This window comes from Lotus japonicus, chromosome 4 (genome assembly GCF_012489685.1).
Source record: "Lotus japonicus ecotype B-129 chromosome 4, LjGifu_v1.2".
Classification (NCBI taxonomy): Eukaryota; Viridiplantae; Streptophyta; class Magnoliopsida; order Fabales; family Fabaceae; genus Lotus; species Lotus japonicus.
In genome coordinates, this window is record NC_080044.1 from 60,515,012 (window position 1) to 60,621,094 (window position 106,083).

At 35.6% G+C, this 106,083-nt stretch overlaps 11 protein-coding genes, 2 long non-coding RNA genes and 1 pseudogene across 17 annotated transcripts; 6 read left to right on the forward strand and 8 right to left on the reverse strand.

The window, feature by feature from the left end:
* Nucleotides 1-5,957: 5,957 nt before the first annotated feature.
* Nucleotides 5,958-7,955, forward strand: LOC130713959 (uncharacterized). Of its 2 annotated transcripts, XR_009011085.1 has the most exons (4): nucleotides 5,958-6,849; nucleotides 6,921-7,050; nucleotides 7,373-7,460; nucleotides 7,606-7,955. It is a non-coding gene; the product is annotated as an uncharacterized LOC130713959 (long non-coding RNA). The 2 variants fall into 2 exon arrangements; XR_009011084.1 differs by having other exon boundaries at nucleotides 5,958-7,050.
* An 8,020-nt stretch (nucleotides 7,956-15,975) lies between these two features.
* Nucleotides 15,976-20,164, reverse strand: LOC130715398 (uncharacterized). Of its 3 annotated transcripts, none has more exons than XR_009011642.1 (3): nucleotides 19,791-20,153; nucleotides 19,222-19,325; nucleotides 16,651-18,901 (listed from the first exon to the last, which is right to left on the reverse strand). It is a non-coding gene; the product is annotated as an uncharacterized LOC130715398 (long non-coding RNA). The 3 variants fall into 3 exon arrangements; XR_009011641.1 differs by having other exon boundaries at nucleotides 16,651-18,869; nucleotides 19,791-20,146; XR_009011640.1 differs by having other exon boundaries at nucleotides 15,976-19,325; nucleotides 19,791-20,164.
* Nucleotides 20,165-24,162: 3,998 nt separating this feature from the next.
* On the forward strand, nucleotides 24,163-29,837 carry LOC130711446 (protein IMPAIRED IN BABA-INDUCED STERILITY 1-like). Its single transcript, XM_057561067.1, has 9 exons — nucleotides 24,163-25,108; nucleotides 25,559-25,843; nucleotides 26,230-26,547; nucleotides 26,967-27,194; nucleotides 27,429-27,526; nucleotides 27,935-28,022; nucleotides 28,144-28,674; nucleotides 29,150-29,282; nucleotides 29,368-29,837. Exons 1-9 carry the CDS (start codon nucleotides 24,785-24,787, stop codon nucleotides 29,397-29,399), a joined length of 2,037 nt encoding a protein of 678 aa, XP_057417050.1. The 5' UTR covers nucleotides 24,163-24,784; the 3' UTR covers nucleotides 29,400-29,837.
* Nucleotides 29,838-29,882: 45 nt separating this feature from the next.
* Nucleotides 29,883-32,099, reverse strand: LOC130711448 (uncharacterized). The gene is made up of 3 exons (XM_057561069.1): nucleotides 31,799-32,099; nucleotides 31,189-31,311; nucleotides 29,883-30,200 (listed from the first exon to the last, which is right to left on the reverse strand). Exons 1-3 carry the CDS (start codon nucleotides 32,025-32,027, stop codon nucleotides 30,061-30,063), a joined length of 492 nt encoding a protein of 163 aa, XP_057417052.1. The 5' UTR covers nucleotides 32,028-32,099; the 3' UTR covers nucleotides 29,883-30,060.
* Nucleotides 32,100-34,666: 2,567 nt separating this feature from the next.
* On the forward strand, nucleotides 34,667-35,849 carry LOC130711447 (uncharacterized). Its single transcript, XM_057561068.1, has 2 exons — nucleotides 34,667-35,659; nucleotides 35,763-35,849. Exon 1 carries the CDS (start codon nucleotides 34,709-34,711, stop codon nucleotides 35,279-35,281), a length of 573 nt encoding a protein of 190 aa, XP_057417051.1. The 5' UTR covers nucleotides 34,667-34,708; the 3' UTR covers nucleotides 35,282-35,659; nucleotides 35,763-35,849.
* A 710-nt stretch (nucleotides 35,850-36,559) lies between these two features.
* LOC130713068 (uncharacterized) lies at nucleotides 36,560-37,028 on the reverse strand. Its single transcript, XM_057562869.1, has 2 exons — nucleotides 36,870-37,028; nucleotides 36,560-36,775 (listed from the first exon to the last, which is right to left on the reverse strand). The coding sequence occupies exons 1-2, from the start codon at nucleotides 37,026-37,028 to the stop codon at nucleotides 36,560-36,562; spliced, it is 375 nt and encodes a 124-aa protein (XP_057418852.1).
* Nucleotides 37,029-49,660: 12,632 nt separating this feature from the next.
* LOC130715727 (cytosolic sulfotransferase 12-like) lies at nucleotides 49,661-51,078 on the reverse strand. The gene has a single exon (XM_057565845.1). The coding sequence runs from the start codon at nucleotides 50,882-50,884 to the stop codon at nucleotides 49,880-49,882; it is 1,005 nt and encodes a 334-aa protein (XP_057421828.1). The 5' UTR covers nucleotides 50,885-51,078; the 3' UTR covers nucleotides 49,661-49,879.
* A 4,812-nt stretch (nucleotides 51,079-55,890) lies between these two features.
* LOC130714612 (cytosolic sulfotransferase 15-like) lies at nucleotides 55,891-57,771 on the reverse strand (annotated as a pseudogene).
* A 1,228-nt stretch (nucleotides 57,772-58,999) lies between these two features.
* LOC130714611 (fructose-bisphosphate aldolase 1, chloroplastic) lies at nucleotides 59,000-63,140 on the reverse strand. Its single transcript, XM_057564522.1, has 6 exons — nucleotides 62,870-63,140; nucleotides 61,715-61,984; nucleotides 60,890-60,999; nucleotides 60,684-60,774; nucleotides 60,126-60,395; nucleotides 59,000-59,462 (listed from the first exon to the last, which is right to left on the reverse strand). The coding sequence occupies exons 1-6, from the start codon at nucleotides 63,050-63,052 to the stop codon at nucleotides 59,184-59,186; spliced, it is 1,203 nt and encodes a 400-aa protein (XP_057420505.1). The 5' UTR covers nucleotides 63,053-63,140; the 3' UTR covers nucleotides 59,000-59,183.
* Nucleotides 63,141-64,791: 1,651 nt separating this feature from the next.
* Nucleotides 64,792-66,329, reverse strand: LOC130714614 (eukaryotic translation initiation factor 5A-4-like). Its single transcript, XM_057564525.1, has 5 exons — nucleotides 66,111-66,329; nucleotides 65,894-66,016; nucleotides 65,746-65,802; nucleotides 65,240-65,314; nucleotides 64,792-65,121 (listed from the first exon to the last, which is right to left on the reverse strand). The coding sequence occupies exons 1-5, from the start codon at nucleotides 66,231-66,233 to the stop codon at nucleotides 65,017-65,019; spliced, it is 483 nt and encodes a 160-aa protein (XP_057420508.1). The 5' UTR covers nucleotides 66,234-66,329; the 3' UTR covers nucleotides 64,792-65,016.
* On the reverse strand, nucleotides 66,139-69,318 carry LOC130714613 (uncharacterized protein At5g01610-like). Of its 2 annotated transcripts, none has more exons than XM_057564524.1 (4): nucleotides 69,265-69,318; nucleotides 68,916-69,072; nucleotides 68,442-68,496; nucleotides 66,139-67,287 (listed from the first exon to the last, which is right to left on the reverse strand). In XM_057564524.1, exons 2-4 carry the CDS (start codon nucleotides 68,988-68,990, stop codon nucleotides 66,902-66,904), a joined length of 516 nt encoding a protein of 171 aa, XP_057420507.1. In that variant the 5' UTR covers nucleotides 68,991-69,072; nucleotides 69,265-69,318; the 3' UTR covers nucleotides 66,139-66,901. The 2 variants fall into 2 exon arrangements, with proteins under 2 accessions (XP_057420507.1, XP_057420506.1); XM_057564523.1 differs by having other exon boundaries at nucleotides 69,163-69,302.
* Nucleotides 69,319-70,933: 1,615 nt separating this feature from the next.
* LOC130713549 (WEB family protein At1g12150-like) lies at nucleotides 70,934-73,641 on the forward strand. Its single transcript, XM_057563320.1, has 3 exons — nucleotides 70,934-71,243; nucleotides 71,370-71,562; nucleotides 72,200-73,641. The coding sequence occupies exons 2-3, from the start codon at nucleotides 71,455-71,457 to the stop codon at nucleotides 73,463-73,465; spliced, it is 1,374 nt and encodes a 457-aa protein (XP_057419303.1). The 5' UTR covers nucleotides 70,934-71,243; nucleotides 71,370-71,454; the 3' UTR covers nucleotides 73,466-73,641.
* An 18,921-nt stretch (nucleotides 73,642-92,562) lies between these two features.
* Nucleotides 92,563-96,493, forward strand: LOC130711120 (probable LRR receptor-like serine/threonine-protein kinase At1g74360). Its single transcript, XM_057560611.1, has 2 exons — nucleotides 92,563-92,956; nucleotides 93,128-96,493. Exons 1-2 carry the CDS (start codon nucleotides 92,890-92,892, stop codon nucleotides 96,322-96,324), a joined length of 3,264 nt encoding a protein of 1,087 aa, XP_057416594.1. The 5' UTR covers nucleotides 92,563-92,889; the 3' UTR covers nucleotides 96,325-96,493.
* A 2,511-nt stretch (nucleotides 96,494-99,004) lies between these two features.
* Nucleotides 99,005-100,071, forward strand: LOC130716189 (uncharacterized). The gene is made up of 2 exons (XM_057566392.1): nucleotides 99,005-99,331; nucleotides 99,622-100,071. Exons 1-2 carry the CDS (start codon nucleotides 99,194-99,196, stop codon nucleotides 99,871-99,873), a joined length of 390 nt encoding a protein of 129 aa, XP_057422375.1. The 5' UTR covers nucleotides 99,005-99,193; the 3' UTR covers nucleotides 99,874-100,071.
* The last annotated feature ends 6,012 nt before the right edge of the window (nucleotides 100,072-106,083 follow it).

Below are 106,083 nucleotides of genomic sequence, written 5' to 3' on the forward strand. Positions count from 1 at the left end.
ACTGCCTATACAAGAAAAATAGAAGAAAACCAACAAACACAAGGAAATTGTGAATGTACAAGAAAAGACTAAAGAGAGCAATTACAGTAACTTGATGTTTAAAACTTAAACAATAATTTTATAGTTTAGATATTTGTGAATGTACATATAGAGAAATTATATCTCTATGAAATTTAAACAAACTCCTTAAACTATTTTAGAAGAATCTCCTGGTTCTATTAGGATTAGATGTTGGATCTTCTCCTTTGAGTTATCTCTTAATTTCTCTTATGTAAATTGTGATTTTTAATTGTGAGACGTTAAAAATAATTTGCAATTAGAGACATGAGTAAAATCAAAACAATAAACTTTAGATTTAAAAATAACTTGCAATTAGATGTTGGGTTTTCTTATCAAGCATATAAATTTTTTTTTGAAAAAAGAAAAAGAAAAACTGAAAGTCACATCTAGCCTTCAAGTAGATCCGTCCATGCTTCAACCCCAATACAAGAGAGGAAAGAAAAAAATTTAAGAGCAACAACAAGATAACTAGCAATATCCTAGGAATCAAGTTCTACTAGTGAATTTCAAAAAAAAATGCTACTAGTGAAAACCCACCCACTCCTTGGAGAAAAGATATGAGAAAAAACTTCATTAAAACCTAATTGTCATGTCTATGCATCTATTGTTCCAAGTGCCAACTGAGTTATGAGAGTTATGAGAATAGAGCATGGGATTTGTTGTGTTTGTCGTTTTAGGTTTGACAATCCCGAAAAGTCTAAAATATAAGCATTGTGTCCAAAGATGCACATCTTTTTCCTAGCATTTTAGCATCAACAATTCCAACCTCATTTCAATGGACGAGACACAAGACACTCCAATTCATTTTTTGAAAATACCAATCAACTTCAACTTTTTTAATCTGCTCCCTTATCCCAATAATTCTTCAATTACAAACAACGAAAATTCAAACAATCATGTTATCTTGAACAAATTGAAACCTTCCATTTTCGTTATGCAAGTTAGGACAAATAAGTTTCAGACTGAGAGAGAGAGAAATATGTTGCAATATTATATAAATTAAAAAGTATATTTGATTGACTAAATCCATTATTCAAGTCTCAGAACTCATTTTGTTTTGAGTTTTTCATGTACAAGAAAGGAAAAAAAAAGTCTTTTCACTTCTAAAATATTAAAAGTAATTTTTTTGAAAGTAATATTAAAAGTAATTCTTTTTTTTTCGTTCCATCGGAAAACATATTAAAAGTAATTCTGAATACACTATATATAATTTTTAGTCATAGATCACTACAAAAATTATTTTAGTGGCCTTTAGTAGCATTCAAAAGAAGCTGCGACTAACTGATATCGATATGGATATTTTCTCTTTGGCTTTCAGAAAAATTGATATTGATATTGAATTTGAACTTTTTACAGTCAAATAACACTAATATTATATTTTAATAGCTATTTTGTATAAAATGATGATACTTAAAAAAAAACTGCATGCAGGGATGAGCTGAAGTTACAATCCTTGATAATTACAATAGTTAGTAAGTATATCGTGTAATACAAGTATTAATATATAAAATTATAACTTTTTAAACTCTTAAAATCATTTTAATTAATAAAAGTACTTTTTTTTTACATAAAGAAGAAGAAACAAACAAGAAAACAACAACTAGATGGAGGTTGTTGTTGCAAACCTCAAGCCACTTGACGAGTCAATATGTCCGCAATTAAAAGTATTTTAATAAAATAATCGTTATCTTTGAAGAAAAAAACTAAAGGACATGTAACGAATATAGTGTACTTTGATCACTACAAAAAAATGTATTTTTAGTGGCATTGATATTGTTAAATTGTGGCATTTAAAAAATGCCACAAGTGATATTACTGGCATTCACCTTAAGTGCCCCTATTGCAGGTGCCACAACTGCCTTTGTGGCATTTTTTGCTTAAATGCCGGTTTTTGTATGCCACAAATGCTACTGGCATCTTTTAAATGCCACAAATGGATACTGGCATCTTTTTAAATGCCACAAACTACATATATGCCTCATTTTATCAATAATATTTAATTTACTTATATATTCATACTTTTATACTTTGTAGCCGAAATCCTCCTGTTATCTTTTTTTTTTTGAAAATGAAATCCTGTTATCTTTTATAGAGAAAATGATTAATTAAAGGAAAATATTGTTAACAATCAATATAAGCTCTACCTTCACAAGAGAAATAAACAAATGGGCATGAACATGAAATGACATATATGGTTCCAGCATCTGAATTTGAGTACATAAAGATTGAAACACCAAAGTACATAAATCTATTAGAAGAAGATATATGTAAACAGCCAACACTAGCTAACCAATTACATAAAGATTTAAAGACTCAAATATTGATAGACATTTTCTTCATTGTATCTATATTGTCATCAATTGACCCTGCAATGAAAAGAGTAGGCATATGTCAAATTTCTAATCAGTAGCTGAAATCCAAAAAAAACCATAGAGTAGGTTATGTCCTTTCTCCATTGAGATCGAACTAGAAGCCTAACTGACATGCATGACTCTACTCATCCATCTCATCCATTAATTCAATTCAATCTATCATATCAGCTACACAAGGGGAAGATGGATAAGGTGATGCTATAAGAAATGAGAGAATAGTTGTGGATGCAAGGACCCAATCAAGTAATCACTTCAATGAGAAATAGAAAGGAAAACATTCAGGATTCAAAACTAAATTTCCAAACTAGTGGCAAACATGACTAACCTCACTAACATTAGTGAAATCCTTTTGCATGATCAGCAGTTTCAACCGGTTCATCATAAAATTGTTGGTTTGAGTTAGTTCTTGTTCCACCTGCTCTTACATGTCATTTGGGTAAATTGATAGCATGTCATTAACTTAACTTATTTTAAATCAGCAGCACAAAAATACAGTAAAATTAGTATGGCTGCATGTATAACATAATAATCATAACTTAAATAAACTTAAAAACATATGACATACAACCCAAGGGTGGAGGCTCCCTTTGAGACATAGAAACACTTCAGCACACTTTATCTAAAAGAAAGCATAATACTCCACAATTCAGATAGATGTATTACCAGCAGTATATAAAAACCGTACAAATTTTGTAAAAGCAAACACCCAATCTGCTAACTGTGAGATACAAAAAAAATTACCTGAGAAGACTCAGGATCATCTGAAGACGAAGCCTTAGCTCGACTTCTTCTTCCTTCTAACACAGCATGCACATTTACATAGCTAACCATGGGTGTCTGCAATAAAAGAGTTGCAATGATTTTATCAACTATTCTTTCCAAGTTATCACCGAAAGAATACATATAATAGGGCAACACTGCAATGGTTTACCTCGTCCGCAGTATAATCAGTTTCAATATTATTATCCATTTCAATCGCTGCACCGTACCAAGTAAAACTTTCAACACTGCAATGGTTCTGGAAAGAGTACCTTGTAGGACCTATTGACAATGGAAAGAAGCATAAAACTTTCAAAACTCTATCGAACATAAAGACCAAATTAGACTTTACTCAAGTACACATATATACCTTCTCCACGATAATGATACGCCCTTCAAGTACACAGATATTAGATACTTAGGACATCAATCAGCATCATCAACAATCTCCATTGTCACGAAATCAAACCCATAGGAAAATCCAACTCAAAGGTAAGGAACCAAAGCATCATAAACACAATGCCAAATGTGATTGAAAACTTTCCAATAGAATAGGTAAATACCTTGACCATAGTTTGACTGAACCTAGAAATGAGACAATATCGATTCAAATACCATCCACTGCAATAAGGGCACCAAACCGCAGTAGAGCCTCCTAGGAAACTCCATCGGGTAAGCACTCCTTCAATGTAGAGGTTAGTGTTCAACTCACAATGTTATCAATATGGAACAAGAAATAAATACAAGTAGGGACTATGTACCTGCAACAAATATCTGCTTCCCATTTCATGAAGTATCATTTATACTCACTTTCTTTGATACTGATGGATTTTACAATGTATATTCTTAGGAAAAAAAAATACTTCGACATGATAGTTTTAAGAAATTATGTTTCCTCAACTGAGCTAGTTCACTAAGAAATCAGAAATGCATTTCCACATAAGAAAAACCAATGATGAAAATGGTTAAAAAGGAAAAAGTGAATAGAAAATGGTCAGGTCAGTGTCCGTATCATTTCCAAGTTCATATTTATAGCAATTAGTTAAAAGGGAAAAAACTACCAAACTAAATAACATGTCTTGTAGAATAATATACCACACAGACATATAAAGAAGAAAGACTTACAATAGCTTGAGGATAGAGCATAGGTCTGTAAGCAATAATACTACTAATATAAAAATCAAAATAACATGTTTAACACTACAGTTGTCAGATAAGGTATTTAATCTTAACTTAAGAACCATTAATATTCAGGGAGATGAATAATAAGATATAAGTGCGGGAGAAAAGAGGGAAATGCAGGGCATACAACCCCAATGTTCTGATACTGTTGTATTTGATTTGTTTGTTTAGTTGTCATTTGAGAGTTTGATGATGAGTTGCTTCACGCAACTGCCCTGCTGGCACAGGAACTTCAAATGGAAAGAAGCACAAAAATTTCAAAACACTGTCGAACATAAAGAGCAAATCATCCATATATCTTCCATGCATTGGATTTGAAGAAAAATTAAAACAATTGAAAATTCAAGTCCCAAAATCAGACTTTACTCAAAAGGTATACCTTCTCCACGATGATAACACGCCCTTCAAGTACACAGTGAATCAGAATATCAGATACTTGAGACATCGATCAGCATCGTCAACAGTCTCCATTGTCACGAAATCAAACCCACATGATTCTGTAGTCCATGGATCAACTAACATATGCCTATATATCACCTAGGAAAATCCAACTCAAAGGTAAGGAACCAAAGTAAAACAAAGACTGCCACATGAATAACAACACCAGTGGCAGCTAAAAAAACACGAGTGAACAAGTCACATCCAAAAATAAGATTTAATCCCTGTGTCATGTCCAAGATCTTTCAAAACAGGTTAAACCATAGCTTAAAGTCAAAACAAGTTTGATAATGAATATAATAGATGAACATGTTTAAATCAAGTTCACTATCAAGAGAACTAGCCAAACCTTTAAGGCTAATCAAGACTTGAGAACATATAGATAAGTTCAATGGCCAAAAAACCAATTCATCAAACAAACACTACAACATTTTTTACTTAAGGCCACGCTGTTTTGTTCAACGGACAAAAAACCGTGGCTTTAAATCGGTTTATGCCACGGTTTCTGAACCGTTGAATTATTTTACATAACTCAAAATCTTAGCATATGAACCCGTGGCCCATACTCTACAATCCACGGTTTGGTACCCCTGGATATATTGTAACTGCGTTTTGCCACTCGTGGACCCTTTTTTCCACCCTCATCCAACCGCGCCCGTAGGATCTTTAAATTAAAGCGTGGGCAAAGCCTATTATTTTTAATTTTTTAAAAAAAGTTAGAAGTTTTTTATTTTTTTTTTATGTTTTAGAAGCAGAAACCTCCTTACTCACTAAGAATTAGAAACTTAACCTAACCCTCAATCACTCACTGGAAGCAATTCGTGAAAGCCAGCACCACTGCCCCACGCACAAACGTAACACTCCACCGTTCCTTTTCTTCTCTCAGATCGACAAACTCTTGGCTGTCGTCTCCATCCCTTTCCGTCAGCGAAGCTGTCTGCGTCCTCTCCATCCCTCACCGTCAACGAACCCTTGTGTCGTCCTTTGAAACCCTCTCGCAAACCTTCCTTGTGCCGTCGATCGTGGACGAGTTTTGAAGGCAATGGAAGGTGTTATGTTCTCTTTCTCTCTCCTTGGGCGACGACTGATGAGGTTCGGAGTCAACCGATCTTCACCGCTCACCGGAGGTTATGGACAAGTAACTTCTTTATCCCTTTCAGTGTTATTATACTTGGTCAATTTGGTCTTAGCTGATGTTGGAACATGGTAAAGTAGTTAGAAAATTGAATTTAGGTTTCTCTACCGCTACAATTCATTTATTATTAGATTGCAATGCTTAGTTTTGTTAAGCTTCGACCGCTCAAAAACTTCTTTTTGGGGAGAGTTGTAGTTGTTGGGAGAGATTCAACAAGGACTTCTCAAAGTCTGAAGATTTTGTCATTTAATCAGAATATCACTAATGCCATCTATGTTAGTCCTAATATTAACAACATCATGTGGTTGAACTTTAAGTTAATATTGATGTTGATCTTTGAGTTAATATTTACTCTTACAGAATATGATATATCAGGTCACATAGTGGGTGAACGAGAATATTGCCCCTCTAGTGACATCTATATGAATTCAAGTTCCAATTCAGTTATATATCCTCAGTGTATTTGAAAATTATTAAATGTTTGATACATATGACTTTCTTTTCTAACTATACATTTTAAAGAGGGGAAATTTGTTGTACTATATTTCAATAAATAAAAGTATGACTTAATAGAAAAGTATGACCACTATTTAATTTACTGCATGCTCTTTACTTATTTCTTATGTTCTAGAAAACAGCCACAAGTGTTTGGGGTCTAGCAGCACGTTGGCTAGCAGATTAGGAAATCATACCTTTTGATTATGTATCATATGCTAAGAAGCTCTAGATGTGCCCACCTTAGATGCATATTTAATCAAATAATTGTAGTTTTATACAAAATCTATTCTCACTGAGACCATGAAATTCTTACTACACAAAATATCTCAATAGCAGCTTAGCATTGAGGTACTGGAAACTTAGATTTCAAACAAGCAGCATTCATGATATAGAACCAGAGAAAAGGTATGTAATAATTCTTAAATAACTTTTTGGCAAGGATGAGAAATGCAAAACAGTGAAATATGATTTTTCAGGAATTAGAAGCAAGTAAAGGATTGACAACAAGGAATGAGGACCATTTGTAAGTGAGAGAGCTGAATGATGGCTGAGTATGCATTCACTGACAGAACTGGCCTCTTTGGAATGTCATGGTATAAGCATCTGGTAAGTTTTTTCTTTTCTTTATTGGTACAGGGCATTTGGTGATATCAATTATCTAGCAGAAACTTTTTGTTTAACTAGCTAAAACATACAATTTTGTTCTAGTCTTCCTTTTTAATTTAAACATCTTTGCTTTAATGTTTCCCCACTTTTTGTTTACCTCTTTTATGTTGAACACTTCACGTCCATTTCTTAATTAAGTGCCCATTAGTGACGAGTGTGTTCTCTCCAAGAGGCTATTGCAACTTCATTATGTCAGAAATAGTTATAAATAAATTGGTTTCGAATATAATTTAGCTCTATGATGACACATAATCTTTTACAGATACCGGAGAGCTGACCTTTAATATGTTTTGACAACTTAGTGTGGGGAGCTTCTTTGTAGCTTGCCATGCCTACATCAGATTTATCAGGTATATATAGTTTTAAACTAAATTCTTGATTTTCTTAAGCTTTTGGGCTGTTCTAATACTTTTGTCATATATCCAATTTTGAACTATTAAAATCTAAATGTTTGTCAATGTTGAACATTTTTTCTGTCCATTTTTCACATGGCAGACTATACCGGTTTGTTGCAATTGAAGCTGGAATGACTCCAAATATTTTCTATTGTCTCAAGATTTTGAAGCCTCCGCATATCCACTTTTCCTAGCTTAGGATTTGGACATAAAGAAGGGCATATACTTATCCATTTGTTTTTGCAATTTTAACCCATGTTCAGAATTTTATCCTATTTTCTATGTTATTTTATAGAGTAACCCCCCAGATACTTGTTGGTATGACTTGTTATAGAATGATATGTGATTTAAGTAGGCTAAATAATTATTTGGCCTTCTTCCTGAACATGTTAAGTTCTTCAGAATGTCCTTTATTTGAGTTCATGATTTACTTTTGATTGTTGGTTGATACCTTTGTATTTGTTTCCTTTCATTCAATGTTTTGGGTCGCCAATAATACTTTAAGAAAGTGATTCGATTTAGATGGTAGGTACTATGCAATGAAGTCAATTGATAGAGATTTCGTATCATATTAGCACACCTATCTATCATTGTATTTAGCTTAAAAATTTGAATGTTAGATTGCAAGCTCAAGGGGAAAAAATAGCTTAAAAGGTTCTAAAAAGCAACCGTGGTATAAAATTTTCTTAAAAACCACTATGATAACCGCGGTTAAGAAACCGTAGCATAAAAGGCATATATAAATCGTGGCATAAAAGGGCACAAAGAAACCGTGGCATAAACTTCTTAGTAAACCGTTTAAAATTTCGAAAGCCACAGTTTCCCACGTGTGGTATTATAGAAACCGTGGCATTAAATTTTTGAGAGAACCGTGGCTTTAACTTATCAAAACCGTGGCACTTGGACTTGGCCACGGCCACATAACCCGCGACACGGAAACCGTGGCGTAAGCTTTCAACCACGGTTTTTTAACATGCTCCCGCGGTTTTCCGTCCGCGGCGTAAGGCTAAAAATGCTGTAGTGAAAATTTCACCCTGAAACTATTATCCAAGCAAATATGTAAGTTAGCATTAATAAAGAGAAAAACCACCACTTCAGACTTGTTCCTAGAATCTGAAATGTACAGGATTAAAATTGACAAGCAAAGAACAAACAACTAAATACTGCATAAATGCTTGGCATTTCATCAAACAGTTGGTGTACAATTAGTCGATCTTTGTCATTTCAACACATACTGAAAATCAAATGCAAGGTACCTGATCCAGTGATTGGAGTTAAAAGATGAAAAATAACACAATAAATCAAGTAAGGGAACGTTGAGCAATCGAAGCTACCTGGAGACCACCACAACCTGCTGCGATTAGTCATGGTTTACTCGTGGAAGCAGGGAAGCTCAAAAACCCTTCGAATTTGGAACTATGCATCGCCGTTTTGCAAATTTCCTGAACCCTAACATGCATCCCCTTCGCACATAACGTCTCCGCCAATTTCCTCCGCACCCTCGCCGCAACCCTGTCTTCGAGTTCACAGTTTCCAGCGCCATCATCGTCGCCCTCATCGCTCAATCGAGCAACTTCTCTGCCAAAAACGCCGCCGGTGGAATGGTACCAACATCGCCGTCGATCCTCCGCCACCTGAGACGGTTATCTCCAAAACGGTTCAGGATTTGACGCCGCTTCTCCGATTTCTCGCCGCTTCGCTCGGAGACGGAGAAGCTACGAGAAATCGATGATCAAGGGAGAGAAATCAAAAGTTAGAAGGGAAAATGATATTTGCAGGAATAAATAAAAAAAAATTGACTTGAAGTTTTTGTTTGTGTTGTAAAAAGCTTTTAGAAACTTAAGCAATGAATGTTTGATTGCAGAGTCTCTCTAGCACACTAGTAATTAGGCGAAATGACCACTTTAGAAAATGTGCTGCCAAATAGCTACTAATTCGCTAGGAATGCAGTAGTGGCATTCTATTTAAATGCCAGAGTAATATCAGTTTGTTGCCAAATAGCTGCTAATTAGCTAGGAAGCGGTCATGAATTAGTGGCATTCTAATTAAATGCCAGAGTATTCCAGTTTGTTGCCAAATAGCTGCTAATTAGCTAGGAAGCGGTATTAAATTAGTGGCATTCTAATTAAATGCCAAAATAATATCAGTTTGTGGCATTTTTTGGTAAATGCCACAAATGTAGTGCCACTAAAACAAGTTTTTTTTGTAGTGATAATTAAAATACATGCATAACCATTCGATCATCCCATAGGCATAGATGAATACGTGACGACATGATGCCAAAGTTTGCCCAATTTTTAAATTTAATATAACTAATATGACTAATTGATCTTTGAAAAGAGCAAAATTGTGTAAAATGAAAACTTTAATAATGAGAAACTTAGAATATTATAGTAATATATTGTCTAAAAAATCATAAACTAATTTTAACAATATTTTTCTTAATTTATGTAATTGTAAATAATACACAAGAACACTGATGCCACCACCGAATCATACCTCTTTTTGCATTTAAAAAATAAAAACAAAAAAGTTCCTTGACTTTTATAGTTTTATTACACTCAGCTAAATGAATGGCGTTGAGGGGTGGGGCAGCACTGCTTGATTGATTGCATCACACACACGGAAAAGGAAGACACCAATCGCTGCGTGATCCTCTATGGTACCTAGTGGACATAGTTTAATTTTTTTTTTGGTATGAATCAAATATTTTCACGGCCGATACGCGTAAGATTAATCATTCGTTTTGATACTAGCTAGTGCATTAAGTGGTATGAATTAAGAAGCATTTTTTCAGTTATAAGAGTTGTAAATCAAATCATCAATCACTTACTTAAAAATGAAGTGTTAGAACAACGTCAAATCACTTGATTATTGGCTATTGCTGATTATGTATGGATAATATGTAGATAAAATGAAAAACAATTCCTATAAAGAAACATGTGATATATATTTATTAATTAAATTTAAGGCTGAAATCCAGAAGGTCTGCATGATGAATCAGTGGGGAGCCCTCAGTGATTCTTTTGATTCCCCGTTTGGCAGGAGTGTGTATGGCAATGTCTAGTACTGGTCCCCTCTCCAAGTTTCATCATGAGGGCTTGGTGATATATATATGTATGTATGTACACACATGACAACCAAGAGAAACACAATCATTATTACACATTGTGCCTCTACCCACTTGCCAAATGCCCAAATACGATCTAGCTTAACTAATTTGTTAAACAAATTAAGATGAAAACTGAAAAGTACAAACCTGATCCTGGAAAATAGCAAATATATGATCTATGGATATTTTGTCCATTTCAGGTGTTCTCTTTCAATGAGTGACAAATTAACAGACCATTTTGATCGATTGATGATGACAAAGTTTGGAAGAAACTCCTTGTATTAATTCCTCCAGTCCATACATATTTTGTTTGCAAATTTCAATATTGCACTGCATGCATGCATCTCCACACCGATGATAGATTAGAACTTAGAAGGGTCACTATTTAGAACACCTTGACAAAAGCCTAAAACAAAGGCTAGCTAGCAGGTTTGTGGTTAGAGTTTAATTACTTGACTTAATTTGATTTTCTTTATTTTACTCTAATAATATATATTCATTCCAATTACTTATAATTTAACAAAGTGATCTTCCACAATATGAGAAGGGTGCATAGTACTTTGAGCAAGCACAACAATGATGTTTGGTGAAGAGTTTGACGAATGTTCATGGTAGAGAAGTTACATGCAGATTAAAATGCACTATGATGCTATAGTTAGTTCAAGACCATATAAATAATTTATAAATATAGAATATGAAAAAGAGAGTAAATAGTTGTATATATAAAAAGCTTACAATGCAATCAAACATATATAGATGTTTCCTGATCAACTCACTCAGCCAATTAGGTGACATTGAGGCTCAAGTGTGAACAAGTTAGCTTGACCAAACTTTAGTTTTGTGGTTATAGCCAGATGGTTAGAAGAATGAAAATAAATGACAACCTAAATAATGTTAAGAATTCAAGTGCGGAGCTGGAGTCTCACATTGGTTAAGTATGAGTCAGAAGAAGACATTATAAGAAATGTGGCACATAAACCTAATGCCTTAAGGTTTTGGGTTAAGATGTAGAGTCGATATCTCTTGGTGTCTTGCTCCTCGGTCATGGGCTCCCATGTCTCCCCCAACAAGTGGTATCAGAGACGATGGTTCGTGGAACCACAGTAACGACTCCTTGTATCGAAAGTCTCCTTGACTGTGTGGTCAGTGTGGAGTGTCCTATGGTGCGAACGACGCTACAATGGTGAATATGCTTCCGCGGAAGGAGGTCATGATATTGTGGAGGTGACTCGCACTTGAGGGGGAGATTGTTGAGAATTCAAGTGCGGCGGAGTCCCACATTGGTTAAGTATGAGTGAGGAGAAGACTTTATAAGAGATGTGACTCATAAACCTAATGCCTTAAGGTTTTAGGTTAAGATGTAGAGTCGATATCTCTTGGTGTCTTGCTCCTCGGCCATGGGTTCCCATGTCTTCCTCAACAAGTGGTATCAGAGACGATGGTTCGTGGAACCATGGTAACGACTCCTTGTATTGAAAGTCTCCCTGACGGTGTGGTCAGTGTGGAGTGTCCTATGGTGCGAACGACACTACAAGGGTGAATATGCTTCCGCGGAAGGAGGTCATGATATTGTGGAGGTGACTCGCACTTGAGGGGGAGATTGTTGAGAATTCAAGTGCGGCGGAGTCCCACATTGGTTAAGTATAAGTGAGGAGAAGACTTTATAAGAGATGTGACTCATAAACTTAATGTCTTGATATCTCTTGTAGTCTTGCTCCTCAGTTCATAGGCTCTCCTATCCCCCCCACCAAATAAGAGATTACTATTAAATATTCATGAAAAACTAGTTTTTTTTTGTCAATAATTCGCATTTCATCATTGAAAGCAAAGGGCTGAAAGCCCAATCCAAAACGGGGAAGTACAACAGAAAAACAAGAGTGTTTTACCTTTTCAGCATGCGAGGCTGGAAGTTGGGCCACAAAAACTAATGGCAAACTTTGGTTAGCCCAAGTATTAGGGAACTCAACATAAAGGCTTAAATTAGTTGTCTATATATGTTTCTTAGTTTTTGGTAATTCTGAAATTAACTCTTAAAGTACACACTATTTTGTGCACCATCTAAATAAAAAAAGTTTTAAAAACTAAAATTACTCTTCATGCACTATATGCATTCATTCCTTATTAGAAAATTTCTCCACCTTTCCGGAAAATTTATGTTCTCTCTCCTCTATAGTTCATGTTTCTCTTAACACTTCTAAATTGTTTTTCAGGTCATTCTTTGAGTATAATTGAAAAATGTTAATTTTCTTTATCGCAAGTTATTGTCAAGAACGGACACGATACTTTTTTTCTCTTTCAAAAGCTAAATTTTTGTTACAAAAGTGAAAAATAGATACACTTCCGGTTATTGTATTTTCAGAACATAAAAATTTAGCTTTCAATGCGGAACATAAAAAATTAGCTTATGAAACTTTGACTTCTAGAAATGTAAAATAAATAAATCTTGTAGCTATATATGGGGCTTTTGTTGTCCAGTGTTTGTGGAGGGCTGATTTCCACTTCTGACTTCCCAAAGCCATATGTAGGTTCCCCCAAGTATATGTTGTTTGTGAGGAAGAGTCAATATTTGCACCAACTTAAAACCATAGTTATAAAGAAAATCCTGACATCAATCCCCACTTGAGACCAACATTTGACCTACCACAACCACCTCTTTTTGTTCTTCACTTGATTACTCTTTATTCTTTTTAACTAGTATTAAACCCGTTTTTCCGTGCAATGCACGGATAGTTTTTCACGAACTACACTGCTAACTACAATTATTTAGAATTTGATAGATATGGAATAATAGTATTTTCTAAGACACAATTTTAATTAGCCAAACACTTATATGTCGTTATTACCTTGTGTTTATGTTTAAATGTTTTATCTTTTATATATATATGAATTAGATGAGTTTCAAATGTTAATTGTGTTTGACCCCTGTCAACTTACACTTTGGCGCAATCTTTAGTGTAAAAGATGAAAAGTTGGCTGAAATGTAATAATATACTCCATTAGATTGTGAGAGAGATATTTGAAACTAAAAGAAAATATTTATACACATATCCAAGAGTAATGATTTTTATTCATATCTCACTTTCTTTTCTATCTCATTTCTATATTTTCTCTTCCTATATATCTAAGGTGGATGTGGATAAGAAGTGTCAACAAAACATTATGGTAATTGTTATTCGGACCCCCCCACGACATCTATTCGTACCTCATTTCTAATTTTCGCTCGCACTTTGAAAGTGCGTTACCTACGCACTTTGCACTTTGAAAGTGCGTAGATAAGGGCATTTGAGTGTTTTTGCACTTTAAAGGGGGTTCAAATAAATGTGGGGGGTCCAAATAACAACTCCCAAACATTATTCCATGAGCTTGCAAATGAGCTACATACATTAAAATGCAAAAGACAAGTGATCCTAATTTTTTAAAAGTGAAGTTACATGCACTTAAATCCTTAAAGTTCTAAATCCAATTAGCTTAATTGGTTTCTTAAATTCTATAAGTATTGCCCAAAGATTTTAGCAGCAATTTATTGTTATTCTGTTAACCTATACTGGTCTAGCCATAATCACTCCGGTTTGTATAGGTGTGTTATGTGTGCTTTTGTGATTTTTAATTATGATGGTAGCTAAAAACACAACTCACCCCGGAAACAACTTTCTTTTAGATACCAAAATTGTTCATTTTGACTCAACTCTCAAGCATCTCTCTAGCTAGAAGATTTTAATGATGTCACTGAAAGAAAAGATTAAATTTTGTGATTGCCAAACACATTAACATATACTTGGTTTAACAATTCGCCCAGACTATAATCATTGATATCCAAAATTGTTCAATTTGACTCACCTCTCAAGCATCTCTCTAGCTAGAAGATTTTAATGATGTCACTAAAAAAAGATTAAATTTTGTGATTGCGAAACACATTAAACACATACTTGGTTTAACAATTCGCTCAGACTAATCATGTGATAAGCACATGAATTATATAATCATTGATGTCATATCAAATAAATTAATAGTCATTTTTATCTATAACTGGTGACATTTTCTATTTATTATAGACGACATTGTACCCTAATTTTATAAGTAATATTTATCAAAGGTATTTCACTTAATAATTTTTACAGATTTTAAATTTGACAAATTCAACAAATTAATTAACCAACGCCTTGCAGTTTGGCCATATGGTCTCTGTCTCATCTGATTGTTCACGGTTTTGAATCATAAATTTAGGGAACAATTTATTATCCACATATTTGAGATTTTTCTAAATTCACTAAAAAAATAGGAATATCCTTTATTACTTTTCGAAAATAATATGTATAGATAGTGTTGAGAAACAACCCCTCTCAATATATACGGGAATATCTCTTATATAAGATATGTGCTCGTCTTTAGCTCTAATAAAATAAAAAGATAAATAAAAAAATTATTTTACAATACATTTGAAAGAACTATAAATATATTATAGCTTAAATTAAAAAAAAAACTTAAAAAACTATTACGTACCAGTTTAAAAAACTTTGCAAATTTTTCAGAATTATAAGGCCATGATACAATTTTTACATTTTTAATAGCTTGAATTGATGAAATTCTTACAAATTTTATACTTTAGAAGAAGAAAAAAATGGCAGAGGCATGAAGAATTGAACTGACTCATTATTTTAGAAACAAAACAATTACATGCCTGTTTTCAAAAAGAAAAGTCAAAGGCATGAAAATGGGTTTTTTCAACTCATGAATAATGTCTAAAACTGCTACGAATCATGTGACATAGTTTCTTCTCTTTCTCTTAATATACGATCTAATACAAGTTTAGAGGTCATACCCTCATTTGATTGTCCACTGTCCACCATGATTTTAGCATGCTTTTCCATAGGAATATAGTTTGGATGCAGTATAATTCTAAGCAAAATGAAGGGAAGACATGAAGGATGAGACAAAGTTTTATCCAAAGAAGCATGTTATTTGAGCCTAGTATGTATTACCAAAACATTCAAGGTTTTGAAAATAGCGATAACATAGCAAAAATGAAGATTTCACAATCCCAAGGCTCCTCAATAATTTTCTCACATGAAATGCAAAGGATAATAGAGGGCAATAGACTTAATTAGCCTAAAAAAACAATAGAATCATAAAAGCACCGAAAAAAACAAATTAGAAGCTCAACTGAGATCACACTAAAAACAACTGGATTTATATCAGAATGATTGTGGATGAAGAAATAAATTAGTCTCCTAGTACTGTGATGTATGAACAATAACGTATAATAGCAAGATGCCAACAAACAAACTTATCATTTAATGACATAAGCTTGAATGTTTGCATTTGCACCATAATGCAAATTTTTCAGTCCAGAAGAACATATTAGTAAGTTGCAATACTTTCCAGATACTAAACTTCCGCTTTCTTCTGATTTAATTAGGAAGTATAGGTCTCATTAGCTGCTCTTGTCCATAATCAGCTAGTTTTTTTTTGGGCAGGCAAACAATTCATATAAGGAGCACACCGGGTGCTAAACCCAAATACAAATTGGAAAAGCAGAAAAAGCAACCAGGCTACTTAGCTAACTCAAAGCCCAGAAGCAACAATCGCAGAAAATAGGAAAATAAAAGAGTAAAACATAAATGACAGCTCCATGGCTAAAGACCAATTCAATACACCCTCATCGCCTCTGCTTTTTCTCTCTTTTGATTCTATTATTATACATCCACTATCTATATCTGACCATTTCCCCAAATATAGCAGAAACATCATTATTTTCTCCACCCAATTAATTGTCTCGTTCAAAAGCACATGGGGACCAACTCCTCCATTTTCTGAAAATGGGAGAGGGACTTATCAATTAGGCGCTGCCAAACATAGCAATTCAAGAGAACAGTTAAAATAGTTTTGTCAGTTTTGTCTTGTTCCTTCAAGCTGTTAAAATAGCTTTATGCAGAAGAAAACCCATGAACCTTGCCAATGAGGTCCAAGTGCACTGCATGTTCAGTAATATGCACACACCACTCTTATTCATCCACTAAGATACTGCAACCATTAAACAACATAACTTCAAGAACAACAATAAATAAACAATTAGTCATTTCAAATTTCAAACAGTTCAACCATGATGTCTTTATATCACAGTAACTGAAAACAAACCAAACATTCCAGTTTCACATAAGAACAGAATAAGCTTAAAACAGTTTTATAGTAAATGATTTTTTTTTGAACTAATAATGCAATAAGAGTATTGTATACACATGATTCTGAAATATGAAAAAAGAACTACTATCTTTGGCTTTAAAACCAAATTTATTTAATTTACTTTGCTACTTTGAAACAAAACTTATTTACTTAAAGTAGCAGCAATTACAATACATACTAATTTTATAGGATAATAAGAACTGAAATCCAAGTAAATATAAATGAGAAGCTACAATGTAATGGTAGAATGAGACTCCACCACCAAAGAGATGGACATACTACAACTCTATCAAGAGCTGAAGCTTCCACCACTCCGACACACTTTTTAAGTTGGAATTCTTGCTTCTAGTGCCAGTCCTCTACATGTGCCATTAGCATAGCTCAGAAGATTAGCATCATGCACGGGTGAGTCAGCAACTGCTTGTTTTTTTTGCAAAACATATCTTGAATACTAAAATAAATGTAAAGAAACTACACAATAATTGTAATCAAGTTAGAGTATGACTAATGAGTAAGTAACATGGATTCAGTGAAAACTTTCAACTGATCATCAGTGATTCACTTAACTTCCAAGTTATGCAAAAGGTTCTTCCATGGTTATCCCAAAAATAGAACCATCCCAAGCCAGGCATCAGGGGTGCTGCCTCTCAATGCTCCATTTAAGGCCCCTTAATGAGTGGCTTGTTATTGCTTTGACAATGTAGATATCAATTCTAAGCATTTTAGATCACATTCAGCTAATTCCACTCTGTCAGAAGCTGAGAAATTTCCACCAAATTTCAAATAATGAGCAGTAAAAATTTTAGTCTTCAAGAATATGTTAGCCTGTCAGTTTAGCTCATACTAAAGTAATTTGTAGGTGAGGCACTGCTATTTTATCATTTTGAGTCTTTGGCCATTATAAAAGCACATATGCGTGGTGAGTAACAAAAACAAAATTGGATTCAGCATGTAGGAAATTTCCCTTACTGAAAATATGAGAAAAACATACATGAGCAAGAGAGAAAGAGATTCACTAAGTGATTTAAAACTACCCAAACTTCATAACTTGTCTGCCTCCATAGAACTCCATAATGTTTGAGCCTAGTCAATGCAAAGATAAGAAGTTAAGAAGACATTTTCGACCTCAGAAATAACATGCATTTCATAATGATGATGGAAAATTATGCATTTGAAAGAGAAGCTTTATTCTAATCAGGATACAATCACTTAGTGAATCTCTTTCTAATCAGGATAAAATTATGCATAGTATAGAGTGTGATGCACTTGATCACACTCTCCTATATTCTGTTAGTCTATTATAGTTAATTATGTATATTTATCAACATCTAGTGAATCTATTAGGGTTCTACACTGTATAAATACAGTGATCTGTTCATTCTATTAGTTCAGTTAATGAAATCACACTTTCTGTTCAGTTTCTCTTTCTCCCTCTCTCTTATGCTTTACATCTAAGAGATTTTGTCACTGATGTGTAGTTCACTAAGTATTTAGTTACTAAATTAATTGGATATCCAATGTTTGTAGATGCTTATGTGCTTCCTTTTGTAAAGAGGGGAAGAAAACTCAAGTATGAAGATCCGTGTTACCAAATTTTGACACTAAAAATTGAAAAAAAAACTACTCTTTTTTTTAAGAACCAAATATATTTATATAATAGAGAAACAGTCCAAGACCAAATTAGAAAGAGATCAGAGCAATAGATGGTTAAACATACCAGCCAAGCTCACAACAAAAAGGGAGAAAAGCTATAAAGCTAAAGCTACAGACAAGGAAAGGAATAATGTACAGTTTTATGCAATCAGGAAGAATTAAAAGAGCATTAGAGCTCCTTGTAAAACAGCAGCATTTGTCCTCATGATAGAGCATCAAAACCACCAAGATCATCAATCCTGAATAAAAAAGAAGCGACCTCAAGCCTTGCTGTCCAATAACCAAGTCACCTTGCTATGCTGATCTATCACCTTACCAACAAAGAGAAAGCCACTGTTCTTGATATACTGAGTCACTCACTTCAGCATAAAAAATGTCCCCCCTTAAGAATCAAATTTGTCATCCCTCACCATATCCTACTGTCCATATCAGCAAAAATCCCAGCAAAATACTACATTAGAGAGATCAGTTAAAGACACCCAAGTCATATTCAATGTAACAATCCACCATTTGCAATACAAATTCCCAATATGGAAATAAAATATCTACAACTTATTCAGTCAAGGGGTTCACCATTTGCACACTAAAAGAATGCACAAATTCATAGAGGAAGCAAATAACAATGCACCAACTAAATCAAACCAATTTAAGTATTAATATAAATAGCAATGAAAGCTTCTGAAAGATATCAGATAAACTTTGACCATTAAAAATTAAGACCTGCTAAAGAAAAAACACAGCTATTGCCTATTAGAACCAAAGCAATCTTACCATTGAATTAGCTGCAAAATTACCATTGCCCCTCCTGCATAATTTTATTAGTTGCTCCAGCAGAACCATTGATTTAAAAAAATAGAGCTCCAGAGTACATATATCTGAGAAAAAGAGAAAAGAAATCAGGAAGGCAACAAATGGCAAGAAGACAAAATATTTTGCATAACAGTTGATAACACACAAATGAATGGTTAAATAGCAGAGCTAACTGGAAGGGGAAGGGGGGGGTGAAGTGTGGTTGAATGAGAACTAAGGGGATATTTATAGCCAAATCGATATGAAGAAACAAAATAATAGAAGAGTCTCTGTAAAGCTTTCCACCTATAACCCTCCATCTATATACCTAATCCCAACTTCTGCTCAGAATAGAAATGACAGATGCATAAAAAATGCAAGAACAGAAGATAACAATGGGACGAAATTAGGAGGAAACGTATGAGAAATGCTAAACCAAGTACCAAATCCCCCAAAAAATGCACATCTAATAAACTATATCAGATAAAAAATTCATAAAAAGGACGAAATCAGTGTTGAAGTTCAAAAAAACAACTGTTACGAAGGCTTACCCACGCAGGGAGATGTGATGGCCATCACCGGAGAATTGTGGGAGCACGCTGAGGGTTGTGGAAAGAGGAACGAAAACACTGAATCAGTGCTAGGGTTTCAGATTGATGGAGAGAAAAGGACGGCTGTGGAAGAGAATTCAAGAAATCAGGAGGTGATGGATGGTTCGGCGGAGCAGGTAGAAAGGGAGAGCACACACGCCAAAGAAATCATGTTCATCTCATGAGAGATGAGGAGAAACAGACGTACAATCAGAAACGGCATCGTATTGGACCTGGCAAGTTGAAAAAAAAAATTAAAAAAGGTCAAGCAGAACACGTGTTGCTTCGCCATTGGTGTTCTTTTAGCTACAGTAATTGGAGAATAAGAAGTAGTAGATTACTACTAATGGAATTTTCAGCTTCTTCACAATTCTAATTCCTGTGGATAAGAGCTTGCATTCTCCACCAAAATATCAAATGAATCGAAAAATTAATCACAATAGTCCAAGTCACATGCCTTGTTCAACGTCACATTTGCTCACTTATTTGAGTTGTTTCCTTACTTAGAAATTAAATTTATTACTTTGCACAAGCTTTTCTCTGTTTCTTGTCATTTTCTCAAGCTGCAATGTAAAACAACACTATATTAATACATGAGTCCCACTATGACACTTTAGGGCCCGTTTGGTGGTCAGGATAGGATATGATAGGATATGATATGTGAACATGATATCAACAGGATAGGATAAGAGCATGATAGACTCTTATCATATCCTGTGTTTGAGGTGCACATGATAAGAACAGGATATGATAAGGAAAAATGTATCAGATTTATATTTGAATAAAAAATACATTTAAAATTGATCATTCTATTAAATTTAATTTCTTTACATTTTCATGAATGAGTCTATATTTTAAAATAAATAAAATTAATTTAAATTTTATTAATTAGCCTATTTTATTGTTTTGAAGATGCCCTATATGTTAAATAAAATTATGCAGTTAACCGATTGGTTTTCACTTAGTTGTGACACGTGATAATTAACAATAAAAGTTAACTAAATTAAGAATATTATTATTTCAAAAGTACTTTATATTTGAATTATAAATTATTATATAAGTAGATAAGTAGTTTTAAATAATAGGAGATGAAAATAAAAAATTAATCTATTACTATTAAAAAATCAATATTTGTAATCAATGTTTTTTACTTAGTTGTGACACGTGATAAACAATAAAAATTAACTAAATTAAAAATATTATTATTTCAAAAATACTTTATATTTAAATTATTATATAAGTAGATAAATAATTTTTAGATAATAGGATATGAAAATATTAAATTAGTCTATTATTATTAATAAATCAATATTTGTAAGTGAGTAGTCTATTTTACTATTTATAAATAATAATTTTATTTATTTTTATTTTAGTTAAATTAATATTTTTATATTTATTAATTAATATTATTATAAATTATAAATTATATAATATTAAAATAAATTAATTTGGAGTTAGGATACTGAAAGAAAATATATAACTGGTATCCTATCCTGCTCTATCCTAGCTCCCCCTCAGGATAACTTTTACACATGATTGACAGGATAGGATAGGAGACATGATAGTGTTATCATATCCTGCTGGCGCAACAAACAACAGATAACAACAGGATATGATTATTATCATGTCTTATCCTATCCTGTCCTGGTCACCAAACGGGCCCTAAACAGCTTTTGTCATCATTATCATGCCAACTTTCTCAAATTGTCTGTAATATTTAATAAATGCATTAAAGAAAAAAGAATTTTTGCTTTGGTCAACTAATAAGCCTTTTTCTGCCTCTGTTTTACCCCTGCAGTAAATACTAGGCAGCTCATCAGGCTTTTTCAAATCTTTTTAGGGAAGTAACCTTCTTTTATCTTTGTAATTTACCATTTCTCATTGTTTTTTCAAGCCTAATTAAGCTTTGTCTACATTTTTATTACATTGATTTATTAAGGATTAGTTTCTTTCATTGTTCATCTATAAAATTTATTTTTGTGAGTTACCTGGCCTCTTTGTATTGTTTATAATTTATATGCAATATTGCTTCGTGTGCTCCCCCATATATGCATTGAGAGAGATATCGAATGCTTGATTAGATCACGGGAGGCATGAGACATGAATCATGACACACTATCTGAGTCATCCTTTTTAGTTGAGAGGAGTACACACTGTACATCAGTGATGACACATACCACATGTACAACTTAAAAATCAAAGTTGAATTCGGTGTATGTACACACCATGCTTGGGAATTGTTGTATAATTGATTCTCAAGTTAAAATCACGAAGCTTCTTTGAGCATAAGTAGCTTCTGGTATTATTAGAACTGTTACTGAGTTATTAGTTTGTGATGGTTATTACTTGGTTGAGCATTTGCTATGCTATTGTGCTATATAAATTGTTGAGAACTGGTGAGTTGAAGTTCTTTAGGAATGTATAATGTTAAAATAATCTAAGAGATGCGACTCAAATATCCAATGTTTTAAGATTTTGAGTAAAAATGTGATATTTGTTTCTCTTGGTGGTCACCACAGCAAAATTGTCTTCCTTGAGTAATCTCCTCTGATTCAGCCCTCCTTGCTCCAATAGTTCGAGTAGGCAGTAAGATTAATTATGAGAAAAAGAAATTAATCAAACGACTACAACTCTCAGTAGTTCATGACTTCATGTGTTAATACATCTATATATGTTACACAAAGGATGACATTGGCTATCCATTACCAACCTCAAATCTTTCACTTCTCAGCTTCATTTCCTCATGTTTTGATTTAGTTTCTTACTATTTGTCTGCCCATGTGGCTCGAGTACTAAAAGATGAATCTACAAAATTATTATGAATTTAATCTCCATAACTACACACATAGATGTAGGTGAATGACAAATATGTAAGAACAGAAAAATTATTCACTTTGTTCTATTCATAGCTTTTATTCTAGGATTCCATAGTGCCTATAAACTATATATACATATTTGTAATGATAATGGTGAAAATAATTGTTGAAAGCTTCGAGCCCCCTTTCCTTTTTTATTTCTGAAAAAGAGAAAGATAGTGGGGCAGCACTACAAACTTTTCCCTCATTCTTAGGTTACTGGAAAAACAGCATACTGAAAATATGGTGGGTATATCAACAAGGAAGGCATGGGCTTGGGCATAAAATCATCATGATATCTTACTTTCACTCAAGTCAGCTATATATATGAAATGAATACACCATGCCTAATCATTGTACTAAATTCCCTGATGCATTAGCAAAAGTAATCATTAATAATTAAAGGCTCTTGCTAATAAGTATCCTAGAGACATTTATCAAGAAATTAAGAAGCAGAATGTTTTTATTGACATTCACAATATTTAATGTGTTAGTAATTTCTAAAATTAGATTTTTAGTAAAAACTTTCTATTTTTAATTTCTTAACTGTGCCAAAGGGCAACAGTTACCATTAATTAAAGCTCATGTTTTTTATTGTATTAATTGAAGTAAATGTTTCTTTAAGACCAGGTATCCATCGCCAACAACAGTCACTAACTTCCTATCAGCGGATACTTATACTAAGTGGTAACCGGTTGATCACGATATGTGTTCCATTTCCATAGATGAGAATCAAATGATCAACCTCATGGTTAAAAAAGTCTAGCAATCACCACACCATACAAAAACAAAATTAATGTTGAAAATTAGGAAATTACTGCTGCTGCAGCAGGAAACAGCTAAATGGTAAAACATATAAGGGCCTGAGCAAATTTTCTCATAAACATAAAACTGGTCCCAGATTCTCATTTCAGCCTTCAAGTGTGCCCTACCCTAGGACCCTAATCTGCACAGTTTCTACCCACACATAAATATCCAACATTTCAAAGCATTATCTCTATGAAAGTGACAACTGTGGACAATATCAACATCTAGTACTATAGGAATAAGATAAAACCTGTTATTTTTCATAACAAAAGTGTCAAACCATGAAGAAAACTTGGTAGCATAGAGGTGGTGCCTGCCCCATTATAATTTCAGGCTCAGCTTTTCAAAATCAAACCCAACATCAACATGCGTGAAATTTAAGTCTACAACCAACTAAAGCAAACATGAAAATGCCAGTAATGGAAACACTGTAAACTCAAAGCACATAATTTTTACAAGTACTATCATTATTAGTGCATGTCTTCAAATCTTGAATTCAAAGAAAGTGGACATTGAAAGCAAACAGAGACCTGTTAATCAACGCATTAACAATGACCCTGTACCATTGACCAGTGTGGAAGCAATACTAATTGATCATAATTGATTCTTAGTGCTGCATATATGACCCAAACAAAAATTCTCATTGCCACACCCGCTCTTCCAATCCAAATCCATGCAGAAATTCCATTTTAAGTCTAGTTATCCATAGCCGACAACAGTGACTAATCCTCTTGTCGTGAGTGCTCGTATTAAGTGATGACCACAAAATGCTCTCCATTTTTATTGATAACGATCGAACTATGCTCTTGATTAATAAATAATGTGAGCTAACCACCACGTCACACTTCGTTTTCATGCAAAATTCTTTGCATTGACAACACACAAACAAAACAAAGCTACATACTACTGCTACAACATTGCAAACAAAACCAGTATTTTGCATTTTCGTTCATTGTCTTGTCACCCAAAAGGCAAATACAGTTCAACACAAAAACCAAGTTTTCATGTTTCCGCTGATTTCGGCGCTCTGTCTTTCGCGCGAGCCACATTAATATCTCTCAGCCTCCACCATTTCTCCGCAATTGCCGGAAAAACAAAAAGAAGTCAGAGAAAGTGGAAGAAGAAAGAAAGAAACAGAGTCCTCTGTTTCTTGTCTCTGTCTCTGTTCTTCGTGTCTTGCGGTGCAGCCATGGCTTTAAAAATCCAAACCCATTTTCAATTCTCTTCTTAAACAGTTTCTGTGCTCACCATTTTCAAGGAACCTGACGGGGTTGATGAGAATTTGAGGCATTGATGGGGTGTGTGTTTGTGAAGCAGGGAGTGACGGTGACGCCTGCCGGCGTAGACCACTGGGTTGAGTCGGAGAGGAACAAGAAGAAGAAGACGGGGACGGGGACGGCGACGAGTGAGTCAGTGGGAGTGAGTCGGAGTGGGTCCGGGAGGGCGAGTTCGAATTGTGGGAGTGAGTCTCTGAGCTTTAGATTGGGGAACCTGAGCAAGTATGTGGAGGGGGAGCAAGTCGCCGCCGGTTGGCCTGCGTGGCTCAGCGCCGTTGCGTCGGAAGCCATTCACGGCCTGATTCCCCTCCGAGCTGATGCATATGAGAAGCTTGAAAAGGTTCATATAACTATATCACATTATCATCTCGAAGTCTTTTTCATTTAAATTATGATTTGATTAACTGGATTGCAGTTTAAACTAAGATTTTGATGTAAAATTTCAGTCTAGTTGATTCCATTGAGAAAATACCATGCTTGGAGTTTTATAGATATAAGTCAAGTATTGGATTTCTCAGTCTTGTTGGAACTTGGAATGACATTAATGTATGTAGACTTAGTGCATGTTTGGTACACAGTGAAGCCAAAATCATGGTGGATAGCCGCAAAAACTTAGGGAAGTTGCTTGTGTCCACCGTGATTTTTGCTAACTGTGGTTTTTAACCGTGTATCAAAACATGCGGTAATTGGCTTTCTAACCTGTCTAAAAAATGATGTTTTTTTTCCTACCAATGCTGGTTATTCTAACAATTGGTATGTTTTGTTGTGAATTTGCAAACTCCATGAATAGATTGGGCAAGGTACCTATAGTAGTGTTTTCAGAGCAAAGGAGACTGAGACTGGGAAGATAGTGGCTCTGAAGAAGGTGAGATTTGACAATTTTGAGCCAGAAAGTGTGAGGTTTATGGCACGGGAAATACTGATTCTGAGAAGGCTTGATCATCCAAACATCATTAAACTGGAGGGCTTGATTACTTCCAGATTGTCTTGTAGCTTATACCTTGTATTTGAGTACATGGAGCATGACATCACAGGGCTCTTGTCTAGACCAGATATCAAGTTTAGTGAATCACAGGTATTTTAGCTATCCCATTATTATAAATATTATTTTTTTGTTTCTCATACATCATGAGATTAGTGCAAAGAAGTCATTCAGTAAAACTATTCTGAGGTACTTATTTGAGCTTATTTTATAGCACAAACATTTGAGCAGGTGTTTGATTAAGCTTCTAACAATAGCTTGGGACTTTCCCGCAAGCTCTTTTAAGTTTATTTGATAAGCTTCTCAGATTAGCTCATGAATACGCCCTTATATGATAAGTGCTAATTGACTTAATTGCTTAGTTAAGTTGTTTATTCAAACACTATATAAAGTGCAAACAGATATAGATTAGATTATGAGTGAAAAGTTATTCTGGTGAAACTGCTCAGTAAAAAGGACAAAATATTTTCATTGTGCAGATCAAATGCTACATGAAACAGTTGTTATCTGGTCTAGAGCATTGTCACTCGCGGGGTGCAATGCACCGAGACATCAAAGGATCAAATCTTCTGGTGAATAATGAGGGGGTATTAAAGGTGGCAGATTTTGGATTGGCAAATTTCACCAATGCCGGGAACAGGCAGCCCCTCACCAGTCGCGTCGTCACCTTATGGTACCGCCCGCCGGAACTTTTGCTTGGTTCAACAAATTATGGTCCATCTGTGGATCTCTGGAGTGTTGGTTGTGTATTTGCAGAGCTACTAGTTGGAAAGCCGATACTTAAAGGGAGAACAGAGGTAGTAACCTTTTCAAAATGTATGGACTTTTTCCCTTTCCCCATTTGATATTTTGTGTTAAGATTCTCCATAGTGTAAACTTGAAAATTCTATTATACTACTATATGCAGTTCATATTGTAAATTTCAATAGAAATCCTATTTAGATGCAGCCAACAATTGAATAAAGTAGAAACTTTGGTTTCAAACCTATTGCATGAGGTTTTATGGAAATCTATCTGTTGGTCTATTTGACACTGATACTTAGCATCTTTGTGAGTTCAGATGTTTATGATATTGACATGGTGGAGGAGTGGAATCAAAGTGTTAGTTAATCAGATAATGGATCATAAACAAAACAGCTAGAAATGGCAATTCCAATTTTTTGTTTAAATTCTTCCTTTGAATCTCTTCTAAATTCATCTTATGCTATACACACAGGTTGAACAATTACACAAAATCTTCAAGCTTTGTGGCACTCCGCCTGACGAATACTGGAAAAAGACCAGACTTCCTCATGCAACTTTATTCAAGCCACAGCAACAATATGATAGTTGCCTCCGAGAGACATTCAAAGATTTTCCTGAAGCCTGTGTAAATCTACTACAAACTCTTCTTTCTATCGATCCAAACAAACGTGGGACTGCCTCATCTGCTCTCTCATCGGAGGTAGGTTAATTTAGCAGTGTTATTTCTGTCTCTGTTGAAGAACGTAGTATGTTTTGATTGCCTTCATCCATTTTAAATTTTGTAAAACACTTTGGAGCTTTGTTTTTTAGTCCATATAAATCTTTTCTTTTTCTGATATTATTCATAGGCTCAAATTTGTTCATCTTGCATCTGCGAACTTTATGACCATTTGGACTCTTTAGTCTTCTGATACAACAATATTACCATTTTCAGTATTTCAAAACAAAACCTTATGCATGTGACCCGTCAAGCTTACCGATATACCCACCTAGCAAGGAGATTGATTCAAAACATGAGGAGGACTCAAGAAGGTGAAAATCATATTCCCTGTTTACTTTTATGTAGTTTTATGCTTTTATTGGCTAACAAAGGTTTAGCCCATTTGGAAGAGCTTGTTTGAGCTTATCTTATAGCATAAGCGTTTATGCTCATATTGAGAGAACTTATGTAAATAACTTCGACCTATCTATAAGCGGGTTTGAGCTTATTTTTGTAACCTGCTCAGATTAGCATATGAATAAGCGTTTATACCTACTTATAAATTTTCACTCCAAAACTTAAGGATATATATAACTGAATTGAAAAACTAATAAGATGTTGTGAGCCTTTAAATAGCATTGAGCATAATAAACAAAATTTATTCTTTGGAATTTCCATTTTTTGCAGTTATTACTTGTCTTTTAATGTAATCATTATCATATATGGTTCTGAACTTACAGGAAAAAGATTAGTGGTAGAGTTTGTGGACCTGAAACAAGAAAACAATCAAGAAAGCCACTAGCACTGAGTAAATTAGCCCCACCAGAGGTCTGTCTTACTTCTTTTCTTCTTTTCTTCTTGCATCATTGTGTTTCTTCTAATTTATTTGCTGCATTGGGTTAGTTACTGGAATTTTATTCTCATCTAACACCTCATTCTTCACATACAGGGTTTGGCAACTCAAATGCAAACTTCGCTACAGATGGATGACAGATCGGTGCATGTCCATAAAGAAGAGACCACTAACATAGGTGAGGAGGCGCCAAAGACATCAAGTGATAAACCAGAAGATGCTTCCCAGATGAAGAGTGCATCTCAAGTAGACATTCCCTTTCCAGGACCATTACAGGTTTCAAGATCAAGCGGGTTTGCATGGGCGAAAAGGCGTAAAGAAGACGCTTCAATTAGATCCCACAGTCGATCTATTTCTAAAGGACATATATTTAATTTATTAGAAAATTCTGCACTAAATTCAAGGAATAATTCTGACTCAAGAAACTATGAAAACAAGGAAATTTTGGGGGGACTCACAAACACAAGGGGCCATGATCTGCTTGAGATTTCAAAGCTTGTAATGCAAAATCAATGGAGTAAGTTTGATCGTCCGGATTCATTTGATACTTCTGATGAGTACCATTCACAAGAACTGTCAAAGGTGCTTTATCATAGAGAAGATTCACTGTCCAAGAGAAGTAACCTGGTAAGTTTATAAGTTTGACAGATTGATTGATGTTGTGTTTGTTATGTGCCTCTTACTACTTCTTGTTCTGTTCTGTTTTCATATATGGAGATTGATATAAGAAGCTTTTTGAAATGTGAACTTGTTATATATAAGTAATTTTAACTTTAAAATGGAAATAAGATAAATTTTGTTGAAATATTGATTTTGACTTTGTGAGAGACAAGTGAATTCTGAAAAAGTGCAATTTCTTCCTTAGATGATAATTCAATTAACTATCTCCTCTCAGATAAATTAATTGATTTCTTAATGTTTGTTATGTTAAAGGTTGAGGCCAATAGCAGAGGCAAGTCACTCATTTGTAAAGATATATATGTTGAAAAAGTTGTGGCATATCTATCATTGTTAACTTATCATAAATGGATCATACATTGAAGGTTTAGCAATATATGCTTCCTTGCCTAGACATGATTCTTATTTATTTCCCTCCTTTCAGAGTTATCAGGATCAAGGGGAGAAAGTTGAATTTTCAGGACCCCTTCTATCTCAAATGCATACAGTTGATGAGCTCTTAGAAAGACATGAGCGTCACATTCGCCGTACTGTCCGAAGATCATGGTTTCAAAAAGGTATATGGCAGTAATATTAACAAGATTGTTTCCATACGATTGTTAGCATGTCATTTCCTTTTAACGTTTGATCCCTGGACTACAGGTAAGAAGCACGGGAAGCAACTGCAAATGTAGCACATGTTTGAAAACTCTTCTACTATTGATTTTGAAGTCAAAATCAATTCTGAGGAGAAGCTTATGTGAAAAGCTTCTGGGTTTCAGAATTGATTTTGATGAAAGAGAAACTGATCCAACTATGCTAGTAGTATTTATTCATGTAAGAATAGAGATTTTCAAATCTCGGATCAAAGTGTCCTTGTGAGGGCCATCTCCATTCTCCAAGCTCACTGCTGAGACTGTGAACAACAAATGGGCATCAGAATGTGCAGTGTGTCCAGCAACATGAGCTGTCACCTAGAAGCTTGGAAACCCAACAATTTGAGGAGTGTAGGCCTGTCAGCTTTCTATTTATAGAAACCAGAAGGCCTTCCAGAAGAATTTCATTTTTTCTTACCATGTATTATCTATTTTTGTTCAATTCTATCTAATATATAAAAGTTTACTTCTGTATAATCTAAACTTCCTCATTCCTCCCTATTGTCATTTCTAATCTTGATAGAATAGTCTACATCACTGTTTTCCTTTGCTTTTTAAGGCTTAAAAGTACGACTATTAAATTATGGGTACATGTTAAAATGAGTATCAGAAAAATCACTATTGTACATGTATCTATCTGTCTTTAATACATTATAAATGTATCTTGAAAGAATGTTTGTTGTACCAAAGATTCATCTTCCTATGGTAACTTGCACGCATCTGTCTTGTCTTTAAGCTTGTATTTGCCAAGCATTTCAGCAACCGTCCTGCAACGACACTGGTTTCCTGGTCGAATTACATCGCCATAAACAGCCATCTCAATAACATCGAGCTCCTTATCTGCGGATTGATCAAAACTATAAGATTAGATCTAAACATGATAGTGCTCATGAATTGGTAGAAATTTGCGCACTCAAGGTTTCCTTGGACAACAATAAACCTAATAATTGTTCAGAAAATATATAACTCAAACAAGTCAACAATGAGTCACCTCTCAGCATCTAACAGAACAAGATCCCGAGTTTTACATACAATTTCTTCTAACATGACACAGTGAACAAACTTGCCATCCTAGTATAGTGGATGCTAATCAATTCCCTTAAGATCCATCTAAAAAATATATGCCAACTAATTTTGAGGTCCTCACATCAGGGTCAGCAATTTACAATAACTAAAAATACATGTTTTTTATGGACCCAAATATAATGAAGCTTTAGCTCCATAGATAGCATTCCTGGCCAGAAGTTAACATCCATCCATGGCCAGATCCACATGCAGCACATGAAACCAAGAAAAACAGATAAATGCAGTAGATATATCAATTTATTTCCAAAGGTGGAGCTGTCTACAATTCATAATCCTTGTAATCTATGGGAAACTCAAAAAAGAGAAAAGGAGCAACTAGCTAGAGTATTTCTAGAATGCAAGTGAAAGCATCTGAAACTGCAGTTCAAGGTATATGAATGTGCCAACCGTAAAGCATTTAGTAAATCCATCCAATCCGAGAAACAAAGACATACATAAATTCTATTTTTATTTTTTGCAGCTGCTCTCCAATGATACAACCTAAAGAGCAAAATCTGGGAATTGAAATAAACAATGATAATTGTCTATAACATTTAGGATTTAGGGTTCTCGGACTAAGTGCTTGAGGTTCTAATCTTATGAAGAGAAGTTCTACTTCTGATACTAACATTTTGTTTCCCTATAATGAACAAAGTTCAATAAAGGACTCCCTAAAGCCGAGCATGGGTAAAATGCATAATAATAGGTGAAACTGAAAGGGCAAGTTGAAGGTAAAGAAAGGAAAATAAAGAAGCATACATACCAGTGAAATTAACATCACAAGAGTACCCCTTCAATTCCTCCGAATCAATCTGAGATTTATCCGATTTAAATCTGTTCACTCTTGATTGAAGTATTTGGCAATTTTCCGCCGTGGACTCACCACCTACAACACAACCTCACATGTCAAATAAGCTAACTATTAATCCAGCAAATATCATTCAGCATTGTACACTCAATTGATGATAAACCTTGAAAGTAAAAACCAAAAACACAAGTTCATAATCTCATCAAGTATCTTCATTTTTCATCTGGAATACTCTATTAGACTATTACTAATCACTTAAATTACTGGTTTTCTGTTTATCCAAATCAATTCAAAAAGCTGAAATCATATTTCATTTTCACTAGCACTTAACTCTATCCTCAGTTACATTTCTACACTACACATTTCCAGTGTTCTCCTTTTTATCCAAAATCTGATGTCAAACAAAACTATAGACACTAATGGACCTGAAGAAGCACCCATTTTTGCCAAGGAAAACAGTGATAACATTAAGGAATCATCCAAAAAATAGAAAATTGGAAAGACCCAGAAGAGGTTAAAGGTTTAATAATAAGATTAAGGGAAAAGGGTAGGAGAAAAATGGAACCTTTGGAAAAGGGGACGATGTGATCGTACTCGTAGCAGAGGCAGCCGAGGCAGTTGAAGAAACGCTTGCAGACAATGTTGCCGGCGGCGTCTTTGCGCCACCGGTCAGGGTGACGGCCGGGGACAACATCCGCCTTCGTCCAACAGATGGTCTTCGTCTTTGAGTCGAAGGATCTCGGCCTGTTCTCGCCGTTGCCGTCGCCGCGAGGACGGTGAGGCGAGGAACTCATCCGCGCTAGCTGATCGGAGAAAAAAAGAATTTGGGTTGGGGGGAGAGACTTAAAAAATAATAATTTGACATTTCAATAAAAGATGATAATGGAATATAACTTTTTTAACTTAAAATTAAATAATTTATAGGCTTAATTCCAGTTTGGGCCCCTGATGTTTCAAGAATGGGCGATCCGCACCCCCCGTGTATAAAAGTTGCGGTCAAGCTCCCCTTTGTTACAAAACTGTGCTAACGAAGCCCTTCCGTTAGCTTCCGTCTGTTGACCAAACGGAAGTGGCTTACGTGTATTTTTAATTTCTTTAAACCTTTATTTTTTTTCAAAAACATTCCCTCTAAATTGACCAAACCCGATTCCCCCCAAATTTTTCCCAAATTGAACCCTAAATTCACCATTAGAACAAAGAGAAAGTGTGCGCCTTCAATCCCTCAAGTTCCTGGGTTTCTATCTCTGAATCGAACGGTTGCAGACCAAGATTCGTGCATGGCAAGGAGAGGGAGAGGTCGTGGACGGCGTGGATCGGCTGGAGCAAGGAATCCGAGGCAAACCCCTTCGCTGTCGAACAGTGAAGCTCCGCATGTGGTCCACACTGCTGGCCATTCGAGGTACCTTTTCCCTTCCTCTCTGTCGTTTCCTGTATATTTTATGGTTCAGGGTGTTTAATTTATTGCAATTTACTGTGGTTGTTGGAATCTAGATTGGCAACTGTACATATTTGGCATGGGGGAAAGTTTGTGACTCACCCTACGTATGACTATATTGATGGGGTCTGTGAAAGTGTTGAGAAGTGTGATGTTGATACCATAAACTCAATTGAGTTGGTAAAATTAGCCAGAGGTCTAGGTTACAGGTCCTTCAAAGTGTGGTACCTTCAACCTGGGTTTTCCCTTCAACATGGGTGCAGACACTTTTCAAATGATAGTGATGTGGTGAGGTTCTTGGATGAGCACATTGGGGCTGATGAAATTACATTCTACATTGAGACATTGACAGATGTTCCTGGATCTCTATCAGGCTTGGTAATTGATGATGATGATGAGGTTCAGATAGTCCCTGGACCTGAGGTTACTCAACCTGAGCTTCTCACTGGAACTGAAACTGAGGTTGTCACTCCACCAGAGGTCACTGAAGTTGAGCTTCTCACTGGACCTGAACTTGAGGTTGTCACTCCACCTGAGGTTACTCAAGAGGAGTTTGTCACTCCACCTGAAAGTGTTGCTGCTAAGGTTACTCAACCTGAAAGTGTTGAGGTTTCTCAACCTGACACTGCTGAGGTTACTCAACCTGAAACTAAGAAGGTTAGTCAACCTGAAACTGCTGAAGTTGTTATTGATGCTAGTTTTGTGAGAAGGTCTGAACCTGAGGTTTCAAGCGAAGATGAAGATTATGATGGCGGTTCTGAAGAAGTTGAAGATGACAGTGACGTGAGCCTTGATGACAGTGACTATGATGAAGCCTTTGACTGGAGTCAAGTTCTTCCAGTAGATTACAAAGTCCCTAATGCTGTTTGCAAAAGCCCAATTGTTGCCTATTTTGAAGATTTTGTGGATGAGAATGGGAGTTCTGAAGACCTAGAAAGTCCAGCCGAGGATAGTGATGAAGAAATTGACAATGTAAAGAGGAAGTTTCCAAAGTTCAAGGCTGGAGATGATGATTCTGTGATCAAATTTGAGGTTGGCCAGATATTCACAAATGCTGATCTGTTTAGAAATGCTGTGAGGAACTATACTTTGCAGAATAAGAAGGATCTTGTGTTTGATAAGAATGATACAAAGAGGATTGTGATAAAATGCACTGAAAAGTGTCCATTTTACTTGAGGGCTTCCAAGTATAAACAAAATAATTATTTTCAGATTGTCACATTTAAGGATGAGCACACATGCTATTTGAGTAATAGAAACCGACAAGCAAGGCCCAGTTTTCTTGCTAAGAAGTTTGTGCACCTTCTAAGGCACACCCCTCATATGAAACTGAAAGCTTTAGCTGAGGAAGCTAGACATAGGTGGAGTGTGAGGTTGAGCAGATATCAAGTATCTAGAGCTAGAGTGAAGGCTTTAGCTATGATTGAAGGGGCAACCTTGGAGCAATATAAGCATCTCAGGAGTTATGGTGAAGAGCTTAGAAGAAGCAATCCAGGAACCACTGTCAAAATCAAAACCATGGCAGGTGCTGGTGTAGCAGTATTTGACAGGATATATGTATGCCTAGCTGCATGCAAAAAAGCCTTTGCCACCACATGTAGACCTCTCATTGGTTTAGATGGGTGCTTCCTCAAAGGAGTTTATGGGGGGCAACTCTTGACTGCTGTTGGAAAGGATGGTAATAATCAGATGTACCCTATAGCATATGCAGTTGTAGAGGCTGAAACAAAAGATTCTTGGGAGTGGTTTGTGGACTTGTTACTGGCAGATTTAGACAGTATAGAGAGCAAGAGATGGTGCTTTATATCTGACCAGCGGAAGGTATATATTACTGCATTTTAATTACATTCTTACATGTTGGTTGAGCTGTTGTTTTAATTTTAAGACTAATTTTAATTACATTCTTACTTGTTGGTACTTGAATGTCTTGAATTACAGGGGCTTGTTCCTACACTGGCAGCAATGGATGAGAATGTTGATCACAGATTCTGTGTTAAACATCTCTATGGAAATTGGAGGAAGAAATACCCTGGACAGGAAATGAAAGGAGCACTTTGGTCTGCTGCAAGAGCAAATACTATGTCACATTGGGAGAAGACAATGGATAAGTTGAAAGAATTGAATGAGGAGGCTTGGAATGACATGAAGCAGATACCTATCAAACAATGGAGCAGAGCTGGCTATAGCACATACCCAAAATGTGACTTGCAAGTTAATAACATGTGTGAGGCCTTCAACAGAGCAATCCTAGAGTATAGGGATAAACCTATAATCAACATGCTTGAAGGATTGAAGTTCTATCTTACCAACAGGATTGTGAAGCAAAGGGATATGGTTATTAGGTACCAGGGTGATCTATGTCCAACCATTCAGAAGAAATTAGAGGTGTCTAAGAGAGACGCTGCTGCATGGCTTCCTTTATCTGCTGGAGACCCTAGGAATTCACTTTTTGAAGTAACTAATGGGACTTGGAAGTATGCAGTGAACTTGGATGCTAAATCTTGTGCATGCAGAAGGTGGGACCTAACTGGTATCCCTTGCTGCCATGTTGTAGCTTGCATATGGTACAACAACACCAGGCCTGAGGATTTTGTAGACCCTTATTACTGGTAATTGTGTTAATGTTGTATCTTGTATTACTGAAATTGTATGTTGCATATCTTGTATTACTGATATCATCTCATTTATGTGTTTAGGAAAAGTACGTTTTTGAGGACATATGAAAATATCATACTACCATCAAATGGTCCTGACTTGTGGCCTAATCCTGGGAATAATGTATTGCCAATCATCCCACCAGCAATGAGGAGGGCTCCTGGAAGACCAAAGAAAAAAAGGGTGAGGGCTGCTGATGAGCCCAGAGATCCACATAAGCTGCAAAGGTTTCAATCAACTGTCTTTTGTGGCAACTGTAGAAGGGCAGGCCACAACATCAGATCATGCAAGGCAAAAACAGCTGCTGATATTGTTATTCCACCAGGAGGGAATAAGGTAATGATTTGCAACAACTAACTTATTAATTTGTTTTAAATTTATTTTCCTTTCCAACTTTTTTTTATTTCAGCTCTGGTTATTTCATGTTTGGAACTAACAGAAACAGAAGAAGAAGACTAAAGAGGCAAGTGGCAGTGGAACAACTGAGGGAGCAACAACTCAGCAACCACCCCTAAACCCAACTAATGGAGCATCTCAGCAACAACCACAGGGAGCATCTCAGCAACCACCTCAAGGAGCACAATTCAATGTTGGTGTCTTGACTCAAGAAGTTCCATCACAGGGAGGAAGCTCAAGAAATGAAGTGGGAACTACATCAAGGACCAAAAAGAGGTTAAGAGCATCATTGAGTGTTGTGGAAACTTAAGACAGTCTCACTTGAAGAAGGCTGCAACATTATGTGTTTTGATTAAGTGGGAACTAGTTAGGCATATTTTGATGTTTTGGTCCCTTTAATTATGATGTTTTGTGAACCTTAGTTATGATGTTGTGGGAACCTTAATTATGTAATTTGTTATGTTCCTAACTTACCTTTGAAGGTTATGAACCTAAATTATGTATTTTGTGGTGTTTTAATTAAGCATGATACCTTTGGAGCTTCAAAGGTTGTGTTAATTAAGTATGATTTGGTTTCTGTGGACATGATTTGGTTTCTGTGAACATGATTTGGTTTCTGTGTTAATTAAGGATGATGTGGTTTCCTTGTTTTGTAACATGCATCAGGATAGATAGCAAGCCATAGCAAAATTAAGGTAATATAGCAACATAGAAACATAGACTTTAGACTAAACTGTGAGAATTCTCATTGCATTAGAATATCAAGTAGCAATTAGGCTACCAATTACATTCCACCATAACCAAGTAGGCTTAATTCCTAACCAGTACATGACATGAGCCCTATTTCCTAAGGTAAATTTTCAGCAACAACATTACAATCACAAGCAGAAAAACTGCACTAAGTCCCCACCCAATGACACAACACCTAGTCAAATAGATCTCCTTCTTCTTATGCACTTCAAGCTTGCGGATTAGCCCAGAAATAACCTTCCTATCACGTACATTGCCTTCCCCATCATACCAATGAAAATATGAGCACAATCTCCTCCCATAAACCTGAAAAGGAAACCCAGAAATATTACAAACATTGTCAATGATATTTTCCAAACTAAGATGAAAAGGAAACCCAGTTTCGATTGTCAAAACTTACTTGATATTTTCCACATCCATAGAATCGCCGGCCAGCATTTTCACCCACCCAGCATGTAACTAGTTTCGACTCAGCCCCACAATCGCAAACCCTTGTCGTTCCTCGAACAGACCCATGGGTCATGGAGCTTCCACTTGACATTTGGCTTCCTCTTTCCATCTATCGCAGCAGCGACTTCCTGGGGGGAATCGGTTCTTCAAGCTACTGCTATCGTCTTCTCCCTCGCACTTGTTCTTCAAACTACTGCTATCTTCTTCAAGCTACTGCTTTCTTTTCTCTTCAACAATGGTGAAATTAGGGTTCAAGTTGGGTTCAATTTGGGGGATCGGGTCTTATGAATTGGGGGGGGGGGTGATTTTCATGAAAAAATAATTGCTTAAAGAAAATATAATAACACGTGGCCGCCACGTCAATTAATGAAGCCACTTCCGTTTGGTCAACAGACGGAAGCTAACGGAAGGGCTTCGTTAGCACAGTTTTGTAACAAAGGGGAGCTTGACCGCAACTTTTATACACGGGGGGTGCGGATCGCCCATTCTTGAAACATCAGGGGCCCAAACTGGAATTAAGCCTTGTTGTTTTAGGTATTCTTTAAATTCCAAAATGTTTATTATATTGTTTTAAAAACTCATGTGCATTTTTTACTAATTTTTTCGACTTATACCTTCATTTACTAAATTTTCTATCAACCTTTCATATTAACCAACCACAACTTTTCTCTATCAACTATATCTTCTGTTCTTAAAAAAACTATATATTATCTATTTAAGTAAAATTTAATTGTTGCACATGGTATTAGTAAAATTAAATGAGGATACCTTAGTAACATTATACTATCAGTAATTGTCATTTTACCCTTTATGCCACAGGTGTCCTAGACAAAAAAAGGGTGGCGTTTATGGTGCAAGTACAGATTGGGTCTTGCACCATGCAAGAGGGGAAATTACCTACTATAACAGGTTTGTATACTTGCTGTAAAAAAATTGAAAAAAAAATAAGAAAGGAGTTTACAAAAAACACCCTTTCCAATCACACATTTTTTACAATCACTATCCCTCTCTCTCCCACCATGCACTATACCTCTCACTCCACCATGGCACTGTACACCACCATGCCGCTGGAGTTGGGCCTCCTCCCTGCCGGAATCCTCCGCACCTTAATCCTTCCCTTCCCTCTTCGTTCAGCAGAGGATCTCTTCCAAGGTGGAAAGATCAAGTCTTTGATGAAATATTTTAAAACCTAGATTTGGGGTTGCAGGGAAAATTGGTGGTAGTGGGAAATGTTTCCAACTGCCACAAATTCTGTCAATTTTTTGCAGCAGCATTTTGTGGCAGCTGGAAAACTTTTGTGGCGGTTCAAAATCGCCACAAATGTCCACTGGAGAAAAATTGTTAGAAATCCACTGGAGAGGATCTTGACCCGACTATAGTTGCTACCCCAGAACGTGGAGCGCACCTATAGTTACGTTGTTACCTGTTTTATTGATCTCTGAACCCTTTCCTTCGTAACTCTTTATGTCTATGAGTTCTTACTACTTGAACTATCTTTTGAGAATAGATTCTCTATATGACCATTTTACAAGCATTAATATTATTTAAAAATATATAATCAAAATATTTACAAAATATCTTTGGCTTATCAAAAAAAATGTAAAAATAAATAAATATTTTCACTATTTTTAACAGTGGTATCAGAGCCTAATAGTAGTCACAGCAATGTTCTCTGTTTTCTTTCTCAAGGGTATATGTTATAATAATAGGATGAAGGTGAGTAAGAGGGAAACCCCCACACAGATGAGTGACGACCAAATAGACTCTCCCCGACCCAGCTCTGTAAACCATACCTCTAAAATCTCAATCCCTGCTTCTTGTAAATAAACTTTAGCCTCTAAAATAGAAAACCTTGTAGAATATTCCTATGTTCCTGAAGGTGCCCAAATTGAAATAGCGGTACCACCGCTTCTCAGTCCATACAATGTTCAGAAGACACAAATCCGGCTTCACGTGGTCCATTCAAAAATTAATTTCAACTCCTCGACCAGGAGTCAAAGAGATTATCCAGACCACTAAACTGGATAAGTGTCAGCCTAAGGCTACTTCTGCAGAACAATATGTAGATCTGGAGATAGATCCTTCACTGATTAAGCTATGGCAACAAGAAGGTTATGTAGCCTTACATCTTGGAGCGGTCCGTCTCATACTTACTCTCCACGGACGGAAAGGACTTCCGGTAACTGCAATTGTCTCACTTATAGACTCAACTTTCCACCACTATGAACATGTAGTTATTGGAACGGTGCTGACTACCTTGAATGCTGGAAGCATAGTACTTACTATGTTTCCAAATTTCAACGTTCATCTAGCAGATCCAACAGTACCAAGAAGATTCAAGGTGCAAGTCCAGATGGTAGGTGCTCCTCAAGATTCAGATGCTTTTGCAGCTTCCTTGAATCATCAGATAGTTTTCTGTCTACAAGATCATTTTATTGATCTTCCCCTGGAGAACAAACTTTCAGAAAATGCTTTGATGATCATAGCAAATTCTGAAAATCATGCTCCATGTATTATCCAGATCCCCAAGCAGATTCCCAGAAAGGAACTTGAAGAACTAATTCTACTTGAGTGGATTAGTAATTATGAAGTTTTTAAGAAAGATCAGCAGCCTGTTATGTCCACTGAATCCACTATGAAAAGATTCTCTAATGGTACTGTCAAAACCATTTTTAAAAAGAAGGAAGGAGTTCCATCTTCTTCCTCTTCTAATCATGTATTCTCCACCATGATGATTACTCTCGGAGAAAAGGAGAAGAAAATTTTTGTTCACTCCTTTAGAGGAGATGGCACTCCTATTTATAGTGACAAGATAAATGGTCACTTTATATGGGATGTAGCTCCGGAAATGTGTGATGAAGATTATGATTGTTGGATGGATCATGACGAGGATGAAGAGGAAGAAGAAGAAGAGAAACCAAAATCTCCTTGCCAACCACCACCAAAACCAAGAAAACCAAAGCCAAATAGCCAACCTTGGCCTCTCTCCTCAAGACCTGAGCCTCTACCTCTTTATCGAAAGGGCTTGATGGCCTTAAGGAAAGAAATATCTTGTCCTCCACCCAATGATCCTACCTTGATTACTTGGCCTCCTCCTCCTTCAAACTGCAAAAGTAACAACAGATTTTCCGTTCCAAATCCTTTACAGAGAGAAGCATGCATGATGTTCTTCTGTTCTAACTCCTATGACTACAATTTTCCTCCTCTTGAAAAGAAGAATGACCAAATCAAAAAGATTCAAACCATGCCTTTTGTTACTACTTCAGAAATACTTCCTGATGGAACCTCAAAACCTGTTACCCAAGCTGAAGAAGTTCTAAACTGGCAGACAGAGAACTCTTTGGCTCAAAACAAAATTATGCAAAAGATTGACGAAAAGGTTGATTTCTTAGAACAAGAAATTAGCAAGATGTCTACAAAGCTGCAGAAACATTACAGGGAAGTCAAACAAAAGCTTGGAAGCCTTGAAGAGGAAATAGGCGTAATGAAAAAAGAACGAATTTTCAATACCGCCTTTATGGAAAAAGAACGAGAGTTGAGGAAGATGCAAGCTCAATATGAAGAACTGAAAGAGCATGTTTCCAGACACCAGAGCCCAACGGTCTTCGAAGGTGATCCTTACTATGTCCTACCTTCAAAGATTTTCCCAAATACTACTCTGTCAAAAAATCAAATGACTACTCCTCTTTTCCCTCCTTATCTAAGAATAGAAACCGACACCTCAAAAGAAAAAAGGAAGGAAAAGGTCATCCATGAACCCATGTCCTCTCCAGAAACATCACCAGAACCTTCCCCAAAGAAGACTGAAATAGCCTCCACCGCATCCTCTCCAAAGCATACTCTAATGGAATCACAACTTGTTTCAAACTTCTCAGTTGGATGTGAAGTGTCTTCAGATGAATCATCGGAGATGTGAGAAAACTCAGAAGATTCTTCTCAATATGCAGATTTGACAAATGTTCTTATGGCTACCGCCATAGATGAAGAACCTTCAGTAACAATGGATTATGAGTCGACAAGATTACATCCTCGAGAAATCAATACTCCAATTCCTTCCGGAACTCCTTTATTCTCTATTGACAATATTCCTCCATCTCAATGGAGAAAGAAGTTTTTAGACTTCAAAGCATGGTTGGATGCAAAGATGGTGAAAGCTGATGCTGATCAATACAAAGTTATTGAAGAATTTTGTGCAAACATGACCGGAGTCCTGAAAGAATGGTATGAAAGCCTCGGAGCAGTTCATCAAGACTCATTCCATAGAATCTCAATTCCACAGGTAATTGCAACCTTGCAATTCCAATTTCCAGGAGATCAATCTCTCCTAGATAAAGAAGTCCGAAGAGAATACTTTGAGATGAAGTGTTGTTCCCTCAAAAAGCCAGACTTGGAACGACACTATCAAAGAATGTCTCAGAGATTCTACCAGTTGAATGGTGTAAATGATCCCAGTATGAAGAATACCTATGTTAGTTCTCTTCCAGATGAGCTGCAAGAAGAAATGTGGAGATTACTTCAGACTATGAACAAAGAAGTCACACAGATGACTATGGGAGAAATCTATCAAGTCAACATCGCTGCCCTTGAAAAGATTTGCAGCCAACAACAACTTTTTGAGAAGATTGTAACTGATAAAAAGAAGTACAAAGGTATTTGTAAAAAGAAATACCAAAAGATCAAATGCAAGGATGAGAATTGTCATTGCAAGACTTCAAAGCCTTTCAAAAAGGGAAAGAAATCCTTCTTCAAGAAAGGAAAAAAGAAGAACTTTAAGTTCTTCAAGAAGAAATCTTTCATAGGAAAAGGGAAAAATAGAAGATGCTTTATTTGTGGAGAAAAATGACATTTTTCAAAACATTGTCCTAAGAAGAAAGAAAAAGCAGCCAAGCTTGTTCAATCCCTTCTTTTAGATGAAGACGAGGATGTTGAATCCTTATACGAAGAACAAGAAGTACCAGATGGCTTTACAGTTTTTGGCATACAAGATTCAGATGTTGAATCTTCTGAAGATACAGAAGGCTCTGATGATGATGATGAGGAGGACGGTGCTGAAATAGAACATTTTCCGGTGCTGAGCATGCAGGAGATTAAACCGCAAGAAATTAAACCAGAAATCAATGTTGTGAATCCTGAATCTCCTCCATTGCCAAATGTTGAAATTCAGATACTTCCTTCAAAGTATCATGTGTCAATACGCACCATTGCTTTTATGGATAGTGGAGCTGCACGCAGTATGATGAATCAAGCTATTTTACCCTCTGAATACTGGGTAAAAGAAACTCATCATTTCAAAGCAGCAAACAGAGAGACATTCAAGACTACCCTCATGACTAAATCTAAAATTGGGATTAAATTCTTCCCTAATTTTATTTTTTGGACTAAAGTCATAGGGTCAGAGCTTCCAAACAAAGATATTCTTATCAATCGAGACATTCACATCCAGTGCCAAAAGCTTAAAATTCTCGCAAATGGAATCAAGTACAAAAGAGACTTTAAGCCATTTTGCCTAATTCCAAGGCTTTTTACCTTAGCAGAAGCTCCACCGGAATATGAAGAGATACACGAAAAGTTGTTAAAGCTTTGTGCTGATAGTCATGACCTCTTCAGACATTCAGATCCTCTCTGGAAGAAAGAAGAATTTTTTGTTCAGTTGCCTTTCAAGTTAAATGAAGATATCAATCTTACAAAGGCAGCACATCCTGGAATGACTCCTTCATAACTCAAAGCTGCACAAGAAGAATGCCAACAACTTATCAAACAAGGTTTGATAGAACCAACAAAATCATAGTGGGCTTGCACAACATTCTATGTGAATAAGAGATCAGAACAAGTCAGGCAAAAGAAAAGGCTTGTAGTGGATTATCGTCCTTTGAATCATTTCATCAAAGATGATAAGTTTCCATTGCCAAAAATCTATTCTCTTTATTCTTACATAAAGAATGCCCACATATTTTCAAAATTTGATATGAAGTCAGGATTTTGGCAACTTGGCCTTGATCCAAAAGACAGACCCAAGACAGTTTTCTGCATTCCGAATGCCCATTACCAAGGGACAGTTCTTCCATTTGGTCTCAAGGTTGCACCATCATTATTCCAGAAAGCCATGACAAAAATCTTTGAACCAATACTGCATACCTCTTTGGTATACATTGATGATGTACTTTTATTCTCTCCTGAGGAAGAAAGTCACAAAGAGCTCCTTCAACAGTTCTATGGCATATGTAGCAAGTACGGTGTCATGCTATCATCCAGAAAATCTCAAATTGCAACAAAGGAGGTCGACTTCTTAGGGATGCACTTTACTGAAGGAAAGTATGTCCCACAACCTCATATTGTTGAAGAACTTTCAAAGTTCCCTGATGAATGGTTCACTACAAAGCAAATCCAGCAATTTCTTGGAATCTTGAATTATATTAGAGATTTCATTTCGCATGTCTCTAAATACACTTCAAAGCTTTCCAAGATGTTAAGGAAGAATGCACCGCCATAGGGAAAATAACAAACAGAAGCAGTAAAATTCTTGAAAAAAGCTGCCCAGAATCCTCTTCCTTTGAAGATTCCGGAAGATGGGAAAAGAATTCTACAAACTGATGCAAGTGATCATTATTGGGCTGCAGTATTGATTGAAGAAATTGATAGCCAGAAATTCTATTGTGGACATGCTAGTGGTCAGTTCAAGGATGTTGAACTTCATTATCATACTACCTTTAAGGAGACCTTGGCAGTCAAGTATGGGATCAAGAAGTTTGATTTTCATCTTAGAGGACATCATTTTGAAGTTCAAATTGATAACTCATCATTCCCAAAAATGCTTGAGTTCAAAAACAAAACTCCTCTCAATCCTCAAATTCTCAGGCTCTAAGAATGGTTCTCCCTGTATGATTTTTCTGTAAAACATGTCCAAGGGTCCAAGAACCTCATTCCATACTATCTTTCTAGACCTAAATTGCTAGGAAAATCCATCCAAATGATTTCATCCACCAATTCCTATCCTCTCATCATGATGAATACTGATCCATCATCTTCCTCTTCAGCCCCTTCAGCCAGAAAGAAATACTTTCCACCTGAGCTGTCGAAGGATTACTTAAACTCGAGCATCATTAAAAGATTTGCTGAAGATCACATGTTTCATTATTTAGCATTATCCCTTCATAAACATGGCATTAGACCAAAAGTCACCTGGTTTCACCTTGCAGCTCCTTTTTCTAAATATTTTTGCCTTTTTATCAGGACAACCTTTCATAGAGGAAGACTTATGGTATTTAGGGTGTACTACGTTACTCCATAATTATCCTATTTTATTCCCAACTATGAAGATGCTTGAGTTTTTAGAAAATTCAGAGAATGAATCCTCATTACTTTGGAATTTGCTAGAGTGGTACCAACCACCGGATCTCTGGAGAGAAAATCTATGTTCAGAGCTTGAAAGAATGGAGACTTAGAAGCTAAGTGAAGAAGAGCAAGCTGAGTATGTTACTGTTGCAATAATTCATCGTCCTTATTTCCAGCATCCTACAACAAAGTTCCTTTGGACTCGGAATCAAGTTAGGATTTGGTCAACATTTCCTAATATCTCAATCTTCCAAGGAGAGGACAAGCCTCCCTTTCATCAAGCTTATTTGATAATTCAGCTACATGAGTTGAATGGAACTTATGGTGAAGTGGTTAACCTTAGTTCCACATGCTCTCATCTAAAGCCAATGGATATTATCTGCTTTCCTCCAAAAGAAGATCCTCCTACTATTCATGATCAGGCAGCAAAAGTAACACCAGCTATTAAGAGTGTTACTGACAAGACTCTTAGTGTAGTAGACTTGGGTGGACCAGGTTATATGATAATGCAAGATGCACAAGACCCTTATCCAGAACTGTCTCAACCCTTTGAAGAGTCTGAGCCAATGCTTTTTGATGACACGGGTAATCTGTCTGACATGAACATGTCACCAGAGCATGAGCCTATACTTAAAAGATGAGACTGATGTGCTGAGTCATTTGTCGTCTTATGGTATTGTAAAATAAAAAGTTAAATAAAAATCACTAGAAGTGATTATGTAAAATATGGTGTGATGATGTCATGATAATGTAAGATAATGATGTTGTAAGTGATGCAATCATGATGTATGCATCCATTAGAATAATGTGGAATACTGGTGTAAGCATCCACTAAATGTTGCCTACATTTTGTTGTATTAGGGCTCCTTTGCCTATATAAGGAGCACTCCTACTCATTTGTAAGCATCAAGTTTCATCAATAATAGAAGTGTGTTCTATAAACATGTCTTTCTAAACTCTTTCTTTTCCTCTCTGAAAGCTTGATTCTTATTATTATGGCATAGATTCTTGAGTTCTAGAGAAGATGGCTCTTCGAGATATAAAGTATGCTCTACACTTGTCTCTTCATGAGGATCTGGTGTATCAGAAATATATCCGACCAAAGATCCATTGCTACGGTACTCTTTGTTATTTGTGTGATAGATCAAATATAGTAATTGTGGTTCGAGAAGTAGGTCAATGGCTATATCTGCCGAAAAACTCATCTAATGAACTATTTGAACATTATATGAATAACATAGGGGCTCCCGGCCAACAGCCTAACTGCAGTCACAACAATGTTCTCTGTTTTCTTTCTCAAGGGTATATATTAGGGGCCCAAACTGGAATTAAACTGCAGATCGCCCATTCTTGAAACATCAGGGGCCCAAACTGGAATTAAGCCAAACAACAATGAACCGGGAGTATATAATTATTTTTGAAATGAGAAACAATAATGTGCAATGTGCAGGTGGGAATTAATAAACATAGAGAAAACGTGATTGTTGAATAGGAAACGTTATTGGAATATTGGTGTAGTGTTAATCATTATTGAACACCCTGCATTTGTTGTGATTTTTGAATGTCAATATCTTTACGACCATAAAAAATTGCCACAGATGTATAATAATGATCAACACTTTTTAGAGGTGTTTGGTTTTTTTGGATAAACTTTTAGTGGTGTTTGGTGGTTCACAAATTAATAACGAAGATTATTAGACAATCAATCAGACCATTGAGTGGAAGGAGTGGGACAAAGTATTAGGAAAATTCCAAGAGACACACACAATCTTTCAATTAGGATTTGTCTCTGAATATGGTTCCTAGAAGACAAAAGTTACGTGTACATATCATATTATCATTTTATCTCCCTAAATTATTCATAATTTAGATTTAAGGTAATGATAATCATTTAATTGAAATTAATAATTTATGATACAACAATGATTAGTCTAATTCGAGCATTTAAAGTAAATGAAAACTAAATTTAAATACTCTCATGATTAAAAAAAATTTAAATATATTTTTAATAGTATTATAATTCTCTAAATATAATATCACTATGTTTTTTTCATAGAAATTATAATTCATGTCATTTTTGTAGACTATTAAAATTATTTACATAAGTTTATCATATAGATATTTATAAATATTATAATAAAAAAAATAAGGGATGCTACATGATCACAAAACGCTCATAAAAAAAATGCAATTACACTTGCACCCCATGAATATGTCCAACTCGCATCCAGATCACAAAAAAGATCTAAGAAGATTATGCTCACAAAAGTGTCGTATGAATAATGTTTCATTCACACCTCTCTTTGAGGTGGAAAGAGGTGGAATAAAGAGAGAGATATGAAGAAAAAAAAAAGTATGAGATGTGATAGATGATAAAATGAGAGAGATAGAAATAAAAGGAGGTGGAAATGAAGTGTTTAAAAAATGAGGTGTGTATATATCATTATTGGTGTCGTACTTATCAGAAAATATCGTACAACTAACTAAGTGGAGTAGAAAAGCTCTAGATGCAGCTTCTGAATTCTCATCTTTGAGGCATGCATTGCACGCATTCGGCATCCCGAAGCAAGAGTAATCAAACATGCATATCCTGGGTCTACTCCATCTCCAAAACAACCTAATTGTAGGAGACAAGTAGCTCACACAACACTAAGTTGCATCTTGTCGATCAATAATCAATAGTGAGATAGGAAGCGAGAAAAACACTCAAATGATAGAGATGTGCAGAAGAAATGATACATCAGCTAGGTGGAATGATGATGTCTCCTAATGCCACCTATAAGCAAGATCGGACAACAACCATTATCCACCATCGATTTTGTACGAGCAATCCAAAAATGAGGCGAGACATTATCTTGCAACCACCTCTTGTTAGAATGTGTGCCCACATTATTTTAACAAATAAATGAGAAAGTGTTGAAAAAATAGTGTTAATGTGAATATTACTAGCACTCATCTTCCTAATAATACGACAATTCTCATTTTTTAACAATGATCTAAAGTGGAATATATTATTAAAGAATTACAAATAATTGAGGAACTCTAGTGTATGTTTGAATATTTATGATACTCAACATCAACTCACCAAGGTGTCAAAATCTTTGTTGCATTGATGAGTTGAGATGTGTATATTCCCACAGAAACCAAAGTGACACTATATGTTTCAAAATATCAATTTTTAAAAGCCCTAAGTTTAACCCCAACTTTCAAGTATGACATGCCTTAACAACTTTGCAATTTACATATTTAATGAAGGCTTAAATAAGTTTTTGGTCCCTAACCTTTACTAAATGCTTGGTTTTCGTCCCTCGTCGGAGTAAATGTGGGTTTTAATCCCTAACCTTTGTCAAAATGTTTGATTTTAGTCCCTCCGGAGCTCTGGTCAACGCCGGAGCTCCGGTGACTCATGTGGCATGACCACGTGGAATTAATGAGGTGATGTGGATTTTTTTAAAATTTTGTTTAAATCAGTAAATGATTAAAAATAAGCCTAATTAATCTTAATCCAATTTAAAGAAACCCAGACAGCTCCATGTTTATAATAAATCAATCCACACTCAAACTTATTTTGCCATGTTCCAAAAAATCCACGCTCAAACCTGGCAATCTTATTTTCTTTTTAATTTTAATTAATCCACGCTCAAACCTTCCAATTGAGAAACCCAGAAAAAAAAAACCCACTCTCTCCTTCCCTTCTCCTTCATCTGAAACCTTGGAAAAAAACTTTCTCCCTCTCTCCCCTTTATCTTCATCCGAAACCCATAAAGAACTTTCTCGCCCCTTTCTTCATCTGAAACTCGGTGAAAACGAAACTCAGAAAAAACGCAAATCTTTAGATCTGGATCTTCCTTCTTTGTGGTGGGGATAGGAACAACGAATTTAATTCAACCCCAAGACAATTAATTCCATGAATCAACCCCAGAAACCCAACAACAATTGATTCTAGAAACCTAATAACAGTCAACTCCCCCATCATCTTCTTCCTCTCTGCCAAAATGAAGGGAAGTATACTTCAATCCAAAAACAGAAGAACAAAGAAAAGAGAGTTATACAGGGGACGGAGGGGAAAAAACGAAAAAGGAAAAATCTACAGGTGCCAATAAATAGTCAAACCCACAGAAATATTTTCTGCTCTGGATTATAAAACAGATCTGGGTTTGACGTTTCACTCGACACAAGCCTTCGGTGAGGCTAATTGGGTTCTGCGAGGAGAATGATGAGATGAAGAAGGAGATGGATGAGAAGAAGAAAGGGTATTTGTGTTGATTTCGATGGTGTGGGTGATTTCCCTCTGTTTTATTGTCCGATTTTGAGATGGGTAAAAAAATCTGGTTTTTTTATAATGAATTGATGATGTGTTGATAAAGATTAAGAATTATCATGATGAGATGAAGAAGGAGATGGATGAGATAAAGAAGAAGATGGATGAGAATGATAAGTTTTTTTTTAATTTATTATCAGTTTCAGTTTTTTAAATAATTAATAATTTAATTATAAAAAAAATCCACCTGGCCTCATTACCACATGGGCCACCGGAGCTCCGACGTTGATCCAGAGCTCCGGAGGGATGAAAACCAAATATTGTGGCAAAGGTTAGGGACTAAAACCCACCTTTGCTCCGGCGATGGATGAAAACCAAGCATTTAGTAAAGGTTAGGGACCAAAAACTTATTTAAGCCTTTAATGAATCATATAATTTGGTTGCATACACGGTTAGATCTATTTATGTGCAGTGGTATAAGTGATGGTAGTTGAACGGGGAATAGAATTGTGATTTGAAAGACTTTTTTCTAACTCGTGAATTGTATTGTTTTATGTATCATACGATCGAAACACAAACAAAATCAAGTCAAATGAAAATATATGGTATATACCATATAATGAACTTTAAAATAATTAAAGATGACAAAGTGCAAGTGTCAATCCCTCAAAAAATATTAATAATATGGCAAAATGCAAAGTATTTTCCTACTTGCTATCCTCTGATACATGAAGTACTCTTCTTGAGTTCTTGGGGCTGTCGCACTTGATCAACAATCTTGTGCAGAGGTAAAACTTGAAAAGGTGAAAGACTCAAAGTAGAGGGTGAATAATTTGAAAATCATATGATTCTTTCTTAGGGTTAAAATTGACTCCCTCTAACATGCTTTTAAGAAAAAAGCGGAAAAAAGCCCAAAATGCAAAAAATAAATAAATAATGAAATTGGGTAATTTAACCCAACCTGTTATTGCACCTATGTATGAATCAGTCGATTCAACACTAAATTATGACTTATCTGATACGATGCGATGCAGATGATTCACCTCCGATTCAAAGCACAATTGAATTGCGATACGAGTCGTTGTATCGTACAATACTTAATACCATGATATAAGCTATTAAACAGGTATTGCATGTAAAGTTATCTCAATTACAAAAAAATAATGACACAAAAGATACTTAGAAACTGACAGTTAGGATTAATCAAGACAAATTAATCATTATAAATGGCCGAATAAGTGCAAGTTTGGATACATCAAAATGTGATAAAAACAGTTTTTCTTAGTTTTGGTGGTTGTCTACCATGACTTTCTGACACATCCAAGCATAGTAGCAAGATAACCTTATGTGAAGGAATTAATCGAAATCTAAAATGTTAATCCATCTTCAGCTAGTTTCTTTTCAGTAATCGTGTTCATTTGTTCGACCATCTCATCTGTGAGATGGTTTTTCCAATCTCCCACTTCACCACGACGAAAGAAAGCTTTGTGTTCTTCACCAGATGACAGCTTTTCCTTCTTATTCACTTCTAAGTTGCTCAACTCATCAAAACTGCACTGCTTGATAATCTCATCCACCACCCCTGCACCCTCTTCTTTTTCAGAAAATGGGCAACCCAAAAACCTAGCAAGTTCTTTCAAAACACAAGCAGGCTTCATCTTCATATCTTCAAACCTCAAGAACATTACCTTTTCTGGCTCTTCCAAGCTCTTCTTCCAGTACCCCAGCACATGGTCCCAAAAGGGCCCACATAGGCTTACTCCTCTGCAGAATTTCTCAAAAGCCTCTTCAAGTGAATTGGTTCCTTTGTTTTCAAGTCTCAACCTGTTTGTGAAATACCACATTGAAATGAAAGTGTCTTTAGGGTCTCTACAAAGATAAACTATCTTGCAAGATGAGTCTACGATGGATTTTGGCAATGAGACATGAGGGAGATGAGTGGAGAAGAGCCTTGGGGAGGGGAGTGAGTTGAGATCAGGAGGAAAGTCTCTGTCTTTGGGTTGATAGAGGACTAGCTCTAAGAAAGGTACAAGAAAATGGGGATTGTGAGTGAGCAGAGGATGGTTTTGTTGGATATTTGGGTATTTGTGGCGGTTAAGCAAGGAAAATGTGAGTGCCTTGAGCCAGGTGGTGCCTGATTTGGGAATGGTGACAATGAAGATATCTGTGTTATGGGCTTGAAAGTGCTTTTGACATGATAAAACTCCTTGTAGCTGCCTAGTGTTGTGCCAAAAACCTTGGTATTGGTGGAGGTGGCTTGCAACCCAACCCTTTTCCCTTGGTAAGGTGGGGATTAGCTCCAAACATTCTTGGGTTATTTCATTCTCTTGCAAGTATTTGGGTAGAGGATCAGTGGATTGAGCTTCTGACATGGTGTTCCCAGAGGGAGCTCGATGATTGCAATGCAGGTTGAGGTGCACTCCATGGGTTTATAAACAACTTACAAGTGAATTTCACATGATATCTTTCACTAAAAAACTTTTAAATTAAAACATTGAGGGTATGTATTGGAAATTCTGTATAGAAGGGACTAAATCTACATAAGCAAATTACGAAAATATTATATTATAGTAGTTAGGAAACTATGCAAGTGAGATTATATTTTTATAGAAAACTTTAATATCACTTTTAAACACTTGAGTTTTACTTTCAATTTAATAACCTATACGAATTTTAATAGAAGAAGAGTGTCAAAAAATGAGTGTTGAAGTGAATATTACTAACACTTCTCTATTGTTAAATTAAGAATATGCGATAATTGATTATTTTCCATGCATATTTTCTTCTTTATTTAATTAGTTAGGTATATGTGATCGTTATTAATATAAATAAGAATATGAATTCTTTTCAAAAAAAAAAAGAATTAGGGCCTCTTTCATTGCAGTCTTAGTTTTCAGTTTTTAAAACAATTTTCAGAAGAATAAAACAGTTTGAATGACATGTTTTTTAACATTAAGAACTCTAATATCTGAAAACTAAAAACAGAAACTGAAAACATCTTTTAGCTGTTTTGGTTTTTTAGTTTTAAAAACTGAAAATAACAACAGTTTAAAAAAAAAACAGTTTTTAGAAACAGATCAAGTTTTCATATTTTGACAAACAAACAGGTAAGGTGGTTGTTAGGGTGCAAGTGCACTCTAGGTCTTGCACCATGCAAGAGCCAATTTGACTTATTATAGCAAGTAAAAGTTACTTGTTGAAAAATAAATAAAAAAGTAAATGTCATAAAAATAAGGTGAAAATAACCTCATTACCCTCACCTCTCCTCTCCTCTCCTTAGATCTCCTCCACCGAAATCCTCAGCACCGCCGCCGAAACCCACACCTCCATCGAAACCCAAATGCATCCTCATCGCCCAAACCACCATAGAAAACCAGGTCCTGATCAAAACCCTATTGTCTAAAGCCCCATACAACGACCACTTGCCATCTCCAACACCTTTGCAGTTAAATATCAGAGTCAGAGGATAACAGTAGCATATACTAGCAGATACAACCCATATCATCTTCACTGACGCTGAGACATCGCTCGAACTGTAGATCTAAGCAATTCAGCCGCGAATCTGAAGTTTGAAGTAGAACTCGATGAAGCTGTAGCTGCCATAGATCACTAACTGGGTTGCGACGGAAAAAGGGGGAGATCGAAGGAAGCTTTAGTCATGGTGGCTCCGTACTGGAGGCTGGAGCGTGGTGGCTCTGGGAATGGTGTTTTCCATCGTCTGAGGTTGCAATTGGAACTTGTTTCATGTTCAATGTTTTTTCTTTGTTTTTATTGGTCTAGCTTTCACTCTTGGAACTTGATTGGATTGTAATTTGTAAGGTTTGGCTTATGTATTCATCACCACTAGTTTTTCAATTCATGGTAATTTGCTTTTTAATTTATGCGTTCATCACCATTGGCTTCTGCCTCATCTTCAAATTGAAGATTGGATTTTCATTTTTACTAATTTATGTTTGTTGTTTTTGATTGCTCTGGATGGGTAAAGTTTGAACTTTGAAGAAGTTTTTGTGATGCTGGGCAATAAGGTTGGGAGAAGTTTTGGGACACTGGGCAATCCGAGCAATGAGGTGCGGAGGCGAATGAGCCTTCGCTCCGGCTAAGGCAAGAACGAGAAGACAACCCACTTTGTTGTAACCAAGTGCAGGGGCTTTTGAGTCATTTACTTATTAAAAATCAAATATATTACAAATCCATTTCCCTCAGTGACACGTGTTATGATTCTATTGGGCTTTACATGTAGGGGTGTTCATAACCGAACCAATCCAAACAAAACCGACAAACCGATCCAAAAAAACCGAAATCCAATCAAACCGAAAACCGAACGGACTGAAAATTGAAAAAACCGAAATTATTTATTGGATCGGATCGGATTTTGGATTTGATTTCCAAAACCGAACCAATCCAATCCAAACCGAACATTCACAAATATGTATAATTTTAGTTATACATATATCATTCCATTTACACTTACATAGTACATATTTATTGTATATATTATTGATTATATCACACATGCTTATTTATAAAATTACGTTTTAATAAAAACAGTTCAAGTAATTATTTGAACTATATACATGCATCAAAGTAAACAATTATAATCATAATTTAAAAATATGTTGACTATGTTATAATTTATGAATGTTATATTAATGCTATAAATTATGTATCGTTGTATTTATCATATTTTATATATTTTTTAAATTTATACAACACAATTTTTAAGTACAAAAAAGTGAAACAAAAACCGAACAATCCAATCCAATCCAAACCGCTATAGATTGGATCGGATTTGAATTTAGTAAAAAATCCATTGGATGACAAAATCATAAAACCGATGAGATCGGATCGGATGATTTTTCTCCTCAAAACCGATCAAATCCAATCCGCGAACACCCCTATTTACATGTCTGGCAGTTGTGCAATACCTATTACGTATTGCACCTTATACTCCACCAAACAAACATGCCCTGAGGACCACAACATTATCTATACTATGATACGTTCAAAAAAAATTCTACTGTGATGTTGTTTTATGATTCTCCTTATTATCTTTCTTTTCAATACCATCCACAAGGACCACAACATCTTGTGATTTCATCGGTATGTGTGAATCATCTTACAACGTGAATGGAGGCAAATTTGGTAGGGCACAACGTAAGTTATGGGCGAGAACGTGACATTGCTTGCAGCACAGCATTTGTCAATTACTGAAAGGGAGATGACTACATCATTCTGAGCAACTCGCTGTAAAGCCTATTAAAGGAAAATGATAATTACTGTTTTCCGGATCCCTTGTTTCTTTACGAATTCTGGAAAAATAACAATGGCGTTTGACAGTGACTAAACCAAGATATCAGATTTCCCTGTTTTACTACAATGTAATGATGGAAAATGAGTAAGAGTCATGACGTTGGACAATAAAAGTAAAAGAAAAAAATGGAAATATATGTTATCAAAATCTTTAGGAAAAAGTAAAACAAACCAAGTGGGCGTTGTTGGATATTCAATTTTCAGTTCTTCTAAATGAAAAAAAAAATTGGTTAACCTCTATCTTTTTGTGTTTGTGAGATCCCTTTATCCTCTCAATTAAGTTTTAGGGATATTGATTTGCTTTCTTAAGCCTGGGGTTTCCACGGTCACGGTCAGTGGTGACTAATTTTTTTGCCGTAAATGCTTACACGATAGTCTTTTTGAGTTAAGGACACCGTAATTGACATTAATGATTAATTTCATTGTTGCAGGTGATTGCATGAAACAATAAATGACTGATTTTTCATAATTAAGAAATATTGATCATGGTTAAGAAATGAAGCAAGCAACCATTGCCAATCATTTATGGGATATTCAACAGTTTAGATTTTAGATTATCTTCATGAATCTAATTTTTCATCATTCAAACCAAACAAATGTATTTCGTCATACTTGTGGTAATTGTAGCTTTATTCACTATAATCCTCTTATTTTTCTTATATAGGATTCAAGGGAGGGTCGCACGATTTGAACCACTCAACCTGACACATGTTTACTTGCAGATTTTGCTTCAATATTTTTTTATGGATTTTACTTTAAAAATTTGAGGAAAAAATTGTATGGAAATTCTAAGGAAATTTTAGATATAATCATTTGCGAAAAAAAAGAACCCGTAGGAATGATCTCTAAAGCAAATTTCAAAGGAAAAATTGTGCGGAATTGGCAAGTAACCACTTTGCGGGAATTTTAAACTGTCGACACTACTAATTTTTTCCGTAAAAGTATCTGGTGTACCTATTATAAAGTGGTATATGAATCATTAAGGTTCAAGAAAAAATACATAAAAATTTAGAGTGAATAAATTAAGTTGGTCCCAGAAAGTGTAAACATCGGCTACGCCTACCGTGTGTCAGTTTGCAAACTGACACACGGTGCTTCAGTTTTCCTATATGAGTGATAAGACAAAATTAACCTTCATTACTCAAATTTTTCCATCTTTCTCCTTCCACCATCATCAACACTCAACTCTTCTAACCTTCAAGTTTTCCAGATCTGCAGATTAATTGGAACTGAATAATGGGTATGACATTTACCAACTCTCACTCTTCTAATCTTCAACTTCAACCTTTCTCTTCCAACCCTATCTTCTTCTTCATCTTCTGTCACAAAGCTCTTCACTTTCTCCATCCCCATTTCCAATTAACCAGATTCATCAAAACTGGGTTTGTGTCTATTCTTCTGGGTTTTGCTGGGTCTCTAACTGCAGTTCATCCAGCCACTGCATTGTACAGCCACAACCCCAACGCACCGCACATCCGCCAGCGTTTGTACAACAACACCAGCGGCGTTCTCAGCACAATCGGTACTCCGACCACTGTAGAACCATGGAGAAGGCTTACCTGATGGCTTTGAAGCATTTCTGGGCAGCAAAACACCAAAGATCTGCACCACGGTTCCTAGATCTGGGCAAACTTCCACATACCTGCAACTGGAGTTTCCAGCCAACTCCGACGTCGTTTTAAAGCGAGACCACCACCATTAGACTTCTCGTCTTGAGAGCTTTCAGATCGTGTAGTTAGCTCGTTGAAGTGAAGCTTGGGTGCGCGGCGGACAAAGAAGCGACACGGCGGAGATGATGCGGTGGTGGATGAATCCGACCAATGGGGGTGGGTTGGGGAAGAAGAAGGGTGTTTTTGTAAATTAAGATATAATTAACAAATGAATTGTTTTAATGCTAATTTATCTGAACCGTTAAAATTTAAAAATATAAGATCTAATGGTGCATATGAAACTGAAGCACCGTGTGTTAGTTTGAGACTGACACACGGTAGGTGGAACCATAAACATCATTCAAATTAGTAGCTAGCGCATTAAACATAAAACCCAAAAGAAATAACATGAGCACACATTAATTTCCAGTCCAATTGATTCTGGATGATAACTAAATTGAGGTAATCACATGGTGTGTAGGACTTCTCATATACCTCTTACTCTGCATAAGAAAAAACTACATATTTCAGTTACATGCATTGCTCTAGGTAGCCACTTATTTTACGTATATATTGTAACCAATATATCAGGTAACCACCGGCAAGATATCTTAAGAGCTAGCACACCCTAAATGACAAGCCTTCACCACTTAACTTCTCTTCAATAATTTTGGATAACTTTTCCACCATTGAAGTGGAAAGGTAATTCACCCAATCTCCAACTTGGCCCTTCCGAAAGAAATATTTGTTCTCAACATTCCTACCCACAGTTCCAGATTTATTCACCTCCAATGCCTTCATCTTTTCAAAGCTGCATAGTTTGATTATGTTTTCAATCACCCCACCACTCACCTCTTCCTGAGTGAAACCACAATCCAAGAACTCAGCCACTCTTCTCACGTGAAAATCAACATCTTCTTTAAGATCCTCGTACTTCAAGAACAACACCTTGTCTGGTCTAGCCATGCTCTCCTTCCAGTAGCCCAACATATGGATCCAAAACGGACCGAACCCGATCACGCCGGTACAGTACCTGGTAGAATATAATGTGAAATCATTTATGTAATCTTTATCCAACAGTTTAAGCTTTTAAGATAATTGATTGTTAGACAATACCTTTCAAAAGCTTCCTCAAGCGTTATTGTAGGGAAAGACGCTGGCTTAGTCTTGTTGAGGAACATCCAATGTGACACAAGGTTGTCAAATGGGTTCCTACATATATAAATGATCTTACAATTGGGGTCTTCCTTGATGGATTTGGCCAATGAAGGAAATGGAATGTGAGTACCAAAAAGTCTTGGCTCAGTCATGTTAGATAGTAGGTGATGAGATTGAGGAGTTTTGCCATAAACGGAAACTTCAAAGGAAGGCACAAGGTGATGGGGGTTGTTTGTGAGTAATGGATGGCTGTTGTTGTCTAAGGAAGGTGGGATATGGTGGCGGTTGACAACCGCGAAGGTGAGAGCTTTCAACCAGGTGGTGCCTGATTTTGGAAAGGTGGCAACAACAACATCAGTGTGTTTGGCTTGGAAGTGATTCTGGAAAGTGTTTATAGGTTGGATTACATGTGATGGGCACCAGAAATCTTGGAATAGATAGAGATAGGGAGTTATCCAACCTTCTCTCTAGGAAGAGACAGAATTAGCTCCTTACCTTCTTTGCTTTGGTCATCTTTTTCACTTGCTTCATGTCCACCACTGGGTTGGTTTTGTGAGAAGCCTGTTGAAGCCATTATTGGAGCAAACTACAAATGGCTTGTTCAAGTTAAAGAAATGAATCTGACTATTTGTGAACATATATAAGGACAACATGCTTAAAAAAATATATACAAGGACAACATTATTCACATATGTAATAACGAATTATTCTAATAACTTAATTGTTAGGTAATAGTATGATTATATTTTTACACACCCGCAAGAGTTAACTTAGAGTTGAAACATGGATAATACAGACTTATTTATCATGTGTTGAAATTCAAATTTTTTATTAGAAGAATTGAGAGCGGCTATAATCAATTCAAACTCTAAACTACTTGATCATAAAGACTCATACACCAAATTGTCCTAAAAACTTTAAACACAAATATTTATATTTCTAACAATAGGGGTCACAACAAACTTTCGAGTCTCAAAACTAAGTGTAAATAACTAAATTTTGTGAAAGTGTGCTGCAATGTTAGAACATAACTTCTCAATTTTTGAAAGTGAAATAACCTTAAACGTTATAGTAAAAAAAATAATCCGATCAAATTAGTCCTTAAGTTTATAAGTCAAATTGATTTTAGTTCATCTGAGGAAAAGTAAGAATAAAGTTATCATGAATGATGATAGAAAATAAAAATGTTAGTTAAATATAGGAAAAAAAATAATATAAAGACCCTTTTGTCCTCTTAATTAATTTAGAGCTATTAATAGATTCAGTCCGATAAATAATTCAATCTAATTGACTAAAATTTATCTGATTAAGGAGAGGAGGAAGTTATTTGTCTTTTCGCATACACATGCACACACTAAATAGTGATTATCCTTTTATAAAACTCTCATCCCAATTAGATCATGTGTGTAAAGTTCACCCTCCACTAGTTCTGGCTTCTTCCACCATTAGAAATTTAGAATAGTTCACATCACAGTTAATGGGAACCGCTAAAAAGAGGATATAATGAGAACAATAAACAAGAAAATCACAAATCAAAGAGGAAAAATCAACAGAGAAATTCTTTTAAAGCCACTTTATCAAATTTCACAAAAATGGGATGTATTGAAGAGGAAAAATCATAATGTATTGCAGCATACCATTCCACCTTTCATATCATATCAAGGACTCAAGGTAATGGTCCAAATGCAGAAGCATTTTATTTCAGTGTCTATAGCATGACTCCAAAGAAAAATATGAATTTAAACAACAAAGAACCAAGGGGATAAGTGCATGACTATTTTAGTAATTCAACCACAAGGCCACAACCTCTTATTTTGGAACAGCAGGGCATCCTAATTCTTTATACACACAGAAAGTGATAAAGATACGTAGAGGACAGCATTTAGTGGTGGCTGGTTAGCTTGAAAAAAATGGGATTCATTACGTGCCTGGATGTCACTTTGATATATTCTGAGAGCAGAAACTTTTTTTAGTAAAGAAAAGTTTGGGTGAGTTCGACTTCGGTCACTACTACATATTAAGACAATGTCTCCGGGAACACAAGTCGCTTACGAGGTACTTACAGATTGCCCATTAACACAATTCTCACATCACCAACAGAAATCGAACACACCACATTCTGAGAGTTGGTTTGTCCTTATCAACTGAGCTAACATGTATTGGTATTTTGAAACCGGAAACTACTAACACACTCTTTTAATTGTCTTCCAGACATTTCACGTAATTGATTTATTTTTCAAAAATTAATTATGTTTTAAAAAAATGAGAGAAATATATACTATTTTGAAAATATACCAATCATATGAGGTGTGTGTGAGAGTGTCTTACCAACCCTCCTGGCTCGAACATGTTAGAGTATACAACTCCTCATAGCAAAAGGTTTTAATAATTAATTAAGTTGTGAAGATGCATGTAACCATAAACAAAAATAGTCTCCCAAGACTATAAAACATGACACATTTTTTGACAAACTAATCGTCCATTCCACCCTCAGTCAAGTGCTGGTGCTGGTTCTTGCTGCTGCCTATCATGTATCATGTTCACTACTAACATCTTAATAGGAGTAGCCTTTGACGAACAACTCCTTCTTGGCTTCCTCAGATTCACCATCACCAGTGTACTTTCCAAGCTGAGCCAATGAGTTGCTCTTAGCGCGGAAAAGGAGTGCATCTTGTGCTGCCTTCACATTCTCTGCGCGGCCCCCCCATGTCTTCAAGGCGGTGTTTTGGAGAGCTCTGGCAAATGAGAATGACACATGCCATGGGTTTGGAGATTGGTTCATGGCATTCAAGTTCAGGGTTGCTTCAACCTCAGATTGTCCTCCTGACAAAAACTGCATGATATATATACAACATTGGTCAGCACATCATCGAAAGATTATTAGAAATATAATATAAAATCATTCATATGAATTCACCCAATAGCATAAATATTGAGATAATTAGTTCATGACATGGTATTAGAGTCTCTAGGACTAAGTGGTTTAGAATTTCATCCTTTGTTGCAACTCATTATTCTAATAAAAAGAGCTAAGTTGAATTTCAGCACAAGATTTGTTCACACTTCAAGCCTAATGGACTCTTACTTGAAGAGGCTGTTGTAGAAATATTGGCTTGTTCAATTCTCTTATGATTTTTCTAAATTTAAAAACTATTTTCAAAATCAAGTTTTAAACCCAATTTTTCAGAAGTAGAAATCAAAAAAATGTTTGGATCAGATGTTTTGCAAAGCTGAAAACTCCGTGACTTGAAAAATAAAAATGGAAACCAAAAACATCTCTGAGATGTTTTGGGATTCTAGTTTTAAGAACTGAAAATAAGAATTGTTTTTAAAAACAATTTATCTAAAACAATTTGTATCATACAGTTTTACAAAACAGATCCTATAATATAAAACTATTTATGTGCCTTTACCCAATAGCTTAAGTTTTGGGCATAGTTGAGGGTACCTCGAGAAATACAAAGAATGCAATGATACATTTGACAGTGTGACTTACCATGATTCCAGGGACAGCTGGGGGAATTCTCCTCTGAAGGAGCTTGAGGGTGTAATCAGAAACTTGCTGAGGAGAGACCTTATCCTTGCTCTCAGCTCCAGGGGTAACCATGCTAGGCTTGAGGAGAATACCCTCAAACAAGACATTGTTCTCAGCAAGGTAGAAGAAAACCTCAGCCCAAACCTTTTGGGCTACTTCAAAAGTCCTTTCAATACCATGTTCACCATCAAGCAGGATCTCAGGCTCCACAATTGGGACTAGCCCATTGTCCTAAACAGTGTTCAATTTGGATTAGCTTAAAGCATACATTAATTCTTAGTTCTTAACTTCGTAAAAAGCCCTCATAGGTCTTAGATACCATAGATGAATTAGATGAAAGAGTTTCTAAAAAATTAAATAGTAGAGACTTATTTAAGTTATTTCAACTAATGACTGAAACCTTCTATAATTGATTTCAAAGCCAAAATTAATCTTGGTAGAAGCTTCTAGGTGTCTGAATTGATTTTGAGGAAAAATAAACTAATCCAAACATGCTATTAGCTTCACTAGTTTTCTCACCTGAGCAATTGCAGCATAACGAGCCAGACCCCAAGCTGCTTCCTTAACTGCCAAAGCAGTGGGACCGTTGGGGATGCTCACAACAGTACGCCTAACAAGGAATAAGTTAAGTTTCATACAATGAAAAATATTAGTATAAGTACCATAAAAATTTAGTACATGAAATTCTTATTTTACTACAAAAAATGTGGACAATGCAGTCTTACCATTTGGCGAATCGGGCACCTTGCTGGTAGTATGCAGCTGTGCGAGAGGCAAGACCATCCAGACCTTGACACCATGACTCATCATTGGAACCAGCCAGGGGCACCAAACCCTGTTGTTTTCAGTGCATAAAACCATGTGTTAGTGCATGTTTGAAAAATCCTTCTAGAACTAATTCTAAAGAGATAATCAATTCCGGAGAGTAGCTTCTGAGTTCCAGCGTTGATTATGAGAAAAGATAAGATGATCCAAACATGCTATTAGTGTACAACTGCCTATAGCAAGTTAGCAACCATTGAAATCTTCTAACATACGTGGCTACTAACCAAGAAACTTTTAGTTTGTGTTTTAATGGAATAAGAGAGTGCATAAACGATTTGATTCTCATCCAAAGGTTATCTAATTGTCCTGATATATAGCATGTTAGGTTCTGCGATAGAAAGCATTGTAATTACTTCTAGAGATAAGTTATTAAGTGTAGTTTCTAAAGTTACCCTACTTTGAACCGTACGCACATCATCAATCCAAACATACTAATAATCATTTCACTTATGGTTTCATATAAGTATATTACATAGAAGGTAAGTGATTAGCTTAGTTTTTAAAACTTTCACCATTATCAAGTCAAGAAAAGCCAATTCCCAGTATGTTACATCTAACTATTGTTTAAGGCAAGAAACATTTTTCTATATTCATACAAGTATCCAAATAACACTACAATTACACATAAGTAGAGATCATAATGGTATCAGCACTCAAATGCTTATCCTTCTCACTTTTTGTTCAAATATAGCAGAACTTTATACCATTCAACTGAAATGGCTCACCTTGTCAACTTTAATACCGGGAACGATGTTTTGCTCAATAAGAACATCAACAATCTTCCTGCCATCGGTTGTGGATTGGTAGAGAGTTTCTTCAAAGAGAATGGCCCCAGAGACGTACTGACCAAGGCCAGGAGCAGTCACAAGAAGAGTACGCCATGCTTGGCGGTTAACTTCGGTGTTCTCTAGCCCAATTGAAGCCAAACGCTTCCCACAGGTAGCATTGGACTCATCCATGGCCAAAATGCCACGCCCTGGTGAAGCAACAGTTTTCTGCATCCCCCACACAAGCAAGAAAAGCAGACACATGAAAATATTAGAATGAAACTTACTTCAACACTGAAAAGTGAAAATCATTACTTAGTGTGTGTTTGGATATTGCAAATGGACTTTCAACTCAATCCGCAAGAAGAATTCGGTTAACTAAGTGTGTAGTGAAGTTCATTTGTACTAATACAAATGAATAACCAAATATGCTCTTGAACAAGACCAATTGGAACTGAATTGCATCAATAGAGTACCTTTTAGCTAACACAAGGGTAGATTGAAAACTTGAATTCTGGGTTGCAAAGAAGAAAAATGGATTATTGGTGTGAATCTAAAGGCCTGTTTTTTAGTTTTATCTATTATAATAAAAATGTCACTTTATCTTCATTAAAATTTCAATTTTGAATTTTTAAACACCTTAAACAGCAAAGATAGGAGTGCTCACAACTCTCTGACACTTTATTTGATTGGTTAAAATTCATGTAGGTCTCACTTAATTGAGAGTGTGAATCATATAATTTAGTGGACCGTACATGGATTCTAACCAATCAAAGAAATAGTATTAGAAAGAGAGTGTTGCTAACATTTCTCAAGACACTTGTACCCAATTTTTCATTGTATCTCTCTTTTCCAATCATATCACATATACATACTTTCTCTCTCTTACTATTCTTTATCTTTTATTTCTATCTCTCTCCTCCTCCACCTCTTTCCACCTCATCTTAGAGGTGTGAACAAACTATTATTCCATATACAATACATACAACTAAACAATACATACTCCTCATATCTTAACACTAAAAAAATGATATTTTTGTCCTTGAAAAGCAGAAAATGAAAACAGAGCATGCATTTTTTGAAGAATCAAGTTCAATATTCAATCACACATACCGCAGTCTTAACAAGCTCATCAGCATAGGAACCAGCTCTGATGGTGAGGGGTGATGGGGTGGTGGTAGGGTTACATCTCACAACGGATACAGAAGGTTGGCGAAGGGTTTGGCCCTTCACCCACTCAGACTTGTCAAGAACAGGAGAAGACTTGAGCAGAGATGCTGATGCTGCAGAAGCCATTGATTCTTCACTTCTTCAGGTAGTAGCACTCACTAGAATGAATCTTATCTCCTACAGCAACCAACCTCTGTTTGTTTACCACACATGCCACTGCTTTCTCTGTATATATAGTTCTCAAGCGATGTCTCATTTGAGGCTACCATGAGCTAACCTATCTTCTCTTGCCATGTGGATGATAACTTTTGCTTGCTTGGCATGCTTGCTGCATTAGCATAACTTGTATTGTATTATATGGTTGAAATGCATGCTTTTTTTCTCACCTTGTAAAAATGACTCAAAATGAAAATAAAACAATGATATTTTTCTAGTGACATCATGCACAAAAAGGGTACCAATTATTATTGTTGTTTTAAGGGAAATCAACAAGTGAGAGGTCACAATTTGCATTGCTGTTTAACTGATTTATGGTCCTGGTTCAAAAGAAGAATATGCTGAGATTGGGGTAATGAGGTCTACAAATCCATGCCATGTCAATAGTGATTGTAGCTCTGCCAATGCCACCTCCACCACTGCTACTGCCACCACCACCAACATCACCCTCCACCATTTTCCACCTCCACCTCCACTAGGTAGCACCCACCTCCATTGCCGCTGCACAGATAACACTCACCTCCACCACTACTGCTACCTGGTCTCAGGTCTGTCCATCATCGTGGAGCTAACACCTTCCACTATTATGAATTTACAAAGTTTATAATAACTATTTAAAAACTAAACAACAGAAAATAAGTTAAATTTTTTAAAAAATCAAAACATAAAACTAAAAACGACAGCGAAAGTGGCCTTAACAAGTTCATTCCACGGATTAGGATCTTCTTCATCGGCTGCACCATCAAGCGAGGTATGAATTGTCAATTGTTTATCTATAATAACCATTCACTCTCACTTAAAACAATCTTCACCATGAAAACTATAAATCAGTGGTTATGATTATGCTGTAGAGGGTTTTGGCATTCCACTATGATTTGAAAAATGTATTTTATTACAGTTTGGTTCCTTTCTCACCGAGAACAAAATGCACATTTAGGTTGAGTTACAAAGAGGCAATTCTTTCTCTCCCAGAATTTCGCTGTCTATTGTTCATGGACTCGTTCGACTTAAAATATGTTTCAAAAGTTCAATCATGGAGTGGGAATAAAAATATGCTAGAATGCCCTAATTGTACGCATTTACAAACATGTAGTAAAGCAAATATAGCGCTCTGCACCAAGACGCAATCTAATCTCATTAGCACCAATGTCTAGATCGCCATACAATACTTCTCATTGACCCTCACTCGCAACTAGATTTCAGCAATTTATTACGATTTTGTGAAATGAATTTAGATGAGAATGGAAAGAAGAGATTTTTGAAAAATAATCCACATGTTTATGAGATTTTTAGTTCAGACCGTGGTGTGACTGTTTGTGAGATTTTGACGAGAGGATTGGTTTAGAATATTTCTAAAAACCATCAAAGACCTTGGCAAAACTCTGCTATATTTTTAGTTCTTTCAAACAAGGGAAAGACTTATCCTCTTCTTCCTCTCTTGCTCTCCTCTCCCCTATAAGCTGTCTCCTCCCCTAACAAACTCCCAAACAAAGCCTAAGAAAATTCAAGCAGATCACAACAAAATACCTAAAATCTTGTCATTACTAATACACACTTCAACGTCAACATATAATTGATTAATTAGCATTAAGGCTCAGTTAAACGCTACCTTTTGCTATTGGTGTATTAGGTTTTAATCATTGCAGACATTAAAGATAACGTATCATATTATACCCCCAAAAATGTCAACATCCTAGAATAGGGACTCCACCAAATATGAAAGTCACAGGGTGACGACTACAAATAGAAAACTGTGATATAGTTTCTCCAACACATCCACAAACACCATCGGCAAGACTAGTAAACAAGATAATTAAAAGCTTACAAAAACATCTTTAACTTAAATAGAAACAACAAATGACCAGTAATTGAAGCTAGTTCTTCGGTCCAATATCCTTGAGGGCATTAATCTGTTCCTCACCCATAGCAGACATGACAGAAACAACAAGATCTTTTCCCTCAGCAAATCCCTCCTTAATCTGCAACAGAGCAAACAAATGATACATATAAGTAATCAGAAAAAATAGATGCAACAAAGAAAAAATTAGATTTGTGAATCCAGTGGAAAAAATGGAAACCATAAAGATCTGCACAAACCTGAGTGAGGAGAGCATCATCAGTAGGAAGCTTGAGATCATCCTTGGTACCACCACTTTCAGTAAGAAGACTCACCTACAACAAAATCATTTCATAATGAGTCCCAATTCATAAACCATTAACACACTTTATACACCCAATTTTTCTTTCTATCTCTTTCTTCCTATCACATCTCTATCACTTAACCCTCTTCTTTTCCTATCTCTCTAAGTGTCTATACCACTAGGGTGTTCACCAAACATTATCCATTAACAATAACATGAGTTTTGACACATCCACACTTCACTATCTCTTCCATCTCATTTTCACTCAATTTCCATCATATCGCTCTCTTCATTTCCGATCACATCACCTATTATATCACTCATTTATCCATGTTCTCGCGTAATTGAAGTGTGAACATATTTTAGTCCTAATAGCATTTATACAAATTAAAAATACAGAAGAAAAATCAACACCAACAACAACATGGAATGAATTAAAGGAAGGTGTTAAGTTAAACTCACAAATCCATCCTCAGAAATATCAATGAGCTGGTAATCAGTACGAGTCACATGAGGAACCTAACCACGCAAAAAAAAAATCTTAATAACAATTTTCGCAAAAAATAATAAATTAAATCATAATAAGATTAATGGGTATGCAGCAGCATACATCACAATTATGAGAAGAAGGAACAATATCCTCAAGCTTCTTGCCAGTGAAGATATCAATTCCAACAAAGTGGCACTTAGCATGACCGTGCTTCCCAGTCTTGGAAGTGGAAACTTCAACAACCTGCAGTTCAATCAACCAAAAGTGGAACAAATCAAAACCTGAAATTAGGGGAAAATGAAAAATGATAATAAGAATCAAGACGCGAGATCTAAACCTTGCAGGGGCGGTTCTTGATGTTGATGTAGCCGTTTTTGCGGATGGTACCGGCTTGTTGAGGGTAGGTTTTGGAGGCTCCGGCGTCGGCCTTGGACTCGAAATGGTGCTCCTCGTCAGACATGGTGGCGGTTATTGGCGGAGATTGATGGATTTGGAGAAGATGAAGAGCAGAGAGAGGAGCTACCAAAACGAAAATGAGGGTTTCGGCAATTTAGGGTTTTGTTTTAGATTTATTTCTGTCATCTGCGTCAGATGGACGCTGAGTGATACTACTGGGCTTTGGCCCAATAAAAGATTTGAATCTTTGCTTTTTTTTTTTACCAAAAATGTATAAAAAGAAGAAGAGAAATAAATGATCACTTTTGGATTTTTGATAGAAATGGAAATTAAATGAGAATCAGATATTTTTAGTCAATTAAATGATTTATTTTACTTTATTTTAGTGTCAATTTTCACGTCTCAGCACAGTTGGTAGATAGCTGAACTCGTTAATTATTTATTCGATGATTTAATTTGTGCGATGTGTATGAAAAAAGATTTGTTGGTAAAAGTTCATCTACTTAAAGTGAAATTCAAACCTCGGAAGAACAAGTTTCATTGTTGTTTTTAATAAACCTCGGAAAAATTGCAATTGCAAGCCTAGAGCCTGCACTTTTCAACACAACATAGTTCACAATGTGTGCACTAATATAACTTCACATATAATTGTTATGATAAGTTCCTCAATTTCTCAATTTCAACCCAGTGTCATGCTATAATTTAACAGTAAATGTATTGTCATGATTCGCCTCAAAAGTGTTCTACCTTAATAGCTTCACGAGGCATTTCATAAGCATCTTTGGGCCTTGATTTCTTCACACCAGAGGCATTGAACCATACTTTATCAGACTTGTAACTCTCAACAACAACACTAGTGACCTTAACCCAAACCAGAACCTTGGTTTTCATTCCATCTGAAAGAGTGAGCTTCCCCTTTGACAGTGTCCCTTTGACACGATTTGCATATCTCACTATGGACGAGTCCTTGAAGCACACCTCACAAGGGGAGGACAAGTGCACGACCAATTTTCCTTTTGCTTCATCAAATTCATAGCATATTATGTTTCGGGGGAACAGACCAGGTGGAAGATTGTGCTCTCGAAGGAGATCTGGTAAGGGTTTCACTTGGGATTTGCCTATTTAGAAAACACAATAAAAGAAGGTGTCAACAAACAATTTTAATTAGCTAAGGTAAACATTTTTTATTTTTTTTTTTTGAAATGTTAAGGTAAACATTTTGGAAGTTATATTTTATGGGTTGATTTAATACATACCAATACCAATAATGCAACCAACCAAAGTATGGAAGGCTCTAACGAGCCAATCCTAATCCTGTTTGACTGGAGTGTGGTCAAAGATCTTTCTAAAAGTGCAACTATTGAACTTTCAACTTAAAAAATTCAAATTGATTTAAAAAAAAATTAAATTAGTTTTTTAACCACCTCTACTCACACTCATTCAGTCAATGTTATACCAACTTTGAAACTCTAAGTTTAGATTGGTTACTTATTTCTCTAATAGTTTTTAGCCTTATTGTCATTGATTTTTTTTTAGAAAAATTATTTATAAACATCTATATTGTGTTCACATTCAATTGACATATGCAAAGGTTCTAGCGGTAAAAAATCGTCAATATTGTGTTAGTTAAAGAATAAGCTATTAGAAATTTCCATAATGTATTTCTGAAAATACATTCTAAGAACTTCAATGCGGAATGTATTTCTTAAAATGACAATCCCGATTTTAGTTCCAGTAGTTATTTTTGTGGCAATGCACATTATTGGCGGTCAGAACCTGCCACCCATGTCGATTAAGTGACAAACTCGCCAGAGTTTAAATATCTAGGAATGTACTTTTAATAAATATATTTTGGGTTTTAGTTTCGATAGTTGTTTTTGTGACAATGCACATTCCTGACGGTAAAAAATTGCTAGAAAATTCATCAGTTGAGTGACGAACTTGCTAAAGTTTAAATATAAGGGACCACTTTTTTATTTGGAAATGATTTATGAATCCTGGAATAGTATCGACATACATTAGACATACATGTTTCTTCTGGTTTGGGACTGCCAGAAACATGTTTTCACCTTCTTTTTTATAACTCATCGAATTGTAGCGGTTCAAAACCATCACAAACACGTATGTCAATTGAAGGTTTTGTGAGGGTCTACATGTTGGAAGTGTTTTCCGTTATATATCCTATATGATATGATTATGTACCCTAAAATGAAAGCCGCCTAAAGGCTAAAAGTATTCAATATATCCAAAACGTAATGAAAATAGCAAGTACCTTTAAGCTTGTTGATGAAAAGTTTTGCCTTCACTTCAACACTATTTGAGAGAGACTGAAATAGCAAGCACGGTATAAGCATTTCTGAACATTGAATATTAAGAAGTTTACACAGCGATAATTCACCTTTGGAATGATATCAACTAGATAAGGCATACGAAAGGGGAAGATATCTAACAATAAGGTAAATATAACAATTGGAGGCAGAGTGAATGCACACATAGGCATCATAATATGTAAATCATGGCTTTCATATTCAAGTTCAAAAGATATGAACATTGTTAGTGTTACAGAGAGTTACAACATAAGTTGTAAGTGGTAACAAAATCTTGTACTCAACCATTTTTCTATAAAGTAATTTACCCAACCTAACTCAGAAGGAATCAGAAATTCAAGATTTGAAGGTGGTCCTAGACAAATAAAAAATTTCAGACAGAGAAAATTTAGAAGGCAGAGACAAATGCAGAGACATACTGATATGTTGGAAATCTCTTCCTTGGCTTTCTTGGAGATCCAAGAGCTTCCCAGTTTAGTGAGAGCTTTATCCATTTTGCTTTAGCTTTTCTCAGTTTCTCTTGCAGAAAGAAAGGAAGATCGTGCAATTTTAACACTTAGAACAATGTTCAGGACTCTGCATAGGGTGAAGAATTTCAAATAAAAATTCAGATAAAAGTAGAACAACAAATGGAAAACTGAAAATCACTGAAAGTGAGGACAGAACTGTATAATACTCCAATTTTTCTCTCTTTATTTTGGATTACAAAGACTAGAAAATAAAACTTCATTAGTTTTGGCTATGCTTTAATGGTTTTGGCTATGATACCTAAGGAATTGATATGATCCCTTATTGTTAGATGCTTAGCTTGCCGTATAATCTAAATTAACAGCCATTTCTATGCAATTATGATTACAATTGTTGTAGAGGTTGGTGATGTTTCACGTTCAATCGCTCCTTAGCATGAGATGTGATGTGAGGTTCACTATGACATGAAACATGACAAACAAACAATACACCTAAAAGGATTACCAATTAACATTAGCAAGTTTTATCTAAAAAGATTATAACTAGTATTTTTACTAGCTTCTTTATTTTTATTTTTAATTATGAAGGTAACTCATAATCATACGGGTGATAGCTGTGAGACTAATTTCCCGCCTCACAATTAGCACACTTGTATTGATCAACTACACCAACCTACTTTGTTACTAGCTTTTTTATTGATAGCTCTTGTTGAGTCCCACTAGTTCGGTGAGATATTACATTCTTAGTGTGTTTTATGGTTGCTACATTGCTTGAAAATAAGTGTGATATTGTGAAAATGTTATTTTGTAAAAGTCCTGGATTGAAAAGAATTGATACTTAAGTGTGTTCCGATTGTGACTCACTTATTTTTTCTAGGAAGCTACCTGATGCATGATTTACCATTTTGCTTAAAGCCACCATGTCAAGGCTTTCAAATGTTGTGCAGCTAGATATAAAGAAATTTGATGAACGAATTAATTTTGTCTGGTGAAAAATATAAGTCAATGATATGTTGATAAGATCAATATTACACATGACATTGAAAATTAACATACAAGTGCGATTTGTATGTGTTTGCTAAGAATATTCTTATATTCTTGCAAATGTGCAAAATATGCCGCATCCAAGAACTTTGAGAGAAGCTCAAAGGGTTATATCCAAAGTATAACATCTCAAATCAAATGATGTTGAAGAACATTTTCACAATTTACACATTGATGATAATATAAAATGTCTTTGATCATCTCAATTCTCACAAGGGTATAGTCTCTGAATTAGAAGTTATTGGAATTAATATTGATGATGAAGGTAAAGCGTTAAGACCTAAATGGTCTAACTTTTCATCTTCCTATGACCATATCAAAATATTTTGTTGTATAGAAAAGAAACTTTGAGTTTTAAAGTAGTTAGTAAAATTATTTCTGAATAAATGTCACTGAAAAGTGATGATAACACTTCATTAAACCCAATATTGACAGCTAGAGGAAGGTCTTAATTATGAAAAGAATATGACAAACTAGAAATGTGGAAAGTCTCGGCCGGGTGGAGCATTATCAGACAAAGTCTCTAGCAAATGTTAGAAATGTCTCCCTCATTATATATGAGAGACTGGGAGAGCATAATCGTCTCTAAAATGAGAAGAGTATGCTCATATATTATCCATGGAAAATGATGTTGCTTTCGGATTTAGAATAGTGTACAAGCTTTTATTGGCATTGATGTTATGCGTGTGATGAGATAACGCCAATGACCAGAAAACTTCCAAAAAAAGATATTTAAGAACGATAAAACTCTTCCTAACAAGCATTTAACGTAGACATCTACTTAAACTAGAATAACTTGGTATGATTGTATCAGTTGATCCTACGTGCGGCTTGTGATACAAGCAAAGGTACCATTCCGTATATTCTAAACCACAATCCAACATCTAACAGACAGTTGATAAAAAATAAAATAAAATAACCAGACGAGTATCTCCATGGGAATGAAGAAATTCAGAGGGCGATGGTGTTCCCTCATACTTCAGCACACAACAACTGTTTTTTTACTTTACACTTGACAATTCCTAGGTAGAAGAACCAAACAAGAATAATTCATCCAGGGCCATACTCCATGACAAGTTCACAGCATAGTGGAATCCGCAATGCAAAAACAATAACACAACTTCCAATACAAACCCCCTTCATGACAAGTTTCATATTTTTGTCTTCACTCATCCTAATCCCCCTGCTTTTTTCTCCACTTTCCTCACAATCTTACATGCTCTCCACAATTTACAGGTACCAACTTATCTTCTCTGATATTGCTTCTTCCATTTTTCACAATAGGACTTTACATAGATATTCCCTCATGACATATCTTTTATTTAATTTCACTTTTTTCTTTGTCATTTTTTCAATGTTCAGATTATAAAGTGGAGATTTTGGGGTACTTTGACTTTCTTGGGACACTGGTGTCTGGAGGTACATACATTTTCTGTTCTGCAAAATCATGGGCAGTGAGATTGATACTAAGTCAATTGAACCGGTCCGGAGTACTGCAGTCTCTCTGTTTGGAGATAAAGGTGATCACAAGAGATATCACTCTACAAGAACTAAGGTAAGATAAGTAATTAGGAATGAAGTTCCTGAGTGAGAATCTTTAATTTGAAGTCATAACTCATTTGAAAGTACCTTGAGTCAGTTTCAAATACAAATATACAATTAATATGCAGTACGTACACTTCGTTATGACTTAGAACAATATTATTGATAGTATATAGGTCTATCTCATATGTACTTTGTACCATGTACAAATGTCTATACTTTTAACCAAGAAGTGTATATGTGTAAGCATATCATCTCGTTAAAATTAACCTCTCAATGCATGTTTAGTTTAGCGTTGGTAGAAATAATTTTGGATAGAATGATTTTGACAAAATCAATTATTGTAGAAGTGAATTGAAACTGATTGATTTATGTTTGGATACGTTTACTATAAAAGTGATTTCTATAGGAAAATAATTGAAATGTCTTGTAAGAAGAGCTAAAAGGACTTCCATGTTAACTCAAAAGCTTGGTCTTTTTGCTTTGGTCTCAACATGATTTTTTCAGCCAGAAGTGCTTCTATGAATTTCACAAAAACATGTTCTGATGATGAAAAACCATCTCAGAGAAGCGTTTAATGGATGAGGAATGTGAAACCAAACATATAATTATTATTCTTTCTCATTATGGTTGATATACTTGTTTGCCAGAATGATTGTGAAAAGGAGCTTGAGGAGTTGACAAAGGAATTGGCCAACTGCAAGGTACAATTAGAAGCAAAACAAAGTGCACACATGCAAACACTTCTTAAGCAAGAGCACAACCAAAAGATGATACAAGAGTTGTCTATCCTGCTGAAGAAATCTGATATTGAAAGGAACAAGTACATGAATGAATGCTCAGAGGGAAGAACTTACAAAGATGAACTTGAATCCAAGAAGAAAAAGATTGCTGATCTGCACTTGGAAACTGCAATGTTCCAGGACCAGCTTTCACATGTTTTAAGTGAATTGAAGGCCACTCAAAGGGAACTGCTTAAGAAAGATACAGAGATTGTTGCTGCTAGAGATTCAGAACTGAAAGCTTTAACAAATCTGGAAGAGTTGGAAACCGCTTTGAAGGTTGAAAAGGAACAGAAAGAAGAACTAGTGCAGCAAGTGAAAGAGCTTAATGAAGTCATTCACAGGTCAAAACTTGCTGCCATTGTAAATGAGGAAGAGATGTTTGCTATAGTGTCTGAGAGAGACCAGAAAATTGAGTCAGCAACAAAAGCTACTGCTCAATTACAACAACAGGTAGAAGACATGAAAGAGCATATAAAAATGCTAAAGCAAGATAATGAAGCACTTTTTTCAACTAAGGTTTCTGGTTCAAATTCCATAAACAACTTAAACATTGACATGGAGCTAAAGGAAAGACAGATCATGGAGCAATCTGTTTACATTGAGAAATTAGAAATGGAACTAAATCAATTGAAAAAAGAGCTTAGTAGTGCAAAGGAGGAAATGAATGGATTGAATATTTCTAATGAATCATTCACAAGTGAGTTGAAAGCAATTAATGGGAGAGACGTTGGAGCACAGGTGGAGATTGCACTGCTGAAATCTCAGCTTCAGGAGCAAAGGTTTGCTTACAAGAATGGATGTGATGATGACATTCAAACTGAGAAGGCAATTCAAGTTGAAAACCAGTTTGAAATATCATTCATGAAGAAGGAGCTTGAAAATGCATCAGCTAAAATTGCAGAGTTCAGGGCGCGTGCCGAACAAGCTATTAGCAGAGCTGAGTTAGCAGAAAATGGTAAAGCAGCATTGGAGGAGAGAATAAGGAGACACAAGGAAAACAGGCTGAGAAGGAAGGCTGCTCTAAGTGCACTTAAGGAAGAATCTACTCCTAAACCATTTAGTCCTTCCACTTCATATGGAACACCTGGATCATACCAGCCATTAGGTAAGGTTCTCAATATGAGGTTGTAAAAAGTTGTTTACTTTATTAATCTACTATGTGACTTTTGCCTCTTGTCAGTTACAACTAGTTTTGCTATTCCTGCAATATGTAGCAGGATCAGTGGTTTGGTATATTTTGTATTGCATATATTTGTATCTTATCTTAAAGACAGTATAAGTGAAAGAGCAATCCTATTTTCACATCACTCAGTTTACACCCTCACTTACATAGGCAAAAGTAGGAAGACTTTAAGGGCGCGTTTGAAATAGCTTATTAGTATTTGAGCTAGCGTTAAGTTCAACATCAATGGGTAGATGATTGTGGGTTTTGCAGCCAGCTATGGTGGAGTGCTGAGAAATAATACAGGACATTGGGTCTTAGGATTTTGTAGGAACTTGGCTAATTTTGTTTGTTGTGCGAATGTTCTCCTTTCAAAGTTGTCGATTGTGTCTACGGCTTTAGATATCGTAGCTTGAAAATCCTTCAAAACATTATTGAGAGTGATTCTCTTAAGGCTATTCAGCTTATTGTTTCAGAAACAGATGATTCACACCTCTACATTGATTTCGTTTAGTCTATCCGTCAGAAGATTCAAGATCATTTTCAGCATATTGCGGATTATTTGGTGTATGTTGGGCGTCGTTTGATGTCCGACAATTGTCCAGGCTGTTGTCTTCTTTTGTTTTTGCTCCTACTTAGCAGCTGAAAATATGCCCTAATTTTAGTATTTATGCATATTTTGGTTAGTCTAGGATAACATTTTACATTGGCACAATTCTATTCATCTTTTTTTTTGGTAAAAATTATTTGTTTTTACATGCATATCCCAAAGGGCTTCCTACGGCTATGAAGCCCAATTTGTTTTTTGTCAAAGGCTATGAAGCCTAATTCATTCTGGTAGTTTAGAAACATGGTTTAGTTCGACAAAAAAAATATGGTTTAGTTGGGCCGATAACAAAACAATAAAATAATTTACGCTACCCTTGGAGATTTTTTAGTCACTTTCCAAGCTATCTCGTTTATTTATTTTATTTTTGGCGATAATACATATTTATGTCACATAAGACAAACTATTATATTCATCTTTAATTTAAATTAAATTAAAATTATATTTTCTGATGTGACAGAAAATAATTGAGTGCTTGTGTAAAAAAAAGTTTACAGTGAAAGTATATCCACCATTATCTCTAGATATTAATGTAGAGTTTCATCAAGGTCACACAAAAAAACTATTATTGGTTCAGGGAAATGACATATAAGAAGATATTTTGTCCAAATGCTTTATATTATTTATATTTAGCAAGTCAGAGAGACAAGTCTTGAGTCCCCATTTGACCATATGAAAAAGGCAAAACATACCTTCCTTCCTGCCTCAGCAAGTAAATGGACGGCATGGACTCACGTTTTTGGGATTTCAATTTCCACAAGCGTGTGCGCTGGCTGGTCAATTGCTGCAAATAATACCTCTATTTGAACAATTAATGAACAAAATGTCTTTAGATTTTCGTTGATTTTAATGTGGATTTATATTAAAGTTAATGTTTCAAAAATTATTTCTCCAATTTACATTAAATTTAACGTGACACATTTTAATTTTTCATTTGATATCTTGAGATATGAGAAATCATGTTTACATTGTCTCTTACACAAATTACACCAAATGCGTTCAAATTCATATGGGTCTTCTCTGAAAAACGGAATAGGGTTTCAGATTTCACTTCTAGAAGATTTGCACCGGGAAGAGAAACTCAATATTTTTCTATTAGCTTATTATACATGCTACTAATATTTTTCTGAAGCACTCATTTTAATTTTATGTTAACTTTTCGGAAGTATTGGCAGATGAGAGAGAAAACAAAGAAAATGTTTTATTGGTTTAATCAAACAAAAAATTGACTTATACTTTTATTAAAAATCTCAAAAAATGAACTGTGATATACTTTTTTTAACAAGAGGAAAATTAAAAGCTAGAAATCAAGACTAGCTAATAGCACCCAGAAACAAGGACGCAAAAATTGTGATATACTTTAATTGAATTTCTATGAATTTTTTTTTTTGAAAGAACTAGTTAATATTAATTTAATTTTTAATTAATGTGAGAGTTCATGCACATGAGTTCATGAGAAAACAATTAACTACGTGGTTTGATGAGATTTAAGATTAAGTATTCACTTTCCATTTCAAAATGAGTGTTATTTTCGTTGTTTTACTTATTTTTAAAAATAGTTGTTTTAAAAATTTAAGAATACTTATCACACATTCTTTCATCTATACCATAATTTAATATAATATATTTCACTTACCACATTATATTTTCACTATCACAATTTTCATCAATTACCTAACAAATAACTTTAGTTTTTTTTCTTTAATGTAACTTGAGTTTAAATAAGTGTATTTCAATCAAATTATATTAAGTGATGAGTTATTAAATGTGTATGTCATTTTGGAATGGAGGAGAAAAATTTAATAAGAGAAAATGACACAATTATCTCAAAAAAAGAAAAGAAATTTTAAATCAAACTTGACTCCGTGGTTGCCTTGGTATCTATCGATCCAAATGATGTCAATCACACGCTAGGATGGGACATGGTTTATATTTGGACGTGTAAGCAGGTTTTGTTTCATTTGCAAAGTCAACAATTTAATACATTAAATATTAGTAACACGTGTGCGGATAAGAGAGGTACTACTACCCAATCAAATCAAATGCATAGGGTTTCTTCATACCACTTGATTAATTAATTTTTTTTAAGGATAGTAATATTAAAACGAAAGATCAATTTCCTTTTTCCTACTTGTATTGGGTTGAAGTAGCCATTATACTTCATTTTAATATATTTCTCATTACCTATTAAAAAAAAATAGGGCGCACCAAGGTCCTTACATCATCCATGACTAAAGGCGCAAAAAAACTAGAGAACTTCATCAATCCAAACTGAATCTCCAAAGTCCCTAGCGCACCTAGCTAGCCAAATGGTCAGTAACCTTATTACCCGTTCCAAGAACAAAATAAGAGCAACTCATCTTCTTCTTATGCCAAGCATCATATAATACCTTGCAATATGTTTCCAAGCTAACACCCGGAAGCCAAGCTCCAAAGCCAACAACACTGCCCATCGAAACACCACTGCTTCAGCCAAGAGAGAAGAGAGAGCTAACATTTTCAAATGTCATCAGTATTGTCACTAACCAGCTCATTTATAAGTTGGTAGTTATTTTAAATTTTCTTATTCTAATATTGATCATTTATTGTTACTCTTAGTCTATGACATATCATAAATTTTTGTCTTCTAAACATCCTAGAGAGGGCTTGAAGAAGCCTCATTTTTATTTTGCATCAAGTTTTTTTTTTTTTTTTTTTTTTACATTTTAAATCAAGTTGAACTTAAGATATTACATATTTTTATCATTTCGACTATTTATATATACAACTACTTTCTATCCACTCAATTTTCACCAATCTTCTTGTTCTTTTAAAAATAGAACTCCAAGCACCTTTGATCTTTGAACGGTGGATATGGGCTCAACAACGCTCTAGTGGTGACAACGGTATCCACGACGGAGTTTGGCAGAGCACAACATGAGATGTACCTTCAAAATGAACTTTGATGCTCGAACTAACTTTTTGATCAGAGAGCGAAGTTCAAAGTCTAGAAAAATATCCACATAGAAAAAGATGAACAATGTTTATGTAAATAAATGATCAAATGTATTTATAAGCATGGTAAGACCTGCAATTGAGACACTTAGCCTTAATGAAGCCTTTGTGTAAGACTTCCAAAATGACGGTTACACTTGAGAGTGTACCTGGATAAGCTTCACAAGTGGGTTTAAAGGGGGTTACTGAATTTTTTTGATATAATTTATTGTAAAATATGTTTGACTCATTCCGAGGAATAAGGTCAGAAGAAAATATTCTCCTTATTACATAGGGGGTAAAGGAATAGTCATCACTCTATGAGCCAGAGGCCAAAAGTCAAACTCCGCCAACCTCGGTTCTGACCAAATCAAGAAGGAGTCATTAAATGCACAACCCAAGTAATATTCAACTCTTGAGCGACATCCTCACCATAAACTAAGGAAGTTCCTTGGGGAAACCAACTATCTTCTCAGGCTTTAACACATCTCTCATTACCAGTACGCCAGGCTCCACCCTCTCTCTTGACTTGACCCGCCTTATAAATACTACTCCAAACACGTAAGAAGGTCAATTTTTCGTTGCCTGTAAGAAGTTACTCTAAGAAAAGACTGTGTATGAGAGTAAACTTGTAAATGTCGTATTGCACTAAAGTTACCCGTTTAGTAATTTTCTCTATTCTTACACTCCCTCAATTTTAAAATGGTTATTGTTTTAGCTTTTCACATATTTTTCAAAATGATTGTTGTTTTATGAATTCAAGACTATTTATTACATTTTCTTCCATTTATAGTCTCATTTAATGTTATATCTCTCACCTACCACTTCATTTTGCCACCTATATATCACAATTCTCACAAATTACTTACTTCCTTCATTCCAAAACTATTGTTGTTTTAGCTTTTATGTTTTTTTTTTCCAATTGTTGTTTTACAAATCCAAAATATTTTATCTCATTTTCTTTCATTCGTCCCTGAAATTGTACGGGGAATCAAAATAAGTATCTGAATTTTTTTTTTCATGAAATGTAATCCCTAGAATTTTTTTAACCAAATTGAGTCCCTACTCGTGTTTCAGACTTATGTGGCTCAATTTTTACACAATCATCAATTCCACACGTATTTCTTCTTTTTCTTGTATTCCAAGTGTGTTAATGATTAATAATTAATAGCTAAATCTCAGAATTAATCCATAACTCTATCAATTCATCAAATCAGAAGGAACCCTAAAATTATAAAGAGGGAGAAAGAACGAAGAAGATAAGAGAAGAGAAGAAGAGCGACGAAGAACAGAGAGAGTCATCAAAGGGAAGAAGGTTGTTCATTGACGGAGGTTCAAGCTACTCCATTGAAGGGTTTCTTCGAAAGAGAGAAGAAGCTACTCCATCGAAGGAGAGAAGACGAAGGGAAGCTACTCCATCGAAGAATTTCGAAGCTTGAAGGTATGTCTATTACGCTCATCAAAATTTAGGTTAAATGTGTTATCTGGTTTTGTATCTGTTGTTGCTTGATGATTCCTGCTGTTTAAGCCTTATATTTTGCACAAATGTGGGTTATTGTTCGGTGCTTAGTTGGTTTTTGTATAGTGAGTTGCAATTGTTGCTATTGCATGAATCGAACAAGTGTTGTTCACAATACATTTCCACCACAAGTCTGGAAGTATTGCAGGAAACTTGTGCCCTTAAATTATTGTTTATGTGTACTAAAAGTGTTGGAATTGTTTATGTGTACTTGTGATGTGTTAAAAAAACAAAGCACACATATTGAATGTTGTTCATTTGAATGAAAAAAAAAAACCAGAGTAAATAGGGTCCAATTGATGCACACAACAACCAAATCTGATTCATTAATTTAACATTGCATTCATTGCATAATGAGTGATTCAACAACATTTTCAGTACATTGATTTCAAAAGCACGATTGGATTCAAGGTCAATACACTACATCACCAAACCTAACAACTACTTTCCTAGAAGTACTTTGCCAAAGCTACAACACATCCTAAAACTAACAACACAAACAACACATTACTCTTCAATCTCTCATTTTTCAGTTTCAACTTTAACTTGGAAATCTTCTTGTCTTTCAATTCATGCTTATCTTCCATCATCTTGCCAATCAAACTTTGTACGATTTCCTCCATGTCTTCCCTCAGCTTAGCAATTTTCTTGTCCATCATGTCATTAATGTCTTCTAGAAGCTTGAGTTCTTCATTCACTTTAGAAGATCCCTCCATATCAGCTTCACCTTCCCCTTTATCCCATTCAAAGAAACCACAAGTCCCATTTTCCTAAAACACATACAAATCAAACATTAAAAGTGAAAGACAAAGGGAAATGATAGGAAACAATTGCTATATTATCTCCTAATTACCTTCCAATCAGGACATCTCCAAAAAAAACTTCCTGGGTTATGCTTTGAATTGGATTTTTAGAGAATGACTTGTTTGCCACAACCACAAGTTTTCTCTTGGAATGGTGTGCAGGAGTTGGATGAACGACCACTGAATCGGGTACTCTGGGTCGATTCGCGAATTAGGGAATTCATCCTCGTCACAGACTTCTGGTATTGGGCCTCCATCGCCTCTTTCACATTCGTCGCTCTGTCCACTGTCGCCTTTTGCCCGCTAAACCTTCGCCTTTGTCACCACCAAACCTTCTTCTTCCTCACCTCACCTCACCTCTGCTTCTTCTCTTTCTTCGACATTCCTCTTCTCCTTTCCCTCTTATCCTCAATCTTATATCTGTTAATTAAAATAAAGAAATTGGTTTATTTAATAGTTAACACGCTTGGAATAAAAGAAAAAGAAGAAATACACGTGGAATTGATGATTGTGTAAAAATTGAGCCACATGAGTCTGAAACACGAGCAAAGACCAAATTTGATTAATTTTTTTTCCAGGGATTACATTTCATAAAAAACAAATTCAGGGACTTATTTTGATTCCCCACATAATTTTAGGGACCTCCATTATATTTAAACCTTCTAACCTGTTGTAATTTTCACCAATTAGTTGACCAATAATTATCATTATTTTTTTAAATATAATTAAACATTAAATAAAGGTGTTTCAATCAAATTATAACATCAATTGCATAACCTTAATCAACTATAGGTTTTGGAACAGAGGGAGTAACTAATAACAGAGTAACTAATAACTATCGATCATTCGCTCTCCTAAGTATAACTCTACTTTAAATAAAAGTGTTTTAGTCAAATTATATACTAATTTAATGAGCTCTTAAAATGTGTGTATATTCTTAAACAACAACTATTTTAGAACGGAGAGAATACTATAGTAAACAACGTTGCTTGTTCAAACCAATAAAGTTGACATATATCAAAAGGTTTAATGATTCGAATTAGTCCCCAAGTTTGTAAGCTAGTTTGATTTTAGTCTCTCTGAAGAAGAATGATATTTAGTGGCGGTCATTTTTACAATTACTGGCGGTTTTTGACCGCCATTAAATGTGATTTTTCCTCAGAGGGACTAAAATCAAACTCGCTTAAAAACTGAATGACTAATTTGACATTAACTCATATCAAGAAATTTCTAGCTAAAATTTACTCCCGCTATTCCAAATTATAAGACCCTTAAAAACATTTTGGTGTCTCTTTATATAATTTAATTTTTTTATTTCACTTTTTATATATATCCATACATTTTTTTAACCTTTGTGATTCCAAAGTTTTGATTAATACTAGAATTTAATGGTTGTGCACTGCCAATGTAAATTATTTCTATACAGACATCCAATAACTGAATGTCAAGTGTTCAAAAGCATTTATGTTCATTTTTATATTAATTAAATTTAAAGCTTATTTTCTGATTTGGCGGCTGTATCGCCCTGACTTTCAGGGGTCACCATAGTAATCTGTTAAAATAAATATGCAATGTTTTCCAAAAGAATTTATAAAACTGAGTATATTTTTTTTTCTTTTCAAAGTGTTTCTAAAACATGTCATGCATACTCTCATCTACAAATAGATTTACATCAAGCCTTGAATAAGGCAAGTACCCGAAGGTAAACCCGAAAACACTCAACCTAACCACTAGAAATAACTCAACAAAGAATCTATTATGCAATGACACCATAAATCCGACATACTCCCTACTAGAGCTGTCAATACGGGCCAGCCCGACCCATATGGGTCAGCCCGTATGAGTTGGGTTGAAAACGGGTTGGGTTGTGTCAACCCGGGGCCTTACCGAGCCAGGAAAATATGTACCCAACCCGGCTCGCTACGAGCTCGCGGGTTGGCGGGCTGGCTCGCGGGTTGGGTGAAAAAAAATATAAAAAATAGATAAATTGGATTAGAAAATGTTTTAAAAAAATAATTTCACAAAAATACTTAAAGAAATTGGTAACAACTCATAAGAAAGAGGTTTATCAACCCATTAATTTGTATGTCACATTTGAAATATAGTAAAGTAACTTTTTGGTTACAAAATATAGTAAAATAATTTAGTTGACAAGATTTAAAAACACAATTATTTTACTGTCACATTTAAAATAAGATAAATAATAGAATAACAATAAATAAAACACAAAAAATTGTCTCAAATTTAAAGAAATGAAAAATTCCATTTTTCTATCTAAAAGTAATCTATAAAACTAACCTTAAATTAAAGACAAATAAAATAATTTTTTTAATAAAAAATAACTCTAACCCGACGGATTGGCTCACTTGACCCGCGGGTTGGCCCGTCTAACCCGCGGGTTAAACGAGCCGGGTTGCACTAACCCAAGTTCTTTTCGAGCTGGAATTTAACCAACCCAACCCGGCTCATTTAGCCAACCCGTCGAGCTTGCTCGTGGGTTGGAACCCATATTGACAGCTCTACTCCCTACGATCTCCACATCGAGGAATCGCAGGAAAACAAGACATCGGAACCTACCCGAAAACTCAAATATAAATTCATAAAAATCATTAGGTAAGCTTAAACCAATAACGGTAAACTCTCTAACCCAAGGCTCTAGCCTTAAACCCAACTCTACTCTTCAAGTCTTTCACTAATCTTGAAGTCCTCATCTCCGACTCGTACAAAGGTCAAGCTTCATCGTGGGTTCTCCATCGCCTAATAGCGTTAAGCGCCCAAACAACAAGTTGCAAATAGATGAATCCATACAATTACCACGTATATAAGAGAAAAGCATACTATTCAAATTTAAGTGCATAACATGACACATATATAATCTAACAACTTAATTCCAGATAGATGACGACATATATCCAACAACATAAAATTAAATCAGATATCAACAACATAGATTTAATCAGATATCAGCAACATAATAACTTAGATTTAAATCTGATAACCATGCCCTCAACAATACAACATCAAATCAGATATCAACAACCGCAACAACATAACATCAAATCAAATATCTACAACCTCAATAATATAATTCATATCAGATATCCACAACCTCAACAATATAATTCAAATCAGACAAAATCCAATATATAAGTGCCCTGTAGTACAACTATGTGTGACTACCAAGACAAGTCAAATCAAAAGCGTCTCGCAAGACGGGACAGTCACCTGGTACGAAAACCATTGATCTGCCACGAAGGTCCCACAGTACGCCACACAGGTCCCACAATATGCCACACAAGCTCCACAATATGTCACACAGGCTCCACAATTTGCCACACATGCTCCACAATATGCCACACGAGCTCCACAATACAATCCAATAACGCATATGCACAAATATCAACACAACATATAGCTACTTAGCACATACTTAGTATGTGATCCAGCCCAACATCAACCATAGCAACAATCAAAACATCAACAATTCTCAATCCAATTATCAAGTCAGAGTATCAACAATAACCAATGGCCGAAGCCTCAGAAAATGGAGACGCACGTCTCAATTATTTAACAATGGCCGAAGCCTCATAAAACATTTGGCACAAGCCTCAGATTCGTTGTTCCTTTGTTGTCTTGCATTTTGTCAAAAACAACTTGATGTCGAAGCAGATGCCTTGACATCTGACTTTGTGAAGCTAGGACATCAGTCCTTTACTTGGAACGTGATTGTGGGCCCTTGAAGATCTTATGAAGATATGTTTTTTAAAGTTACCTGAGGTTCAAGTAGTTGTATCAGAAGGGTTTTAATTGTGGGTTTCATTTGTTGAAACAATCTTTGATAAAAGATTTGTTTCTATCTTTACTTGGGAAAAACGCAACAAGATCTTTGGAGATTCAGTTTTGATTTGATGGTTGTTGCAATCTGTTACTTCAACTCATGCTAACCCTAGTGCCTATGCTGCTGCTGCTGAAGCATATAAAAGGATGAAGACCTAAATCAAGAAGACCACCGAAGCTAATAGAGAGAGATCAAGTGTTTTAGGATTGTTCATTGTTCTTTGTCCTTGTTACTTGTGAACAAACTTTGCTCCCTGATTCTATAAAGCAAAGTTGTGTTCTGTGTGTTTGATTCTTCAAACTCTGATTGCTGATTGTTTGTTACCAATCACTGTGGCAGTGATTGAGAAAAAGTGAGAGGGGCTCTCATACTTAGGTTGAGATACTAAGTAAAAATACACTGGGTAGATTAGGAAGTGAACTATGAACTGTGGTGTTCATAAGTGTCTGTAATTTCTGAATCTTGAGATAGTGAATTTCCTTTATTTGGGTGCAAACCCTCCAGACGTAGGTGAAGTTTCACCAAACTAGGTTAACAATTCTTGTGTCTTGTTTACTTATGCTTTTAAAGTTTCTGTTGTTATTGTTAGTCAGTTGTCGAACCGGTTGTCCCAGCATCGTGTAGAACATCTGTCTTGGAATTTCAAGATCAATCAACATAAGCAAGCATACAACATTGCAAACATACCAATATTTCAATCAACGCCAATCAAATTAAACAACTTCATCTCAAACGCAAGCAGTGCGATTAAACATGCAAGACTAAAAGACACTCTAATACTGAGTTACCCTAACCTTTTATTCTCCTTCCAAGCTCGATATCGTAGTCCGATCCAAAGTCAAACTCCCGAACTCAGCAAGTTCCCCTGTGCGTCTTCCTTCGTTGTGAAACCTCACAACTTGTTCCAAAACCTCTTTCCCCGGATCAACTCGTTCCAAACCTTAAGCAAAATATCATTTCTTAGTCACTAAGAAACAATACAATCCAATAACACTAAACAAAACCGAAAGAAGCTTTTGAAGCTTCAGAGTTCGACATCTAGGCACGAATAGACAACAAGACTCGAGCTACAGAACTTGGAATGACACGAAATCAAAGCCAAAATTTCGACAACAGAGAGACTACGCCATAGCTCAGGCCATACAAACCCAAAAATTATTTTTGGACACGGTACAACTCCAACAGGTTTCGGACACTACCAAAAATAGGGTTTCCCAAACTTTTTCTTCGATCTAATAAAATTCCTAGGCAATCTCAGGTGATATCTAGGGTAGGGAAACTCTTAGAAAAATTTAAGAATTTAAACTGTGAATTGGAGGTATTTTGGTGAAGATTTAATGACTAAAAACTCAAAGTCGATATTTTTCGAAACGATTTTGAATAACGATAAACAAGGCCTTTAGTAACAACTAATCTCAAAGGCACTAAGCAAGATTAAGAATTTTTTAATCAAAAAACAAAGTGTGAGTGAAAATGGGTTTCAAGCTCAGAAATTTAGATCTACGGCGACTCGGTGAAAATTCGAGCGCACCGACAACGATTATAGCATGTTGGGTTAGTGGGGAAGGTATTTTGAAAGAAAAATCGAAGCTATCAGACATTTTTTCATAAAGCTCAAAACTTTGAGCACAGAAAGACATGAGAAAACCCAACAGAAAGAAGAAACGGAAGTAAGATTAAGCATCCTTACCTCTGCACCTACGCGTAGCTTCTGAAATTAGGACGATCAGGCAAGAATCGGAAAAAGCTCTGCACCCCTCTGTTTCTCTCTCTACCTCTCGGCCACTCTTGGGGAAAAATGAGAGAATTTCTCATTTTTCCCCTTTTTATAGGCGAGGCGAAAATCTGAAAAAAAATTGAGATTTCGCGGTTCCAATCGTTTTGGTACTTTCATTTTCTGATAAAAATCGAGTATTCGGCGACAGAATGTCGAAACTCAAATCGAGGTTCTTTTAATTTAGGAAAACATCTCAAAGACAGTGTTGGTTGATTTACGCCGAAAAACTACTTTTTGCAGTCGACGTCGGATGAAGAAACTTCGTTCTTGAAAAAGATCATAAACGTCGAAAGGAATGAGGCATGGCGGATGGAAACTTCGTTAGAATCTCAGAATAGAAAAACTCTTCATTCAGGGTCTTAATTAAAGTCCCGAAGAAGTTAAAGTCTAGCTTCAGCGAACTTTCGGGAAGCAAAACCTAACGTGCGTACAGTCTAGGGTTTCGTATCGGAATACTGGTCATGGGAAAATTACTCAGAGGTTCTTATTCTCCCTTCAATTCTAAAATTCTCCTAAACGGCGCTCTAGGAGCGGATATAGCCTTTTTCGAACACTCTCGACCTTAGTCGGGTGCGAATATGACTCGTGCTATCACTCAAAATGGCTATATTGTCATCTTAAACATACTCCGAACTTAATTATCATATAAATAATATTCATGACTCGCAATACGGTTTGAGTCAGGAGAATAATATAGAATATAATCACTCAATCATTTAATAGAATGAAAATAAATAAATAATCTAGTTTTTTATTTTGGGGTCTTACAGCAGCCCATCATTGGATGTCTGCGTAAAAAAAGTTTACACTGACAGTGTATTACCATTAAATTCTTACTACTATTAATTAATTCTCTTAAACACTACCTAATACATTAATTACAGGTAATGTGAAAGATTGTATTATCAATTTTTTTAATAGTATCATCAATATTTTAAAATCTAATACATTACTAACATCAATACATATTTTCTTAATAAACGTAATTGTGCAAATAAAGTGGTAAAGAAAATGTTATTATAATATGAAATTATATAGGGAAAGATATATATATCATTCAAGTTATGTTAACGTTCATTTAAGAGACTGTAATATTCCCTATAGTTAATTATAAACATGCTCTATCCTACAAAACCTGGTCAGAAATGTGGGGGTTAACTAGCATGTCTATATCATTAACTTTTGAGTCTTATCTAAAGCAAAATTTTAAAACATTACACCGTTACAATAAACAAATTGCTAATCATTTCACAAATATATATTAATAAACATATACTATATGGTTTGACTCCGTTTAGGCAAGACGATCTCAACAGAAAATCATAATAAAAATCCAACATATATATCAACAACAATCTAACATGCATATTATATCAATTTTTCTATAATTCCCCACATAGCATATAATTTTCAGGCCTTATATATTCTCACTCTATTGCAGCATATAAATAAACTTTGCCGTGAAGCCGAATTCAAGAATGTGACGGAGGCCGGCACATTTGTCTCTACTCTCAACCCACCAACCAATAAATATTAATTGGTCTCTGTTCAACGATAGCCAAATTTGAATTACACTAACCTCATAAAATGGACTCTTTGAAAATGACCATTTTATTAGTTAATGTGTTTAATTAACGTAATCATTTGTTAGGACCACACCACACCCACGGGGAGGAGAGATTCTCTTAATTCTTAGCTTAATTAAGCACCAAACAAATGGAAGAAATATGCAAATGGCTCTAAGGAGACATCAATTTACTTTCCTATGTAAACAAAAAAAAGGAGACATCATTTTCTTTCAACTTCAAATTGAATTGATAAATAAGAAAAACACACAACACACAAAAGATAATAAACTTAATTAAGCACACGTACGGCTTACTGAATCCATTCCACTTTCTGTGAAAACTGAAAAGTATTGCGTAATTTTTTATTTAAAAAAAAACAAGATTAAAATGTGGATATTTTGGGGCAGAGATAAAAATGTGGAGGTGCTTACAAGTAGTACAGTAGAAACTCTTTAAATTAATAAACTCTCTAAAATAATAAATTTGTCTGGTCCCGACTTGGGCCAATGTAAAAAATTGAAAAAATCGATAGTTGTCTATTTTCCTTTAAAGTTGAAGTCTATTTCCAATGCATATGAACACAGTAGTTACTAATTTACGTTGAGTCCCAAGGTTCGCTGCAACATAATTCTAAGAGGCATAGACTAATTTGTCTTTTTGTTTGGTATGTACAGTATAATTACTTAAAAACTCTTTAAATTAATAATTATTAATAACTCTCTAAATTAATAAATTTCTCCAGTACTGACATGATTAATTTAAAGAGTTTCTACTGTAGTTGGGTTTTGTTAATGAATGCGGCATTGATTTGGGATATGAACAAATAAATTGTTTTAAAAAGGAAATTAAGAAATTGTCACTTATAATTGGGATTGAGTAAGGGTTCAAACATCACTATAAGAAAACCCTCGATTATGGACAGAAAATTAACGACACTCCGAGTCATTGCAAAATCTCATAGTTACGAACGACCTAGCATATTATTATTTTTTAAAGAAAAGCAGTACCGATGATCTTAATCGTCGGTAAATTTGGTCGCAAGTTATATTTTTTACGGATAAGTTGCTGCCAATGATCGATTGCTAATACGTCGGTAATTCAGAAATACCACCTAATTACTGATAACATGATATCTTTTAATTTCAAATCTTGGCGGTTAGTTATTGATGTTCAAATCAACAGGTAATCAGACGATATTTTTTATTTACTAATAGCTCATGCTGTTGATAACCAGCTAACAATCACATATTAATCAGAACATTGGGGTACCCATGGTTTGACCATCGATGATATGATTTTTTTCAATATTACCGACAACCATTGTCGTCAATCTCTTACGAGATTACGATATCACGTACCAAAAACGAGACTAGCGGGGGGTAATAACTGTTTTTTCAAATCTCGGCTGATATCTCGAGATATCTCTTAATCTCTAGTAATATCGCGAGACTACCACGAGATTACGAGATTAGCTTGTTTTGTTAAAAATGTCAAAAAATGTTTTGTCTAAGGCTATTTCACTCATTTAACCCACAAATTTTAGGGTTTTCACTCATCTCTGTCGTTCTTGCCACTCAACTTTGTAGTTTTTCCACTTCTTCTCTCATCTCTGCGTGCGCAGCCTTTACTCATCCTCTCGCGTGACCACCAGCGCAACTTCCTCCTCCTCCGACGCGACTTCCTCATCCTTTTGATGAAATCCAACCTGATGATGAATGGATAACTAAAGAGGTAGATGTAGAGGAAAATGATATTGATGGTCAATTGGTCATGATGATATTGTGGATATCATTGAATTAGTTCAAGACAATATTGAGAATTTGGTTCTTGATCCAAATGTTGGAGGGTCTAAGTCTATCTCATATATATGAGGAAGAACTTGATGGTAATGATGGAGATGATGATGCTAGTTTTTCTAAATTCGACGGTGTTGTAGGCTTTTAAATTTGGATGACTAGTGACTTATTTGTTCTTGGTTTAAGTTTATCCTAACTTGTATTGATGTTTTGTTAACTTGTTATGACTTATGTACCTTAGGTTTGGATATTTGGTAATTTTATGCATGATTTCAATTGTCATTGTTGGATATTTTTGATAATTTTAAATACTATTAGTGTAACTTAATCATTATTATAGTTTTAAAATTATTATTTTTGCACGAGGTAATCTCTTACGAGATTACGTTATGGGATTACGTTACGATATTACCTCCCCTCCACGAGATTAGGTAATATCTAGAGATTGACAACCATGCCGAAAACTAAGATCGACAATAAGTTACATATGTGCGTTCAAAGAATGTCATTTTCACACCTTTCCTTTCTTCTTATCATACAATACATTACTCTTCTTGCTACTAATTCCATTCTTTTTTCCTTTCGCCAGGAAGAATGAATTAAAAACTAACCAAAATTCTCAACATGCAAGAATAAGAAGTGTATGGCAACCCATTGTGTGCTTGATTTGAGATATTTAGGACATGGTTATTTATATGAAATATGTATTAACTTCCACTAATATAATGTATAAATATATGGCTTAATAGTTTTGTAGGCCCCTGAAATTGTACCCCGTATGAAAATAAGTTCCTGAATTTTTTTTTCCCGATTCCAGGTCCCTAAAAATATTTTTTGATCAAAATAAGTCCCTAAGCGTGTTTTAAGCTGAGGTGGCTATATTTAATCCTACTCACTTTTTCCAAGTCTGCATTAATAAATTTTTTATTTAGTTAATTAAAAATTAAAATTAAAAAACACTAAAATTAATCCTTAATCCTAATTCCCCTTTAACCCTAATCCTAAATCAAAATCAAAACTAAACCTAAGATAGAATAAAGGGGGATTGTGGAAGAAAGGGAAGGAGATGGAGAACCAGAGGTAGAAGGAGATGGAGAATAAAGGGGGATTGCCGGCTGCGGATGATGAATTATGGTGGTGTGAGTAGTAGTAAGGAGGAGGGAGATGTGGAGATGTGGAGATGTGGAGGTGAGTGAGGGTAACTGTTTCTTCTTCTGTTGTTGATGTTGTTGCTCCATGAAAAATCCATCTTCTTATTCTGCTTCTTGTTCTGGTTCTGGTTCAATCTCAGTTGCCAAATGAAGAAGAAGAAGAAGAACCAGAAACTTCAACTCAAGGTTCCAGATCCAGTTGATTCTTAGAAAATGCTAATGAAAGACATTGACGTTTTCCTTTTTCTTCAAAAATTGGCAATTTTTAATGCTTACTTTTCCCTTTCTTCTTCTTTTCTTGTCTAAGATAATTCCACAAACAATGAACCGGATCTGAGGGATTCAAGCTTTTTTGTTCCAAATAAAGCATCGGTCATGAATAAAAATTGAACCTTTTTCCATTTTGTTCCAATGTTGAATTTGTGAAAAGCAGGAGTAAGAACGAAGATGAAACTGAAGAAGAAGAATAACCAACTAACGGCGGCCAGAGCAGGTGATGGCGGCCGGGGCAGGTGGCAGTGGTGGTGCTGTTATACCATGGTGATGATGGAAGGAGAGAGTGATGATGGAAGGAGAAGGAGAAAGATGGAAAAAAATTTAAGAAAGGGATATTTTTGTAATTTACATGTATACTAGTAGCTGGACCACCATGATTCTGACGTGGAAAAAGTGAGTATGATTAAATATAGCCACCTCAGCTTAAAACACGCTCAGGGACTTATTTTGATCAAAAAAAATGTCTAAGGACCCAGAATCGGAAAAAAATATTTCAGGAACTTATTTTCATACGGGATACAATTTCAGGGGCCTATAGAGCTATTAAGCCTAAATATATTATCTATGGTTCTTACATTACTTAGTTGGATTGGCAGTAATGCTTAATAACATTTAATAAAGGTGATGTTACATTACTTACATAGATATATAAACATATACCTTTCAAACATACAATTTTATAATAATTTTTAGACCGTCACAATTTTGTGCGTGTTTAAAACCGTCATGAAGTAGTATGTCTAAAGTGTGTATGCCTGAAACAATATGTCATTCAATCATCATGACGTTTTTTTGGTTGAACAAAGCTTAGAAATGTTGGGATAATTTTACACCGAAGGAAATTCAAAAATGAAACAAGTACGAGCCACGAGGGTCATATTGATTAACTACCAAAATTGGTTTCATGGTGTGGTATATGGTACGAGGTTCCTTTCCCTCTACTTGTATTTGCTAGCTAGCTTTTAGTATTTTCCTTATCAGGATAATTTGAATTGGATCCAACACAAGTAGAGCTAGAAGGGTCTAAAACCGCGGCGGTCTTACTTTCTAGCTAACCTTGATCCTCGACCCTTCGCCAACTTTTCTACGCAACTCACCAAAAAAGCATTCACTGCTGCTCAACTGAGAAAACGGCTGTGTCATTTTCACCTACCTTTAACCATCATACCTTTACTTCTTCATATACAATATTTAACTCACAATTTTATCAAACTAACATTTTCCAAGATAATTCCTAGAACATACATTTCTGCATAGATAAAAGAGTAAAATACACTCACCCCCCTCAAGATTTGCAAGAATGACACTCCACCCCATTCTTTTTAAAAATCTACACTCCACCCCATTTTTTATAAAGGTAAAATCTAGTGACGAAAACAAATTAAATTCGTCACTACTAAAAACTAATTACTAATTAGTAAAAATTTAAATAAATTTAATGCATATACACTATCATACCTTAATTTATGAAAATAATTTTACTGAATTAAATTTAAAAAAACCATCTACTCTGTCTGTTAAGTCCACGTCTCATCTATCTCCAAATCATATTTCTCACCACAAGGCCACCACCAAGCCTTTAATCCCTTTAACACGGCTCCACTGTCCCACAATGTGAAACCCCATGGCACCACCATGCCTCAAAGTTTTGTTGCGACCTGAACCCAGAATGTGAATCGCACATCCCTAAAGCCACTTGTTCAACTACTTCTTGTGATTTTCACCCCTTTAAGTTGTGAGCAAACGCTCTGTTGGTATAAGATATTGTTGGATTTTGTTAAAAACGATGCTCCACCACCTCGTTGGGCTCTAATAACCTCATATCCACTTCATATTTTCATAATTTTGTTTCTCTATTTTCTTCACCCATTTGTGTTGTTTTTTTGGCCTACAACCCAATTTTAAAAATTGGAGGTATAAAGAGATTATTTTGATTAAAATTGAATTATTACCTAATATGAAAACACAAGCATGTTTCACTATGTTCGAGATATGATTTGTAAATCGGGCAGGTGTGCTATTGCATAATTTGCATTGTGAATTTACGGAGGAAAAACGCGGATTGAGAGAATGAGGAGGATTGTGATGTTTTCATTTTTAAATTTATTGGATTATATTGAATTTTTTTTTTGAAATTATTGATTAACAATTTAAATAATAACTAATTATTAATGAAGAATATTTTTCGTCACTAAATTTTCCTTTATATAAAATGAGGTGGGATGTAGATTTTAGATAAGAATGGGGTGGAGTGTAATTCTAACAAACCTTAAGGGGGGTGAGTGTACTTTACTCTAGATAAAATGATACATGCTAGCTTTGGTTAAAAATTGAGCTAATATTTGCAGGGTTTGTAAACCGTCGCTAGCATATATGTCCATGTTCGACAAAAATGTGTGTTCACTTTTTTTAGGTATCTTACGACCATCAGTTAGACTAATATTCTTGAAACTTTGAGATCGCATTTACTGGATAAGTCTCTTCCAACAAATTATTTCATACACACCGCACATGATCTAACCATCGATTAAATGCTTAAGGAGTTAAATTATATACTACCAATATTGGTAAGTGTACTTTTACCTATAATCACTCTAAAATTAAGCATGACATCACTTAATCAATCATCTTTAGTAAAAAGAATTGCATAAACCGTGTCCTCCGCGTTATTCTGTTAAAGTCTCAGGTCAAACACAATCTCACCGTGGTGGCCAATCTTCCCAACCAGTCAGCAAGGACGGCTAGACCACTCACCTTTATGCTCTTTCTTCTCTCTGAATCCTTATCAATAAACTAATTCCCCAACATTATAGAAACATACAAAATTCACAGACAAAACAACAAGCTCTTCTTAAATTAACCATACCAAGATTTAACAACAATTCCTCAACACATACCAACAACAAAACATAACATGGCAAGGTTCCACAAATCCCAATGGTTTCAACTTCCTCATGTTTTTGTTTCACTCTTATTCTATTCTGAGAATCATCATCATTAGCATTAAAGATTTTGTCAGTAAAGAAAAACAATTGAAGGAGCTAGCAATTCAACAATAGAAGAACAAGTCCTAACAGGAACTTAAATGTCACAGCAGGAAACACAATCCTGTGGTGGCTTCCTATTACTCCTTTCCTGGATCCTTCTTTCAGGTACTTACTCAAAATTCTCACTTTTTTTAATGAAGAAAGAACCAAATAGTTTCTGTGTAGAACTGTTTTCCTCAATGATCATTGTTAGGTAGTGCTGTTTAATTGTCATATATATAAATATAACAACTTGTGTATGTTGTGTGTTTGATGAATTGATTTTGATTCACTCAGGTACAGTTTTTGCTGGGGATTCTTTGGACACAGACAAACAGGTTCTGTTGAAGCTGAAGGACTATCTAGATAACAGAACTCTTGCAGATCAAGGAGTTTACATAAATTGGAACACCACCACCTCCAACCCTTGTGAATGGCAAGGAATCAGGTGCAGCAGAGGGAGCAGAGTGGTTGGTGTATACCTCTCCGGCAGCGACATCACCGGGGAGATATTCCAGAGCTTCTCGGAGCTAACAGAACTCACACACCTTGATCTCTCTCAGAACACACTCTTTGGAGGGATTCCTGAGGATTTGAGGCGCTGCCAAAAGCTGGTTCATCTCAACCTGTCACATAATATTCTTGATGGGGTGCTGAATTTGACCGGGTTCACAGGCTTGGAAACACTTGACTTGTCCATGAATAGATTTCAAGGGGAGCTTGGGTTGAATTTCAATTTCCCTGCCATTTGTGGAAATTTAGTCACTTTGAATGTCTCAGGTAATAACTTAACTGGTGGGGTTGGTGATGGATTTGATCAGTGTCACAAGCTGCAGTACTTGGATTTGAGCACCAATAATCTAAGCGGGGGCATGTGGATGAGATTTGCAAGGCTCAGACAGTTCTCGGTCGCGGAGAATCATCTCACCGAGACCGTTCCTTCAGAAGCTTTTCCGTCGAATTGTAGCCTTGAACTACTAGACCTTTCTCAGAATGGGTTTGTTGGTGAGGCTCCAAAAGGGGTTGCTAATTGCAAGAATTTAACCATTCTGAATCTTTCTAGCAACAATTTTACAGGTGACATTCCCATTGAAATGGGGTCTATTTCTGGCCTCAAAGCACTGTACTTGGGGGGGAACAACTTTTCAAGAGATATTCCAGAAACCCTTGTGAACTTGAGCAATTTGGTTTTCTTGGATTTGAGTAGAAACAGATTTGGTGGGGACATACAAGAGATATTTGGGAAATTCAATCAGGTAAGCTTTCTTCTATTGCACTCCAATTCCTACACTGGAGGATTGAGATCATCAGGAATTCTTACCTTGCCAAAAGTTGAGAGGTTAGACCTAAGCTTCAACAACTTTTCAGGTCCATTACCTGCTGAAATATCTCAGATGTCAAGTCTGAAATTTTTAATGTTATCACATAACCAGTTCAATGGCTCTATTCCACCTGAATTTGGAAACATGACTCACCTTCAAGCACTTGACCTATCCTTGAACAATCTGAGTGGGGCAATACCACCAAGCCTTGGAAACTTGAATTCCCTTTTATGGTTGATGCTTGCAGATAACTCATTAACTGGAGGAATCCCCCCAGAGTTGGGAAACTGCTCAAGTTTGTTGTGGTTAAACCTTGCTAATAATAGGCTCACCGGAAAGTTTCCTCCTGAATTGTCCCAAATTGGAAGGAATGCAATGATAACATTTGAATCAAATAGGCAAAATGATCGAATCACTGCTGGCTCTGGTGAGTGTTTGGCAATGAAGAGATGGATACCTGCAGATTACCCTCCATTCAGCTTTGTCTATGACATCTTGACAAGGAAAAATTGTAGAGGCCTTTGGGATAAATTGCTCAAAGGATATGGCATTTTCCCCTTTTGCACACCAGGGTCCTCCTTTCAGACAGCTCAGATATCAGGCTATGTTCAGTTAATGGGGAACCAGCTCAGTGGCGAAATCCCTTCAGAGATTGGCTCAATGGTGAACTTCAGCATGCTGCACTTGGGCTACAACAATTTCTCTGGGAAACTCCCACCACAGCTGGGAGGTATTCCACTTGTGGTCTTGAACATGACTAGAAACAAATTTTCAGGTGAAATCCCTTCAGAACTTGGCAACATGAAATGCATGCAGATGCTGGACTTGTCTTTCAACAATTTCTCTAAGACTTTTCCCACAAGTTTGAACAGATTGGCTCAGCTTAACAAGTTCAACATCTCCTACAACCCCTTCATATCTGGTCCGGTCCCATCAACCGGACAATTTGTTACTTTTGATAAATATGCTTACATAGGAGACCCCCTCTTGATCCTTCCCCGTTTCATTGAAAACACTACAAATAACAGAAACACAACCCTTCAAAAAGACCACAAAAGGCAAACAAAGTTGTCTGTGTTTTTGGTGTTTGTAGCCATAACACTTGTTTTCATGGTGGTTGGGCTTCTTACTATTGTAATTTGTGTATTGGTGAAAAGTCCATCAGATGAACCAGGATATCTCTTGAAGGAGACAGCAAAAGAGTGGCATGAATTAACCAGCTCCGGATCCTCATCACCATGGTTGTCTGATACAGTTAAGGTGATCCGGTTGAACAAGACAGTGTTCACCTATGATGACATTTTGAAAGCAACAGGAAGCTTCTCAGAGAGAAGAATCATAGGAAAAGGAGGGTTTGGAACAGTATACAGAGGAGTGTTTCCAGATGGGAAAGAAGTGGCAGTGAAGAAGCTTCAAAGGGAAGGACTTGAAGGTGAAAAGGAGTTCAAAGCTGAAATGGAGGTCTTAAGTGGAGATGGGTTTGGTTGGCCTCATCCAAATCTTGTCACACTCTATGGTTGGTGTTTAAACGGTTCACAGAAGATACTTGTATATGAGTACATACAAGGTGGAAGCTTGGAGGATCTAGTAACTGATAGGACACGTTTTTCATGGAAAAGGAGGCTGCAAGTAGCAACTGATGTGGCTAGAGCATTAGTCTATTTACACCATGAGTGCTATCCTTCAATTGTGCATAGAGATGTGAAGGCTAGCAATGTTTTGCTAGAGAAAGATGGGAAGGCCAAAGTTACAGACTTTGGGCTTGCAAGAGTGGTTGATGTAGGGGATAGCCATGTGAGCACCATGGTGGCTGGGACAGTGGGTTATGTTGCGCCGGAATATGGACAGACGTGGCAAGCCACCACGAAAGGCGATGTTTACAGTTTTGGGGTGCTGGTTATGGAGCTTGCGACAGCGAGGCGCGCTGTGGATGGAGGGGAAGAGTGTTTGGTGGAATGGGCTAGGCGTGTGACGCGTCATGGGTCGAGCCGCCGCTCTGTGCCAGTTTTGCTCATGGGTACTGGACTTGTTGGTGGGGTGGAGGAGATGGGTGAGTTGCTGAGAATTGGTGTGAAGTGTACTTCTGAGGTGCCTCATGCTAGACCTAACATGAAGGAAGTTCTGGCTATGTTGGTTAAGATATCTAACCTCAGAGGGGACTCTAGTTATTGACACCTTGTTCAGTCATTTGAGTTTAGGAAATTGAAGGGTCTGGGAAAAAAATGTGCATAGTTTGAACTGTTACATAGTTTACACAGAAAAATTAATAATATCATGAACAGATGATTCTTCTATTGTATACAGAAAATTCATCCATTTATATGTGGAGATAGTTGCTCAATTTTGTCTTGTAACATTTATTCTTAGTGATTTTACTTTTGATTTAGAAATAATCACTTGAGTTCTTACTTATTTTTGTCTTAAATTTGTAAATTTGCACAGAAACATTCACTAAGTCGTTAATGTAAAAAGGATCATGAGAGAAAGTAAACGATGTCAAGAGCCTTGAGGCAAACAAGTTAGAGTGATATTGAGTAGAATAACCTCAAGAACCCTGCTTCTCCAACTAAACATGTACACAAACATTCACTAAGATTTACAAAACTAGTTCTTTAAAGCATAAATAGGCTATTCTGGTTTTCATAGCCTGTGATTTCATTGATTTGATGACATGTATCACACTAGCTGTCATGCAAAGTGGTTTGGTCTCAAAGTGCTTCTAATGTTGATTAGCTACCAAAATTCTGATTTGGTTCTGTTCTTCTGCTTAAATTAGGTCCAATCTTCAGCTTCAAATAAAGCATGAATATTCAAGGTTTAATATGCACTCCTTCAATAGTCTAAGCCAAACTATAATATGTCTTCTGCTGCATAAGACACACAAATAGCTTATTTTGCTTTAACAATTCCAAGTTTCAGGCTCAGTCAAACACACATTACACCATTTATTATTTATCAAAATTGATGAAAAAATTAGTTTGAGATATATTTTTATGGACCACTACATGTCTATATATCATTTACATGAGGAATAATGTGAGAATTGATGTCTCTTGTCAGCTGGCCTAGCCATCTTCACTGGCCTTCATTCAGATGATTACTTCTGTTACTTTCTTCAAACATATTTGACATCATATCTTTATAAGAACCGACATCAATACATGCTTTGTTGTGGAACTTGTGGTATATACTTTTTGTAAAAATTCAAAGGCAATTCAAATGCGCATTTCCATTCAAAGGAAAGCAAGCATAGCAGGCATAGGCTATGGTGGAATGTCTTGCCCGCCACTTCTTAATGGCTGAATGGTCTTATCTATTTGCAACCCTAATCCAACAAATCAAAGTATATCCAAAAAATGCTAATCGTCACGAAACTTTTTGAATGGCGATTTTCAAGTGTAATGTTGTATCATTGTGAGTTTTCAACTGTATCATTGTGAGTTTTCAACTTGTCTAAAGTTAAGAAGAAAGTTTCACTAATTTCGATCCTAACCTTTGTCAATTGAATTGATAATGATTGGAGTAGTTAAACAACTATATACATGTTAGCAATTCAAGATCATGTGGAAACTCTCTTATGTGTTACTATCTTATAGAGTTTTTGTCTCCATCACTTATCATATGTTTTTAATATTGACACAACATTCCACTTAGCATTATCATGTTACATTAGAGGATCCAAATGCACATGTGAAACAGACGCAAATGATAGGTGCGTGCTGCCATAAAAGCATATAAAGGAAAAGATTTTGCGGCCGTGATTACTTTTATGATTGTTAAAATAAAACCTCACAAAGTTGATTTTTAACGGATTTTCCTTTAATATTTTTGTGATTTTTAAAGCAAAATACGTATAAAAGTGTGAGTATGTGTGTCGCAAACGAAGAGTGGTACACATATCACTATAAACAAATTAGGATTAAAATTTGAAGCTTTCTTGAATTTGATTTTTTTTTTCTAGGCTAGTGACCAAAATTGGAGCTTGCCCGTTGGTGGTTATGGTGTAACCCGGTGAGATTTGGGAGAAGAGGCTTTCTCCAAAATTTGGTTTTAGTCCTTTAAGGTACACATATATCTTCCAAGTCTCCCCTACGATGTAACTAATGATGTTGGAGTGACACGTAAGTGCTTAATGGACATGTAAACAACTCAAGTTGCAGGAAGACAAAAATTAGGAATTTTAAAAGTTTTAGGAACCAAAATGCAACTTTGCTCCAACGAGAAACTAAATTCGGTGATAAATAAATCAGAGGGAACAAAAACATACTTAACTCTAATGATTTTGTATTCATTACCTTAGATTTAGAAGGGAAAGAAGAATATATTATACTCGGTACTCATATTGATGCAACATAAGCATTTTCTGAATAGACATATTCCTATATATATGCTGTGGGCTATAGCTATATTTCCAGAATGGACACAAAGCATTAAAAAAACACAAATGCGTTATCCTAATCAACAACATGACAACCCATCATGATGAATTTTATCTAGATAATTCCAGGGTAGGTTAGATGTTGCATGTTTCCCCTATAAGAATCGTAATCTTTGAGGATCATTAGCCATGGCAGTAGCTGATGAATTGATGATGTTTGTTTGTCCATACTGAACCCATGCGCAAAATAAAAGGACATATATACTTTTATAGGATCTTCAGGTATGAAAAATTTAAGAACCATATCAGCAACTTGACAGGAAGATATTGAAAAAAATAAAAATTGAATCCTTTTAAGAAAATTAATGCATGTGCATATATAGGAGGGTATGATAGGCAATCATGCCACTGGTGAAAATCCAATTTGGGCTAAAAGTTCAGGTGTGTAAGTAACTAAGTAAGTGATTTCAAGTCAGGATTTAACGATAGAGACATGATTAATGTCATCCAGAAAAACCACTCAAGTGCTATTCCACTACACAACTAGTGCATATATTAGTTAGAAGATCCCCACTCAAATATTTCTCACTCTCTATCTTTAAACCCCACTCAACTCTCAGGTTGTCTATAAATTGGACATGTACAAAGCTTTTAGATGAAGAGATGGAGTCCTCTAAGTCTAATGGATTTGATGGAGCTAGAGATGTCTCTCTTCAGGACCTTAGCAAGAGGCTTGCTGAGTTTGCTGAAGTGAGAGGATGGGATCAATATCACAGCCCAAGAAACCTTCTTTTAGCTCTTGTAATTATGCCCTGTAAATGCTTTCTAGTACATTAATTTCCCTTTAGTGTATATACACTAGTAAAACTTGAAAATATATAAATAGTGGAGACACTCAACATATAAATCATTTTTCTTTTATCTCTTTCTTCTTACATATCTCATATTAATTGCTTATCCATTCTCTTCTTTCCTCACTGTGTCATGTTTGCAATATTTATACTATTTATACTATGCGACTTTCTCCGAATCATTTTCCTTATATATACTATATAGTTATAATGAACATTCTGTTCTGCTCTATTCTGCAGGTTGGGGAAGTGGGAGAGTTATCTGAGATCTTTCAGTGGAAAGGAGAAGTTGCAAGGGGATTACCGAATTGGAGTTGTGATGATAAGGAGCACTTAGAGGAAGAGCTTTCAGATGTTTTGCTGTATCTAGTTCGTCTTGCTGATGTTTGTGGTTTAGATCTTGGACAAGCAGCTCTTGCAAAAATAGTGAAAAATGCTCAGAAATACCCTGTTACTGATCATCATCACACAGCCACTTCCAACTTCAACTAGCTAGCTGCTAATTTCCCCTGCTTTTTTCTTCACCTACCTGCAGTGTGCTACTTATTGCAATAGAAATTTGCATCTATCTGTGTCTTTGCTTCTTGTTTTTAGTCTTGGAACTGAGTCCACTACTCCACTTTAATTAATCTCGGAAGTGTAAGAGCAAACCCTTTTAAAGAAGCCATAAGTATTTGATAATTTCGGTTATATGTTGGTGTACTCACTTGCTTGGCACTCATATTTCATTCTGTTGTCCATGGAACATAACAAGTACCAAAAGATAATAAGATTAACGATTATATCATTAACATGATTGAATGGTTAGCAAAATAACATAGAAGCTCAGAACACATTGACAAGACTATTGATAAGAGAACTTTATTGTATTTGGCCGTAACTCTTCCTAAAAAGCTGGCTAGTAGAGGTTGTTCTACCATTTACCACTTATAAGGACTATTATGGGTATATCTTTGGTCGGTGTAAGATTTCTTAACACCTCTCATGTCTAATGTTTGATATGTGTAGCATGGAATCCATGTTAGGAAATAACAGAGCTGAAGAAGTAAAATAAACCAGGAGCGCAATCAACAACGGAAACTCCAAAACCGGAGAAAAAACCACAGCCGTTGTCAAAATCGACAACCAGAGAATAAACACTATGTGAAAATTGTTACAACACATAGACTTCACTCTCAATCACCCCATAACCTCAATACACCCACACTCTCCAAAGTAAATATTTGAACTACATCTCACAATGCTCTAAAACAAGAGCATAAGAGAAAAAAAAAACACAAATATAAACTTAAAGTGTTTTCAGGTGCTACATCTTTAGTGTTTTGGTGTGTTGAAACAAGGAGCTTGAGATCCCTATATATAGTCTTGGACCCTCTCACCCCTCACTAATCTAAGCGATGTGGGACGTCTCCAAGATGCACAACTTGATCTTTTTTCTCCTTCATTAGCAATGTGAGACTTACATTGCAATCAACCCCAACAATCCGCAAGAATAAACATAATAGAAAAAGAGATAGGGAGAATTGAGAAGATGAGTAAAGAGAAAGAGACGAGAAAGATAATAAATTTTAGGCTAAATTTTATAAGTTGTTTCATATGATAGAATCATAGAAAGAATAAGATAAAATTACTTTTATGTAATTGATATGTTTACACTAAATATAAAATATGAAAATTTTATTATAGATAAATTATTGGAATTTGAAAATGGTAAAAGTAAGATACAAAAGCTAGCTCTCTATTTTCCGATGTACAAAAATAAGCTAGCTCTCTCTTCCATGCTTTTATTCTCATATATGAGAAAACCCCAAAAAAGAATGAGACTCACCCTTTTATTGTATCTTTTCTCTTCTCTTCAAGTTGGAACCAAACAAGTTTTTCAACCTCTCACACTCTTAAGTCCATCTTCTCTAACCTTCTCTTCACAAATTAACCTATACCAAACAAAACATTAAGCATGTGGTCATGTGATCTGAGTTCGATCCGGGAAAAAAATCGATATTTTTTCTACTTGTTTACATTATCTATAATTTTACACTGATTTTTGTTGGGGGAGACAGGGGAGCCAATGAGCCGAGGAGCAAACACCAAAAGATATCAACGCCACATCTTAACCCAAAACCTTAAGGCATTAGGTTTATGAGTGACATTTCTTGTAAAGTCTTCTCCTCACCAAATCCTAACTAATGTGAGACTCTAACTCCGCACTTGAATTCTCAGCAATTTTATAATTGCTATATACACTTTTGGTTTTAGAAATATCTAACAAGAATTTTTCTTATGATAATATAGATTATCATTATCAAGTAATGGATGTCCTGTGGCTTTATCTTTATCAGTTTGAAGATGATGACGCTATCAAAACTTTGATGGCTGAATTGACCAACTTAAAACTTTTTCTAAGGACCAATGAGGTTCCATCACTGTCCAACTTTCAAGCACCAAAGCCACAAGTGATTAATTGGCTAAATGTTCAATCGGGGGCAGTGCTGCACTGCACTTGCTTAATTCCTTTTAGAAACTAAATGATTGTAATTGGGACCTCAAAACTTAAGTATTATAAAATTTATCTATTTTGCCAACCCAATCTATATGCTAATGACCAGTGTTATCTACACGAAGGTGTGTTTGGTTAAAACTTTGTTGATGCTGGGTTGTTTCTTCAATATAAAATGTCATGCGAAAAACAAAACATAGAATGTTTATCCCAATAGATAGCATCAATAAAGGATTTGACCTACAACAACTCAGCCAACGTGAAAGAGGATTTGGACTGGAATGACCAAAACTGAAATAATTACAAATATAATAGAAACAAGGAATTTGGGGAGAAGAACATAGGTAATTATTTATGAAAAGAATGACCGTCTCATTGAACATTTAACACATATTAATAGAGTGCACATTTTACCAACTTAAGATAGAAACTCAGTCACACATGATTCAAACTCAAGGCTACTAAATTGCATTTTTTCCAAGAAAATATGAACCTTATTCAAGTATAGGTCCTTCTCGTGAAGACAACGCAAAGCAAAAAAAAACATTATAGTATGGCATGGGCATGGCAACGCAACATGACCACAGCAACGAACCGCATCTTCCTCTAATGAAGTTTTTTCACACGAAGCTTGTCACCGTCCAGAATTTAAGAAGCACCATTGTGCAACATGGTAACATTGACGTGCTATCCTTTCCTTTGATGAAGGACCACACAAAGCAATGTTGAAGAGCCAAACCATGTTGGAAAAATGTGAGATATTTCAAAAGTTCGTCCCACATTGCTTGTGCCTTGAACTTTCAAACCTCATTTGTGGATGTCAAAGAACCTAACAAGGGATGAGCCTCACGCACATGAGAATTGGGCCTAGTTGGCCCAATGTAGTGCAAATCCTCATATTTGCCCCCCTGCACGCACGTAGCGTCCAATATCCAACAAACCAAATTGACGTTGGATATATTGATTAGGATTGAGCTATTTCAACACAAAATACTAAAAACTGCTTTCCTCTATTATTAAAAAAATAGTAAAATACTAAACATCTTTTCCAAAGTCGATGTAAATCAAGAAAGCTTAGTATTTTGCACCAATTCATAAGCATAACACTTTTTCAATTCTTTCATATAGGAGGAGGGAACTTAATACAAATAGCATTCTATTTTCCCCAAGCCCGCACTTGCTTAAAAAAATCTGTGGTGACATCACCTTCGCAACACATGGACTCATAGCCTATTTTATTTTTTGGTCAAATGACTCATAGCCTATTTGAAATTGTGCAAGAGAACACTCGGTCTTGCCGTACTAGACTTATAACTAATGGGCTAGTATCACAAATCCTCCATACCAAAAAACTGATGGGCCTTTGGCCCTTTAAAACAAAAAGGTTTGTTTTGTTTTTTCTCAGCTTTTTCTTTGTAATTTTTCTTGGATCATCTTCAATTTAATTTGTTTGATATATAAACTATTAGGCCAGAGACTTGTTCCCCAGTTAGAATCGACCACAGCATTCTCTTCAGTATGTTGTAATATGTCGTTAGAAAGCTTACTTGAAGACCTACAAAGTTCATGTTAAGCACAGTTCGAGAATCAGCCTCTAACTTGGTCAGAATTGCTTTGCAAAGTTGCTGTCGCTAATGCTGCGAGTCTGGAACAGTCTGCACTTAAATGATCATATCTTGAGCTACAGAATTCCGAATTAAGATCTGATTGAAGGCCCGCGAAGCTGATTTAAATAGCTACAACTCTCATGTGCACTTCAATTGAAGATTCCGCCTTTCTGTGGGACCCGCGGATGCCTGAGTGTTCAGCAGCTTACTCCTTTATTTGTGCCCGATTTTGTGAAGATTTAGATAACAAGATATTGTTACTTGATGGACAAGTTTATGTGTTAGTATAAATAGGCTAGTTGAGACTCTTGTTAGGCACCTCATCTTCCCTTTTCTTCACTACAAGAAAACAGGACATTTGCGGCGGACATCTTGCGGCGGTTATAAGCCAACCGCCGTTAAATATAATTTTGCGGCGGTTATTGTGGCGGTTTATGAAGCCTACGCTGTTTCTCAATGTTTGTGGCGGTTGATGAACAGGCAGCGGCGGTTTCCAGCTTATTATTTCAGTTTTTTATATTGTGTGTATTTTGCGGCGGTTGTATCAAGCAACCGCCGCAGCTGTCCCTTACGTTGCGGCGGTTGATTTGCTTTTAGTGGCGGTTTGGGGCTTTATTTTTATTTTAAAATCAATCCTAATTTTATCTCCGGCGGTTTCTCTTACCAACCGCCGCTGAATGCCCTAATTTTGGCTTCCCCCCTCTCGCTTTTCACTTTCCCTCTCGCTCATTCTCTTTCCCTCTCACTTGTTTTCTCAATTGAATCCCAAAAACCATCAAAGCCCTAATTTCTAACTTCTGGACTCACTGCGTTTCATCTCTGCTCAGGTTCGTTCCTCTCTTCTCTTCTCTTCTCTTCTCTTCTCTCCTCTTCTCTGATTTAGGTTTTGCTTTTCAGAGTCGGTGGCCGTCTCGCACTCCAAGCTCTGATTCGTTCTTCCAGGCTCTGGTTCGTCCCTCTCTTTCTCTTCTGTTCTCTTTTCTTCCCTTCCCTTCCCCTCCCTTCCCTTCCCTTCTTTGATTTGCGTTTTCTCTTTCAGATTTGGTGTGTTGGTGGTGGTTGTCTCGCACTCAACATCATTGTTCCTCTTCCAGGCTCTGGTTCGTGTCTCTCTTTCTCTTCTCTTTTCTTCCCTTCCCCTCCCTTCCCTTCCCTTCTTTGATTTTCGTTTTTCTCTTTTAGATTTGGTGTTGGTGGTGGCCCTCTCGCACTCAACATCATTGTTTGGACGCCAGGTACAACCCTCCCTCCTATTCTCTTCTTTGATTTCATTAATATAGTGCTTTCTTTCAAGTTATGTTCTTGGATAAACTACAATCAGCTTCTTTTTTCATATGATTATCTTGATTTGTACATTAGGTTTTGGCAAGAACTGAATTGAAAAACTGGTTCGCCGAACTGAACTGAACTGGAAAATTGGTTCTCAATTTATAAAATTCACAAGACAAACCTACCTCAATAAATAAAAATTAATTCTATATATCTTTGCCATTATACATGGATTGGACATAATGGTAGTCTAACAGGATCACAAATTATGGGGAGGAGGGAGATGAGATAAACACGTCAAGAAGTGGTTTGAAGTTACTTCCTCCAAACTTCTAGACCAGAGTGATTTTTTCTTTAAATGTTTAATTCGGTGAATTGTTTTGCAGTTCGGTGAACCAGTTCTGATTTTGCAATTTAATTTAAAGATATGCTTGCTTATAAGTTATGTATCATATAGCTCTAATTTTTGCATCTGCAATGCATGTGATAGTTGCTGGTTATGGCGTGGATTGTGGGATTTTGTTTCCTAATTTTAAGGGGATGCTGGTGGATTTTAAGGCCTCGAAACTAATCTGGTTTTGGCTTATTACGATGTGGTTTTTGGCTAGTAAATAAGTTGTGCGTCCTTGGGCTTGGTTGAAGGACGTAAATTTGGTTTAAGCTAGCTGATGTTGAATTTGGTTGCAGATGAGAGGGCGCATGGTGTGGTGTTTTGGTTGGTATAAGATAGGGAAGCAAGGGAAATTTGGAGTGCTTTGGTTATTTATTTGGGCTTAGTGTGTTTATTTATTATCTTCATAAGTGTTGTGCTTATATTGGTTGGTGGAAAGATAAAGCACAAATAATCTGAATTATATTCTTTGCTTTTTCAGTGTTAAGTTTCTCATTGTGTTTGTGACCTGTGTTCGTGACACTCTCTATTGTGGTTCAGGTACCTCACTTCTCCTTTTGATTCCTCTCTTCTTTAAAATTCTCCTTTTTTTAACATTTTATCATAATTTTTCTATACATTAGCTTAATTTGTGTTGTTCTTTTGATTTTATGCATCCTCGTATATACTTCTATTGTCTATTATTTACTTTCTGGTTAAATAGTGCTAACATTTTGTTTTTAAAAGTATGGTTAGATCAAAGAGGCATGGTCGCAAGGCTCCTTCTGCAGCAGCACATCCATCAGCGAGCCTTGAGTCTATACCTCAGCACAGTGAGCCTATACGTCAGCTCAGTGAGCCTATACTTCAGCAAAGTGAGCCCATACCTCAGCAAAGTGAGCCCATACCTCAGCAAAGTGAGCCTATACCTCAGCAAAGTGAGCCTAGAAGTGATGCAG

Bases quoted from the DNA above. Each gene is read 5' to 3' on its own strand.
- LOC130715727 (XM_057565845.1), bottom strand. From the start codon at position 50,884: ATGTCAGAAGCTCAATCCACTGATCCTCTACCCAAATACTTGCAAGAG.
- LOC130711448 (XM_057561069.1), bottom strand. From the start codon at position 32,027: ATGAGTTCCTCGCCTCACCGTCCTCGCGGCGACGGCAACGGCGAGAAC. The intron at 31,312-31,798 runs GTTCCATTTTTC...GTTGTGTTGTAG, and splicing joins CATCGTCCCCTTTTCCAAAG to GTGGTGAGTCCACGGCGGAA. The intron at 30,201-31,188 runs GTATGTATGCTT...ATCAATCCGCAG, and splicing joins TTGTGATGTTAATTTCACTG to ATAAGGAGCTCGATGTTATT.
- LOC130711446 (XM_057561067.1), top strand. From the start codon at position 24,785: ATGGGGTGTGTGTTTGTGAAGCAGGGAGTGACGGTGACGCCTGCCGGC. The intron at 27,527-27,934 runs GTGAAAATCATA...CTGAACTTACAG, and splicing joins CATGAGGAGGACTCAAGAAG to GAAAAAGATTAGTGGTAGAG. The intron at 28,023-28,143 runs GTCTGTCTTACT...CTTCACATACAG, and splicing joins GTAAATTAGCCCCACCAGAG to GGTTTGGCAACTCAAATGCA.
- LOC130714611 (XM_057564522.1), bottom strand. From the start codon at position 63,052: ATGGCTTCTGCAGCATCAGCATCTCTGCTCAAGTCTTCTCCTGTTCTT. The intron at 61,985-62,869 runs GTATGTGTGATT...TGGGGGATGCAG, and splicing joins ATGAGCTTGTTAAGACTGCG to AAAACTGTTGCTTCACCAGG. The intron at 60,396-60,683 runs GTGAGAAAACTA...AACACTGTTTAG, and splicing joins GTTATGCTGCAATTGCTCAG to GACAATGGGCTAGTCCCAAT.
- LOC130713068 (XM_057562869.1), bottom strand. From the start codon at position 37,028: ATGGAAAGAGGAAGCCAAATGTCAAGTGGAAGCTCCATGACCCATGGG. The intron at 36,776-36,869 runs GTAAGTTTTGAC...TTTCCTTTTCAG, and splicing joins ATGGATGTGGAAAATATCAA to GTTTATGGGAGGAGATTGTG.
- LOC130714613 (XM_057564524.1), bottom strand. From the start codon at position 68,990: ATGGATAAAGCTCTCACTAAACTGGGAAGCTCTTGGATCTCCAAGAAA. The intron at 68,497-68,915 runs GTATGTCTCTGC...TTGCTATTTCAG, and splicing joins AAGAGATTTCCAACATATCA to TCTCTCTCAAATAGTGTTGA. The intron at 67,288-68,441 runs GTACTTGCTATT...TTTTCTAAATAG, and splicing joins TTTCATCAACAAGCTTAAAG to GCAAATCCCAAGTGAAACCC.
- LOC130714614 (XM_057564525.1), bottom strand. From the start codon at position 66,233: ATGTCTGACGAGGAGCACCATTTCGAGTCCAAGGCCGACGCCGGAGCC. The intron at 66,017-66,110 runs GTTTAGATCTCG...ATTGAACTGCAG, and splicing joins TCAAGAACCGCCCCTGCAAG to GTTGTTGAAGTTTCCACTTC. The intron at 65,803-65,893 runs GTATGCTGCTGC...TTGCGTGGTTAG, and splicing joins CTTCTTCTCATAATTGTGAT to GTTCCTCATGTGACTCGTAC.
- LOC130711447 (XM_057561068.1), top strand. From the start codon at position 34,709: ATGAAAGGAGCACTTTGGTCTGCTGCAAGAGCAAATACTATGTCACAT.
- LOC130711120 (XM_057560611.1), top strand. From the start codon at position 92,890: ATGTCACAGCAGGAAACACAATCCTGTGGTGGCTTCCTATTACTCCTT. The intron at 92,957-93,127 runs GTACTTACTCAA...TGATTCACTCAG, and splicing joins TTCCTGGATCCTTCTTTCAG to GTACAGTTTTTGCTGGGGAT.
- LOC130716189 (XM_057566392.1), top strand. From the start codon at position 99,194: ATGGAGTCCTCTAAGTCTAATGGATTTGATGGAGCTAGAGATGTCTCT. The intron at 99,332-99,621 runs GTAATTATGCCC...TCTATTCTGCAG, and splicing joins GAAACCTTCTTTTAGCTCTT to GTTGGGGAAGTGGGAGAGTT.
- LOC130713549 (XM_057563320.1), top strand. From the start codon at position 71,455: ATGGGCAGTGAGATTGATACTAAGTCAATTGAACCGGTCCGGAGTACT. The intron at 71,563-72,199 runs GTAAGATAAGTA...CTTGTTTGCCAG, and splicing joins ATCACTCTACAAGAACTAAG to AATGATTGTGAAAAGGAGCT.